This window comes from Stegostoma tigrinum, chromosome 40, assembly GCF_030684315.1.
Source record: "Stegostoma tigrinum isolate sSteTig4 chromosome 40, sSteTig4.hap1, whole genome shotgun sequence".
NCBI classification, from domain to species: Eukaryota; Metazoa; Chordata; class Chondrichthyes; order Orectolobiformes; family Stegostomatidae; genus Stegostoma; species Stegostoma tigrinum.
The window spans coordinates 10,119,914-10,264,092 of NC_081393.1; the positions used below are offsets into that span (position 1 = coordinate 10,119,914).

General features: G+C 42.7%; 5 protein-coding genes across 8 annotated transcripts in view; 1 reads left to right on the forward strand and 4 right to left on the reverse strand.

Annotated features, from left to right (window-relative positions):
- ddx56 (DEAD (Asp-Glu-Ala-Asp) box helicase 56) overlaps nucleotides 1-4,110 on the reverse strand; it is a 16,867-nt gene extending 12,757 nt beyond the window's left edge. The window contains exons 1-2 of the mRNA XM_048523180.2: nucleotides 4,005-4,110; nucleotides 1-130 (exon numbers count right to left, since the gene is read on the reverse strand). The exon at nucleotides 1-130 is cut by the window's left edge and continues 32 nt beyond it. Of these exons, the coding sequence (XP_048379137.1) occupies nucleotides 1-130; nucleotides 4,005-4,061 (187 nt within the window). The 5' untranslated portion in view covers nucleotides 4,062-4,110. The remainder of the gene's footprint in view (nucleotides 131-4,004) is intronic.
- Nucleotides 4,111-29,144: 25,034 nt separating this feature from the next.
- LOC132206653 (meprin A subunit beta-like) lies at nucleotides 29,145-44,212 on the reverse strand. Its single transcript, XM_059641165.1, has 10 exons — nucleotides 44,135-44,212; nucleotides 43,541-43,648; nucleotides 43,140-43,201; nucleotides 42,670-42,763; nucleotides 40,061-40,178; nucleotides 36,248-36,429; nucleotides 35,307-35,388; nucleotides 31,947-32,107; nucleotides 29,395-30,042; nucleotides 29,145-29,188 (listed from the first exon to the last, which is right to left on the reverse strand). Exons 1-10 carry the CDS (start codon nucleotides 44,148-44,150, stop codon nucleotides 29,145-29,147), a joined length of 1,515 nt encoding a protein of 504 aa, XP_059497148.1. The 5' UTR covers nucleotides 44,151-44,212.
- A 4,283-nt stretch (nucleotides 44,213-48,495) lies between these two features.
- Nucleotides 48,496-61,097, reverse strand: LOC125448107 (transmembrane emp24 domain-containing protein 4). Its single transcript, XM_048523148.1, has 5 exons — nucleotides 60,904-61,097; nucleotides 58,542-58,642; nucleotides 56,180-56,305; nucleotides 52,999-53,145; nucleotides 48,496-51,383 (listed from the first exon to the last, which is right to left on the reverse strand). The coding sequence occupies exons 1-5, from the start codon at nucleotides 61,037-61,039 to the stop codon at nucleotides 51,234-51,236; spliced, it is 660 nt and encodes a 219-aa protein (XP_048379105.1). The 5' UTR covers nucleotides 61,040-61,097; the 3' UTR covers nucleotides 48,496-51,233.
- A 1,748-nt stretch (nucleotides 61,098-62,845) lies between these two features.
- LOC125448102 (cytosolic purine 5'-nucleotidase-like) lies at nucleotides 62,846-110,945 on the reverse strand. 3 transcript variants are annotated; one of them, XM_048523140.2, is made up of 18 exons: nucleotides 110,902-110,945; nucleotides 98,175-98,248; nucleotides 96,517-96,634; nucleotides 93,235-93,330; nucleotides 87,079-87,170; nucleotides 86,239-86,296; nucleotides 83,068-83,161; nucleotides 81,762-81,815; nucleotides 79,692-79,775; nucleotides 76,395-76,436; nucleotides 74,297-74,404; nucleotides 73,399-73,465; nucleotides 71,807-71,977; nucleotides 70,571-70,622; nucleotides 70,082-70,142; nucleotides 68,916-69,092; nucleotides 67,172-67,279; nucleotides 62,846-65,556 (listed from the first exon to the last, which is right to left on the reverse strand). In XM_048523140.2, the coding sequence occupies exons 1-18, from the start codon at nucleotides 110,928-110,930 to the stop codon at nucleotides 65,503-65,505; spliced, it is 1,539 nt and encodes a 512-aa protein (XP_048379097.1). In that variant the 5' UTR covers nucleotides 110,931-110,945; the 3' UTR covers nucleotides 62,846-65,502. The 3 variants fall into 3 exon arrangements, with proteins under 3 accessions (XP_048379097.1, XP_048379096.1, XP_048379098.1); XM_048523139.2 differs by lacking the exon at nucleotides 110,902-110,945 and adding an exon at nucleotides 106,588-107,082; XM_048523141.2 differs by lacking the exon at nucleotides 110,902-110,945 and adding an exon at nucleotides 104,423-104,498.
- Nucleotides 110,946-132,454: 21,509 nt separating this feature from the next.
- LOC125448101 (sodium-dependent phosphate transporter 1-like) overlaps nucleotides 132,455-144,179 on the forward strand; it is a 14,696-nt gene continuing 2,971 nt past the window's right edge. The window contains exons 1-8 of one of the 2 annotated variants that reach the window (XM_048523135.2): nucleotides 132,455-132,721; nucleotides 135,026-135,597; nucleotides 135,860-136,000; nucleotides 136,626-136,711; nucleotides 139,290-139,386; nucleotides 140,210-140,329; nucleotides 141,466-141,762; nucleotides 143,299-143,860. In XM_048523135.2, coding sequence (XP_048379092.1) covers nucleotides 135,309-135,597; nucleotides 135,860-136,000; nucleotides 136,626-136,711; nucleotides 139,290-139,386; nucleotides 140,210-140,329; nucleotides 141,466-141,762; nucleotides 143,299-143,860 — 1,592 coding nt within the window. In that variant the 5' untranslated portion in view covers nucleotides 132,455-132,721; nucleotides 135,026-135,308. The other variant, XM_048523137.2, reaches the window with a different exon arrangement.

The following is a 144,179-nucleotide window of genomic DNA, read 5'->3' on the forward strand; positions in this document are numbered from 1 at the left end:
GGATAGCATATGCTGCAGTTTTTCCTGACCCTGTACGTGCTCTAGCAAGGAGATCCTTTCCCTCAAGTGCCAGAGGAATGGCTTTTTCTTGGATCAAAGTCGGTTCAGCCCAATTGAGGTTTGCAATTGCCTAAACAATGTAAAATTTATATTTGCATCGTGAGGCAAAATTTCAAGAAGTTGACCACATCTTTGCGACACACAAAGTCTCCCTCTCATCCAACTGCAACATGCACACCATCGCTCTTCTTCCATAAATGGATTCTGCACAAAATTTTGTAGAAATCTGATCCTGTTTTCATCTTGATAGCACGTTGTTCTTTGTCGATATACAAGATGCACCACATTCAGTATTGCAAATGGCAACAAGATCCTCAAAATTCTGGACGACCCTCTGTAACAGCATTGTGGATCTACCTACAGCACATCGCAGCAGTAAATCAAAAAGCAGCTCAGCACCAACTTTTGGAGGGTAATGAGGGATGGGTAGTAAATGCTGGCACAGCCGGCAACATCCAGATCTTGACAGTGATCTGAGAAAGATACCATCCTGTCTTCGGCATCTGCAAGAATCAGCAATGCTTTGCCACATTTGTGGGTTTTCATGACTCACAAAGACTGGTCTCTTGAACTGTTCAGCTCCAAACACACCTGTGCCCCCACGTTCACCATTCCAGGCATTAATGCTCACTGTTTGTCCAAGCCGCCTATCCCCACCCTCTTCCCCCATGCTTCCCACCCCAACGTCCCCTCCTCCCCTGCCATCCTGTCATCCTCACTCCGTTCCCCGTACCCCACACCACCAACCACCCCACTCCCCCATATCCTACTCACCAATTCCCCAGAATCGCCCCTCACCCCATACCCATACCCTATTCCACCCCCACCCCCTACTCCTCCCCCATAGTCTACCCACACCCTCTTCCTCCAACCACCTTCCCCATCCCCTCCACCCAACCTCTTTTCGCCAACCCCAACCCCTTCGCCACCCTCCCATCCCTTGCCCCCTTTAGAGCTCCATAACTGACTGACTCATTCACTCACCATTTTCCCCCCCTCTGAGGAAGCATCTCTGGACCCAAAACATTAATTCTAATTTCTCTCCACAGTTGGTGCCAGACCTGCTGAGTTTTCCCAGCAATTTCTGTTCTTGTTTCTGATTTACAGCATCCAGAGTTCTGAGTTAACAAGATGTGGAGAAGGATGAACACAGCAGGCCAAGCAGCATCAGAGGAGCAGAAAAGCTGACATTTCGGGTCTAAATTCTTCTTCAGAATCTGCAAGAATTAGTAATGCTTTACCACATTTGTGGGTTTTCATGACTCGCAAAGACTGCTCCAACCTTAACGTTCCCCAACCCCGCACGGCCCATTTCCATCTCCTTTCCAAAATCCACAAACCTGCCTGCCCTGGTCAACCTATTGTCTCAGCCTGTTCCTGCCCCACCGAACTCATCTCCACCTGTCTGGATAATGAAATGTGAGGCTGGATGAACACAGCAGGCCCAGCAGCATCTCAGGAGCACAAAAGCTGACGTTTCGGGCCTAGACCCTTCCCATTATCACTCCACCTGTCTGGACTCCATTTTCTCCCCTTTGGTCCAGGAACTCCCGACCTACGTCTGTGACACAACCCACACCCTCCACCTCCTCCAAAACTTCCAATTCCCTGGCCCCCAACACCTCATTTTCACCATGGACGTCCAGTCCCTATACACATGTATCCCTCATGCAGATGGCCTCAAGGCCCTCCACTTCTTCCTGTCCCGCGGGCACGACCAGTCTCCCTCCACCAACACCCTCATCCGCCTGGCCGAACACGTCCTCACATTCAACAACTTCTCTTTCGATTCCTCCCACTTCCTACAGACCAAGAGGGTGGCCATGGGTACCCGCATGAGCCCAAGCTATGCCTGCCTCTTTGTAGGTCACGTGGAACAGTCCCTCTTCCGCACCTACACAAGCCCCAAACCCCACCTCTTCCTCCGTTACATTGATGACTGTATCGGTGCCACCTCTTGCTCCCCAGAGGAGCTCGAACAGTTCATCCACTTCACCAACACCTTCCACCCCAACCTCAAGTTCACCTGGGCCATCTCCAACACATCCCTCACCTTCCTGGACCTCTCAGTCTCCATCTCAGGTAACCAGGTAGAAACTGATGACCATTTCAAGCCCAACAACTCCCACAGCTACCTAGAATATACCTCCTCCCACCCACCCTCCTGCAAAAATTCCATCCCCTATTCCCAATTCCTCCGCCTCCGCCCCCAGGATGAGGCATTCCACTCCCGCACATCCCAGATGTCCACGTCCATCAAGGACCGCACCTTTCCCCCAACTGTGGTCGAGAACACCCTTGACCGCGTCTCCCGCAACACATGCCTCACACCCCGCCCCTGCCACAACCGCCCCAAGAGGATCCCCCTCGTTCTCACATACCACCCCACCAACCTCCGGATACAACGCATCATCCTCCCACACTTCCGCCATCTACAATCTGACCCCACCACCCCAGACATTTTTCCATCCCCACCCTTGTCTGCCTTCCGAAGGGACCACTCTCTCCATGACTCCCTTGTCCGCTCCACACTGCCCTCCAACCCCACCGCACCTGGCACCTTCCCCTGCAACCGCAGGAAGTGCTACACTTGCCCCCACACCTCCTCCCTCACCCACATCCCAGGCCCTAAGATGACTTTCCATATTAAGCAGATGTTCACCTGCACATCTGCCAATGTGGTATACTGAATCCACCGTACCCGGTGTGGCTTCCTCTACATTGGGGAAACCAAACAGAGGCTTGGGAACCACTTTGCAGAACACCTCTGCTCAGTTCGCAATAAACAACTGCACCTGCCAGTCACGAACCATTTCCACTCCCCCTCCCATTCTTTAGATGACATGTCCCTCATGGGCCTCCTGCAGTGCCACAATGATGCCACCCGAAGGTTGCAGGAACAGCAACTCATATTCCGCTTGGGAACCCTGCAGCCCAATGGTATCAATGCGGACTTCACAAGCTTCAAAATCTCCCCTTCCCCCACCACATCCCAAAACCAGCCTAGCTTGACCCCGCCTCCCTAACATGTTATTCCTCTCACCTATCCCTTCTCCCACCTCAAGCTGCACTGCCATTTCCTACCTCCTAACCTCATCCCACCTCCTTGACCTGTCCATCTTCCTGGACTGACCTATCCCCTCCCTACCTCCCCACCTATACTCTCCTCTCCATCTTCGGTCCACCTCCTCCTCTCTCCCTATTTATTCCAGAACCCTCTCCGATGAAGGGTCTAGGCCCGAAATGTCAGCTTTTGTGCTCCTGAGATGCTGCTTGGCCTGCTGTGTTCATTCAGCTTCACGCTTGGTTAGCTTGGATTCTCCAGCATCTGCAGTTCCTATCATCTCTGCTCTCTTGAACTGTTCAGCTCCAACCACACCTGTGCCCCCACGTTCACCATTCTAGGCATTTAGGTTCATTGCTGTTTGTCCAAGCTGCCTATCCCCACCCTCTTCCCCCATGCTTCCCACCCCAACCTCCCCTCTTCCCCTACCATCCCCTCATCCTCACTCCCCTCCTCATATCCCACACCGTCCACCACCCCAATCGCCCATACCCTACTCACCACTTCCCCATAATCTTCCCCTCAACCCATACCCATATCCTATTCCACCACCACCCTCCAGCCCCTATTCCTCCCCCATACTCTACCCACGCCATTGGCCCCAGGTTCACTATTCCAGTCATTTAGGTTCACTGCTGTTTGTCCAAACCCCCGATCCCCACCCTCTTCCCCTCGGCTTGTGAAGAAGGGTCTACACCCGAAACGTCAGCCTTTCTGCTCCCCGGCCTGCTGTGTTCATCCAGCTCTCCACCGTGTTATCTCAGATTCTCCAGCATCGGCAGTTCCCACTATCTCAGAGTTCTATTGGTTGTATTTGGTAATCTCCTCTCTATCCTGTCACACTCGCATTCCCCCATATCCATCCAGCTCTCTGTCAAACCTGTAAGACTCTCTCATCCAGTCCCATCTCGTGGAACCTCAACTTCTCCGCCGCCATCTTGCGCCTCGGGATGTCACGTGACTCCACGCGGCGCTCGCTGCTGCCGTCCGTGGTGGCGCCGCGTAACTGCAGTTCAATCCGCGTAGTTGGTGCAGAGGAGCTTGGTTCGCAGCCTGTGCGGGTTTGCCCTCCCGTTAAAACCATCGGTCTCAAAGAATTGCTCAAAATAGCATGTCCAAATCCGAAAACAAGAGGCAACTCTGTCTTCCAGTTAAACAGCCCTGGTCAGAACTGTGATAAAAACAGAAATTTCTGGAGAAACTCAGTCGCTTTGACATCGTCTGAGAAGAGAAGCATTTCGCTGGATTGGAAATATTAACTCGGCTTTCTCTCCAAAGATGTTGCCAGAACTCTTGCAATTTCTGTTTTTGATTCTGACGTTCAACATCCGTCGTACTTCGCTTCATTTGGGTCAGAATCGTCAGGTTTTGTCACCGTGTTGCTTGCTGACTTGATTGCCAAGTCCGCAAAGCGATTTCCACGTTCGACCCAGATGGAAAAGTGAAATCCAAATTCCCTTCTGCACAGCATTTTCATTTCAGGGAAAAAATTACATTTTCTGAGAATACGAAACAATCCCAGCAGGGACTGACAAATTCCAGAGCATGCTGAATAGTACGTGCAGAGCACACAGGTCAAATACTGCATGTAAAATGAATGAATTTTGAATGAGTTTGGACAAGCATATGGACGTACATGGAATAGTGTAGGTTAGATGGGCTTCAGATCAGTATGACAGGTCGGCACAACATCGAGGGCCGAAGGGCCTGTACTGTGCTGAAATGTTCTATGTTCTATGACTTACTGTCACGTGTATTTTACAGTGAGAACAGGAAACAAAAGTGAGAAGTTTTTTTCCATGGTCGCCACAATTCAGCACCGTTTTGAATAATTTTAAAAATAAAGAAAAAGCTTAAAGACAGTCCATCCGTCCTGAGACAGCTTCCCATCAACAATGCCTGTGCTGCCATCCCTCCTCTACTGTCCCACAGCCATCTACACGAGACCCAAACAATATCGCCATTCTTCAGAGATAACAAAGTGTGGAGCTGGATGAACACAGCAGGCCAAGCTGCATCTCAGGACCACAAAAGCTGACGTTTCGGGCCTAGACCCTTCATCAGAGAGGGGGATGAAGGGTCTAGGCCCGAAACGTCAGCTTTTGTGCTCCTGAGATGCTGCTTGGCCTGCTGTGTTCATCCAGCTCCACACTTTGTTATCTCGGATTCTCCAGCATCTGCAGTTCCCATTGTCACTCACCATTCTTCAGGCATCATGTGCTGTCGCTGGGCCAATTCTCCTGCACCACACCCTTGCTTCCACCTGCAACAGACCCACCAACATCAGAGTCTCACCTCCCCCCACTGGGACCACACAATGTCACCATGACACCCATCTGCCACTGCTTCACCGGATAAAATTGGCAATCCCCATTTTTTGCTGCAAAGTCAACCTCACTGACATCACCTCTGCTTAAGTAGTTGCCAAATGCAATGCCAGACCCTGCATTTACCTGGAAAAGTAGGTGCTCACTCGCAGCTGCCAGAGTGTCCGCGCTGGGCTCAGGCAAATTGCCACGAGTTCCTTGGCACCGCCAAAGCCATCCGAGCTTAGGACAAGAGGTAAATAAAAAGTGGACAAAAGGAAAGGTCAGAGTGGATGAGCATCAGCTCAGGAGCCATCTTGTTGACATCTTGAAACAGCAGGACAAAACAAGTGACCTACATCCTAAACATAGCCGACGATTAAGTGGAAAGAGTTTTGGGAGCTGAAGTAGACATGGCATTCAATGGGTGACCACTCCAAAGTAGTAACACATGCAATGGTTTCACCAGTCACATAGACAGATGATGAGCGATCAGTACACGGATCTGGTCTCAGATTACGGGTTGAATATTGTGAGCAACTCTGGTCAGTGAGACACAAGAGAGTCGGTCTAGTAAATAAAATGTAACAGAGAAGGAACACAAGTCTGATCTCAGATGCTTCGTCCAAGGCACCTTCCAATCTCTGACCTCCACACACAAGAATAAAATGGCAGAAGACACACGGGAGCACCACCACCTGCAAGCTCCCTTCCAAGCCACTCACTACATTGAACTGGAAATTTGTGGCAGGTTCAAGCCCTGTCACTGGGTCCTGGAACTTCTGTGCTGAAATGCCCACAGTGTCAAGCAATGTGCAGCCTTGGTGGATTAGCCATGGGAAATGCAGGTTTACAGGGATAGGGTAGGAGGGTGGGTCCGGGAGGGATGTCCTTTCGAGGGTTGTGATAGAATCAATGTGTCAAATAGTCTGGTTCCACACTGTAGGGATTCAATGATCCTATATAGCTGAGCCGCAGTGGTTACTGAAGGCAGCTCACAATTGCCTTCTCAAGGGCAATTCAGGATGAGCAATAAATATGAGCCCAGTCTGACACATATCATTAATGAGATTTGGCAGAAACTTGACACCTGCAGCTGGCACGATGAATAGGCTGGTAATCATTAGAAAACCTTCAGAGTGGAATGAAACCATTCAGCCTATCGAATCTGCACCAATTTGTCAAAGAGCATCTCACCCAGACCCAGTTTCCCATCCTATCCTGTAAACCCTTATTCACAATGCTAACCCATCTTAACTGCATATCCCTGGACACTATTGGACAATTTAGCATGGCCAATCAAACTAACCTGAATATCTTTGGATTGTGGGAGGAAAACAAAGCATCCAGAGGAAATCCGTGCAGACCTGGGAGAATGTGCAAACTCTACACAGTCAGTCACCCAAGGCTGGAAACAAACCTGGGTCCCTGGCGCTGTAAGCATGTGCTGCTAACAACTGAGTCAGCAGGGCGCCAATGTGATTTAGAGATGGTAGCTGAGACTGAAAACGTACATCAGAAATATTACATCATCTTAAATTCTGGGCGTCGATCAAAAGAACAGTCCAAAACTCGGAAAACACTGCTTTTTCAGCTGGATCTCATGGCTCCCAAGAACATAAAATTGTCAGACACTTGAAGGAATTTGGGCAGAAATGAGAAGGTGAAGAACTTGGAATCCTTCAACAACTGCATGTGATTAACAACATGTTTCTGAATGTGGGCAAACCAGTGTGGGACCAGGAACAAGTTCAGACTGAAAAAGCAGTAAAAGAACAAAGAACAAGCACAGCACCTTTGGCCCTCCGAGCCTGTGCCAACACATTTTGCCCTTCCATATTAAAACTGTCTTCACTTCGAGAATCTGTATCCTTCTGTTCCCTTCCTATTTACGGATTTGTCCAATTGGCTCGTGAATGCTGTTGTTATGCCTGCTTCCACCATCTCTGCTGGCAGCACATTCCAGGCACTCACCACGCTTTGTGTGAAAAGCATGCCTCGCTCATCTCTTTGAAACATTCCCCACCTCACATGTTGAACCTGTGTCCCCTAGTAATTGACCCCTCTGCCCTGGGAAAAAGCCTCATTCTTTCCACTCTATGTATGCCATTCACAATCTTATAAATTTCGATCAGGTCGACCCTTCAACCTCCTGCATTTCAGTGAAAGCAAACCCAGTCTATCTGACCTTTCTTCTTAGCTAAGATCCCCCATACCAAGCAACATCCTGGTGAACCTTTTCTGTACCCTGTCCAAAACATACATATCTTCTGGTACTTTGGTGACCAGAACTGTACACAATATTCCAAATGTGGTCCAACTAAAGGTCTATATATCTGCAGCATAACGTGTCTATCCTCATACACAATGCACCTTCCAGTGAAGGCAAGCATGATATAGGCCCATTTTACTACCCTATCTACCTTTAAAAGCTACTGACCCTGAATTCCACAATTTGCAACAACTTGTATTCTCATGGTACATTTCAGGTCATAAAACACTGAAAGTCACTTTACAGAAATGCTGTTAAACAAAATGTAACACTGAGCTGCGTGAGAGGTTATGAGAACATACCACCCTCCGTGGTCAAAGAAATGTGCTCATTCAAAGAAAAATGATTCTCAGCAGTTTAAAGCAGACACAATGGTGGATTAAATTCAGCAATGTTCAAAAAGGCAGAAAAGGAACAATGCAGATTGTAAGGGAAAGGGACATTTGAGATAGGGAAAGGCCACATTTCTCCAGATTCTGAACTCAGCTACAGTCTTGGACTCAATTTTATTTCAGTCCAATGCAAAACTTTCCACCCCATGGAAATCCTTGCAGGAAAAATGCTCGACTGAATTGCTTCTTAAACATTTGTCCAAGATCTGCAGGTGGAATACACCTGTGAACGACTTAGCAGTCCTGCCCTTTCTCCTTTCACTTGTCAACAGTACAAAAACACGAAAACTGAAAGAATGCACTGCTTTCAACAAAGCACCAATCGATATTATCTGCTGCTATGCTTGAGAGGCTGATTCTCAGATCAAACAACAGGTTCAGCTACTTCCTGTCCTTTGATTTCAGCCCCAAAAGTGTTCCAGATCCAATCTCACGGTTCTATGCTTATGTAGTGACATGAATTTGCTAAGAAAATTACATGATTTATGTCATGTATGCTGAAGCCATAGTGTGTGTGGTGCCTATGAGTGATCAGAATGCGGGCTCTGAGATAACAAAGTGTGGAGCTGGATGAACACAGCAGGCCAAGCAGCATCTTAGGAGCACAAAAGCTGATGTTTCGGACCTGGACCCTTCATCAGAAAAGGGGAGGGGGAGAGGGGGAGGCGGATCGAAGATGGGTAGAGGAGAATATAGGTGGAGAGGAGACAGACAAGTTAAAGGGGCGGGGATGGAGCCAGTAGAGGTGAATGTAGGTGGGGAGGTAGGGAGGGAATAGGTCAATCTGGGAAAGACGGATAGGTCGAGGAGGCGGGATGAGGTTAGTAGGGAGGGAATGGAGGTGTGGCTTGAGCTGGGGGAGGGGATAGGTGAGAGGAAGAACAGGTCAGGGAGGCGGGGATGAGCTGGGCTGGTTTTGGGATGCAGTGGGGGGAGGGGGCGAACTGGGCTGGTTTTGGGATGTAGTGGGGAAGGGGAGATTTTGAAGCTGGTGAAGTCCACATTGATCCCATTGGGCTGCAGGGTTCCCAAGCGGAATATGAGTTGCTGGACCAGGGGACTTGTCCACCTGAATGTCTTTTAGGATAGTCAACACTTCCTCCTTCCTTATGCCAACTTGACCTAGAGTAAGCGAACATCTCCCTCTCCTTGGTGAATACAATGCAAAGTACTTGTTAAGAATGTCACCCATTTTCTCTGACTCAGCGCATAACTTTCCTTCTTTGTCCTTGAGTGGGCCAACCCTTTCTCTAGTTACCCTCTTGCTCTTTATATACCACAGGGGTCAGTGTTGGGGCCGCAGCTGTTCACCTTGTATATTAATGATCTGGATGAAGGGACCGGGGACATTCTGGTGAAGTTTGCCAATGATACGAAGATAGGTGGACAGGCAGGTAGTACTGAGGAGGTGGGGAAGCTGCAGAAAGATTTCGACAGTTTAGGAGAGTGGTCCAGGAAATGCTGATGGAATTCAATGTGAGTAAATGTGAGGTTTTGCACTTTGGAAAAAAGAATACAGGCATGGACTATTTTCTAAACGGTGAGAAAATTCGTAAAGCTGTAGTACAAAGGGATCTGGGAGTTTTGGTCCAGGATTCTCTAAAGGTTAACTTGCAGGTAGAGTCCGTGATTAAGAAAGCGATTGTAATGTTGTCGTTTATCCCAAAAGGGTTGGAATATAAAAGCATCGATGTGCTTCTGAGGCTTTATAAAGCTCTAGTTAGGCCCCATTTAGAATACTGTGTCCAATTTTGGGCCCCACACCTCAGGAAGGACATACTAGCCCTGGAGCGTGTCCAGCGGAGATTCACACGGTTGATCCCTGGAATGGTACGTTTAACATATGATGAACGGCTAAGGATCCTGAGATTGTATTCATTAGAGTTTAGAAAGTTGAGGGGACATCTAATAGAAACTTACAAGATAATGGATGGCTTAGAAGGGGTGGACGCTAGGAAGTTGTTTCCGTTAGGTGGGGAGACTAGGACCCATGGGCACAGCCTTAAAATTAGAGGGGGTAAATTTAAAACTGAAATGAGACAACATTTCTTCAGCCAGAGAGTGGTGGGCTTGTGGAATTCATTGCCACAGAGTGCAGTGGAGGCCAGGACGTTGGATGCCTTCAAGGCAGAGATCGACAAATTCTGGATCTCAGAATGAATCAAGAGCTACGGGGAGAGTGCAGGGAAGTGGTGTTGAAATGCCCATCAGCCATGATTTAAATGGCGGAGTGGACCTGATGGGCCGAATGGCATTACTTCCACTCCTATGTCTTATGGTCTTATATGAATAAAAGGCTTTGGGATTTTCCTTAACCATGTTTGCCAGCAATATCTCGTCCTCTCTTAGACCTCTTAATCCCTCATTTCAGATTCGCTCTACATTCCCCATATTCTTCCAAAGCTTCGTCTGTCTTCAGTCGCCTAGACCTCATGTATGCTTCCTTTTTCCTCTTGGCTAGTCTCACGATTTCACCTGTCATCCATGATTCCCTAATCTTGCCTTTTCTATTCCTCATTTTCACAGGAACATGTCTCTCCTGCGTGCTAATCAACCACTCCTTTAAAAGCCTCCCACATATCAAATGTGGATTTACCTTCAAACAGTTTCTCCCAATCTACGTTCCTCAGATCCTGCCAAATCTTGGTATAGTTGGCCTTCTCCCAGTTTAGTACTCTTCCTTTAGGACCACTCCCATCCTTGTCCATGAGTAGTGTAAAACTTACGGAATTGTGATCGCTATTTCCAAAGTAGTCCCCTACTGTAATATCAACCACCTGGCCGGGTTCATTCCCCAACACCGGGTCCACTATGGCCCCTCCCTGAGTTGGACTGCGTACATACTGCTCTAGAAAATCCTCCTGGACACACCTTACAAATTCTGCACCATCTTGTCCCCTAACACTGAGTGAATCCCAATTTTGGGAAAATTAAAATCTCCCATCACCACCACCCTGTTTCTCCTACACCTTTCCATTATCTGTTTACATATTTGTACCTCTATCTCAGGCTCGCTGTTGGGAGGCCTGTAGTACAGCCCCAACATTGTTACTGCATCCTTCTTATTTCTGAGTTCTACCCATATTGCCTCACTGCTTGAGTCCTCCATGGGGCCCTCCTTCAGTGCAGCTGTGATATCGTCTTTGACCATTACTGTAACTCCTCCACCCCTTTTACCTCCCTCTCTATCCTGCCTGAAGCATCGATATCCTGGGACAACTAGTTGCCAATCATGCCCTTCCCTCAACCAAGACTCAGTAATAGCAATAACATCATACCTCCAGGTACCGATCCAAGCCCTAAGCTCATCTGCCTTATCTACTGCACTTCTCGCATTAAAACAAATGCACCTCAGACCACCTGTCCCTTTGTGTTCATCATCTGCTCCCCGACTACTATTCCCTTCAGTCACACTGACTCCATTATCTTGTTCCCTACAGGCTTTGTTACTACCTCTTTTCTGTCCAATATTTGGTTCCCATCCCCCTGCCACATTAGTTTAAATCTTCCCCAACAGCATTCACAAAAGCACCCCCAAGGACATTGGTTCCAGTCCGGCCCAGGTGTAGACTGTCCAGTTTGTAATACCCACATTCCCCAGAACCGGTTCCAATGTCCCAAAAATCTGAACCCCTCCCCCCTGCACCATCTCTCAAGCCACGCACTCATCCTGGCTATTCTTTCATTTCTGCTCTGACTCGTACGTGACACTGGTAGCAATCCTGAGATTACTACCTTTGACGTCCTACTTTTTAACTTGGCTCCTAACTCCCTAAATTCTGCTAAGAGGATCTCATCCCGTTTCCTGCCTATATCGTTGGTGCCTATTTGCACCACGACAACTGGCTGTTTGCCCTCCCCCTTCAGAATGATCTGCAGCCGATCGGAGACATCCCTGACCCGTGCACCTGGGAGGCAACATACCATTCGGGAGTCCGGTTTTCGATCGCAGAACCGCCTATCTACTCCCCTTACAATTGAATCCCCAATGACTATCGCCCTTCCACTCTTTTTCCCGCCCTTCTGTACAGCAGAGCCAGCCACGGTGCCATGAGCCTGGCTACTGCTGCCTTCCCCGGTGAGCCATCTCCCCCAACAGTATTCAAAACAGAATACCTGTTTTGGAGGGAGATGACCGTAGGGGACACTTGCACTGCCTTCCTGCTCTTCCTCTGCCTTTTAGTCACCCATTCCCTTTCTCCCTCAGCAATCCTAATCTGCGGTGTGACCAACTTGCTAAACGTGCTGTCCACGGCCCCCTCAGCATCGCGTATGCTCTAAAGTGAGTCCATCTGCAGCTCGAGAGCTGTCATGCAGTCTAACAAGAGCTGCAGCTGGACACACTTCCTGCACTTGAAGGAGTCAGGGACATCAGCTGTGTCCCTGAGTTCCCACATTGAGCAAGAGGAGCACAACACGGGTGTGAGATCTCCTGACATTGTGAAACTTAACTTAGATAAATGAAAAAGGAATGATAAAAATTATTGGCAATCACACGATATATAAAGAAATATGAAATAGAAAAAAGCCTTACCTTATCTACACATCACCAAGCCTTTTTTTTTCGGTTCGAGGAGGAGGGCAGTTGGGAGACACTATGTGTGTAGTGTCTCGAGTTCAGCCGCTTCCCAAATAAATGAAGACCCCTCCCGCTCGAGGTAAGCTTTTTAAAGTGGGAAAAACCTTACCTTCCCGGCTGCCTCCTGGTGCTGTCTCTCTCTCTCGCTCTCCTCCCAAAAATGAAGGGGATTCTCTTTTGGCGGTTATTGCAGGGATGGGGTGGAAGGGACGAATTGCAGGAAATGTAGGAGACAAGGTAGAGGGCATTCTCAACCACTGCGGCGGGAGGGGGGAGCAGAAGCTGCTGTTCTTGAAGAACGAGGACATCTGGGATGTGTGGGAGTGGAATGCCTCATCCTGGGAGCAGATGCAGTGGATGCAAAGGAATTGGGAATAGGGGATGGAATTTTTGTAGGAGTGTGGGTGGGAGGAGGTGTATTCTAGGTAGCTGTGGGAGTCAGTGGGCTTGAAATGGATATCGGTTTCTAGGTGGTTGCTTGCAATGGAGACTGAGAGGTCCAGGAGGGTGAGGCATGTGTTGGAGATGGTCCAGGTCAGCTTGAGGTTGGCGTGGAAGGTGTTGGTGAAGTGGATGAACTGTTCGAGCTCCTCGTGGGAGCATGAGGCGGCGCGATACAGTCACCAGTGAAACGGAGGTAGAGGTGGGGTTTGTGGCCTGTGTAGGTGCGGAAGAGGGATTGTTCCACATAACCTATAAAAAGGCAGGCATAGCTTGGGCCCATGCGGGTACCCATGGCCACCCCCTGTGTCTGTAGGAAGTGTGAGGAATTGAAAGAGAAGTTGTTGAGGGTGAGGATGTGTTCAGCTAAGCAGATGAGGGTGCTTAGCCCGATGGATGGGGGCTGGTCAGGCTTGTGGGACAGGAAGAAGTGGAGGACCTTTAGGCCATCAACATGGAGAATGCATGTGTTTAGGTACTGGACGTCCATGGTGAAAATGAGATGTTGGGGACTGGGGAATTGGAAGTTCTGGAGGAGGTGGATGGTGTGGGTGGTGTCACAGATGTAGGTGGAGAATTCCTGGACCAAGGGGGAGAAAATGGAGTCCAGATAGGTGGAGATGAGTTTGTTGGGGTAGGAGCAGGCGGAGACAATGTGTCGACCAGAGCATTTGGGTTTGTGGATTTTGGGAAGGAGATAGAAGCTGGAGGTGTGGGGTTTGGGAACAATGAGTTTGAAGGCTGTGGGTGGGAGGTCACCTGAGATGATTAGGTTGTGGATGGTTCGGGAGATGATGGTTTGGTGCTCTGGGGTGGAGTCATGATCCAGGGAGTGGTAGGAGGAGGTGTGGGAGAGTTGGCATCTGGCCTCAGCGATGTCAAGGTCAGTGCCCCATACTACAACTGTGCCTCCCTTGTCCGCAGGTTTTACCTCCTGCCACAATGCCACCCGAAAATTGCAGGAACAGCTAAAAATCATTTCAACTCCCCCTCCCATTCCTCAGACGACATGTGGCCTCCTGCAGTGCCACGATGCCAACTGAAAGTTGAAGAAACAGCTAAAACTGCTCAGGAACCCTGCAGGCCAATGGTATCAATGTGGATTTCACAAGCTTCAAAATCTCCCTTTCCCCCACTCCATCCCAAAACCAGCCCAGCTCATCCCCACCTCCCTAACCTGTTCTTCCTCTCACCTCTCCCCTCCTCCTACCTCAAGCCACACCTCCATTCCCTACGTCCTAACCTCATCCCGCCCCCTTGACCTGTCCGTCCTTCCCAAACTGACCTAACCCCTCCCTACCTACACTCACCTCTACTGGCTCCATCCCCACCCTTTAACTTGTCTATCTCCTCTGCACCCATCTTCTCCTCAATCCATCTTCGATCCGCCTCCCCCTCTGTCCCTGTTTATTTCAGACCCTGATGAAGGGTCTAGGCCCGAAACGTCAGCTTTTGTGCTCCTGAGATGCTGCTTGGCCTGCTGTGTTCATCCAGCTCCACACTTTGTTATCTCGGATTCTCCAGCATCTGCAGTTCCTATTACCTCAGTATTAGGGCTCTGCCTGGTTTCATCTCTCAAGTGACCTTAGTCGTTGTACTGCATGTCAGCAATTTGCACTTTTAGCCCAGACCAAAGATCACCTGGAGAATTGTCACAAGTGGTTGACCAAACTCAGAGAACCATTGCTCTCTGCAATGCTGAAGCATAAACCCATATCCGCATATCCATGATTCAGGAGCTCATTTATACTGAGAGAAATGTTGTCCTATGTGAGACTAAAAACGTGAGTTGACTTGGAAATGGAGTGAGATACTTTTCTCAAAACTGCTGCTGAAACACAAATTCATGGAAGAAATGGTGCAGAAAAGTTTTGGAATTTTGATGCTGTTTCCAACAGTCCATCAGAGAAATCTCTCTTTCTGCAGATGCTGCTGTCGTGCTAAGTATTTTCATTGTCTCTATTTTTATTCCAGAATTCCAGCATGTGTACAATTTTGATGTTGTATAGAACATAGAACATTACAGCACAGTACAGGCCCTTCGGCCCTCGATGTTGTGCTGACCTGTCATACCCATCTCAAGCCCATCTAACCTACACTATTCCATGTATGTCCATATGCTTATCCCATGATGACTTAAGTGTACTTAAAGTGGGCGAATCTACTACCGTTGCAGGCAAAGCATTCCATTCCCTTACTACTCTCTGAGTAAAGAAACTACCTCCGACATCTGTCCTGTATCTTTCACCCCTCAATTTAAAGCTATGCCCCCTCGTGCTCGCCGTCACCATCCTAGGAAAAAGGCTCTCCCTATCCACCCTATCTAACTCTCTGATTATTTTATATGTTTCAATTAAGTCACCTCTCAACCATCTTCTCTCTAACGAAAACAGCCTCAAGTCCCTCAGCCTTTCCTCGTAAGACCTTCCCTCCATACCAGGCAACATCCTAGTAAATCTCCTCTGCACCCTTTCCAAAGCTTTCACATCCTTCTTATAATGCGGTGACCAGAACTGTAAGCAATACTCCAAGTGCGGCCGCACCAGAGTTTTGTACAGCTTCACCATAACCTCTTGGTTCCGGAACTCGATTCCTCTATTAATAAAAGCTAAACCACTGCATGCCTTCTTAACAGCCCTGTCAACCTGGGTGGCAACTTTCAAGGATCTGTGTACATGGACACCAAGATCTCTCTGCTCATCTACACTACCAAGAATCTTACCATTAGCCCAGTACTTTTCCTTCCAGTTACTCCTACCAAAGTGCATAACCTCACACTTGTCTGCATTAAACTCCATTTGCCACCTCTCAGCCCAGCTCTGCAGCTTATCTATGTCTCTCTGCAACCTACAGCACCCTTTGTCACTATCCACAACTCCAACGACCTTAGTGTCGTCTGCAAATTTACTAACCCATCCTTCTACGCCCTCATCCAGGTCATTTATAAAAATGACAAACAGCAGTGGACCCAACACCGACCCTTGCGGTACACCACTAGTAACTGGTCTCCAGGATGAACATTTCCCATCAACCACCACCCTCTGTCTTCTTTCAGCAAGCCAATTTCCGATCCAAACTGCTATATCTCCCACAATCCCATTCCTCTGCATTTTTTACAATAGCCTACCGTGGGGAACCTTGCTGAAATCCATATACACCACATCAACCAGTTTACTCTCATCTACCTGTTTGGTCACCTTCTCAAAGAACTCAATAAGATTTGTGAGGCACGACCTACCCTTCACAAAACCGTGCTGACTATCCCTAATCAATTTATTCTTTTCTCGATGATTATAAATCCTATCCCTTATAGCCTTTTCCAACACTTTACCAACAACTGAGGTAAGGCTCATTGCTCTATAATTACAAGGGTAACTACTCCCCTTCTTGAACAGGGGAACCACATTTGCTATCCTCCAGTCGTCTGGCACTATTCCTGTAGACAATGACGAGTTAAAGATCAATGCCAAAGGCTCGGCAATCTCCTCCCTGGCTTCCCAGAGGATCCTAGGATAAATCCCATCCGGCCCAGGGGACTTATCTATCTTCACCCTCTGTAGGATTTCTAATACCTCTTCCTTGTGAACCTCAATCCCACCTAGTCTAGTAGCCTGTATCTCAGTATTCTCCTCAACAACATTGTCGTTTTCTAGAGTGAATACTGTCAAAAAATATTCATTTTGGTGCTTCCCCTATCTCCTCTGACTCCACACACAACTTCCCACTACTATCCTTGATTGGGCCTAATCTTACTTTCGTCATTCTTTTATTCCTTAAATACCTATAGAAAGCCTTACGGTTTACCCTGATCCTATCTGCCAACAACTTCTCATGTCTCCTCCTGGCTCTTCTGAGCTCTCTCTTTAGGTCTTTCCTGGCTACATCATAGCCCTCAAGGGCCCTAACTGAGCCTTCACATCTCATCCTAACATTAGCCTTCTTCTTCCTCTTGACCAGAGATTCCACTTCCTTCGTAAACCACGGCTCCCGCACTCTACAGCTTCCTCCCTGCCCGACAGGTACATACTTACCTAGGACACACAGGAGCTTTTCCTTGAATAAGCTCCACATTGCTAATGTGCCCATCCCCTGCAGTTTCCTTTCCTATCCTATGCTCCCTAAATCTTGCCTAATCTCATCGTAATTGCCTTTCCCCCAGCTATAACTCTTGCTCAGTGGTATACACCTATCCCTTTCCATCACTAAAGTAAATATAACAGAATTGTGATCGCTATCACCAAAGTGCTTATCTACTTCCAAATCTAACACCTGGCCGGGCTCATTACCCAGTACTAAATCTAATGTGGCTTCGCCCCTTGTTGGCCTATCTACATACTGTGTCAGGAAGCCCTCCTGCACACACTGGACAAAAACTGACCCATCTATAGTACTCAAACTATAGTGTTCCCAGTCAATATTTGGAAAGTTAAAGTCCCCCATGACAACTACCCTGTCTCTTTCACTCCTACCGAGAATCATCTTTGCTATCCTTTTGTCTACATCTCTGGAACTATTTGGAGGCCTATAGAGAACTCCCAAAAGGGTGACCTCTCCTTTCCTGTTTCTAACCTCAGCCCATACTACCTCAGTTGATGAGTCCCCAAACATCCTTTCTGCAACTGTAATACTGTCCTTGACCAACAATGCCACACCTCCGCCCCTTTTACCATCTTCTCTGTTTTTACTGAAACACCTAAATCCCGGAACCTGCAACAACCATTCCTGTCCCTGCTCTATCCACGTCTCTGAAATGGCCACAACATCAAAGTCCCAGGTACTAACCCATGCTGCAAGTTCACCCATCTTATTCCGGACGCTCCTGGCATTGATGTAGACACACTTCAAATCAACTTCTTGCTTGCCGGTGCCATCTTGCGTTCCTGAAACTTTATTTTGGACCTACTCTCAACCTTTTCTATACTCGAACTACAATTTTGGTTCCCATCCCCCTGCTGAATTAGTTTAAACCCACCCGAATTGCCTAAGAACATGGCCTCTATCAAATGAAATATTTTGTCTCTGAAGATAAATCATTCTTTAAAATCTAAAATTATTCACAGTATTTCATTTAATTCATTGCTGTTTGCACTCTGAAAAGAGACAAACTCGGAATTAAACGAATGAGGTGGAGAAATGGTGGAAAACTTCTAATTTCCAGAAGCAAATTATTCAGCATAGTCGGGTCATGCAGACTTAATATGGAAGATTGTTAGCTTCTATCTGAGCAACAGATGATGCTCTCAAAACAAGGAATGCCTAAACCTAAACTGATGAATGTACTTGGTTGAGTTTGCTGTGTCTCCCTGAGCAGTACTCTAGCCACTCGACTCAGAATTTTGATTGTTCACTCCATGGTCTGGTCACCAATACCTGGCACTCCTAATTCAGTAGTGAGAAGTCCTTCACCACTAGAGTCAACCAAAAAAATTCCTATTGCTTCTATTTGCTATTTGTTCTCTATTTACTATTCATGGAAATGTGTAGAGTCTTGAATTTCAATTACATGGTATATACACATTTTCACATAAAAGTGCCAATTTTGAGCCGTCTTAGGAAGAAAACAAAAACATTGGCAAAAAATAAGGTGGACAAAACATTTAAAGAAACAATTTGACTTGTTCAAATGAAAAAACACCCAGAAAGTCATCAAAAAAAGTTCAAACTGCAGTTAACAAAGTGGTTATGGATAGTTTGGTTCAGAAGTTTTTAACGTTGCAAGAAACCATACTAAACCTGAAGGTTGGGAGTACTTTTGAAACTAAAAGCCAGAAATCATTGATAAAAATGAAAAAAAAAAGTCTGAGAATAAACTGGCAAAGATTGTAGGAGGTTTCACAGTACCAAAAAATGAAGAGAGAAACTAAACTAAATGTGGGTTCCGACGAAACTGTAACAAGGAAAGTCTCATGGGAAACGAGGAAATGACAGAGATATTGAACAAATAGTTTGCGTCTGTTTTCACAACAGAAGTCGTTACATTTGATAAATAGGAGGGAACCAAAGGAATAAATGAATGAGAATGTTATTATTTTTACCATGAAAATAAGGTACAACAATCCAACAAATCTCTTGGACCTCATGCTGACGTATCATATTTATAAGGAGGCAGCTACAGGAAGGATGAATGTACTGATGATGATTTCCCAAAATTTCAACACAATCTCAGCAGTTTGAAAGTTCACAAAGCAAACAAAACCGTTGATAAAATAAAGGAAAGAGAAACAGCAAACTGAAGGCCAATTGGTCCAACATGACTCATTCTAATACTGAAGAAATCTGAAGAGTGCATGAAGAAAATTACTGGACAATCAGACAAAGTCAGCATGGTTTTACTGAAGGGAAACCATGTTTCCTGAATTTATTAGTCTTTTTTAAAAATTCACAACTAGTATGGTCGTCAGAGGGAATAAGTATATGTCATGAAGGAATTCAATGAGCTGCCATCTGAAAGGGTAATATTGTGAGTATAATATTATTGAGTTGCAGATGTTAGCATGAGCAGACAAACAATTCACATCCGTGTAACAGAGATTAGAACAAGCTGTGAGCGTTGGAAGGCTATAAGGGTCAGTGCTGAGATTTGCAAACTATACTGATGAGTTAAACTAAGAGACAGAAGTAATCCACAAACATTTGCTGAAGATAAAATGCAAGTTAGAAATTCAATCTGTGGGCAGGGTACAAAGTAGTATCAAAAACAATGAGACGGATTAAATAAGTTGGCCATACTGGTGATTACAGGAACGATGTGGGGACATAAAGCTTTTTCACTTCTGTCCAAAAAAAATTGGAAAAGGATCTTATAGTTTACAAGTTGTGAAGTCTGTTAATGTTGCTACTCAGTGACTTGCATGCACATTGAGAGAGAGCAGAAAGAATTCGCATGTCGGTATGGCATGCAATTCGGAAAACAAAATTCACATTAGCTTTCATAGCAAGGGAATTGAAAGACAACAACGAAGGAGTTTTGCTCAAATTGTATGGTACATTAGTAGACTGCACCTTGCATAGTGTGTGTACTTTAGGCTGACATATTTCAGGAAGGCAGTGAAAAATCATTGGACTGGTCTCTGGGATCAGAGGGATGTCATATGACAAGAAGCTAAATAAATTAGATCTTCATTCCCCAGAAGTGAGAAGAAGGAGAGGCAATTTTGTTGTAAGATTCAATCTGAAGGAACCTACAGTGTAGATATAATAGGTGTTTTCCCTAATTGGGTACTGAAAACATGTCACGGTAGAAAAAGAAAACTGAAATAAGGAGAAATTTATTCTTTCAGAGGGCTGTGAACCTTTGGAATACTCTCTCCAAGAATGGTGTAAATGATCCATCATTGAATGCACCTGAGGCTACAACTAACATATTTTTGGTCTTTGGGAAACAAGGGATACAGGGAGCAAGCATCAAAGTGGACTTGAAGCTGAAGAACAACCATCAATATATTGCATGGCAGTACAGAACTGAGAGGTCACATTGCCTTGCTGTTGTTCCTTAGGTCCTTATGTTTGGGAACATCCAATATTCTGTATGGCCACAAAGCTTAGAGGGGACACTGAATTGACCATCAGGTGTTAAATGGACCATCCTGTCTATTCTTTCCATAGCATTTTTTCCAATAAGACGAGGAGTGTTGAGTCAGTATTTATTCCTCTTGTCAAAATCATGAAAAATAAACTGCTGTTTGAGGTACAGATAGTAGGAAATGCAGATGCTGGAGAATCCGAGATAACAAGGTGTAGAGCTGGATGAACACAGCAGGCCAAGCAGCATCAGAGGAGCGGGATGGCTGACGTTTCAGGCTGAGACCCTTCTTCAGAAAATGAAAGGGTCTAGGCCCGAAACGTCAGCCTTCCTGCTCCTCTGATGTTGCTTGTCCTGCTGTGTTCATCCAGCTCTACACCTTGTTATCTGCGGTTTGAGGTAGCTTGCTGTGCATAAACTGTCATATTTCTAACAATACGACAATAACATCTCAAAAGTATTTAGTTGTGAAGCTGTCGGGATGTCCTGAGGTTTTTAAAGATGATACATGCATAAAGCATTCGTGTTTAGTTGTTCAAATATAGGAGCAGTGTTATAAAAGGCATTTGAAACCCAGCCCATGAACTTAGTCGGGAGGAAATGCAAAATACAATAAAGGTAAAACTAATTCTAAGCATTTATTGCATCTGATCCTGAATACATTGTCTTAGAAGCAAGAGACTGGCAATGGGAAGAGGGTCAGGTGTCTAAAAAAGCTCCAATCTCTCAGAAGGTGACACTTCATCTTCTCTTCAATATTTCCTGGCAAGGTCATCTCCTGAATGCAAAACATCACTTGTCCCCCTTGGGGTGAAGAATTGTCAATCCATGAACACTGCCCTGGCAATCAGCACACCCGGTGCTGGACTGAAAGGAAGAAATTTGCTGTCACAAGTCTCTAACCCAAGTGAGATTTGTTCCTTTTCTTCAGACCTCGATTGCAGGTTGGGTTCCAGTGCTTCCAGCTTGACTCACAGCTATTTCTGTAGATCTGCACGTCATCAATTGCAGCATCGCTCTGATAGCTCGATCCCAGCACACCTTCAATAATCACCTGAAGAGACAAAAACAAGTCAGGCTTGCCTGCAGTAAAATATCAATTAAAGGTAACAGATGTTAAAGGCCCTTTGAGGCAATTGCTTCACCTCAACGAATGAATAGGGAAAAAATACATGACATAACAAGAGGAATTCAGTCCATTTGGCCCTGGATATCCTTCATGTGAACACAGCCCTCTTCAGTTATCCAGCCTAGTCCAACGTTTCCTTCAAACATCTTTCCAATTAAACAGTGATTTTATTTCTGCATCAATTAAATCTAGAAGTGAATTCAAACACCTCATGATTCTCCGTGTCTCTGAACTGTATTCTGAATTTAATTTTTTCTAGAATTTAACATGGTTTGGGGTGGGTGAAGGTAAGTCTTTAAATATTATAGTCTTGGCAGAATGGCATCAGGCGGGTTTGATGGACTGTCACATCTTTTTCCTCTCACCATCACACAATAGGCACAATATTCCGGTTCTTGGAGGCAACAAGATAGACGACAAGAAAGGGAATGAAATGGGCGATTTGGCCCTTGAGTGATATTCGCACCGCTCTCACAAACTCACTAATTTAGTTTTGGCTCAAAGTGGGACTTGCTCAACCTGCCACCAACCAAAGCCTTTTAAGTGGTCAATTAATGGCCTCTTAGGGGCCTTAATTCATCATTTTCCCAATAACCTGCCTTCCAGGCAGATGGGAAAGGTGACAAGCTATTGGGAGACACTGAATAGGGTATTTTCCCTAGAGCGTTGGAGGCTGAGGGGTGACTATGTAAAGGTTTATAACATCATGAGAGACATGGATAGGGTGAATAACCAATGTCCTTTTTCCCCAGGGTAAGTAGGGTGTTACGGAGAGGAGTTCAAGTTCCTCTGATAATTAGACCTGATATAACCTGCCTTTCACCTCCCAATCAGTTATAAAGGAGAGGTTAAATGAAATGAAATCCTTTCACTCAATCTATAAGCAATGAGAAATAATTTATCCAACTCTAACAGTGAACAAATTATCAAAATTACTAATGAACCAAACAATTCCACCTTAACTATGAACTATTCCTGAATATAACAAAATTCTAATGGTATGCTGTTACAAGTCCCAATTACATAAAACAAACTAAAAAAAAATTAATACTTAATCTCTCAAATTACAGTCAAGATAAGTCTTCTGGAATGTTCTTTGCCTTCTCTGCTGATCCTCTGACAAGGGCACTTTTCTCCGTCAAATTCTGGTGTCTGAAACACCTCTGTCCGTCAAATTCTAATGTCAGGAATATTAACTGGGAGTGCTGTGGCACCTTTTAGATGGTGCTCGATCAGAAGGCTTAAGAATTTCTATGACAGCCAGAGTTGTACTCTTCTGATGCTAGTTCAGTGTCACCCTGATGTTCAAAAAGAAACCCTCCTTCTTACATACCCTTGATGACTTGTCACTTTTCTGACAATAGGATTGGTCTTAGGATGTGAACACCCATCAGATTTGAATTCAATTGGTTTTTAGTCTCAAAGTACCTGGTTTAAATGAATTGGCTAATATTGAAGGTAGTTGGCTTAACAACAAAACAAGCCCAGGTTTCCAACCACACAGCCAATAAATACATCTGTTTCAATTTCAGGACTGTCTGTACATCTGCAGCTGCTTGCAGACATTTTTGTCTAAGTCTCCAAGCTACGAAAAGCACATCACCTCTTTCAAACAATTTCTAACTTGCTGTCTCCCGATTCACAAGTACTTCACACAACTTTGCAACAAGGGCATAGGTATAAAGTTAGAGGGGAAGGACTTAAAAGTGACCTATGGGCCAACTTTTTCAAGCAGAGGCTGGTGCGCATATGGAATGAGGTACAGAGGAAGTGGTGGAGGCTGGTACAATTACATTTAAAAGGCATGTGGATGGGTACATGAATAGGAAGGGTTTAGAGGGATATGGGCCAAATGCTGGCAAATGGGACGAGATTAATTTAGGATATCTGGTCGGCATGGACAAGTCAGATCACCGAGTCTGTTTCCAAGCTGTCCCACACTATGACAGTTTCCTTACGAGGAAATCACGGCTGCCCGTGCACAGGTTTCACAAAGTGAGGGGCTCTAATTGCTCCAGTTGGGGGTAATCAGAAGTATGGATGGGCTTGGATCAAGGGGCTGGGTTCAGAAGGTGACCTAATGCCCTCTCACTGCAATGCAAAGGTAGTCTGTTGTTGGTGATTGTCCTGAGCATCATGAGCAGCAATCCTGATCAGCATAAAGTCCTCGTGGATTGGTTATTGTCCAGCACATTTGTACCCATCTGTTCAAAAAGAGGCACCGAAGAACTTCTTCTAAGTACTTAAACTGCCTTTGCCTGCCTGAGAGGCTCGTGGCCATTCTGTAAGGGATGCAAACTTCTCTTGCAACCCCACCAGGAAAACTGAATGTTGGTGCCCTCGAGGTTGACTAGTCGCAGTGCAGAGAAGGACAAGAGATGTTTCAGAGTCAGTAAGTCCAGCTGCCCCCTCAGACAAAAATCAAGCTTAAATTTGGTTCAAGGCCAGAAAAATATTAAATGGTTTGCCAACCGCACCACCCCCCCCCCACCACCACCTCCCAATCCAATGTGTTGCAAAATGCTTTGCATTCATGGGTATCTAGAATTCCACTCGCAAACACTGGCACCTAATCCATGAGCAGCAATCACATCAACATCCAGTGGGCAGGTAGATGCTCCAGGATACATTAAAATATTCACTCAGCCTTCATTGCACCTACGTCACCAGTGCACTCCATAGCACAGTCCTCAACTGACAATTAAAAACGAGGTATGCTGGTTGGTTTAACTGCTCGTTTAGAGTGAAGTTTTGGGTTGGTTTATTTCTTTGGCTGCTTGTACTTTGATACAAACCATATTTTGACTTACTCGGAACTTGTCCCCATTTGTGAAAATATCAATCTCAGCATTCAGCCACTTCCGGCCTTGGTTTCCAGAGACAGACCACAGCTTATGCCAGGAAGTTGATTGTTCGTATTTCAGGAATACATTTAAGGAACCTGCAAGAAAGTGCATTCGGGCAGTCCATCAGGAGGTCCAATTTTCAACTGTTTTTTACTTCATAAACCCCTTGTGGTCCCCTGATTAAAAGGCTTCCAGAAAGAGACTGTAATTTGCAGTTGAATATGAGGAATCAAAAGCAAATCTAAGATCACACATTGTTTTCATACAAGTGAACAGTATCTTTCTGCCTTTCGTGATCATTGCTCATGTTCAGTCCTGTTATGCCTCACCCTCAAGGAGCAATGTGGGCTGAAGCGTGACAGAAACCAGGAGTTCCTGCTCTTACTTCATACACAAATCCCTCCTCAATGCCCTTGACACATCAAAAGCACCACTTAGGTACGCACACTGTCTCTCAACCTCCCTCCTCTGCTTTCTTCATGCATTGCATGGCAGTTTTATTAATGTCTTTGTTCTATTTCAGACAAGAGGTTAAATCAGTCAGGTTCTGTGCAAGTTACAGGTTATGACTGGAGTCTGCTGCTCGGACCCTCACAACTTACCCATGTGTTTCCCAAACATATTGTACCAGAATGTTAGGCACTTCTGCCCTCTCAGTGGAGGGCTGACGAGTGTTGCCTGTTCTCCACTCTGCTGAGGAAATGAAGCTTCCAGGTATAGATAGCGACCTGTATTGAAGAAAAATTGGTCAAACAAACCATCTGATCACCAGAATCATCAGAAGCAGAAATACACAGCATCACGAAACAAAAATCTATTGCAATTGAGAATCTTTGTGTAAGTCCTGACATTTCCAAATTTACATATTCTTGGTACGAATTCCGAATGTAGACTCTCAAACAACAAAGAATTTTGAACCCCATCGTCATAAATTGTCCTTTGGTTACTCTATTCCGTTCAGCATATCCCACACCACTCAACATGACTTAATCCTTCCATTCCTACTTTCAACCTTGTGAATCCACAGAAACTTTTTCCCAGTGGTCTTGAACAACCTTCTCTGCAGGGACCCAAACTGCCCACTGTCAAACAATCAACAATTCAATCACACTCCAACACAGAAGATATCCGGTCAGCAGGGACATCGACTGAAGGGTCTGTTTCCATGCTGTACATCTCTACAAGAAGTCTTATGGTTACGTCACTAGACTCAGAATCCAAAGACTAGATGATTCAGTTGTAGGTATGAGTTCCATCATTTTGTGAACTGAAGTTAAAGCAGAGAAAATGTTGGAGAAACTCAGTAGGTCAGGCAACATCTGTGAAGACAGAAACAGAGTTGACATTTCGAGACTGATTGCATTTTCTTTCAAGATGCTGCCAGACCTGCTGCATTTCTCCAGAATTTTTTTGTATTTGTTTAAGATTTCCAGCATCCTCAGAATTTGGTTTTATGTGAACTGAAACCTACTGAATTCAATATTGCAATAAAAAGTTACCATCAGCAAAAATAATCACAACTGGATTGGTGTAAAATCCATTGGTTCACTCATGCTGATGGAAGGGGAAATCAACCATCCATTCCGATTGGACCAACACATAACTCCCGACCCAAATGACTGAAAAACTGATGGGAAGGCTGCACAGATTAATGATCACTTTCGTAGCAATGTCCACATCCTTTGAAACATGAAATCATTTTTAAAATATTCCACAGGAGAAAAAACACTTCAAAACAAACCTTCTAAATGTTCAGAAATTTACATATTCTGGTTTTCTTTTCTTTCTATTGTCTCTATCTTGGGGGAAAAAGAAACACTGTCCCATGCTTCCTTCTCTGCTGTCATATGAATGGCTCAAAACACATTCGATTTTCCCTTACCTCCTCGGGCTTTGCACTGGCCTTTCGTATGGTCACGTTTAGGTCCTGTCTCTCTTGAGGTCGTTTGGTACCGATGAAGCACCCAGTCAAAGTCATCTGTTGTGGATTGTTCCCAGTCACACAGACCAAGCTCAAAGTCACAAAACAGTTCCACAGCAAGGTTGTCAGGCAACACTGACTGAGTGGGAGAAATCAAATGCACATCATACAAGGGAGTAATTGCCACAGTTTTGTCCCATGAAGTCGAAGTCGCTGGAGAAATTATTGTCTGGATGGTTGTGGTGCCGTTTACCACAAAGGAGGCAGATGCTGGCAGCACCTCTGCAGAAGAGGCAGATGATAATATGGTCTCGGTGGGGAGAATCACTACTGGTATAATGTCTGCGGAGGGAATAAGCACTGGCAGAGTCTCTGCAGGGGGAGTGGGCACAGGCAGAGTCTCTGCAGGGGGAATGGGCACAGGCAGAGTCTCTGCAGGGGGAATGGGCACTGGCAGAGTCTCAGTACGGGACGTGGATAGTGACAGAGACTCCACAGGGGGGGTGAACACTGGCAGAGCATCTGTGGCAGGAGTGGACATGGACAGAGTCACTGCGGAGGGAGTCAACACTGGCAGAGTGTCTGTGGGAGGAGTCGACACTGGCAGAGAGTCTGGGGGGGGAGTTGACACTGGCAGAGTGTCTATGGGAGGAGTTGACACTGGCAGAGTGTCTATGGGAGGAGTCGACACTGGCAGAGAGTCTGGGGGGGGAGTTGACACTGGCAGAGTGTCTGTGGATAAAGTCGACACTGGCAGAGTGTCTATGGGAGGAGTTGACACTGGCAGAGTGTCTGTAGGAGTCGTCGACACTGGCAGAGTGTCTGTAGGAGGAGTCAACACTGGCTGAGTGTCTGTGGAGGAAGTTGACACTGGCAGAGTGTCTATGGAAGGGGACGACACTGGCTGAGTGTCTGCGGAGAAGGTCGACACTGGCAGAGTGTCTGCAGTTGAAGTCGACACTGGCTGAGTGTCTGTGGAGGAAGTTGACACTGGCAGAGTGTCTATGGAAGGGGACGACACTGGCAGTGTGTCTGCGGGAGGAGTTGACACTGGCAGAGTGTCTGTAGGAGTTGTTGACACTGGCAGAGTGTCTGTAGGAGTCGTCGACACTGGCAGAGTGTCTGCGGAGGAAGTCGACACTGGCAGTGTGTCTATGGAAGGGGACGACAGTGGCAGTGTGTCTATGGAAGGGGACGACACTGGCAGTGTGTCTGTGGGAGGAGTCAGCATTGGCAGAGTGTCTGTAGGAGTCGTCGACACTGGCAGAGTGTCTGCAGAGGAAGTAGACACTGGCAGAGTGTCTATGGAAGGGGACGACACTGGCAGTGTGTCTGCGGGAGGAGTCGACACTGGCAGAGTGTCTGTAGGAGTCGTCAACACTGGCAGAGTGTCTGTGGAGCAAGTTGACACTGGCAGAGTGTCTGTGGAAGGGGACGACACTGGCAGTGTGTCTGCGGGAGGAGTTGACACTGGCAGAGTGTCTGTAGGAGTTGTTGACACTGGCAGAGTGTCTGTAGGAGTCGTCGACACTGGCAGAGTGTCTGCGGAGGAAGTTGACACTGGCAGAGTGTCTGTGGAAGGGGATGACACTGGCAGAGTGTCTGCGGAGGAAGTCGACACTGGCAGTGTGTCTATGGAAGGGGACGACAGTGGCAGTGTGTCTATGGAAGGGGACGACACTGGCAGTGTGTCTGTGGGAGGAGTCAGCATTGGCAGAGTGTCTGTAGGAGTCGTCGACACTGGCAGAGTGTCTGCAGAGGAAGTAGACACTGGCAGAGTGTCTATGGAAGGGGACGACACTGGCAGTGTGTCTGCGGGAGGAGTCGACACTGGCAGAGTGTCTGTAGGAGTCGTCAACACTGGCAGAGTGTCTGTGGAGCAAGTTGACACTGGCAGAGTGTCTGTGGAAGGGGACGACACTGGCAGTGTGTCTGCGGGAGGAGTTGACACTGGCAGAGTGTCTGTAGGAGTCGTCGACACTGGCAGAGTGTCTGCGGATGAAGTAGACACTGGCAGAGTGTCTGCGGAGGAAGTAGTCACTGGCAGAGTGTCTGTGGGAGGAGTCGACACTGGCAGAGTGTCTGTAGGAGTCGTCAACACTGGCAGAGTGTCTGCGGAGCAAGTTGACACTGGCAGAGTGTCTGTGGAAGGGGATGACACTGGCAGTGTGTCTGCGGGAGGAGTTGACACTGGCAGAGTGTCTGTAGGAGTCGTTGACACTGGCAGAGTGTCTGCGGAGGAAGTAGTCACTGGCAGAGTGTCTGTGGGAGGAGTCAACATTGGCAGAGTGTCTGTAGGAGTCGTCAACACTGGCAGAGTGTCTGCGGGAGGAGTCGACACTGGCAGAGTGTCTGCGGGAGGAGTCGACACTGGCAGAGTGTCTGTGGGGGAGATGGACACCAACAGGTTGTCACCAGGTCGAGTGGATGCCTTCTCCCAACAAGCATGACCTCTGGTTTTCAGAAGAAAATGCATCTTTTTTTCATATGAGGACCCTACTAGCGCACTTCTCTGTGTGGCCATTCTGTTGGGAATCTCTGTGAAAAGAGTCTCAGGTACTCCTGTGGTTTCCTTTATCGAGACACTAGAATGCAGAGGCCTGGCTGGCATTTCAAACTGGCTGGCTGTATTCATCGATTTCAAGTGACCATTCTTCTGTGTGCCAGTGATCAGAGAATGAAAAGGTAATTTTTTTTTATGGCTCTGATTTGGAATTAGGTCAGGAATATTCAATGAATAACTTAAATTGATCAGCGTGGGAACAAGTACAACTGACGACAGAGTCTGATGAGTAACATTGCTGGTTTGTATATGTGCGTCTGGAAGATTAGGCCAGCTGACTGGTTGAAGACCTTGCTGACCAGTGGTCAATAAGTCAGCCAGAAACCGCACTGTCGCTTGAGTCTGGGTGTCAGATTTAACTGTGTGCAGAGATGCTGCCAATGGTTCAATCTTATCTGTTGGCTTTTGGCTGTGTGGATGCAAAACATGTTCCTTGGTACAGCATCTGACGCATGTTCTGGGGCAAAGTGCAGGTCCTTGACCTAGAGATCTCTGCGCCAGTGTGGGAGACATTGAATGCAGAGATGAGTCCATAGTCGCTGAGTTTGTCAACAGACTCTGAGCAAAAGGCAAACGTAGAAATGTCTTAGCCTCTCCTTTACTGACCTGAGCCCTAACAGGCCTGCTCTGGTCCCCCGATGCTTCAGTGGCTGATTCCTTGAATGCTGTGATGAAAGAAGTATTGTAGACTTCAGGCCCTGACTTAGTCAGTCGACTAATAGGTGCACACTTGCGTAGGAGAATGCATTTGGGATATTCATGCACAATGGCCGTACTTTGATCCACTGTGGACCCATTCCCACGCAAACTCACCACCTGCTGTTCTGGCATATGAACTCTCACTTTAGCTGTTTCAGGAGAGATATTCAAAAGAGGTTTTAATCTCTCTGCTTCTTTGGTTCTTCCAAGTTCACGCAAGGAACCACTTTCATTGAGCAAAGGAAGACCTAAGGTGTTTTGGGTGGGATGGGGTGGAAGGAAAGGGAACAATTTAAATCAGGATTTACAACTTTAAAATGTCAGGTGTTCAGGTATCACATGTTAAGAGACAATGCAGAAGGAAACAACTCAATCCACAATATCCATGATGGAGCTCTGTATCAGCAGTCCCTGGACATGAGGAGGAAGCTTGCCACAGAGTATATCGTGCGTAAAAAACAACTGCACAGCAGGTGGGGCAGTTGTGGCACAGCAACCATCACATGGTTCTGGCAGGCCAAGAAACATATCCACTCTTCCTGCCAGCTCTATGTGCTTTGAAAGGATTTTTAAGTTGCCATTCAATCTGTTTCAGCCACCTTTCCAACTTAGCTCCAGACCTGGTGGCAATGGAATTTATCTGATTCGTTCCATTCCCCGGCTTATTGTCCATAGCTCAGTAATAGTTTCTCCATTCAAATATTTTTCCAGTTCTCTTCTAAATGCTACCCTTGGATCTGCTTCCACCACCGTTATGCAAACATTCAAGATCATCACCCAATGCATTTAAAAGAAACATCGAACTGTTCCTCACCTTAGCTCTTCATCGCTACCTTCACTCTGTGTTTTCTGATCATCAATCGACCATTTTAACAACCGGTCCTCATTTGTAACATCAAGACCCTCCCCACTATTGAACACTTAACCAAGTCTCTTTTGCTCCAAAAGGCACAACCCCAGCAGCTTCAATCTGAAGCAGAGTGGTAAAGGCAGCCACTCAGTGCAGAGAAGAAGAAACACTGACCAGAGAACTTGCATATTCTTCTATCACAGCATCATCAGGACTCATGAAGATGGAAGTGGGCCAGAGCACCCTCTCCCTCAATGCAGGCAAGTGGACCAAGTTAATAATCAAAAATAATTATGTCCACATACATAGAAAGAGAGACTTGACCAATCCAGACAGAAAGCTGTGACTCAAGGCTGTTGTGTGAAGGACATGCGTTGGAATTGAAAGGAATGTGCTGAACCACAGCTCCTGATATGTCACTGATATTAAACAGTGAAAACCAAATCAGCAATCCTCTTCAAAAGGCATTTAAATCTTCAGACAAAGTTTTCTACTATTTTTGTTTGAACATAAGAATGTTTGTTATGGGATCACGACCTTCTTACGCAGAAAGACTTCTGTATCTGCAATCTCGAAACACATACAAGCAGCAGACTGTACCAACACTGAGATATATCTACATACCATTCTCCTTGTCCAATGTCATTTTTATCAGACAGATAAAAGGATTCACTGTTCATTGAAGAACAGATGGACACTACCCACCTACCTAGCTAGGATAAGAGACATTGTCAAACTGCAAAGCCAAGAATCACGAATATTCCATCCCTGATCACATGAGGGTCAATGAATGTGAACCTAATTTGATAGATTCTTCAGATGGCTCTTTGATTGAAACCTTCTCTTGTGCATATCGTGGCAAAACAATCACTCCCTCAGGCTGCAACTCCAGGTTCTTTGCTTAAAACTGGAACAAGCTCCCACAAAAGCCTTTTAAAAACTTGTGGATCACATGGATGCTTATCAAAGACATGACAGATCCAGGTCTAATTCAGGAACACTTAAAGAAACATAAGATTTGGTGGGAAGAACCTAAATAACCATCAGCAATGCACTGACAGCAAAAATGATTTAATTCCCACCCTCGCAAATAAAGGATTCAGGGGCAAGCAGAAAGCCGGTGCCAGGTGAGAAAAATCACTCGAAATCTGTGACACCAAGTGGGAGCTGAACAGAAAAATCCAAAAAAGTGCCTTTTAATGCAAATCTGCTGTGATCATTAACAAAAACCAGCGGAAACTTTGATTTCTTCCTTGTTTCTCACACAGGTTGAAGAAGATTGAGACTTATTCACAGTCTTACGTTTCAAAACATTGGCCTTATCTTTGAGGTGCATGGTGCAGTTGTACAGTCGATTGATCTTCAACAAGTCGAGCTCACTCAGACGAATTCGCTGGCCAATCATAATATCTGTTTCTATTAGAGGTCTCAGGGTTGGCTGTCCATTCTTGGAAAATGCAGTCCTACAATTGAGTAAAAATTATACTGTATATTAAATCATGCCTGATGACTGAAAACTTGCATATAATCACACCAACACTTTATAACAAGTCCTAAGGGCCTCACAGGAGTGTTATCAAATAAATTTTGAAACCAAGACACATGATAAGCTGTGACAGTCAACAGAATTATCGTCATCAAGGCCCACAGCAGAGGAAAAGGATCCTGAGGCCACTGGGTCCATGCTGGTCAAAAACTACCAGCTAACTATTCACAGGGATAATGGGAACTGCAGATGCTGGAGAATCCAAGATAACAAAGTGTGGGGCTGGATGAACAGAGCAGGCCCAGCAGCATTTCAGGAGCACAAAAGCTGACGTTTTGAGCCTAGACCGCTCTCTGATGAAGGGTCTAGGCTCGAAACGTCAGCTTTTGTGCTCCTGAGATGCTGCTTGGCCTACTGTGTTCATCCAGTTACACACTTTGTTAGCTAACTATTCTCATCTCATTTTCCAGCACTTAGCCCAGAGTTGTATGCCTTGGCATCACAAGAGTACCTCTGAACACTTCTTTAATGTTTTGAGAGCTTCTGCCTCTTAGGCAGTACTCAGGCAGTAGGTTCCAGGTTCCCAGCAACCTCAGGGTGAAAACTTTTTTCCTCACACCCTCTGAAATATCATGCCCCCTAACCTTAAATTTATGCCCCCGGTCACTGATCCGATTCATCACGGGGAGAAGTTTCTTCCTATCAACCCTGTTTATGCCCCTCATGAATTTATGAATCTCAATTTTGTCACCCTCAGTCTCCTCTGCTTCAAGGAAAACAACCCAAGTCTGTTCAATCCCTCTTCCTATCTAAACATCTCCAACCCAGGCAACATCCTGGTCAGTCTCTTCTGCACCCTCTCCAGTGTAATCACCTCACTCCTAAAATTTGGATTCCAGAACTGCACACAATACTCAAAATGCAGCCGAACTAATCTTTTAGACAGTTCCAGTATCATCTCCCTGCACTTCAACTGTATGCCTCAGCTATGAAAGGTGAGTATCCCAAATGCCTTCTTAACCACTTAATATTCCTGTCCTTCCACCTGAAGGGACCGCTGGGCACGCACACCAAGGTCCCTCTGATCCACCTTGGGTGCTAGCTAAGGTTCCACTGTTAATCCTGTATTCCCTTGCTTTTTTTGTGGTGTCCAAGTGCATTGCCTCATGTTAAATGATCTGGATTAAATTCTATTTGTCAATGATCAACCCATCTAACCAGCACCTTCCTATTCTTCAGTAATCTATGGTTTACCTCTTCACAATTTACCACCAATTTTCATATCATCTGCAACTTTAACGATAAACTCTCCTGCATTCAATCTAAATCAAATATATTTATCACAAACAGCAAGGGCATCAACACTAATCCCTGTGGAACCCCCACGGGACACAGGTTTCCTACGACCCTCCACTTCCTATAACTTGGCCAACTGCAGATTCAAGTAGCCAAGTTCCCCTGGATTCCATGGACTCTGAGATTTGCTTTCAGTCTCCCATGTGGCACTTTATCTGAGGCCTTGTTGAAGTCCAAGCAAACAACATTGGATGCACTGCCCTCATCTACATACCTGGTTACCTCTGAAAAATTCAACCGAGGTAGTCAGACATGAGCTCTCTTCAACAAAACCAATATGACAGTTCTTCTGTAATCCCTACTCTCCAGATGCAGATTGATTCTGACCCTCAGAACTGCTTCCAATAGTTTCCTTACCAGACGTTAGAATGATTGGCCTGTAGTTTGGTTTCTCCCTTGCCCCCTTATTGAATAACAGTACTACATTGGCTGTCCTCCAGCCATGTGGCACCTCTCCTGTGGCCAGACAGGCACTCAAAATTATTCCCGACTATTTCCTCGCTTGCTTTGCTCAACAACCTGGGTTACATTTCTTCAAACCCTGGAGATTTATCTACTTTTAAACCTGCCAGAATCTCATCTCTGCTGTGCTGATTTCTTTAGGCAAATCAAAGTTCTTCGACCTGCTTTCTCCTTCCACGCTATCCCTCTCATTCGTGAACACCAACACAAAACATTCATATGGAACCTGCTTATGTCCTCTTGCCCCATGCACAAATTACTAGTGCAATCCTGAATGACTCTACTCTTTCCCTAGTTCCCTCTCCAACTGTAATGTACTTGTAAAATAACTTAGTTCTTTCCTGCATTTTATGTGCTATTATCTTTTCATGCCCCTTTATGCTCTCCTAATTTCCTTTTTAACTTTTCCCCTTATTCATTATGTACTGCTCCAGGGTTTCTTCAAAAGCTTGCTCAAAGGGGGAGATTTGAAGAAATACTTTATAAATGAGCAGTAAGGTAGATGTTTAGGGAAGGAATTCAAAAACTCTGAGCTCATGTTTAAACATAGAATCCCTACAGTGTGGAAACAGGGCATTCAGCCATCAAGTCTACACTGACCCTCCAAAGAGCATCCCATTCAGATCGACCCTAAGCCAGAACCCTGCATGTCAGTTGGCTAGCCCATCTAGCCCCCACACCCCTGAACACTACGGGCAATTTAGCATGGCCAATCCACCTCAGCTGCACACCTTTGGACTGTGGGAGGAAACTGGAGCACCCGGAGGAAACCCAGGCAGACACTGGGAGAAGGTGCAAACTCCACACAGACAGTCGCCCGAAGGCGGAATCAAATCCCAGTCCCTGGCGCTGTTAGGCAGTAGTGCCAACCACTGAGCTACCGTGCTGCCCACAAGCAACGGGAAGTGGTGCAGCAATGAAAACCAAGGATGTCGAAGAGGCAGAATTGGTGAAGTGAAGAGAGTTTGGAGAGTTTTGGGGCTGGAGGGAGCAGGTAAACCCATGAGGAAATCTGAAAACAACAATGAACAGTCTTTCCCAAAAAAAAAGCTGTTTGTCCAGGGGCTATCATCAGCCAGCTAACACAAGGGTGGTGAATGAATAGATTTGCTGTCATTTAAAATACTAACAGAAGTTTTGGATAAGTTCAAGTTTACAGAAAATGCAAGGTTGTGGCTGACATGCAGAATAAGAGTCGCAGAAATTGCAAAAACTGCGTCTCATTTCAAGGCTATGCAGCAGACGTGAATGCGAAGCAAGTCCCAGGGATGCTGTTCAGGCTGCTACTCCTCCACGTCAAGGTAGAGAGAGAGAGACGGAGAGAGAGAAGTGGCTCACCAACTCGGCACCATTCTCACCTGCTGTAGTGCAAAATGGAGCCATAATCATATTTGGTCTCCAGATTGTTGGTGTTTTGTTTCAAGAAATTATGTTCATAACCTGAAACAGAAGCCAGGGAGTCAGTGGTACACACAAGAGCGAAACACAGCTACACTTCTTTGAGACATTTTTGTCATTTAGCATGTTCTGGTCAACTAATGAAAACACTCCACTAAAAATCATTGAGCATCCATCATGTCAACAAATTTATTCCGGTCTAGTAGCTGGAACTTTAATCACTCTGCCCTTTCAGCAGAACCTACGGACAGTGATTAATCCAGTTTATAGCAGTTTTTTATTCAGATTCACAGACCTTGTTGAAATGTTTGATTGGTAAAAAGCTGCTTTACCTTTCTCAGGCTGCACTTCTAAAGAGGGGTGTGAAAGCAAATACCACACTACTGGGGCAGATCATCGCTTTACGAATTCTTCCTCGAGGAAATGGAGGGATTGATCTGATAGAAATCTTCATGATTATAACATGGTTTGATGGGGCAGCGGTGGAAAAGGTAGTTCTAATTGCAAACAGAAATATAAGTAAGGAACATAAATGCATGATAATTGAAGTAAATATCGAATTCAGGAAATATTTCGGTATCCATTTGGAATGAGCAACCATAGGTATCACTCACGCAAATACTTGAGATGCATTTCAGGGAATCCAGATGAAAAGGGAAAAAAGAAAAGGATGATATGTTGGCAGATTTCTTTGAAGAAGGGCAGGAGAAGGCTCACAGAGGGCATATCACAGGCTTGGACCTGTTGGCCCAAATGCCTGTCTGTGTGCTGTGAATTCTTTTCATGGTCCTCTGGCAGTGAAATCCTATGAGCTTGCTTTAAGGTTTAACTTGCTACCGACAAGGAGGTTACACACATTTGTATCAAGCGGCAAAGAGTGAAGGGGAAGAAAATGCTTTACCAGGCCATACATTCTTCCACTCAATCTTGATGTATTTGCCTCGGTCGCTCCTCGCATGTTCATGCCAGAAGCCAAGTGCATGCATAATCTCATGTTCAACAACACCTTTCCCCTTCTTCAAGCACTGGTGATTCAGTGACATGACCTGCATTCCACCAACACGGCCGACAGATGAGTAACACCTAAGTGACAGAAGTAAACGTTCATTAACATATTGACAAAACTGAAACAACAACTAATGTCTGAGGCAAAAAAAACCTCATTGGTTTTGAGACATTTTGGGACAAACAAAGGTTATGAAAAGCATTTGTTAAATCCAAAATTTTGCTTTTAATAATTCATTTCAGAGTAAATTCTTGGCTCGTTTTTACTGAACCAGCAGCCTTCCTAATTTGTGTAATGTCATGTGATCTGATATTGAGCCCACATGACCATATGATATTTGAGTGAACTGAGGTCATTCAGCACATGGAATCTGCTCCACCACTCAATTGTGACTGATGTGTTTCTGAACACTATTCGTCTGCTTCTCTCAGAAGCCTACATCCCCTCTCTAATCAAGAAGCTATCCATCTCTGTCTTAAAGACACTCAATGACATGGAATTCACAGACCTCTGAGGCAATGAATCCCACTGATTCATCAGCCTCTGGCTAAAGAAATTCCTCCTCATCTCAATTCTGAAAGGTCATTTCCTTCACTCTGAGGCTGTGCCTTCAGGTCCTGGTCCCTCTAATGAAAACATTTTCTATGCATTCACTTCAGGGCCTCTCAGTATTCTGTAACTTTCAATTACATCCCTTCTCATCCTTCTAAATTCCATCAAGCACAGACCCACAGACCTAAACTGCTCTGAATATGACAAGCCCTTCATCCCCAGGATCATTCTTGTAACCTCCCTGGACCCCCTTCAAGGCCAGCACATCCTTCCAAAACTACTCACAGCATTCCAAGTACCTCTCTCTGACACTCCCAGAGTCCTCAACCACTCCTCATTTGACAAGCCCTTCATTCTCAGGATAATTCTTGGAAACGTCCGCTGGACCACTTCCAAAGCTAGCACATCCTTCCTTAGATACAGGGCCCACAACCGCTCTTAATATTCCAAATCCAGTCTCACCAGAGCCTAATACAGCCTCGGCACCAAATCTCTGCTCTTACATTCTAGCCCTCTCAAAATAAGTGTGAGCACTGTATTTGCCTTCACAGCTGCCAAGTCAACCTGCATGGTAGCCTTAAGCAAATCCTTAAATCAGACTTTACCCATTTAGAAAAGAGTCTAACCCTCTTCATTCTATCATAATTCCTTCATCCAGATCATTAATGTATAATGTGAAAAGTTGTGTTCACAACACAGATATCCACAGAACTCCACTCATTACCAGATGCCATCCTGAAAAAGACCCCTTTATCCCCAAAATCTGTCTTCTGCCAGTCAGCCAATGCTCGATCCATGACAGTCGTTCACCCTGAACACCATGGACTCTTATCTTATTTAGCAACCTTCTGTGTGGCAACTTGTCAAAGGCCTTCTGGAAATTCAAACATATCAAGTTTGGCTCTCTTTTGTCGAACTTGATTGCTATCTCCTCAAAGAATTCTAACAGATTCGTCAGGAATGACCTCCTTTGATGAAGCCACATACTCCCAAGTACTCCACAAACTCATCTTTCATAATGGACTCTAAAGTCTGACCAAAGACCAAGTTCAGTATAACTGGCTTATAATTTCTCGTCTTTTGTGAATTAACTCTGCAGAGGCTGGTATCCCCTCACTGAGTCACCCTAATTTACACATGCATGATACGTGACGCTGGTCTGGTTTTCTCAGAGCCAGCTCTCAGAGTGAGCACAATCACTGATGCTCCCATTTATAACCGAGAGGCAAAACTCCCTGACTGAACCAGACTAACAGCCCCAATCAGGGAACTCAGATTCTATGAGGTCCACCTGGCTGATCTCATTACAATCACTACATCTTGTCTCCTTGCCATCTTAAACAGAGGTGTGAGATTAGCCATTTTTCAGTGCTCAGGATCCTCCCTGATTTCAGTGATTCCTTCCGGAATGATCACCATGAAAGCCTTCACAATCTCCTCAGCTATCCTCTCAGATTGGTGCAGTCCAACTGGTTGAGGTGATTTAACCATCTTCAGGCTTTTCAGCTTCTCCAGCACCTTCTCTTCAGTGATGACAACTACTCTCATCTCTCGCCCTGACTGTCTTCAAGTTCTGGTCTGTGACTGGTGTCTTCCAGCTGGAAGACTATAATACAACCTGTTCAGTTCCTCTGGGACTTCTTTGTACTCCATTACAGCCGTTACTCAACTGTTATACCTTTACATTTGATTCAATCGTGTCCCTCTCAAACTGCACAGTGAATTCTATAATACCGTGGTCACTGTCTTCAACAGGTTTCTTCACCTTAATGTTCCCAAGAGAGCTGCCTCACTACACAACACCAAATGCAGAAGTGCCTTTTCACGAGGGGGTTCCACCACATTCTGCTCCTACAAACCATCTCCTAGATGTTCCGCAAACTTCTTGACTCGGGATCCTCTATCAATCTGATTTTCTGAGACTACCTCCATACTTAGGTCCCCCATGATTCTTCAGATAATGTCTTTCATACATGCCTTTTCTATCTCATGATTTATTTTCTGCCCCACATCCTGACAACTATGAGGAGGGCAATATGTAAGACGCATCAGGATCCTTTTCCCCTTACAGCTCCTCAACTCTACCCACATAGATTCTACACCTTCTGACTCTAGTCTTGCAATCATCTTAGCTGGACTTCTGATTAACAAGGCAACACCACCCACTTTGCCCATCTTCCTGCCCTTTTGATAGGACACTTATTGTTGGATATTTAGTTCCCAGTCCTGATCCCCTTGTAGCCATGTCTCTGATGCCCACAATTGGGTAACCTCCAATTTCAATCTGTGCGACAAGTTCACTTATCATGTTTGCTATACTGTGCATATTGACGTACAACATCTTCAGTGCTATGTTGACCATCCCAGTTCTGATAGATGCCCCTTATCTGCTGAGCCTGTAGTTAGATTCTTGACATTGTCCACACACTCTGTCCTCTTACTTGCTCTGGAAACTTCAAGAACTGGTACTGAGGCCTCCCTCACTTTAACTCGTCTGAAGTTCCTGTGGCCACCTCATTTAGCCTTCCCACTAGGATCCTGGTCCCAGGATCAGATGGAGGCTATCCTGTCGGTACTGTTCCCTCCTGTCTCAGTAATGATACCAGTACCTCACAAAGTGGAACCCCTCTTACCCACACCTCAGGGTGGGCCGGTGGCTCAGTGGTTAGCACTGCTGCCGCACAGTGCCAAGGGCCTGGGTTCGATTCCACCCTTGGGTTACTGTCTGTGTGGAGTGTGCATGTTCTCCTTGGGTCTGCATGCTTCCTGTGGGTACTTTGGACTGTGCGAGGAAACCAAAGATGTGAAGGCTAGGTGGATTGGCCATGCTACATTGCCCGTAGTGTCCAGGGATGTGCCGGCTGGGTGGATTAGCCATGGGAAATGCAAGATTACAGGGATAGGGTATGGGGTTGGATCTCGGTGGGATGTTCTTCAGAGGGTTGGAGGGGCTCGAAGGGCCAAATGGTCTGCTTCCACACTATGGATTCTATGACTAGTTGCGACCTCACTGTTCCTGACTACTTAACTGCATTGCTCAGGAATTCAAGCAGTGAGGTTGAAGTATCACCCAGCTCAGCTGCAGGGAGTCATGTCACAAATGAGAAAGAACATTTATCGGGACAGTTATACTGTGGTCCCACATGCTGTACCCACCCGTGAATGGGTTGAATGGAAATAAAATCCTTCTCATCACTGTGAGGCACAAAGTGTACACACGTGAATTTCTCAAAGTCTTTGAAACCTCGACTGATGGAGCTCCAAGTTTCCTCATCTGAAGAGGAAAAAAGAATTAAATAAGGAAAATATGAACAGAAACACGCTGGACACCATTTATCATCTGAAAAGGGAAAAAGGAACCTTGTTTTTTACAGAACATTTTCACATGCAGAATTGCCAGACTCGCAAGACATTCAGAACGAAATTTATGAAAGCAGTAATACAGTGAACATCCAGAAGGCCCATGCTAAATTGCTCCTTAGTGTCCAGGGATGTGCAGGCTATATCAGTTAGCCATGGTAAATCTAGGTTATGGAGATAAGTTGGGGGGCAGGATCTAGGTGGAATGCTATTCAAAGGGTCAGTGCAGACTCGAAGGGCCAAATTGCTTCTTTCCGCACTGAAGGGTTTCTACGTTTAATGATTCTAAGTTTGCTCGACCATTCAATACAATCATGAGTGAAGCTGAACCCTAAACATTTTTTCCAATCTGCTCCCTAGATACTTATTTCCCCAGAAACACATGACCATCTCAGCATTAGAGATATTGAACAATGGAGTAAACCATTTAACTGATTTAATCAATCCCTAATCCTGAGAATGTGTGCAAGCTCTTGTTTCATCAGCCAAGAGATACAACTTCTCAGTATCTATTCCAGCAAAGTTCCCAGGGTCTTTTACTTTTCTATAAAATCACCTCTCTTCCTTCTGACTTTCCAAGAATGTTGGCTCATTTAAATCCTTTCTCATCACAGGACGACCCCATCTCCTAGGAAACATACTGCCTCCAATGCAAGTATTCCTTCAGGATGGAGACTAAAGCCATGCATAGTTTTGCAGATATGGTGTCATTAAGCACTGTACAAATGCAGCAGGGATTTTATTCTTATTTTCACTTTTATGTATTCTATTTTTATCTTGAATTCACTTGCAAGAAAGGCGAACATGTCATTTACCTTCCTTATTCATTGTTGTGCCTGCATGCTAACTTTATTTGTCTTGTATATGTATACCTAAGTCTGATACCAACAATACTTATAAGTTCCATGTCTTTTAAAAAATATTTTGCTGTTACATCCTGAGAACAGAAGTGAATAACTTCACACTTTCCTTTATTATATTCCAGGTGCCACCTTGAGACCGACTTACTCAAGATGAGTATATGTCTTTGAAGCCTCTTTATGTCCACTGAGCTCTGCATGTTCAGTAAACTATCCTACTCGTCACATTTTCAAATTCATTTGGCAAAACATAAATTCCCTTCAGAGAAACAATACTGGCTGAATATGATGGTTCTCCATGTGCATTGGTTGGATCTTTCTCAAAAGTTCCAGCACTTTCTCGATGACTCCCATCAGAATAACTGGCTTGCAGTTCCCTGTTTTCTATCTGCTGGATTTGATGAATCATTAGTGCATAAACTAAAAATTCCTGTCCATGAAACATGCGCTTACTCAATGAACAGCTTATCAATGGGGGACAGATGTATGCACTGTGATGAACAAGCATCAGGATGGCTGACAAAGGAGATCTTTTAACATCATTTTTAGCTGTTTCATTAATAAATTAAAAGCTTATTCACAGGTCAATTCAGAGTCAATTCATCTCTGTCAATTTTCATGTTAGAGATCATTATCCCATGAGTTGCGGAAAGAGCAAGGGTGTGAGACAAGGGCTTAGTTAGACCAGTCCCTGTCGCCCAATAAAATTCATTGTTGAGGCTTTCTCCAAAAGTCCAAATTGATTCAATTGAGCCTTGTACAGCAGGGGAATCCCAAGTACCCTGTCTTCCTGGTGTTCAATGAGCTATTTTACAAGCATGTACAGTGTTACACGAGTTACTGCTTTAAACAGAGTAACATTGGCTGAATTTCTATTCTTGACTGGTCATTCACTTTTACTGGAAAATGTGGATGCTGCACAAGAACAGCAGTCACACTTAGCTGTGATGTTCCAAAAACTGACCATTATTTCAACAATTCATGTCTCAGAAAAAAAAGAGAAATTGGCAAAATTGAAGATTTGAAAGAAGGGATTCAGGGCAAATGTCTGAAGTTGCAGCACATCCCCAGCAGAGAGTGAAAAACCTCTTCTGTCAATAATCTGAAAAATGAATGGTCATTTGACTGAGAAACTGGACAGGAACTCACACGCACATTGAAAAATCTGAACAGGGCAGACCACGTGACAAGTGGGAGAAAATCTGAGAACTGTTATTTACGAAACAGCTGAAAACATACAAAGGTGAGAGTCACTAGGATTCTCACATACTACCAGCATCAGCATTCGGATGTTGGGATGGGTACTGATGAACTGAGAATGGAAGAATTCTTGTTTCTGTCCATCTCAGTGAGTCCATTGAGGCTGTACAGCTGGAAGACCAGCTGCTGGATTTCCACATAAGAATGACTGAAAGCATCAGCACGTGAAATCAGTCACAACTGAGCTATTCTGAGCCAATTATGAGCAACACCAAAGGTTTTCCAGCTAGCTTTTTTCAAAAGAAGACAAATGATTTTTAACCCAAGTTTTCAGGCAGAACTCACCGTATTGTTGTGATATTTCATATGGAATTCTCACTACGCCATCTGGCGATTTCTGCCATGTCTTGGTATCAGACACCACAGCATTTCTCCATAGCTGATTGAAGGGGTAAAGAAGATAGTAAGTTGTGTGCACACAGCATCTCAAAGATGGGATACACATGCAATACAAGAACAATGTACCAGAGATATAAGCTTTAAAACTAATAAACATGTTGCCTCACTATCAAAATATTGCAGAATCCCAAGAATCATCATGAGTGCATCTATTAAGTCATCAGTAATGTGGAAACAATCAAACTTTAAGAGGCAAAAAATAAACATCAAGTTGCACCAAAATCTAAGACACTTTCTAGAACAAAATATAATCAGTGTCAACACAGTATATAATGCACTCTCTCACAGTTAGAAGGGGTCATGGAGCATCCTGCATTCATCGGTAAAAAACTGAAATACAACTGAAAGGAACTTACAGGTTTGACAATGTCACCTTCAATGAGGAAGTTCCTCCATGGCTTTTCATATCGAAATATTCCTATAAGCAGGAGAGCAAATGTTCATAGCTTGATCCATCAGCCCAATCAAGATGCTGTATCAAGCAGCCAGTGTCAAGAAGACAATTACAGTACTAACACAGTAATTTACAACATGGCAATGCAATTAAACATGTCGATTGATTTTGAACTGCTGCAAAAAAATCTATACTTGGGGAGTGGACAAATTTCTATTTCATTGTTGGGCAAGTTGCAGTGGAGGGGAGTTTGGAAAGAGAGATCGATCTCTGGAAGTCATACAGTTAAAGGAGTGCCTGGCAGCTACTGAAGAACAGTTTCAAGACAGTGAAGTATAGCAAGATGTTAATTCAGGAACTTACGCTGGTTAATCCTGACAATTGCATCCTCTGCTGTAACGACTGTCTTGGTTTGAACAGTATCCAGAAGAAAGCTGTTGTTTTGCTTCTTAACCTCGCTCTGTCTGACTGCTGCAGTATTTACAGAGACAGTTGTTACAACAGAGAGATTAGAATATCTTGCTCATAGGACAAAGTGAAAAGAAAACCGCCACTACCTTTCAGTACAACAGCCAAGATGAGAAACAGGAATTGCCACTCTCTGTTCTTTAAACTCATGACTCAGCAGAAATATCAAAAATTGGTATTCAGCATCAGCAGCTTCTAGAAACATCAGGAGGCAGTAAAAAATTAACGAACAAAGGAACCAAAGCATGTTGGCATTCTGCAACACTTCTAAATAGTTGGACCAAGCTGACAAATGCGCTTAGACATTTTATCAAAGCCATTTCCACCAATCAACTGTGGACTGGTGCAGTATCTATGTTATAACTTGTTCAGAGCACAACTTGTTCAAAATGGCTGGTCATACCAGCATCTTGCTCACATGCATGATAAAAAATCTGTTTTGACTTCTTTTTTTCTGTACAGCTACATAAACAAATCAACTACACATACCACTTTTATTCCTCATAGGCTTAGTATACCCATTCTCTGTGACTTTCCTCCCTCAGTTCATGGCAAATAAAACCCAACGTGGTCAGAGCGGGGTAATGAATAAACCATGCACACACAGCTAGCTTGCAGCACTGAGTTACAGAAAGTAAGGGAAAAGTTACTATTTGGGAAGAGGCGGAGGCAGAGAAAACCAAAAAGCAAGAACCCTAATCTGAAATATGTGCTGAATGTACAATGTTTTGTTAACTGACTGCGTTATATCACTGTGTTGACCCAAATTGCTGAAAGCATTTTAAAAATGAGGAGGCATTTTATTTTGACATTGAAAAGAGCAAACAACAGCAGAGTTGCTTATTGGCAGCACAGCCTGGTTGCAACACATTTGGAACTGGACAGATAGTAGCTTCTAACTTCTCAAACATAAAACAATGATATTCTTCAACCCAAGTGGAACTTGATCTCACAAACTCAATTCCAGCATAGAAGTCTGTTTATTGACTTTAAAAATCCAGAATGAAATGTGTCACCCCAGTTCTCACTGATCTACACTGATCCCCAGTGTAGCTCAATTTTAATATTTTTGTTCTTGTTTTCAAATTGTTCCATGTGCCCTCCCTGTCTCTGTAATCACATCCAGTCCTACCATCCAACAAAATCTCTGCATGCCTCCAATTCTTGCACCTTAATCCAGCCCCTCATATATCACTTCACAACTGGCTCATGTGTTCAGCTGCCGACATACTAAACTCTTGAATTCCCTCTTTCTGAGCCTTTAAGATGATTCCTAAGACTGACTGTAATCATTCAACTTTTGACCATTTGCTCTAATGCCTCATTTGAAGCACTTTGGAGTGTTTCCTTTATTGAACATTTTTCACTGAGAGAAATTTTTCAGCTTATTTGACACAGTGAGCATGAGGCATTCATCAATGCAAATTAGCATACTCACCTCCCCTGTATGGGATAATGTTTGGTAAAATAACACAACAGTCAAGTTGGGATTTGAATCTATCCCTGTAGTTCAACGTTTCTTTTGTTGGCTCATTCCCACAATACTTCGTCTTCAATATCTCCTTTGCTTTCCACTGATTAGAATGAGACACACTATTGAAGTGGAATGTTTGCTGAGCATTCTTCAATTCTTCCAAGCCTTGCTCTAGATGTATAATGGGGTTTTGGCATCCACCTTTTGAGATGACTGACCTGTGGTAATTTGACATGTTAAAAGTGCTGCATTCACTGACATCTCTTGATTTAGGAACTTTACCCTCCGCTATTTTGTCATTTTTCAAGGAATATGTATGGTTTGGAGAATGTGGGCCAGAAGCAGGCAGGTGGGACTAGTTTAGTTTGGGATATGTTTTGCATAGACTGGTTGGACCAAAGGGTCTGTTTCCATGCCGTTTCACTTTATGACTCTGCCTGCCTAGTATGCTCGCTCTGCTGCTGGTGCACCATTTTACATGCCAGTCCTTTAAAATGAATGGTTTCTCTAATTTTTGTCTAAAATCTGTGGCCATGTGAAAAAATTTTTAGAATCATAAAGTCACTTGCCTTTGTTACAGTGATGAATCACTTGCAACGAGTACGATTGTGCACAGAGGAATTTCTGTGTCACTGATCGTGGATTTTGTGGGTCGTTGTGTGGCTGATGAGTGTGTCCTTGAGTTGCATGTCCAACCACACTGGCAAGTGATTCCCAAAGGTGAAATTGGTCACTCACCTTGAGATCATGGGCAATCCTTTCTCCAGTTCCTTTTCCATACTTCCTCTTGCCTCTAGGTATTTTCAAAGAATTTTGGCCCCTCATACAGGAGTGTCCTCTAAGTTGGTTTGTTCTGATCAAAGGTCATCCATACATTGATATCTGACCTGCATTTGTCGAAGGAAGCCTTTAGGGAATCTTTGGAACATTCTCTTCGTCTTCCTCTTGTTCAAGTGTCTTCCTCGAGCTGGGTAATGAACATTTGCTTTGGTAGTTGGAACTCAGGTTACCTAAGCACATGGCCAGCCCAGCTGAGATGGTCTTAGATGATCATGGCTGCTATTGTGAGATGCTTCAAGGATGCTGATGTTAGTATGCCTGTCCTACAAGCTGTTGCACAGAATCCATCTCAAACAATGTTGATGGAACTTCTTCAGCATCTGGAGGTGGCTTCTATGGGTAGTCCAAGTTTTGGAACCGTAAAGATCAGCCAGAAGGATGAATGTCTTATGCACAAGCGTCTTGGTAACAGCATGGGGATGTCAACCTCATCGAAGACTCTCATCTTTAGGCATCTGAAGGTGGTGCTCGCAAATTGAATGCAATGTTGAATCTCTGCATCAACCTTAGATGAAAAGTAACTTCTAAACTTTGAATGTCTTATGCACAAGCGTCTTGGTAACAGCATGGGGATGTCAACCTCATCGAAGACTCTCATCTTTAGGCATCTGAAGGTGGTGCTCGCAAATTGAATGCAATGTTGAATCTCTGCATCAACCTTAGATGAAAAGTAACTTCTAAACTAGGGATGTTTGGGAGGATTTCTCCTCCTTTAATGGAGGGAGGACCAGAACTTGACCTGGGATGAGTTGATAAAGAATTTGACTCTTTGATGTTGAGACTGAGATCAATTCTTCAGACTGCTTTCACTAAGGCATTTAGTGAGACAAGTCAGTTTGATGTCAGTTGTGCTTGGATTTAAACTGGTTGAGGTTGAAGAGCTCAAATGTTAATTTCGTTCTTCCACAAATCCTGCTCGATCTACTCAGTCTCTGCAGCACTTTCTGTTTCTATATCTGATTTCCAACATTTGCATGTACAGCTTTAGTAACAAAACACATCTTTAGTCAAGAAGGTATTTACCATCCCCTTCTAAACTATAATTTGGATGTGCAATATAAGTTTGCCTTAGCAGCAAAGTCAGTCCATCAGACACAGAAGTAGGCCAAACCCATTGAGTCTGCACTGCCATTCAATAAGATCATGGCTGAGCTGAAAAACCCTGAACTCCACTTCCCTGCCTTTTTCCCAATAACCCTTGATTGCCTTACTGATTAAAAATCTGTCCGTGTCAGACTTTAATATACTTAACGACACAGCCTTAGCAACTCTCTGCCCTCTCAGAAAAGAAGTTCCTCCTTGTCTCCAGCTGGAATATGCATCCTCTTAGCCTGAGAATATTCCTTCTGGTCCACATCTCCCCTGTCAAGTCTCCTAAGATTTTTGAATGAGTACAGGCCAAAACTATGCAACCTCCCACCGTTAGAAAGGTCCTCCATAACCAGAATCAACACGGTAAAACTTCTTTGGGCTGCGTCTTACCTTGACACTATCTTTCCTTAGATAACGGACCCAAAACTGTTCGCTGTATCCAGTTACAGTCTGACTAGTGCCTTGTACAGTTATAGCAAAACCTCCCACTTTATACTCTTTCTACTTTGAAATAAAACCGAACATTCCAGTTGCCTTTCCTGTTTCCTATTAAACTTCATGCTAGGTTCTTTTCAGTTAAAAAATATGCAGCTCCTCTACTCTTCCAACGAAAGTACAACATCTCACATTTGCCTGCATATAACTGCATCTCATGTATGAAAATTTAAAAAGAGCTGAATCAGCACTTTGGAGCCCTGGAAACCACAGTCGGAGATAGTTCAGTCTACCATATTACACCTTTCAAGTAGCTTTTCTACTGGAGAAGAACAGAATATTGACCAGACCAGGTATGGCAATTCTGATAAAGGGCCACTGGACTTGAAACGTTAAGTCTGTTTTCTCTCCACAGATGTTGCGAGATCTGTTGAGTTTCCCCAGCACTGTTTTAATTTGTTTCAGATCTCCAATACCACTGGTCTTTGTTTTATTTATACGGCTACATAATGGTTTTGATACAAGCCAAACAAGATCAAAACTGAGAGTCCAACGCTACATGGCAACTTGTAAAACTGGACAAGAAGTCTTACAATTGTAAATGCTACAGAACTGTTACTTACTAATGTGCATCACAACAGGATCTGCCACTCCAAATGATTTGGCTTTCATCAATACCTCAAGTCCTCATCATCTTGTTTGTCCACATTTCTATCCATTTTAACACCAGTTCCAAGCACATTTCACATAGAGAATCAAGAAGGCCCATTTTCTGTTGGTCATTGCTTTGCATTTCTGACTCTGTTTCAGTTTGCTTCAGCCTGGTGTTTCTCTCAAGAAGGATCAATTTGACAGAAGGGACTAAATCAACCCTATCTGACTGTTTACTTCTGCTGCAAGCTGAAAATAATGGTGATTCACACAAAACAATCGGCTAACACCATTTAAAAAACTGGGCGAGAAGACCGGTACTGGCACCTAGAGAATGGAAAGAATCAAATAAAAGGTATTCATCAAATAACATTTTATTACTGGTTCATAACATGACAAATGTCTTTGAAACATTATCAGCAGTTCAGTTTTAACACTGAACTTTGGAAATTCATAACTTGGTCATTGGAGAGATGAAAAGTCAGGTGGTTCACATCCTGAGGACAGTGCCAACTGTAATAACCACCCATCAGCAGTCAGAAAGCGTTGAGGCCAATCTAGAGGCCCAGAGTTGATATTGTTTGAACTCCAACACCGTGAGAAATCACATGATACAGGAAACTCTGTCACATATTCATGCTTCGAACCTTGCTCTGTTCAAATGTGCTGTCCTGCTGTTTCCTCGAGATAGAACCTTTAGCTGTTGCAATGGAGGACTCTCCCGAGGTAGAAGAACACAATTCACCACTTCTAAATCAAACTGTAGTGTTAAAATATTTCCTCAGTCTTACCTGGGAGAAAAAAAATGCTATCTTCTGTCTGTCTTGAGGTTTCTTATGAACCTTGAAATCATTGTTATTGGTGGTGTTAACAAATGCCTGAAACAGTTTAACATCTTCATTGAAAAGATCAAAAATGCATGAGTGCATTCAATTTCAGTTAATACTGAGAATATTATTTTGAGGCAAGATTCTCCAAATGCATAGACAAACCGTAAAAATGTATTTCTGAATCAATAAAGTACACAGGCATATGTTTCAAAACAATATTACTGAAGACATTTATTTTAAGTGTTGTTAACTCCCTATTCCAATGATGCAACAGGTTGTGTCAAAAGGGCCCCAGTGTAGGGGAACAGAAGAGATGGGACTAACCACAGCTGAGTAAAACCAGCAGCAAATTCTCAGGACACAGGCACCTGAATATATTTCAGTGCCACAATGTCCTCTGTCTGAGCAGACATCATTCCACTAAACATCACAGGTTCTTAACACAACGTATCACATAACATCAATATGACAGCTCCATCTTACACAATCTGCGACAACGCAGGAAATGGTACACAGCAAGTGCTGAAGAGGGGCTGCTGGCAACCGACAGAATTCAGAGAAATTCTTGACCAATGCTGTTCACAGCTGAGCTCTGATTAAATATGCTTAAGGCAATTAAGAACAAGGTTCAGTGATAATTTTAATTCTTGTATGCCTGGTGGAATCTGAGCTAACAAGCAGTACAAACTTGCCAAGCCACCAGCCTGAGTGACCCAACTGCTTTCCCCATGGTTTGAACACCCAGCAGACAGCAACAGCATCACTTCCTGTAAACTAGCAGAGTGGTGATGTCATGGGGTATCATTGGCATTTTAACCCACAGACTGGGTGAAGGAAACGTGGCAAGGTCAGATGAGAAGTTGTGGCCGGAAGAAGTCATTGGAGGTATCATTGTTACCTTCTCTCTGACACCCGCTATCACTAGCCTAGATATGTTCTACCTAATCAACTCATTCAGAGAGATGTTTTTACACACCTCTGAGAAGCTGGGACTTGAACGTGGGCCTCTTGGCTCAGAGGTAGGAATACCACCACTGCTCCACAACAGCCTTATTTCTCTACCTAATTATACCACACCAAACCATCCCCATCTAGCCAACTTGCAATCTCATTGTAAGGCACCATCAGTTTGGGTCCCAAGTGGCGACCGCCTGTCTAATCCCATTTAACATTCCCAATTCAGATGAGACAGTCATGGTCTGTGCAGCTGAGCCCCAAGGATTAAAATCTCATAGGACTGCCACTATGGAGGTCTCAGTGGTGAATCATTCATTTCCTGTCAATGCCATACAAAGCTCCAGCCTTCCACATCCCCAAACCTTATAATAGGTACATGGGAGTTAAAATAAGACCCTTTGGCTTTGCTTTAATATCCTTGCACAAAATAAACAGGCCCTTTTGTTCAAATAAGAAAGGTCACTTCAAGTGTGAGAAGATACCTATGGATTCCCTTCCATATCCCTCATTACTCAACACACAAAACTAACAGTTCCCAAAGCAGGCAGAGCTAATCACTAATCATTAATCACTGAGCCTAAGCCTTCACCATGCGATTCTCCTCAGAAAGAGGGACCAGGAATCATCGGTAGAGGTGGTTCTGAGTTCTACAATTCTACAAACAAATATGGGTTCAAGGGTTACCTATCATAAAGTGGCAGCAAAAGTTTCTTCCCTTCAATATAGATTCATCAATACATTTAAAACAAAAACCTGTGTGACATTTGTTTCTGCAGCTTTGTCAGTTTATAAGAAATGATGGGAAGTTAGCCAGACTCCCAGCAAATAAAATTTATGAGCTGGACAGACGAACATTAACTGGGCTCTCACAGACAAATGCAGAATGATGCAATCAAAAACTCAAATCTCTGCCAGGAATGCTAAACACTTTGAAACCTCCTCACAGGCAATATTATTTGAAACCTTGGCAAATAAGAAGGACCCTTTGAAATCATCAAGTTATTTGGAAGTATTTGCTGTGACTTTTCATAAATCTGAAACACATGATAAGCAAGGAACAACTCCCACCTTCGATCAACAATGACCAGTTAAGTTATGAAGTAACACCTTTTTTTCAAATACATGGGATCCTTGCATGAACTGTTCCATGACAGCCTTAGTCAAGTTACCATAATAAGAAGATACATAATCAAAGATCACCCCCATTGATTTCTAGAAGAGCTTCAAGTACAACATATGTAAAGTTACATTAAATAGCGAGTCACTGAGGATTGAGGGTTGAGTCTGTCGCCATATTCCTGACAGGTGTCTACACCAATTTCTTAGCCTCAAAGAAGCTCTTCAGGTGTTTCATTTGCCAGATGCCAGTGAGGATGAGGATAATTGTCTGCGCAATCGACCACCACAGGACTCGTTGGTTCGTGCTTTCACTCGTCTGCCGGAATCGCTCTTCCCTGTACTGTAAGAAGTAGTGAAAAAATGAGAAGAATGAAAATCTGCCACACACTAAGGTGTAGAAACATTCTATCATGTAGGAAGAAAGAGGCAAGCTCAGTTGGCAAGATCACAGAGTCAAGGACTCAGGTTCAGTTGTTTGTCTGGGCTCAGTTAACTGATCATTTTAGGGCAGCAGGTCACAAAGAAGTGGCAGTGACGACCAAGTAACTCGGTTGGGCTAAACTGCCTGTTTCCACGTCCTAAATTTAATACGCACTTCTATTTGTCATGGAGTGCGTGAATGGGGTCCTGCAGCCCTGGGCTAGGTAGGCAGCAGGGAAATCTCCAAAGGCTTCTGCTCTTGAATGCAATCAGAAAACATCATTGTAATGTGCATGTCTGATCAGCTTGATACTCTCCACAGATGAGCTTCCAAATATTCACTACTTGGCTCAGCCACGTGACTGAGATACTGGAGGCTACCACTGCTTATGTGACTCAACAGAGTCTCTGCTTCAACTGCGAAGCAAAATAAAACACAATAGAAAGTTATTGTGAACCTGAAAATTTGGCATCAATCCCAGACCTGAAAAATAACTCGTAACTGCAGTAATTAAAAGCTAGCATAGACTAAATGCACAGTTTACTATTTGCTGGTTAGGCTATGTTCAGAACACTGCATTCAATTCTGGTTTCCCTGTTTTAGGAAATAAGTTATCAAGCTTAAAAGGGTTCAGAAAAGACTTACAAGTATGTTTTTAGGGTTGGACGGTTTGATCTATAGGGAGAGGCTGAATTGGCTGGGTCTATTGTCCCTTCAGCATCAGAGTTTGAGGGATGTTCTTATTGAGGTTTGTAACATCATGAGAGGCGTGGATAGGGCGAATAGTCAAGGGGAGTCCAAAACTAGAGAGCATAGGTTTAAAGTGAGAGGGAAAGATTTAAAAGGGACCTAAGGGGCAACTTATTCACGCAGAGGGTGGTGCATTTCTGGAATGAGCTGCCCGAGGAGGTGGTGGAGGCTGGTAAGCTTACAGCCTTTAAAGGGATTTGGATGGGTATATGAAGAGGAATGTTTAAAGAGATATGGGCCAAAGGCAGGCAAATGGGACCAGACTAATTTAGGATATCTAGTCAGAATGGGCCAGAAACTCTGTGTGAAAACAGACAGCACCTTGTAAAGTTGGTGAAATGATTTATACGAATACAAGACCTTGCAAATGGTTTAAATGCAGTCTCAGGACAAGTTATTATATGAGAGACCAATAAACCATATCCTGTAGAAAAAAATTAAAACCACCATATTCTAGTTGGAAGTGCACTAAAGAAGCTCAATAAATTTAGTGCATAAGTCATATTCAATTACTATTGCAATATTGTTTCCATACATTCCTACATGTAATCTGTTTCTGGACAAAATTCAATTTTGCAGTTGTTCAAGATTATTGTCTCGGTTAAATATTGCCGAGATAGCTTGAGATCCATAACACTCATGCTGCTGCATTCTGATCCACACAGAAACATTTGTTGGTCTGATTTCCCAGCAGTTCAGTCCAGAAAAAAATCCCTGTACTTTCGGGTAAGGGCAGGGTGCAGCTTTAAATTCCTGGTGCACAGCTTGTCCTTCACTCACTCACCCTCTGGTAGTTCTGTTCTTTCTGTATTTGCTCAACCTGGTCCAACAGCTGCCGGACTCGCAGCTGCAGTTCTGTCAGCTTATCCTTTGCAGCAATTTCCGGGTAATTGTTGGCATGTTCCCCCACTTGGATGTCTAGGTGAACTCGCTGAAACATAAGGGTGACAGAGGGATAAAGAAGTTCACTGGTGTATACAAGAAATACTACACTTTACTTCTGTCATACCATAATCATTCCACCACACTTGCCTTTCTTGAAGACACATGCTCAAGGATGAGGCACCAATGCATTTCTACTGGCATACATGCTGAGTGAGTTTTGGAGTCACACGGCACGCAAACAGATCCTTCGGTCCAACCAGGTCATGCCAACTATAATCCCAAATTAAAGTAGCCCCATCTGCATGCACTTGGCTTACATCCCGCCAAACATCTTTTATTCATGTACTGATCTAAGTGACTGTTAAACGTTGTCACTGTACCCATATACACCACTTTGGAAGTTCATTCTACACATGAACTACACTGTGTAAAAAAAACTGCTGCTCATTTATTTTTAAAATCTTTCTCCTCTCACCTTAAAAATATACTCCCAAGTCTTAAAATCCCCCACCCGAGGGAAAAGACACCTGCCATTCGCCTGATCTGTACCCTCAAGATTTTATAAACCTCCACAAGGTTACCTCTCAAAGTCTGAAGCTCCAGTGAAAAAAAGTCCAAGCCTACACAACTCTCTATTCCTAGTAACATTCTGATAAATCTCTTCTGAACCCTCTCCAGTTTAATAAGATCCTTCATATAACAGGGGGACCAGAAATGGACAAAGTACTCCAGAGCAGGCCTCACCAATGTCCTGTACAACCTCAACTAACATCCCAATCCCTACACTCAGTGGCCTGAGAAATGAGGGCAAGCCTGTTAGAGGTCTTCTTAAACGCCCTATCGAAATGTGATGCAAACCACAAAGAATTCTGTGTCTGAACCCCTAGGTCTCTCTATTGTACAACATGACCTTATGCAAGTGCCAATTACTAAATATGGGGCAAGACAATGCATGATCATCAAACACTGTTGAGCTCAATCCTGCCTTCACTGAAGTAGTCTTTTTTTATTCTCTTATGCGGTGGAGGTGTCACGGGCAAAGCCACCACATGTCATTCACCCTGAACTGTACTGCAGAGGATGTTTAATTGATATCAGTATTTTATGCCAGATTTATTGAACTAACTAGATTGGACTGCTCCTCAGCTTCTGTGACAGGATGTAAACTATTGAGTCCAGACCTCTGGATTGCTCGTCCAGTAACCTGTGTGCTGCAGTGAGGCCAGAGATAATGAATAGGAGCAGAACAACTCTCTCTTGAACTTAATGCGTGTCAGCAATTGTGACATCTTAAAACAGAATGATTTCCATTTAAGCAGCATTTTTCATGATCACTGGACATCTCTCAAAGCTTTGAAGAAAATGAGCTGTTAGTTGAGGTAGTATCAGAGATAATGGGAACTGCAGATGCTGGAGAATTCCAAGATAATACAATGTGAGGCTGGATGAACACAGCAGGCCAAGCAGCATCTCAGGAGCACAAAAGCTGACGTTTCGGGCCTAGACCCTTCATCAGAGAGACCCGAAACGTCAGCTTTTGTGCTCCTGAGATGCTGCTTGGCCTGCTGTGTTCATCCAGCCTCACATTGTATTATGTTAGTTGAGGTATAGTCACTTTTGCAATGCAGGAAATGTGGCAACCAAATTTTGTTCAGTCAACTCCACAAACAGCAATGACATGTGAGATGAATGAAGGCCAGGATCCAAATGCTGTAAAAACTCAGCAGGTCTGGCAGCAGAAACTCTGAAGAAGGGTTACTGGAGCCAAAACGTTTACTCTACTTTCTCTCCTCTGATGCTGCCAGACCCGTTGAGTTTTTCCAGCAATGTTTGCTTTTGTTTCTGATTTCCACTCTCTGCAGTTCTTTGACTTTTTCTTTTCAGATGTAAACCTCCGCTCTTCTATAAAATAGTGCCTTTTTTTTAAACATTCAATCATCGAAGAAGCCTCAATACAACATTCCATCTGAAAGAAAATACCTCCTACAACACATTGTTCCTTCAGTCCTGCACTTAATCAGCAGCTTTGTTTTTTGTGATTAAGCCCTAGTGTGGGCACCATAACCGGAACCAAATGATTCACAGGAATATGTCCAACCAAATGAGCCACAGCTGATAAGAAGCTCCTAGTTAAAATCAGTGGCTTTGTACTGATCCACACAGACTGGAGATTATTCACGCCTGGTCTGTATGACTCAGTCTCACACAAGCTGTGCACAGCCATGAAAACATAGGCTGCGGAAGTACTAACAGAAACCGTGCCTTCTGTGGGACAATGACAGCAGAGCAAAACTAAACCAAGTTTGATGGAAGGAAAATAACCAGCAAGAATCAGCAATTAGAAACATGTTCTCACACTCAAAGCATTTTGTTAGAAGCCCACAGCCTGACGTGTTTGAGAGTGTGTAAGGTGCTTAAAAGGGTTCTCATCTGACAGTCAATAAGCTAAACTGTAATGTACACAGTATTCATCGAATTCATACAGTGTGGAAACAGGCCCTTCAGCCCAACAAGTTCACAGACCCATCCTTCTTTCATCTATCTAATCTACACATCCCTGAGCACAATGGGCAATTCAACATGGCCAATCCACCTCGAGGAAACTGCACCACCCGGAGGAAACCCATACAGACACGGGGAGAATATGCAAACTCCACACAGTCACCCAAGGGTGGAATCGAACCCCGGCTCCTGATGCTGTAAGGCAGCAATGTTGAGCCACCATGTTGCATACGTATCATTGCCAGCCTCTAGAGAAAAATTTATTTCTTACAATGTATTCATGTAAATGCCGGATATTATGCACTCAAGGACTCCTTCAAACTTTATACAAAGAGCAAGTGGCAAATCTCTCAACAGCACTTGATGAACAAAACATGATACAACCAGCAGTAAAGCACAAATGTGCAAATTATTGTAGTCTCAAATTAATAATTAGCTGAGTCCCAAACCTGGTCCAACACCTGAAGTATACAATATTTTATGTCCATTACAAGGTACTTACATCAGTTTCAGAACAAAAACAAAATCAGCAACTGAATTTTTTCTTTAAGATGGTGCATCCAATGCCCAATTCTTACCAGCTTGCCTCCTGCAAACAAGGACATCTTTGTGGAGTTGGAGTGCAGGCAGATCTGATGTTCACCGGGAGTATGCGATGTGAAGGTAAATCGTCCCTCCGAGCCATACTGTCGGGACAGAATAACCTAAAATTGGAAGAACCAGTCGGTCAACAATGGAGAAGTCAAAAAATACACAATTTCCCAATTCTGTTTGACAGAAAACACAAATGAGCAAGCAGCTATTTCAAAGAATCGATCTCCTGTTCGTTTTTAATTTTAAACCTGATAATAAGTTTTCATGGCTGAATGACGTTCAGGCACTATTCTGGTTTCCTTGAGAACTGACATTTTCTGGAGTGTGATTCTAAATGTAACAGCTACTATTTTATCACAGATTCATACTGCATCTGCTCACAGGTACTTTCTGTTACTCAGCACTGGAATAAAGTCAGAAGTCAAGCCATAAGCTGGCTTCTCTCTAAAGTAAACACGTTAAAACTTACAGGAATTCTTTCAATGTCTTCACAGCTGATATCAGCCACCTCAAGAAGGCCTTCTAAATCTATCGGACTAACATTTCAAAACAAAAATTCCATATGGCATGTGCACATCAGTGGCAAGGCTAACTTCTGTTGCCCATCCCTAATCATCCTTGAGAAGGTTATGCTAGAATGCCTTCTCTCTGGAGTAGCTATACTCTCAGTACTGTTAGGCAAGGATTTCCCACATTCTGACTCAATAACATTGAAGAGTGATGGCCTGAGTCAGGACGGTGCGTGGCTTGGAGGGGAACTTACATGTTGTGGTTTACCCATTCATCGACTGCCGCATCTTTCTTTGTGGTACAGGTTGCAGAAGATGCATGCATGAGTTATTACAGTGCATCTTGTATGTGCTGCGACCATTATGGTCGTGGCCAGAGTGTATCTTGAAGGTAGGGTACAAATAAAGTGGGATGAAGCTTCCTGAGTGTTCCAACAGCTGCACTCATTCAAGCTAAATGGACAACATTCCAGCACATTGTTGACTCAAACCTTGTAGATGGTGAGCAGGTGCTAGGAGTCAGTAACTAAGTTATTTGCTACAGGATTCCTAACCTCTGACCAGCTCTTGTCTTGATACGACTTGGGCCAGTACAGTTTCCGGGTCAATAGTGATGATGTTGATCACATGGGATTCAGTGATGTCAATGACATTGAAAGTCAAGGAAAATGATTACATTCACTCTTGTTGGAGGTGGTCAGAGTCAGGCACTTGTGTGCTCCTTGACAATGATCAGCCCAAGCCTGGCAGTTGTCCAAGTTTCGCTCAACAAGTACAGGGACCGCTTCAGTGTCTGACAGGTGCAAATGCTGCTGAACATTGTGCAATCATCAGTGCAGAACTCAAATTCTGACCTTATGGCAGCAGGAAAGTTGCTCAAGGTAAGGACACTAGTCTGATGAATTACTGTATCAATATTCGAAATGACTGGGCCCTAATAAGTAGACAAGTATGTGCTTGGGGTGACTGCAGAGTGGAGAATTTTTCCGATTTCCCATTGACTTCTATAATGCTGAGGCTCAATGATGCTACTCTGCCCAACAATGCCCTGATTGCAAAGGCAGTCACCTTTACTTTCTGTCTGGGTTTCATGACATTTGTCCCAGTTTGGGCCAGGGTTTTGAAGAGGTCAGGTGCTGAGTAGTCCTGCCATTCTGACTATCTTTGCTTTACCCATCAGAGGAGCTCTGCTCCAATTATTGTGAATTAATCTGATCCCTTTGTTCCGCATTTCCACTGGGATTTTTTTCCAGTTGTGCTTAGAAATACAGTTCCAAGTTGAATTCTACATTATTACAGTTGAGATCATGACACAGGAAACACTGCTTGGAAGTTATATACCAGTGTTGAACAAGATGATCATTTTCATGTTGTTGTGTTTAAGATTTGAAACTACACACCCTTGATGAGATAAAACAATTATCTGTACCTAGACTCGTATTTAAGAAAGCAAGCTGTAGAATATTTAAAACGTGTTTAGCATGGTTAATTACAGGGACTTGACACCAACACACCATTAACGTTTGACACAGTCTGTAATTTTACACTAAAGCCCCTCAGATAAGCAAAAGACAATTTTCAATTCAAACTCTACATTCAGTAAATGACAACACAAAGTCAGCCGCATCAAATCAGCAGTTAATTGCTTCCTTTCATACACTAATCTGTAACTTAACATTACATGCAAATGTAATTTGCTGAGAACAATATCGTATAATGTCTAATCAAAGTAATTTGTGTACAGTACTCAAACATTCTTTCCTCCAACAAGGACAGCTCTGATGTTTATTACATTCCAACCTCTGATGTAAACATCCAAAATCCATGATGATTATACCTTGAAGTCAGGATCCCGCACTTCCACATGCATCCCCAAACCTGGGGTGGAGGGCAGAAAAGATTCTGACTGCTTATCCCACAGCTGAGTCCGGTAATTACCTGAATCAAACATTAAAAGAAACAGTTACTTTCAACATACTGAACAGCCAAATACAGCCAAGAGGTCATTGCCAGTATTTTACAGTACACTCGACTTCATTCAGCCAATGAGTTTAAACTTATCTGAATTTCTCAACATCATCTCTTTAAATGCATTCATGCTGTTCACTTTGACTACTGCTTATGGTAGCATATTCTGGTCCAACAACCTTCTGGCTAAAGATTTATTTCCTGAATTCGGTGTTGTATTTCTCAATGATTACATCTTATTGATGTTGCCTCTCCCAGAAATTGTTCTAAGTAGCTCCAGAACACCATTCTGCAGATCCTTGTCCATGGAAGGCAAGGCACATGGGTTACACAATAGCAGCAGCAGGGAATGCAGCACAAGGAATGGAAATGACAGTTTAGAAGAACTCAATTTTTGCACACTGCTTGATAATCCATAATCTCAACTGAACCTGACAAAGTCAGCCACTAGCATGTGATACATTACATGCACGCATTTAAAATTAAAATGATGTCATTACGCAGCAAAATTCACAAATCAAGAATTGACTTCAGTCATACATCAATGCAAATTGCCTAGGCGGATAATACGATAAAAATTACCCAATGGGGAGTGTCATAAAGTTACACAGTTGATAAACTCAGATCAAGTAAATTGCCTGGCTTTGATATTCAAAAAGAACCTTCACTGCGTGACTTGAAACCACAGCCCTTCCCCAGTGACATTTTACTGTCTCGGCATTTCTATAACATCCATTTGATTCAGTCGTCGCATTCTTACATGTCAGAAATTTGGTGGCTCATTGGCTAACTTTCAGACCATCTTCTGTACAACTGGTGTCAGCCTTTATAGAATACACTATCCTCTCAAAAGTTGTCATAAAGGGCATGAATTCCTGAATATAGGTACGGATACCTGGGGTGATGCCAGCATGCAGGTCACAAGCCTGGGTTACACAAAGTCCATCATCGAGTCCTGGGGAGTGCACCTGACTTCGAGCCAGATGGAGGGCACAATGTCTTGTCATTTTGTAACAATGTCAATTTGGGGAACGGTGCTAATTTGGGGAAGGTTTGCTGACTAGTATCACAAAGTGTTGGGATGGGGAGCAGGGTGAGCTGTGTTGAGCAGGACCAGCCAGTGAAAGGGTAATGAAGACCAGTGTCAGCCAGTGGGAGGGGTGATAATAACCCGTGCCAGCTCGTGAGGTGGGTGATGGCCAGTGCCAGCCAGGGAGTTGTGGGTGGTGACCATTGTTAGGCAAGTGGGGTACGTGATAGTCTGTTTCAGCCACTGATGAAGTAATGATGACCATTGCCAGCCAGTGGGGGTAGGATGGCAGCAGGGACTGATGACTAGTGCCAGCTAACAGGATTGGGGAGATGATGACCAGTGCCCGCCCATGAGGTAGGGATGATAACCAATGGCAGCCATGGAGGGGTGGGAAGATGATCAGTGCCAGCTAATGGGTGGGGGTTATGACCAGTGCCAGTAAGTAGAGGGATGATCAGACCAAACCAATGAGGGGACAATGATAATCAATGGCAGCCAGTGAGGGGGGGTAACGATAATCAGAGCCAGCTTGCAAGGTGGGTGAGACCAGTGCCAGCCAGTGAGGGGGGTACTGATGACCAGTGCCAGGCAGTGTGTGTGTGCGTGTAAAATGATGGCAGTAACTGGGAGTGATGCCCAGTGAGAGCCAGTGGGGGGGGGGGGGGGGGGGGTGGTGGTGGTGGTAATGACCGGTGCCAGCCAAGCACAGTGGATGATGACCACTACCAGCCAGTTAGGTGGGGGTGATGACCAGTGCCAACCAGTGGGGGAAGGGTTGATGTCTACTGCCACCCAATGTTGGGGGTGATGACCAGTGCCACCAAAGTGGTGGAGGAGGGGTGACGGCCAGCGCCAGCCAGTGATAGCAGGGGGTGATGACCAGTGCCAGCCAGTCCGGGGGGGGTGATGACCAGTGCCAGCCAGTGATAGCAGGGGGTGATGACCAGTGCCAGCCAGTCCGGGGGGGGTGATGACCAGTGCCAGCCAGTGATATCAGGGAGTGATGACCAGTACCAGCCAGTCGGCGGGGGGGGGGTGATGGCCAGTGCCAGCCAGCGAGGGAGGGGGAGGATGGCCAGTGCCAGCCAGTCAGGGGCACTCTCCCTCCCAAAGGGTTTCCAAACTCTGGCAAAGGGGCTGTTTTCCAGCTGATACCACTTCGACGCCAATGGCGCCGGCCTCAGGTCGTGCTACTCACCGATCACCATTGTCTCGTCGGGTATCTCCTCGATGAAGCATTTTTTCTCAGTTTCCCCGATGTGGAAGTAGATTCCGTGGGACAGGCCGAGCTGAACGCACAGCCACACCGACAATACAATTTGCCCGCAACGCATGGCCCTACCGCTGACCGGAGGCCCTGCACTGCGCCTGCGCCCCGGAACCAGGAGACGAGCCATGCGTTTGCGTCATCCTGCCACGGGGAGGAGCACAATCTGCATGCTCCCTCCGCCGGCCCCGCGCAAGCTCTGCGCATGCTTCCAAAGCTGTCCAATACACGACATAATAAAATGTGAGGCTGGATGAACGCACCAGGGCAGGCAGCATCAGAGGAGCCGGAAGGCTGACACATCTCCACTCCACACTCGCTTCCAGCCTTCCCCACACCCGGCACTTTTCCCTGCGACCGCAGGAAGTGCTACACCTGCCACAACACCTCAGCCCCGCCCCAGGCCCCAAGAAAACTTTCCACATCCAGCAGATGTTCACCTGCACATCTGCTAATGTAGTAGACAGCATCCGTTGTACCCGTCGTGGCCTTCTCTACATCGGAGAAACCAAGCCGAGGCTTGGAGACGGCTTTGCAGAATGCCTCTGCTCGGTTCGCAATAAATAATTGCACCTCCCAGTCGCAAACCATTTCCACTCCCACTCCCATTCCTTAGACGACATGTCCATCATGGGCCTCCTGCAGTGCCACAATGATGCCACCCGAAGGTTGCAGGAACAGCAACTCATATTCCTCTTGGGAACCCTGCAGCCCAATGGTATCAATGTGGACTTCACCAGCTTCAAAATCTCCCCTCCCCCCACCGCATCCCAAAACCAGCCCAGCTTGTCCCCACCTCCCTAACCATTCCTCCCACCTTAAGCCCCATCCCTATCCCCTACCCACTAACCTCATCCCACCCCACCGACCCATCTGTCCTTCCTGGACTGACCTATCCACTCCCTAGCACCCCATCTACATTCACCTTCACGGGCTCCAACCCTGCCTCTTTGACCTGTCTGTCTCTTCTCACCCCATCTTCTCCTTTATCCATCTTCTATCCCCCACCCCTGTCTCCCTATTTATTTCAGAATCCCCTTCCCCTCTCCCGTTTCTGAAGAAGGGTCCCAACCTGAAACGTCAAGCTTTCCTGCTCCTCTGAAGCTGCTTGGCCTGCTGTGTTCATCCAGCTTCACACTGTGACATCCCAAAACCAGTCCAGCTTGTCCCCGCCTCCCTAACCTGTCCTTCCTCCCACCTCAAGCCTCATCTCCATTTCCTACCTTCTAACCTCATCCCGCCCCCTTGACCTGTCCGTCCTCCCTGGACTGACCTATCTCCTCCCTAACTCCCCACTTACACTCACTTTTACTGGCTCCATCCCCATCTCTTTGACATGTCTGTCTCTCTCTCCATCTTCTATCCGCCTCCCCATTTCTCCCTTTTTATTTCAGAACCCCCTTCCCCTCCCCCATTTTTGAAGAAGGGTCTAGGCCCAAAATGTCAGACTTCCTGTTCCTCTGATGCTGCTTAGCCTGCTGTGTTCATCCAGCTCTACACTTTGTTATCTCAGATTCTCCAGCATGCACAGTTCCTACCATCTCTGGTCCAATACACGAGGTTGGGATGTGGTCTTGAATGACCTGGAACTTGCAGGAATTAATAATTAATGTTGCACGTCTCGCCTTGGGGGAAAAAGTAATGAGGACCAGGAAAGAGAATTATAGCTTGGGAATTCTTTGTCAATGGAACAGTCCCTTAGGATTGTGCTGGTGAAGCATAAACCTTAATTTCTATGATTTAGCCTGCTCTGGCACTGAAACTTCTCATTCAGAGGCAAGAGACCCTGTTGAGTCACAGTTTTTTTGAAAAAATAGTTTCACACATGAAAATAGTATTGGTTGTGTGTAAAAGGAACTGACCGAGAGTTGGGAACAGTGTTTATTTCGCAGTTGGCAGCAAAAAATATTAACCATGTTGCAAAGATGCAATCAGGCCAATTACAAACATATGATGATTGACAAAGGTACCATTAGACCAGATGACATGTAACAGTAATATTTTGGTCTGAAGGGAAAACTTAGTTAAGGCTGAAATATCTGTGCCACCAAAGTAATCAGGGTGCATTACATATATCGCAACAAATCTTTCAGAAGGGGTTTCAGCCTCAGAGATTACGAGGGGGCCTAGAACACTACGCCCTTTTTTCTTTCAAATGTAAACTAATCTCCGTATGACATCATTGTCTTCCCATAGATTCCTTCAATGTTAACACTTTCAGCCCCTCAGACACTGATACAAACATACAGCACTTAAAGTTTTCGTTTGTAATCTTCCGAATCTCAAGTATTCAGAAGAACAGTCCAGACCTTCCCCTGAAAACAGACTACAAGGGGAATACATTATTTACATGCTAACAGAACCACAGCAAGAGCTGCACTTCAGTTTTCGCTATCTGCAGAAAATAGCAGTATTGGGGCTTCATTAAAACATTTTCCTCAGCGTGCAAATCTCCAAGACAACACTGTTTACTCAACAGTGTCATGCAACAGAAAGATGCAAATGTAATGCCCCAAATATCCCAAAGCAGGTTGGCTGGAGCATTCATCAAACTGTGCAGAAAATACAACTTGGCAATTTAGTGCCCAGTACAATTTCTCCAAATCTCCCAGGATCAATGTTGTGACACACTGGCTTTTGTCCAAATTTTTTTCAGTTGCAGTCGCACAGTCACATGTAAATCTTTTCAACTGCAATGTACGAACATAATGAAGACGTTAAGAAATTGATCTGCAATCCTTTGACCAACTAGGGACAGGTTTGAAGGACTGAATGGCCAAATTTTGTTTCATCGTGACTTTGACCCATATGCAATACAATATGATGGCCACCTGTCCATTTTAGGATTGATTCATACAATTTTGACCGAAGAGCAATATCTCATTCAGATCGTAAAATTCCATCTTTTTGGTTTCTTGAAAATGTTTTTAATTAAAAACAAAATCCCAAAGGTCAATATCAAACCATTTTGAAAAGCATCATGAAATGTCAGATGTTCCTATAACAATCAACAAAACAAAATCTTTGCGACCTACCTCCAACTAAAGAATCAAAGAAAACAACAACTGCAGATGCTGGAGTCAGAGTCAACACAGTGTGGACCTGGAGGAACACGGCAGATCAGACAGCATCAGAGGAGTTTTGAAGAAGGGTTCTGACTCGAAACGTCAACGTTCCTACTCCTCTGATGCTGCCGGACCTGCTGTGTTCCTCCAGCTCCACACTGTCTTGACTCTACCTAACTCCAACTGTTGTCTTACGTACCTTGAAACGCCAGAAACCTTTGTATCTGTAACTGTTACACAAACACAATATCAACACTAAATGGCACTATTATTTTTACAGGGAAAAGTCTGTTTGGAATTTGTTGCCTGAGTAAATTAAAAATTTTAGGCTGGATAACACTTGCTATCTTGTACATTATTTTCAAATTTTATAGAGGGACTCTGATTCGAACCATTTTTCATTAACTCAATTGACTGAAAATGTTTATAACTGAAGTAAATTCACATACAGCTCTCTGGCTCAATTCTACTTCAATCTTTAGTGGTCAACTAGAAGTAGAAATTAACACGTGGAAATCTCAATGTTTGGTTTACATCATCCTAAATTTCACATCCTCAAACCTCAGTTCAAATCTTCAGCCCAAACCCTTTTTGCTGTGAGATGTTTTCAGATACTGCAATTTGAATAACATCTGTTCAATCACATCTATACAAATTTCTCTGAACTTTTGGAAATCAATAATTTCAGGGTTCTTGGAATGAGAGAGTTCAAATATATTCTCTAAATATCCTGTACAAGTGCAATAAGGGGTAAAGACTCCAGAAAATGGATCATACACTCTGAAGGAATTTTCACAAAGCATTTCCTTTCACTTTCACCAAAACTGACATGTCCTTCTCTACATTCTTCTCTGCTGTCTCCGTGACTTGAATGTGTTCCATAATGCAGCAGATTTCCAGCCATACGTTTTGGTGTCAAGGGAAGGATGTGTTTGTGGGATCAGGTCTTCATCTGAACGAAGCAACATCATTTATTACCTCTTGGGAGAAAATTTCAAATAACTCAAGGAGAAAACATTCAAGTGCAGGAGTATGAAATAGTACAATACTTTGTAAATGACAGACAACTCCTGAGGTATTCAGTCACAATGTTACGACACTTTATGAAGTCTGTGTAATGTGATGTGAATATCATATAGACTGAATTGTTCCATTCTTTAAACCCTATCTTAATTCAAATTTTTCAATCAATGTTTCCTTTAAATGTTTGTTGCCATTGTTATTCTGGCCATTACTGCCTGTGTGCAGCCTCCAGGAAGAGTTATTTGGTCAGCCTGAATTGATGTTTGAAAGATGAACTCGCACACAGACCTTGATAGATCACACAGTCACAATGAGTTATCAGGTGGATCAGAATCATTCTTGAGGGTCATTATGTTTTTGTTGTCAGTGGATACATTGTAGGGAATATTTCCCAAACACCAAAAGACTAATTCATTACCACTTTAAGAAACTTGCAATTTGTTCATTTCTCTTCCTCCTCCACGCTTGTATCAGTTCCATCATTTTGCCAACAAGCCTAAATGTTGAATAAAAGTGAAATTTTTAACTGAACAACCTTCAAGTTGGCATCAAATAAACAGTGAAAAATTAAAATGTTGCACAAATACCAACGGTGCAGTGCAAAGCCAACATCTATCTCACTGAATGAAGGGCAGGTGTCACAGTATTTCTGCTGTGAGGGAGCTGGGGGAGGAAGAGCAGCACAGTTATCATCAAGGATGTCCAATAGAGGAACATGTTGTACAGTGAAGGGTTAATGATACCTTTATTCTAAGAATAGCAACTGAGCATGAATTTTATATACAGCAAAAAGTTATTCCAGTCAAAAAAAAAGGACGCGATGAGAAGGAAGAATTATCCATGGTAACAAAGGTGGTCAAAGACAGTATCTAATCAAAACTAAGGCATATAAAGCAGTGAAAATGGGTGGTCAGCCAGAGGATTGGGTTTATTTTAGGATCCAGCAGTAGATGACGGAGAAGTTAATAAACAGGGAGACATTGATTTTGAATGTAACTTGGCAAACAAATCGCAAGAACTCTAAAGTTTATAAAAAGAGTGAACGTAATTTTGTCAAAGAGAAATCATGTTTGATGAATTTGCTAAAGTTCTTTGAGGAAAATAGCCTTAGAGGTTTATATCTTTGAAGATATAACAAGCAAACTTAACAAAGAGTAGATACTGTATTTGCATTTCCAAAAGCAAACAGTCAGGTACCACATAAAATATTATTGCACAATCTAGGAGCTCACAGCTTTGGGGGTAGTTATTAGCATGGAAAGAGGATTGGTTAACACACTGAACACAATCAGGGTGAATGGGTCCTTTTCAGATTGGAAAAATGCAATGAGTGGGATGCCACAAAGATCAGTCCTTGGGCCTCAATCATTTAAAATCTATGTTAATTATTATGAAGGAAGGGTAGATTGTAACATATCCAAATTGGCTGACAACACAAAAATAGGTGAGAAAGCATATTGTGAAAAGGGCATAAGGAATCTACATGTGCATGTAAGTAGGTGAAAAGGCAAAAATGCAGCAAATTAAGTTTAATGAAGGGAAGCTGTGATGTCATGCACTTTGTTTGAGAAGATTGAGGCAGTAGACCATTAGTTAAATGGAAACAGACTCCACAAAAATGCAACATACTGGGTGTGCTTGTGCATGAAACACAAAAAGTGAGCATGCAGAAACATAATCAATGCTGAAGAAGCTCGCCAAAGGAGATGTTCAAAAGATGTTTCCACATGTGGGATGATCTTGAATTTGGTAACGTAGTCAGAGAATATGCAGACACTTACTTAAATCTGGGATGAGAAGGAATTTATTCTCCTAGAGGATTGTGAAGATTTGGAATTATGTCCCCTGCAGAGATGGGGTGGCTAGATCACAGAAAGTATTTAAAAGGGGGGTCAATAGATTTTGGAATATCAGGGAGTTGAGGGCTGTAAGAGACTGGCACAAAAGAGGAGTTGAAGCGTGGACAGATTGGCCACAATCTTTTTGAATGGCAGGGGCAGGCATAAGGGGTCAAATAGATTACTCCTCCTCTTATGTTCTTAAAATGGCATGACATTGGCTATTATGGGTGTGGAGACGGAAGTGGTAGGCAGGCCTAAACACTGACTGACCTGGTGGTTCCCATTGGTAAGTTCGATTTTGTTCATTTGATTCTCCAGCAAAGATTCCATGCAACTGATATCCTGTGGAGCGTGATCAACTGTTGACTCATGAGGCATCTAGGAAAAGGAAAAGATTCTTCATTCATCAATGAAATCATACCATGAACTGCAGCCAACTTGAGAAGGTGATGCCACTCCACAAGCACAGAAGATTCTTCTCATTTAAGGCTCGAGCTGTCCCATTTGACAAAGTCAAGTATATAATCTGGAACATCTCAAGATCAATCTAAACTAATGCTAGAATTAGATGATCAGAAACAGGCTGGTGGTTGAGTCACCACAATTGGCCTCACTGCCCTAGGGTAGGAGAAGTTAACTTTTGATTGTATGTGGAAGAATGAGACTGTTACTTCAGTGTCACTCAAGGTGCAGTCTAATTCAAGGCAATGCCTTCAGCAGAGAATGAGCAAAACAGACAAATTGGTGTATTATTCCTGAAACTGATACTCAAGTTGGAAATAAATTTGCATACAAAAAGCTGTTACTCTCAAAAATCTGTGAAATCTATGAGGATTGTTAGAAGAGGGAGAATATTTTGCTTTTTAAAAATTAATTCAAGATACTTAATTCATCAAATGAGTGGCGCAGTAAATATCAATGCTGAATATCATTTGTAAATTCTCCAAGTAAAAGGGGGAGAATAACAAAAGACAAATTAGTGGAGACTGACAGACCGATTCATGAATTAATCTATTGTGAATTGAAGATCATGCAAAGTAACTATTAACCAGCCCAGTCATCCAAGAACTAAAAAGCTCTCAACACTGGCTGAAACTATTTAGAAAGAAGTTGTACTTATCCAGAGTCCAGTGACAGCAGCAGTTACTGGTCTTCTCAAGCTTGTTGCCAGTAAAAAGTGTTGTACCCAATGGATGGAATTGTAAACCCGCAAGATAGGCAGGTTGTCAGCACGGACAGGGGATCTGATAAAAATGCCCACCTCCTGGATCTCCTGCAATCTAAGGTTCACCCATCTACCTTATTACCTCCTCACCCCTTCCTCCCATTTGACCATGTGTCCCTCTTCTCTGGTACCCTAGCTGCAGCCTTGTAGCCAAGGCTTTCCAAACAACAATCTGTATGGCTGGTGATGAGAGAAAAGGAACTGAAGCAATTCTACTTCTGATTTTCTCAGCCCTTATAAATACACCTCCATCAATGAGCTTGCAGCCTCTCAGTAAATGTGAGCCCTTCATGTTTGCAATCTCCACATTCGGCACAAGCAAGCATTCCACAGATAAAAGGCATTTGTCCTTTTGAATGACTACTCAGGACTACGTCAGATGCACAGCACACAAACAGGTAATTTGTCTTGACCAGTAATTGCCACCATTGTGCTCCACTTGAGTGCCCGACCAACTTGCTTCAACAAAATTAAAATTAATTATAATGCTTCATTTTCTTCTTCCTCATACTTATATACATTCTTTGGAATGCATTGATACTATTTTCACTTGAATGACGCTATGGGGTAGCAAGTACCACATTCTCGCCATTCTTTGGAAAAAGAAGTTCCTTCTGGAATCTCTTTTGGTTCATTGATGACCTTTTTTTAGAACAGGAAACATTCTCTTTGTCTCAATTAATTAATGGTCAATATCAGAGTGGTTCCGGTCCAATAATTGTTCCTATTCATCTCAACTCTCTAAGTCTCGGTTTTGTAACATACAAATTGAGATAGTCACAGACTTACCAGGGCAGGAGGTGCTCGGAATAGGTAGCTGAAAGGGTAATATAGAAGATTTATACACGAGGCAGCATACAAGTCAGCATAACGCATCAGCTGACTAGCAAATAGTGTTTGCCTGGAGCCACATCTTAATAAACTTCCCATCTTTCCATAGCACATGTCCATCTCATGGGTCACTGCCTAGAAGCATGTGCAAAAAGTTAAGATTAAAAATGTTTAAATGTTGAAAAGTAGAAAAAAAGTGAAAAAATAATCCAGGCTCTCACAAAATAGATTCACAACAAAAGGTTTTGTATATAGAAGGATATTCAGCCCCTTGGATCTTATTGTCTAAAACTAAACAGTTTTGCTGTCTTCTGATTATGACATCTCACTGGTCCTGACTGTGAATTCACTGTAAGCACTCATGCATTTTCCTGACATTGAACAATCGCTATTAATGTAAAGAAGCATTTCCAGGCACCTGGTCTGAGCTTGGCTTTAAAGTTCTGAGAACGCTCCTTACTTTCTATTGTCCTGGTGTACTTGAAAATCTTGTGGGGTTTACTTTCTTTATCCTACTACATATCATACCTGTCTCTGTAAGGCATTCACTGAGATGCCTCATTTTGATTTCAGAGGCTGGACATTATCAAGTTGCTCTTGACATCTCTTCCCCACTTTTTCATGGGATCACCTTGGTAAGTCTCTCAAGCTTGAATGACACTATTATGTCACTTTGACCAGAAATGTGTGGGGTACATGTAAAGACTTATCAAACTACTGGATAGCCTCAATATGACTTCCAGGAAGTTTGACACAACTTACTGGTAATGACCATCTAACATGAAGTAGCCCTGATCAGCATTCTGTCTCTCTTTTAACTCATATTAGGAACTCCCAAGAATGGGTGGCTGGCACAATGTTGCAACTGCAATCCAGCTCCAACATGTCTGCATTTCAGGTTTAACAGAAGCATGTTTGACTACCTGCAAGTCATTTTAAGTAGTGCAGGCAGTCAGGTGTTTACTACAGCATTTAATGACCTCCAGACAGATGAATTCAGTATTTTTCATTGACTTTCACAAAACCAAAGTCCCCAACACATATTTATAAAGGTGAATCACTGAATCCCCTTTTATTGACTCAAGATTACAGCCAGGATGCTATCATTTGAATGCACCTCTTACTTTTATTTGTTTCCGAATTAAGGTGATATCAGGACGTTCATTGCTGCTGCTGTCCAGATTCCTGACATAACAGAAACAAATATTACGTCAAGGTCATTTTAACATTGCCCTATCTTTACCCCCATTACAGGAAACATATCAGACAAGTACATTTTCAATACTTAGTCAGCAAGGACGCACTTCCAAAGTATGCATCTTCTTTCAAAGTGACACAACTTCATCTTTATTCCTTTAGGCTTTAGTCACTTGTCTTGATGACAACCTTCAAACTAAAAGGCTGGATAACCACTTTCACACCTTTGGTCGGGGCTGCTCCAAGCCAGACCTTTCCTGGTCTGATTTTTATAGGCTAGTTTGCCTCCATTGATGCAGTTTCTTTGTAAATTCTAACCTCACAGTGGGGATTCAGTTCATTTTGGGACATGTTTCAATCTTGTGCACAGTGAAAACAGTTTCCCACAAATTCAGGGTTACTTTTCACTCACTCACTTGTAAATATTTGCCACAAACATATCAAGGTTCCGAAGTTCTTCAAAAAGACCTGTGAAAAAGGACAAGAAAAGGTGAAATGCTGCTTATTATCATAAATAGCTACACTACTGAGATCCACACAAGAATAAACTGCATTTCTATAGAGTCTACACCATAGAAAAACATCCCAACATGGTCACATAAACTGAGACAATTAGGTGGCTGCCAAGTCAAATCAGTAAAGATCAGGACTGCTGACCAAAATCTTTGTCAAACATATCTGTTTTCAGGCTTTAAAGAGGGAGAAAGTGGTGATGATGTGGAAGAGTTTAGGAATGCCATTTCAGAGTATGGGACTAAGGTGGCTGAAAGCATAACTGGTAATTATCAGGGAAAGGGAATTGGAGGTGCAGAAAAGGATCAAACAGGATGGGTAAGGAAATTGCCATTAAGATAAGCAAAGGATAAAACCATGAAACAATCTAAACACATGGATGTGATTTTTAAGTTGGAAGCTTTAGGAGACTGGAATCTAAATTAAATTGCAAGTACTTTGGATCAGAGATGCAAAAGCATGGGTGAGTTCCAGCAGAAGATGTAAAGTTGAATGTTGATGCACATGTGGAGACTAACTGCATGTCTTTACATGATGTGGCTTGGGTGAAGCATGTCAATAAAGAAAAAGGAGGAAGCCAATGACAGATAATTGAAGGATTCCAGAACTAACAATACACTTCAGATACTCCTGCCAAAAACAAATGGGGAAGAGGGAAGCAAGTGTGGGCAGTCTCACCAAGCTGAAGAATGGAAGAAAGGCATCAGAGGGCAATGGGTGATTATTTGCATCAAATTTACAGAGATGTCAAAGAAAATGCAAAGGGCATTGACTGGTCACAGAGAATGTCATTGCTGACTTTGGTGAGAGCCATCAAGTGCTAACAATGGAGGAAAAAACACAATTGAATTAATTCAAACACAGAGCAAAGGGTGAGTGCAGCCTTCTGAATACAAATTTTGAATGATCCAGATCTACGAACACTTGGATAAACTAATTGTGTATCGAATGCGCTCAAGTTTGCACTCACCATGGGTTTAGACTCACAGGATATTTGGACTCCATATATTCATTTCATTTTGAACCTTAACCACAGTATGGCCTGCACTCTAATGCAGACATGAAAGCTGTTAGCTATTTACAAATTGAGAGTGGTGGAAAGTTGGATGTGCCTCCAAATCCACTTAGCTCGGACTTACTGCTCCTCTCTGTCCAGACCTGCAGCTCATGTGCCAGTTCAGGCACAACCAGGAATGTCCTCCAGCCCTGCCGTTTCTTGGATTTGAGGATGTCTCCAAAAATATGATTTCCAATGTACAAAATCTCTTTACCCTTCACTCCCAAAAGGTCACAGATCATATCTGAAGACCCTAGAACAACATATACATAGAATCTTTTGTCAATCCGTCAGGCAGAAAGATCCCATTTTCATTTAAAGTCTTTTGCTAACTGAGATTCATGGTGCACTGACCACCATGGCTTGGAGCGACTATTCTCACACAATCTTGCAATTTTCAATGAATTAACGACAACCAGATTTTGGCCACCTTTCGTGGTCAATTGCACTATTAGTTAGGCAGGTATGCCATGCAATGTAAGTGCACTATCAATGCATTTCACGCCTGCTGACTTTTTTCCTAATAGTCAGGAAGACATATAATGTGGCTCAATACATACTGAGAGGCCAATTTGGGCCGCATCCTACGTCTTCAGGCATTTTGCCCACCTTGGGAGGATCACTGCCATGCAGCAGGATCACCACATGGAACTTGATAATGCAGATCTTTGGACCAAACAGATCTTCTCTTATATGGGATTAGTGGTTGACTAGACATGAATTACATCAAGACTTTTCCCCCTGAAATGGTATACATTCGAACCAGTTCCAGATAATCTTGTGAGTCAGCAATGGAAAGCTTTCCAGTGTTCCATTTGTTAAATTCCAATCGTATGCCTCTGCAGACTTGTTAGCTTTATTTAGGCTTGCTTAACTTGGGAAGGAGATATTTCTCTATGAGGAATGAGCGTGCAATATGCATCAGTCAAACAGGAATAATTGGACTGGATTTCTCAGTAGCTTGCTTTAAAATCTTCAACAGGTGTTCAGCTGTGTCAGATATCATACAGATTCTACAGGGAAATATATCTGAGCCAATGTTTTGGATTGGGTGGGGCTTCAGAGTAATGACACCCACAAGTTTTGTTTTTATTTTGTTCATAAGATATGGGCATCACTGACAAGGCCAGCAATGATTGCCCAATCCCTAACTGCCTCATGGGCAGTTAAGTCAAACACAATGCTGTGGATTTCTAGTCACATGTAGGCAAAACCAGGTAAGGATGGCAGTTTCCTTCCCTGAAGGGCATCAGTGAACCAGACAGGTTTTTCCTGACCAATTTTCCCCAATAATTCCAATTCAAGGTCATTTTCAGACTCTTAATTCCAGATTTTTATTGAGTTCAAATTCCATCATCTGCCATGGGGAGATTTGAACACAGGTCCCCAGAAAATCGCCTCGGTCTCTGAATTAATAGTCTCGTGGTAATACCACTAGGGCATTGCCTCCCCTTGAGTCAGCAGATACGTAAAGTATAAACGTCCTTGAGTTCAGTGACATGACCAGAGGTCAACGGGAGTTAGTCAAATATTTGAACTGCACGTTTTTAATAATTAATTTCAACAGTCTGTCAAAATGTTGTCCTCAATGCCCTCACATTAAACATATTCATTGTGTTGATAGACAACATATGCAAGTGTGTAAGACTCAATCTGACAGCACAGGGGACTCACCTCCAGAGTAAACAATACTGTTTTGCAAGGGGCCTGTGTAAGTGCCAATTCGAAGTTTCCCAGATTCCTGCAATATAATGTAAATGAATAAATAAATGTTCAGCATGATTCACTGAAGCAACCTGAGAAATTCTGATGTCGAATAGTTTGGATGAAAAGATATGTAATTTATTTCACTGCCTTTGTAACTTCTATAATGAGAACAAAGTTTTCAAACCAAGCACAAGAATTTCCGGCAGAATATATTCATTGGTGTGGGCGACCAGATTTTCAAGTTAGCACAGGGACACACAGAAAAGTCTTTGGAAAGTAGGGTTGCATGATGATCGACATGTTGGGTGACCAATGGTTGAGGCTGGGGAGGAGCTGTTGCCGATGGGAGGTCACGTGATGACACCTCCTCAGACCCTGTCCAAGAACAGTGAGCTGTGCTATTCCATAAATCACTAACAGGCATCATAAGTAATGAAGCCTTGGCTCCAATAAAATGAGAAGTCAGACGACACCAGGTTATAATCCAACAGGTTTATGTGAAATCACATGCTTTCAGAATGCTGATCCTTCTGTTGAAGGAGCAGCGCTCGAAAAGCTTGTTGATTTCAAATAAACCTGTTGGACTATAATCTGGTGTCATGGGACTTCTGACTTTGTCCACGCCAGTCCAACACTGGCATCTCCACATCACGTCAATAAAATGGTGACAATTCATTTACAGTTTCCTTGGGATGGTGTGATTAAGAGCAACTGGTCTGCTGCTTGCAATGCAGTGAGCTGTAATGTGAAGATAAGTCTCAGATAATCAGCAAGAAGCAGCTGCCCGAAGTGAGAGGGATGAAAAATGCAACCTTACTGCTTCATACTTCCGTCTTTGTCATTGAGGCAGACCTCCATTACTCACAGTGTCAACCAGTCTGAGAACGGTTCCTTCTCCAAAGAATAAAGGTTTTCTTGCATCTACTAAAATCAGGTCAAAGTAGGAATGCCAGGAAACATGCGAGGTGCCAGACTCGTGAAGAAAAAAGAAGAAATGTCAGATGTTAAAACGTGCTGACCAACATTAGGTTCTGGAAATGTTTCAATTTGACAATTCTCATGCTTGTTTTCAATCTCTCTATGGCCTTGTCCTCTGTGAACGCCTGAAATTCGACAAGCCTTTTGAGCTCCTTCAAATCAGGCCCCTTGCACATCTTTGATTTTCATTGTTCCAATATCATATACAATGCATTCATTTGTGTGAGGCCTAAACTGTGGAATACGCTTCCTGAAGTTCTCTGCCTTTCTTTCTTTCTTGAACATTTTGTCACCTGTCTTCATATTTCCATTTGTGTTCATGTCTTAAATTTTGTTTAATATTGCTTGTTGAGGGCTTGAAATACTTTTGCAACTTTAAGAAGTTATAAAAACATAAAATTGTTATTTGCTTTGAACTGGCTCAAAAAGAATACTGTCCAAACATAGAGTTTTCGTTATTCACATATTGGGGATACAGATCACCACAAGCATTGAGAATGAGTTTAGTTTTGCTGCATTCCACGAATGAAGAACTCAAGTCCTGAAGATGGTAAGGGTAACATCAACATGTGTTCCTCTATGCTTCTTCAATTGAAAATCAAAAGGTACAGGACATGTCTGTTTTGCACTGCTTCCTGTGATGTGTTAAAGTAAAGGAATGTAGGATAATACATACTGGAATTATAAAGAAGTGCTGCAGTCAATCCAGATAAGAGTTCCCACGGGGCAACATTTTTTCTGAAGGTGGGCAATTCCTGACCATAATAACAGGAAGTCAAAACAACAGAAAAACACTCACACTTCTTTGCCCACATCAGACCCACTTACACCTTACACCAATATTTCAAAGTATTAGGGAGTCAGTGAAGCAGAAAGGAGGAAGAATTACAGAAAGTGAAAAGAAAAAGTTCAATGTACAGTTGGCCAAAGTAAGTATTCTAAGGAGTGAAATTGAGAGTTGACATAGAGCAGTCACATTAAATACAGGAGGGCAGCAAAAGCAGCGTCTGTGATACTGTATCACCTGTGTTCAGAGGTCTGGATCAGGTATGAAAAAGGACCTGGCATTCAAATGTTGAGGTAAAAATTGTTGTCAGGTTCAAATGAATACGCATGTAAAAACACGAGACAGTAAATACTGGGGACTGAAATGGCTCAAGTCATGAGTTTAGTACAGTACTGAAGGTCTGTACTTTCTGCAGGAGCTGACAATTCAGGTTCACACTTGTGCTTCACCTATAACTGCACTTGGCGTCAACATATTTCTGGGACTGTTTGCCTTTTAATGGTTCAGCTGCTGGGATGCAAACAAGGACAGGTAAATATTGAGGCTACAGGGGTAAACCGAAATTAGTACAAACATGCTTACTAATCCAGGTGCAGAAGTAGGCCATTTGGCTTTTGAGCCTGCTTTGCCACTCAAAAAATCATGGCTGATCTGATTGTGGTCTCAATTCCATTCCATCTATCGCCAAAACATTGGACTCCCTTGTTCATCAAGAATCTATCCAGCTCTGCCTGAAAAGTACACAACAACCCTGCCTCCACTGCTCTCTGGTGTAATTCAAAGAGGGCTCCAAAGATACACAGCCCTCTGAGAGAAAAATGTTCTCCTCATTTCTGTCTAAAATGGATGATCACTGTTTTTCTTAAATTGTGTCCCCTCATTCTCATCTTCCCTAGAATGGGAAATGTCCTTTCAGCATCCACTCTGTCATTTACCCTCTAGATCTTAAATATTTCACGATTTGTACTGTGATATGTCATTTCGCCCTGCACAGTTCTGAAGTCCCCATGTCATTTTATTTTAGTTGAAAATTGATTGTTCCCTTGTCTGATTATTTCAAACGGGGTGCATCTTTTTCAGGTATGCTCATTGTTAAGCCCCATTACCCAGCACTGTGTTTTATGTGCAGACCACACCCTGATTGTTACAGGTCAGCTTCAGTCTGTGACATGTATGATGCAGTGATTTGGAATTTTACCTTTGGCCCATGCGGGTAGTCGATCAGATATTTCATTATTGCCTGCAAAAGAAAGGAATTGAGGATGAGCACAAGCAAGTCACATGTCTGAGGAGTTAATGTCTGCTGTTTACGTCCTGCCAATCATTTTGAAATTATGAGCAACCCATGAACATCTACACGCTTCAAAATCTACAACCTACTCAGTGCCTTTCACAAATGTCAGTGACCTCAAGCAAGTGCTGTTCATGTGTGAATTTTAACAGCAAGTGTTTCGAACATTTCCCTGTGAAATTGTCACAATTTAGAAACGGAATCTTCCCAGCCATTGCACAAGATACTCATTGGCGAGAAAGTTGGCAGAATCATGTGAGATTGGCAGTGAGGATCTCAGCAACAGAACCAAAAACTCCCACTTTCCAAGCAAGCGTAAGAGTTAGATGAGATTCTTGTTTGTGAATAGCATGCTTTAGATCCACATGATTTCATACCTTGTTTCAGTTTCCCAACCTCTCACCTGCCAGGTAGAAACTAAATGTTGACAATTCTCATCATGAAAATCAGAGCAGTAACTTGGCTACGCCAGCTTGTCACTAGGGTTTGGAGGGATATAGGCCAAATGATGGCAAAGGGGACTAGGTCAGTTCAGAATATCTGGTTGGCACAGATCAGTCGGTCTGTTTCTGTGCTGTATAACTCTTTGACTCGATCCTTGGACCTTCATCAGTCACCGACATCTCAGGGCAGGATCAATGGTCAGTGACCACACACAACTGCATTTGGTAGAACCTCCAGGTCCCTGTCAGCAAAGTAGGTTGCCAATTAACTTCTGTCCAACATGCCCAGGGCAAATAAAAACGAATTATGCAGGACAGCTGCCAAATGCCAGCATTTGACAGTGTGATCAGATGATTTTAAAGATCATACAGGTGTCGGAATCCCAGGAGGTCCTGACAATTGCCAGTACTTCTGACTGTGGCAAATGGAAGAACACAATGTGCAGGGAACTCGAGAGCTGAAGTGCATAGCCAAATGAATGAAGGTACCTCGAGAAAACTCGATCGGGTCCACAATGAGAAACCTTCTATAAAGCTCATCAAAAATCATACATCACCATTTTCTGTGAAGATTCAGTTCCACAAAATCATTTTCTCTTTCAAACAGTCTACAAAACTCCTGTCAGCAAACTTGCTTTCTATGGTCCATTAAAGCATTTTGATGACTGATGCATGAATAATTTCCCTTGTTGTGATAATACACTCACCAAGAACCAAGACACATTGGGGCTAATCCTAGCTTGGAGGCTGGCAGGGAACTGAGAGCTGTTTCTGGCCAAAAAATTTGCTCCAGATTCTGCTGAATTTAAGTCAGGACCTGATTTCAATTTTTGTCTTTTTACTCCAGCTGCAGCCAGCTAGTTTGTGAGGTAATGAGGGAGATAGGCCTTGGGCACAAGAACATCCAAGAATGGAAAGGAGGGAGGGAAACTGTGGATCAGGAGGGAATGGTTCAAGTTATCTGATCACAGCAGTGAAGCAGGAAAGCTGGATCCAGTTGCTTAGCAAAAGCTTACCGACTGGATCCATCCTTGTTGCACTTGAGCTTCTGGCTCTCAAAAGGCTATGAAATCTGGCTGGCCAGAGTTCAATTTAAAATATAAATTAAATCTAAGGCATACAACCTTGTTAGGATAGGTCAATAAACAATCCACCTCCTGGGAGCAGTTTGGTTGTGTGTCCCTACTCCGTCCTTTACAACCAAAGTAAGGCAACTTCCAGTTCTAAGGAAGGGTGGCCAGACCCGAAATGTTAACTCTGACTTTTCTTCACAGATGCTGCCAGACCTGCTGAGCTTTTCCAGCAACTTCTGTTTTTGTTTCTGATTTACAGCATCTGCAGTTCTTTCCATTTTTAAGGGCAACTTCCAGGTGGATTGGGGTCAGAGTTTAGATTTTTAAATATGTTAACATCCTACATGACCTAATTCCACATAATTTAGGAGAAATGCTCCTCATAATATCACAGTCTTTGAGTATCCATGTTTCAGAGTGACAGATATTAATATCAGCATTGTGTCCAAGGAAGCATGTGTGAAGCATACTGGTTTGATTATCATGAACACAAGTTAACATTCTGCCCCCATCTACAGCTTAGACACTTCATCTAATCTGCCCTGAATCAAACTGCTCCAGGTTTCAGAATGAATGGAGTTGAAGTAGATGTCGGCCATTCAATGGTGGAGCAGGCCTAAGCAACTGAGTGAGCAACTCCTACTTCTAATGTTGAAAACTTGTTTGTGCTCAATTTATGTTCTTTGCCAAGGAAACCTCCAGCAGCACAGTTAATGTTTCGAGTCCGGTGACTGTTCATCACAATGCATGTCTGTCCTGGGCTTCAAAAACTTTGAGGTCCAAGACAGACATGCATTATGATGAACAGTCACCAGACTTGAAACAGTAACTGTGCTTTCTTCACACAGATGCTGCCAGACCTGCTGAGATTCACCAGCAATTTCTGTTTCTGTTACAGATCTTTAGCACCTGCAATTCTTTGTTTTATTTTATTTCAAACATGCATTCTCTGGGGTTCCTCATGATAGCAGACCATATTATGAGGTAGCTCCAAGTTTAGTGAAGAAACTGTCAACAGGAGAAACTCAAATTCAGAGGCATTGACACATAACCTAAGTTTTCGGATTGTGCTATCAGTATTGGTGCATGTGCTTTTCCTACTTTAAATGGTTGGCGGTGAAAATAAACTCCCATTAACTGATGTCAGTTTATGATGACAGCTCAGGAACAGACTGAATACATAACAAGAAAGGATGGCTGCAACCAACTGCTAAAGAGACAGTGACCATGAATGAAGAAAAGGGAGTTGACTTTCCAGCATCTTGAAAAGAATCAGATTGATATCAAACAGGATGCCATTCAGCCCATTTTTCCCATGTCAGTTCTCGAACACAGCGATCTACTTTCTGCCAATACCCTGCTCTTTTTCAATTGGCCTCTCAACTTATTTCTCCTGAAGCATTTAACGAATACTCTTCTGCAAGTTATCGCTGAATCTGCTCTCATTCCTTTACCAGGACGGTCATTCCTGATCAGAACTTGCTGCATCTTTCATTAAAACAGAACATGTATGGTCAATGTGTGTAACAAGAATGGTGTATTTTGGTTGGAATTTCATTGAGCTGTCTTTTCTCTTTTTAAGTGGTGATCAATTTCGGTTAAGTCCCAAATTCTCTGTGTTTATTTGCAGATTTTTAAAAACCCAGGTAGTTGCAGAAGGCATTGAATGAAATAAAATTTACACTTACGTCAGTGTAGGAATAATCACTGTTAGTGGCAAGGAAAACTTTTCCCACTTCTCTCATTCGCCGAAGGAGCACAGGCAACCGAGGCTGTAAAGGAACAACTGTCAGTTGCAACTCAGTTAGCCAGTGTAATACTTTTGTTAGGCCAGGGAATCTCCGCAGGCCATTTGAAATGTTTCAATTTGAGAAGGGATGGGATGGAGCTGAGATGAACACACTGTTTTCAGCAGTTGTTAAGTCTCAAACAGTGAGACACTGATGTAAACTAGGCCAAATATGTGAGATTTAGGAGAAAGAAACAAAAAAAATACATTTATTTGGACAAACTATGATTGTGGAATACACTGTTAGAGTGAGTGAACAAAACAAAATTTACATCAACAGTTATGATGTGACAAAAAGGAATAAAGGAGATGGAGTCAGATTAGGAACATGGGATTAGGACAGCTATGCATGTGGAGTACACATTAAATGCAAAAAGTGATTAGTTGGATTAAACGGCTCTGTTTGCGTTGAAATATGTGTGGTTTGTATTGAAAACGTTTCTACAGTGCTCAATTTCCTCAGCAACATAAGCAAACTATGATTTTCCAATTAGAAGACACGCTTTTTGGCCCATGGAAGCAAACTCGGAGTTTCAATGCGGTGTAAGTATTCGGCTGAATCTAAACCTGAGTGTGTTTTGAAATTTGCATCCCTCCTTTTTCCAGTCACGGTTAAAATCTACCTGATCAGTTTTATATCACTTCAGTTATACTCTGCAGATGTGTTGAGGATGGATCACTGAATGTAAAATTATTGCCTGATGGGTTTCAATTGCTTGAATGAGAAGCTTTTTTTATGCTTCAGGTCATATGAGGAGAATGGGTTTCAAAAGGAACGGGGCAAATTTACAATCAGCATGGCAACAGACACAAATCCCATGAATTTTTTTCTGCTGCCTGAATTGTACACCTTTCCGACCAAAACTGCAGAGTCCAACTTGGTGGCAGCACCTGTGGAGTTTGAAACTCTTTGACTGGAGCCGTGACTGGGTCCTTTGCAATATGGTTATTATATCAGGACACTCTCTAAATTTGCCATTGTATTACCTGATAACTTGGACCTGCCCACTGAAAACTACCCTCCTATCCTTGGTTGTGACCACCAATGGCACTTCTCTTTCACTGACACCCACCCATGACACCTAATACCACCACCCCAATCCCCAAATTCCCACTCCAAATTTCACTGTCATGAGTAGTCTCTCAGTCCTGTGATTCCAGCGGGTGCTCCGCTAGCCAAGGACTCCTCACATGGCTACAGACTGTAGCACTGCATAGCTCTGGAGATAAAGGCAAGTTTGCCTTGTAAATCCATTACACAACATGCAGGCTACACTGTTTAGCCAATCGTGCAGGAAAACGCCCTTATACGGTCATTACTTAACAATTTAAGGGTCTTAAATGGATCACGTTGTGCTCCAATTTGTTGTGTTCATGTCCCTCCAACTTCACCATTTCCACACAGTAAAACATCTTTGTCCTCAGCTCCAATATTTTTACAGGCAATGGCTTCAAGTATTCACAGAAAATTATTGTATTATTTTGAATGTCCTTCTGATTTTCTTCCTGGTTGCATGCAGTTGTTTTGAGGAGATTTGTCATTAACTTTTGGAGAAGTATTAGCAATCTAGCTAGACCAGAACATGTTATCATTTAGAAGTTCCCAAAAATGACACGATCTTGTTTGTGCCAGATTAGCACCACTGTTGTGATGATGAAATGCATACAATTTCACCAGTAGCCTTGAAAAGCAAGTTGGAAAAGTCACAGTGCAGATAAAGTTGCAGGGATATGTAAAGAGATTGTGAATTTGACAAATGGAATGGCATTTTGAAAGAGCCAGATTGAGTGGTCAGAATAGCCTCCTTCTGTGCGGTACTATTCTTTGATTATATGGTTCAGCATGTTCTTAAAGATTTAAAAAGAATTATTTCATTAGGGGCATTTACTTATGTAGTGCATTTAGTGCTGGAGGAGCTTCTGAGAAGTGAGGAGAATGGACACCAAAGCACCAGAATGTTCTACTCACATCCTTCATAACATACTTTTCCAGGTTTCCAAGAGTTTTCTTCTTCAAGGTCCCCTGCAAAGGCAGAGAAAAATTTACAAAGAAAAAAAACTTACAAAGCCATTGTTTAAAGCTGCTTCAACCCTTTGATTAGGGGCTGTAGAAACTGCATAGGACCTGACGAAAACCAGCCTGGGATTTGTGGATTCAGATTATTTCCATTTTTCTGCTGTGTACCAACCAGATAAGGCTTGTCCCCTTACAGAGTTCAATGCCTGAAATGTAAGTCCTACAAGTGGTTCATGCAGAACTACGACCATCCAAAGATTTTGGATTCTTCGCCTCCTTCCTTCTGTAATGATCTGATTGGAGAGATTGTTACAGAACCTGAAATCTTCTTCTTATGGGCTGTCCTTAAAATAAATGCCGATCTGGTAAACAAACATAGAAATGGAGCAGAGGGGTGCAATGAAATCCTCCTTTATCAAGATTGTGCCTAAAATTGCAAGCACTCCTTTACGTCTTTGTTCCCCTTCCTGTGCCATAACATGCTGATATTTAAGGGCTGAGGTATCAAGCATCTCCACAGCTACTTGTACTTTGTACCTGAGCTGTAATCATTTCACAGATCCAAAGAAAAGGAAATGAGGCTTCAATAACGGAATGTTTGCAAATTATGGCATGTGCCTGCAATTATTTATCAATAGGGGGCACTATGTACTTGAAAGATGCAACAAAGAAGAAACGGTAACAGTGGCTCCTTAGACAGATAATTGTGGGGAATAAAGAGACAAATACAAAGAAACAGACAAAGATGGATCGATGAAGAAACATACAAGGAGAGTGATAGAAAGAGTACAACATACAGAGCAACAGAGAGGGAGGCAACAATGGAAAGATCACGATAGGCAGATAAAAGAAAAAGCAAACAAGAGAGACTGGAAGTGACCAGAGAGAGATAGAAGCAAATCATGAGAGAAGGAAATATATTCAAAGCTCTGTCATTTATGGTGTGAGTTGGAGAAAGATGATGCAGAAGCTGCAACAGAAATAAATACAAAAATATAGAGAAAAGCAGATGGATAGAAAACTAATAGAGGAAATGAGAAAGAACGGAAGCAAGGGAAATAATGGGAATATATCGACATGATGAGAATGAGATGGAGAGAAGGAGAAAGGGAAATCAGTTATCCTGGGCTCAGGAACCTGGGGAGAGCTTAGGAATCTCAATTGTTGTTACGAGTATGATCAGGTCCGTAAGTATTCTTATTTTGTATAACAACTGCGTCAGTACAACAACTCAGGAATATGAATTTGGAAACCTTACTGAGTCATGAACAAAATCCACTGTGTCTCGTACATCTTGGAACATGTTCCGATATGACATGAAGAGGTCACCATGTTTAAAGCCGGTTTCACAGCTGGAGAGGAACAAAGCAAAGCATTAAAATCAATGTCATACTTGCACACTGAGGAATTTTATTTATCACTGGTTGTCCTTTCCAATGTTTACAACAAAACCACATTGAATTCCTCATTTCCTAAGCATTAAACCAATCTCGAAAACAGCAATGTATATTGCTTCAGGCCTCTTCAGAATCTGGACAGGGCTACACAGAGATGAAGAATTCCAAAGGTAATTAAAAATGCAAGGACATTTCAGAGATAGCAGGAACTGCAGATGCTGCAGAATATGAGATAACAAGGTGTAGAGCTGGATGAACACAGCAGGCCAAGCAGCATCAGAGGAGCAAGAAAGCTGACGTTTCAGGCCTAGAATCTTCTTTTCTGAATAAGGGTCTAGGCCTGAAACGTCAGCTTTCCTGCTCCTCTGATGCTGCCAGGCCTGCTGTGTTCATTCAGCTCTACATCTTGTTATCTGCCAGGAGGTTTACTTTAGACTGGAGATTTGGTGGGTCAAAGGATCTGGAGGGAGGTGTCAACAGTGGAGCAGCCCAGTGAAAGCTCCATCACCTGTGTGTCAGATGTAAGGAAGACACATGAGAAGTAAAGGAACAGGTCTGAGCATTTACATTGGGCTTGTGCAGATTTCATATTCAGGAAGTATGGAGACTTCAGAGAGACTTGTTAATCAAGGAATGGAAAGCCAGTAAAGCTTAACAGTCATTGGCGGGAAAGAAGATTGAGTAGTTTTAGATTAGTTGTGGTTTCTGCAGAGTGGAGTTTTCGAGACCGGCCCCAAGGTGACAACGAAGTGAACTAGATGGAAGCTGGCAATTTTTGCTTGTGGATTGGGCCAAGATCAGCTTGGAGTAAAATTCCAAGGCCGAGCGCCGGAAACTTAAGCTTGCACATGCACTCAAGGAGGAAAATAGAATCGATATTTTGTACTGAATTGCATCATGATTGTTGAACAGCACAATAACAATTTTGGATTTAAAGATCATACTGTAAATGAAAAGCTGTGGATTAATGTCCTGTTAATGAAAACTGACTGCATGATTTTTGATAATGTCAGCGAGGAACAAGATGTAAGGATATAAGGATATTAATGTTCAGAAAGGCGATGAGAGAGGACCTTCAATTCTTCAAACAGCGAGTATCAAGGGCTATGATTTGGTGACTACTTTATCATTCTCAGCAACTCAGTTAATAGCAAATGCTGTCACAAAGTAACAATACTTTCTGTATTCATATTGACATATGGAGAATTCAGACTGACATAGAAGGAGAATTAGAAACATTCATCAACATTCTCAATAATGATCAACTTACAATGAAATTTATAGCTATAAAACACAAGGAGAACATTAATGTTTGAGATCGCAGAGTAATTAAATTGAAATGAGACAACATCCATCAGTTAAGAAATGTTTTTAAAGATAGTTTAGGATTATGTTTGGCTTGGACTCATTGGACAGAAGGGTCTGTTTCCGTGCTGTATGACTCTATGACTATAGAGCTGACATGTTTCGACATGAGAATCCATCACCTTAAGCACACAATCCACAGACTGATAAGATCAAATCAAATGCATTTCCATCACATCATCACAAAGCTGAAACATTATGAGGCAGTTACAACTTCACTTACTGTATCTCAGATCTCAATTTTACTATTAAATTTAATAACTGACAATGTTTATTACTGTTAGATTCTTAACAAATTTTTCCAACCTCCTGGTCTGATGCAGCCTTAAGCAAGCTGTTCCACATTTATTTGCAGGAAATTTGATTCCTCAGTGATGTGAAGTTTCCTTGAACCCGAGTTCACAGAGTACTCATTTGTTGGCAGGTTTAATACTATCATCTCTCCTTAGGACTCTACCCTTTACAGTCTCTATCCTGAGATCTTCTGCAGGCTCCTTCTCTCCTCTGACATCCCTTGCAGACTCCTTCACTCCTTTTGACCTTTTGTAGCTTCCTTCTCCCCATCTCATCACCCAAACCCCATCCCAAAACTTGTTTCAGAGATAGTAGGAACTGCAGATGCTGGACAATCTGAGATAACAAGGTGTAGAGCTGGATGAACACAACAGGCCAAGCAGCATTCATTGAAGCCTTCCCAATTTGTCCCCAACTATGACAACCACTACATTCAGAACAGTGAGATCCTTCAAAAACGTTTCTCCCTGCAACTTCCGAAACACACACTTGCAGCAATGCGCCAGCATCTCCTGGTACTACAATCAAGCCTACCACAGCTCAGAGCCTCCCTCTCCCAGGCCTGCAAAGCCCCTCTCCTGTTTTTCATGCTTCGCAGGATCCACAACCTGAACTCACAATTCCACTCGAGTACTAGAATAAAAGCTTTCCTTCTCCTCTTCTGCTGCTTGGCCTGCTGTGTTCATCCAGTTCTACATCTTGTTACCCCAAAAGTTGTGCTCCCTCTCTCAAACCTCCTGCTACCTCCTTCTCTGATCCCATGCTCTCCTCTGGCTGGCACTGTCACCCAGAACTCAGCTGATGAAATTCCCATTGTGGCAAAAGACCCTCCAACCCAGCCTGGGGTGGCTCTCAGCAGTTCCCCCACACCCTGGTTCCAGTGCCCAATATCCCCACTCCTGAACCTCAGCTGACCCCACAATCCCTCAGACTTCAGACCCCAGCCCTTGGTATCTGGAAAAAGGTGCACTCCTATCAACTTCTTCAACACTGATTTTCCCATCTACTTGCTTTCCACACACAGGTTGATTCTCTCCTGGGTTTGTTGCTAATCAACTCACAATGCAGAAGAGTTGCTCTTCAACTATTCTCTCTTCTCTGACTGGTCACACACGAGTAAATTTTCCTGGGCATTTTGTGTGTTGGTTGAATCTCATTGCAAGGAGGGAAACAAAGGTATTTCAACAAAGATCCAGGGGCAGTTTCAATCCCTACAGTGACTATGGTTTTGTGTTTGAGTGCTGCATATCAAGTAAAACACAGAACATTGAAGAACAGAAGTATCGTGTAATTAATTTTCTGGAACTCCTTCAGGGATCACATTTAAGTCAAAACACGCAAAATATGGACAATAGTGTTATCTGCACCGTTACCTGGTGTATTTGGAGCACTTGATGAAGAAATCCACTAAACAGGCATACAGGTATGTTTCTGAAATAGAAAAAGTCTATGTATGAAGAAATGTAGCAATTCCACAGAACTCAGCTAACAGTACTTTTTTGGCCAGGAAGCTATCAGAACTCCTCAGTCCTTCTTCAAGTAGTGCTATAGGACCTTATAGATGCACCTGGAAGAGCAGATAGGGCCTTAGCTTCATGATTCATTCAGAAGACCACAACCCAAACACCACAGCACCCCCTCTGTACTGGACTGGAGAATCTGGAATGGGGTTTGGTCCCAAAAAATTTCTGACATGGAAGGGAGATTGCTATCACACAGCAACAGCGAATACCACTGTTAGGATATACTGCGAACAAAAGACTTGTCAGTATGTGGAATTGAACGCAAGTGACCTCCTTTAGTGGGGAAAGTTAAATGGCTTCCCCGGTTTTAAAGGATTGGAAAGATAAACAGAAACTGAAAAAAGCCTGAAAAAATGCAACAAACAAAAAAAGGGCAACAACAACAAAGGCCCAATGAAAAGAGTACTGCACAGAACCAGTACTCAAAACTTTAGTCTAACTCAAATCTGTGGAGCTGAAACTCCAATACACACGATAAAGAAAGTCCACTTGAAGATGAACAGCAGCTGTCGACAACATATAGGACATGATTATTTTTTTCCATGGTGACAACTGTCTGCCCCTGAATGTGGAAGAGATACCCTCTGACGGGCTCAACTGAACAGGTTACACCATGCTAGTTGCTACTGCTAAAAGAAAGTTGTGCTTTGAAGCAAGTTACAACCACTCATAGGAAATGTTTCAACCTACCGGCAAGGTGAAAGAGGGTGTTGAGAATATAAAAGCGTTCCATATCATCTCTTTGGATAAATTTGTTGGAGTACTGCTCAAGAATCTCTGCTCTGAGGGTGAACAGTGATAGAAAATAGGAGAGGTTACAGGAAATGTTTGGATTGAGATCTTTCACAATGCAATACAACACAACCAACTCAATGCAATGTATTCAACACAACTGTTCATCTGATTCTTCCAGCATCAAAAATGGCAAAAGATGTAATAACAGCGTCATGAGGAATTGTGGCAGAGCTGACAGAAACACAAACTGAAGGTCATTATGTCCACTGACAATGGTGTAAACCTGAAAATATCTGATGAGCCATCCATTATACATCCTGTTAGATATTCCTTTCCATCAACCTTCATTGAAATGAACATGATACCACAATTAATTTGAAATTATTCGCAACAAAATGCCATGTGGCAAGTGAAGAAAGAATAGAATCCTGACTTAATTTTTGTGATAACTTTACACAGTAATATACTGGTGAAGATTAGATTGTAGCCTGGGCAAAATTCTCTTCTCAGGCTTGCAGCAACATTAGACAGAGTGGGAGAATGACTCTAATGACTAATCTCTTTGACACTTCTTGGAAAATTATGTTCCAGTCTGATTTTAGAATGAAATTCAACACGATTTGTGCATTTCCTTTGAAGTGCTTTTCTCAGCATTCTGCTATGTGAACAACTGGTAGAACACTTTGTGTTTACCAGTTGTTTGTTATATCAGTCACTGCATTTCAACAATAGCTGCTGCCTTGTCATCAAGGATTTGGGACGTAGTGTAACAGACATAAATATACAAGTGTTACAGACACTCTGACCATCATCAGATCATAAGAAATAGGAGCATAAGTGGACCATACAACCCTTCAAACCTGCATTCACTAAGATCATGGCTAATCTGATTTGAGGCCTTAGATCCACTTTCTAAGAAATGCCCTCAGGGCCCTTCAGCCCCGGTAGTCCCTCAAAACTAAGTAATAATCCTGGAGACTGATATAAAAGTTTCTCTTTCATTTCATTTTGCTTTTTCCTACATCTCCATCAAACTTTAGACATTATTTTCCTGCAGATGCCAGGCCTACCAGTGTGGAAGTGGAAGTAAACACATGCAACATGGAGTGGCTTGTACTCTAAAAAAGTATTTCTAACTGTGCCCATTTGAAGTAGCCCTGATAATAGCTGTTGTGATTTTATTTTCATATCACTGGTCGTGCAAGCTTGCCAATAACTTTTGATACACAGCTTTCTGATGCCTCAGTGCATACTGACAACAATCAATGACAGTACATTAACACAGTCAGTCCAGTTACTGCTGCATGAACATATGAAAGGAGCATTCCAGTTTATACAAGATAGTCCATGATAATGAACACTGTAATCTTAACTGGGAAGTCACAAACTATATTATAATGTGTTTGTGCACCTTGCATTTGCTCGCACACACCCTGCATGCCCACTCCATTGATGCCCACATTATGCACCTACGATAAGCCTCTCTCAACTTTACTACTGAGAACACTCGAAATAGGGCTAAATAAGATTGATAGTCACCTCCAGTTTCCTGCCAGATCCCTATATCTTTTTACCATTTCATGTTCAAAGGTTTATCCATTCAATGACTGAGCTATGCACAGCACCCTGTGGGGCAGAATGGAAATTAAAAGTGTTCTTAAGTTGAATAAAATTCTGAAGTGAGTGGATGACAAAGGAAAATTCATGGATCAGAGATGACAGTTACTTATCAAGTTATTTGTCACCTGTAATTAGTAAACTGTAACTTGTAAATGAAATACAGAGACAGTGCACCTGAGATCTGACTATACACAAAGGACACTAACAAGTAATACAAACCTCTGTCATTCACCTTTGACAGATGGCTGCACAGGAAGCTGCTAAATAAGATAAGAGTCCATGGTGTTAGGGGCAATGTACTGGCATGGACACAGGATTGACTGTTTGGCAAAAATCAAAGAGTGGGGATAAACAGGGTTTTGTCAGCATGGCAGGTGGTGATGAGTGGAGTTCCACAGCAGTCAATGCTGGGACGAAAATCATTCATGCCATATACTAATGATCTGGATGAAGGAATTGAGGGCATTGTGCTAAGTTTGCAGTGGACATGTAGACAGGCAGAAGGACAAGTAGTGTTGAGGAGGACTTGGACAGATGAGGAGAGTTAGCAAAAACATGGCAAGTGTAATACAATGTGGGAAAGGGTGAGGTTATGCACTTTGGTAGGAACGATAGAGGAATAGACTATTTTCTAAACAGGGAAAGGCTTGGGAAATCTTAAGTCCAAAGGGAGTTTGGAATCCTCTTTCAGGATTCTCTGAAGGTTAACTTGCAGATTCAGTTGCCAGTTCAGAAGGCAGCTGCAATGTTAGATAAGATTACACAGAGGGTGGTGGGCGCCTGGAACGCGTTGCCAGCGGAGATGGTAGACGCAGACACGTTAGCGTCTTTTAAGATATATTTGGACAGGTACATGGATGGGCAGGGAGCAAATGGACACAGACCGTTAGAAAATAGATGACAGGTTAGACAGAGGATCTTGATCGGCGCAGGCTTGGAGGGCCGAAAGGCCTGTTCCTGTGCTGTAGGTTTCTTTGTTTCTTTGCTGGATGAACATAGCAGGCCAAGCAGCATGAGAGGAGCAGGAAAGCTGATATTTCAGGTCCAGAGACTTCTTCAGAAAAAAACTTTAGAATTCATTTTGACAGGGCTAGAACACAAGATCAGAGAGGTACTGCTGAGGCTGTCTAACGTTCTTGTCAGACCACATTTTGATGTGAGTGGTTTTGGGTCTCATATATAAGGAAGGATGTGCTGGCCCCAGAGAAGGTCCAAAGCAGGTTCACAGGAATGAACCCAGGGATGAAAAGCTTGTCATATGGAGGAGTGGTTTAAGACTTTGGGTCTGTACTTAAAGTTTAGAAGAATGAGGGGACATCTCATTGAGACTCACAGAATACTGAGAGGCCTCAACAGAGTGGATGGGGGAACATGTTTTCACGAGTAGGAAAAACCAGGACCTGAGGCACAGCCTCAGAGTGAAAGGATGATCCTTTTGAACTGAGAAGAGGAGGAACTTCTTCCATGAGATGGTGGTGAATCTGTGGAAATGATTGCTGCCGAAGGTTGTGGAGGCCAGGTCATTGAGTGTATTTGAGACAGAGATAGAGAGGTTCTTGATGAGTAAAGGGATCAAAGGTTATAGGAAGTAGGAAGGAGAATGGTATTGAGCAATGATCAAATGGCAGAGCAGACTCATTGGGCTGAATGGCCTAATTCTGCTCCTTTGCATTCTGGTCTTCTACAGTGTCTCCAATGTTTAATAGTGGAAACGTGCTTTAAAATGTAGTTTGAACCTTTCTTTATCAGAAACTTGCATCAGTGACATTTCAGTCTCCTCACAGCATCTCATGCATTCTTTCAAAACCTCCTCCCCTGCAAATCTATTTTCTGTTGATTTTTAACAGATCTTCACACTAGTTCCAGATGAAGGCTATTTGTACTGCCTGACCGATTTGACAAGGATCCCAAAGTGATGAGGCTCTGGCTGAAAATGGCCAAATGCAGCCGGGCCCAGCAGGCTTTTACTCTGCGTCATATTTTGTTCCATTCTTTCCCGTGAATCTGAGTGAATTCTTTTCATCTCTATTTATTTTGAAAGCTTTCTATGGCAAAAGAAAGGCCTATGACTGCTGGGTGGAACAGCAATGGACAAGACTTATCTATGTTGCAATATAGTTTACTTAAACCACAGCTATGCAAGGAATCTGAGGCCTGGAGCTTAAGAAGCAGCTATTTATACTGAAGGATTAGAGTGTAAATGTCATCAGAAACTTCTGTTTGGTAAAGAGAACTCGGGATTTGCAAATCAACCAACTGATTTGAAAAAGAATACATTGGACAGGGGTAGGTAACCTGTGGGGAGAAAAGTGTACAGTTAAAATTGCCCAGTACTTTCCCTGGAGCTGATTCATCACAGTGTAACTAGCTCAAATGCAAGTAAAATATTCAAAGATGGTGAAATTCTTATTTTACACATTTATAATTCAGTGTCCCAAACAGGAAGCCACAATATATCATCTGACTATCCCTGAGACAAACTGGATTGCGGCATAGGAAATCCAACAGCTCAGTTTTTAAATCTCTTCACATTCAATCTCATCCTGCTCAGAGTTCCCTTGCAGAAATCTCATCCCACCCATCTCCAGTTTTTGGAAACCGCACTGCCCCCAACCTCAATCAAAACCTTGCAGCCAAAGGGTAACGGCAGAAGTCCAGGCAATGTGTAGGAGACAACTGAGCACAGTGTGAAACACAAGAGGGAATCCTCAGTTGAGAAAAAAGGGAGAGATAGAGGGAGGTTGCAGAAGGTAACATGATCAGAACAGATGTAACAAAGAGGAAGAAACTGGGAGTGGTGTTCCTATAGGAGGCTGGGTGTTTGGGAGTGCAGTTGAGCTGAAAATCAGTGGGCTTCCACCCAGAAACATAGATAGAGAAGTTGAGAAAGGGAATAAAAATGTCAAAGGCTGACTTATGAAGGTGAGGAAGAAAGGAATTTGTAAGTAAACTTCGTCAAGTCGGAAATGACAATGACACAATCATCAACATATTCAAAGAAAGATTTTTGGAAGAGGCCTGAGTCGGGCTGGAGCAAAGCATGTTTCACATGCACCACAAAAATATCGGCATTGCAAGGACACATGCAGCGAAACACAGCAACACCTTTCATTTCAGGAAGTAAAATGCATGTTAAATAAGAAAACAATGTCAATGTCAGTCATCCAGAGGATGGCGGCAGTGGATCAGCTTCCAAGGAAGAGCAGAGAACTCTTAGTCTGTCCTAACAAGTAGAAGGATTGGTAGAGGCAATCCACAGCAAAGGGGAGACAGTCCTCTCTCCATTTGCAACTGCTTATCACATTGAAACATTTATTTTTTAAGGGTTAAACTGTGATAGGCACCCTGAGCCATCTATCAAGCATAGTCTTTCAATTTGAAAGTTATGCCAATTTAATTAATTGTTCATTAAACTGTGAAGCAAATCCATCATATCTTTGACTGCCTGCATATCCAGCAAAAAAATCACGTCCCACTGCAGACTCGATTTCTGCATCATCTCAGAAACTCCCTTCCTTAAACAAATAATGTGCTGAATGTTCAAATTACAAGTATTGATTGAATTGATATATTTATTCTTTTTGACTTCTCCTATTTCAACAGCAGAAAAGGCAGCCATGTCCAACAAGCAGTTACATGTTTAAAGTTGAAAATCCAGTTTTGCAACATTTGATTCTCGGTAACGTACGTTCTTTTAAGTATCACAACACTGAACATCTCTCATCAACAGCCCTATGAAAGCATTCCTTGCCTAGATAGACTGCCTCATGTATCTGGTAACAGCACCCAACTACCTGCACAGGTCAATAACCAGCTTGTGCAGACATCCACAGCCTGACTCCACATTTTGAGAGATAGCAGGAACTGCAGATGCTGGAGAATCTGAGATAACACGGTGTAGAGCTGGATGAACACGCAGGCCAAGCAGCATCAGAGGAGCAGGAAGGCTGACATTTCGGGCCTCAACCCTTCTTCAGAAATGGGGTTCTGAAGAAGGGTCCAGGCCTGAAATGTCAGTCTTCCTGCTCCTCTGATGCTGCTTGGCCTGCTGTGTACATCCAGCGCTACACCTTGTTATTCCACATTTTCAGATCTTGCATCACCTTCAATCCTACACTCAGCTGCTCAACCTCACATTCCTTCTAACAGGACTGCTTCCTCAAGGACAATACCCTGACAAACTCCTTTCTTCCTGAGTACTACAGCACCTATGCTATGAAGTTTGTGTTAACTAGTCTCTTTCATGTTTGGACAGCTATAATAGTGGTCATGAAACGCAAAGGGTTCTCACAAATCTCTGCAGTCAGCAAATAGCGTGTTGACCCCATCTGTGGCAGCAGGTACCCAGAGGCATATCTCTCTATTGTTGAAGGAGAAAACAATTTTACAAAAGTCCACACTTCGTTGTCCAAGAGCCAAATCTGTGCATGGGAACTAAAACCCTGTCCCACTTTTGACACTGCTACAGATAAATAAAACACCCTGACATACCCCTTGAGGAACCTGAAGCCATGAGCACACACCAGGATGTTGCCATGAGAGTCCACTTTCAGAAGGTTTCCATGCAGTGTATCAATCATGAGCCCTCTGAAAAATTAAAGTATCAAGGTTAAAATGGAGATTTCTGATAGGACGTTAATATACAAACACATAAATGGGAACCATTACCTCAAAAGCAGAAGCTAACTGAGGGTCAGATCACATTTTCAGGTTAATTTATTTTAGTCTTTGCATCCCATGACCATTCTTCAAATGTCTGGTTCCAAATATAAACTGAATCTCCAAAGATTTTACATTCTACTTTGAGAAAGCACTGTGGACAAACATTTAATCAGTTATCCTGAGAAACAATAAATGTTTTCTGATTCTCTTTCAAATTTACAACAGTATATAGTCAAAATGGTGAGATGAATTTATTTACATTTAACACATTAACAATGAGATCTTTTCAAATAAGCATAAGCTGCAATGTTCTGGTCATGGAGCAATAATGGCAGCCAATGTATATATAAATAAGACTGATGCTGCCAATCCCAGACTCGCATCAAAAGTCAGTTAATTGTTATGTCATCAAAAAATAGCCAAACTCAAAAATGTTGAAAGACCTACCCAAGCTATTAAATTCCATAAAATCAACAAACTTGATTAATTTCCTAGTGATACAAATGTCAGCAGTCCTTAAATTTTTTGACCAGACAAAAATGTTACATAAATTGGGCTAAAGGGTCTGTTTCCATGCTGTACATCTCTATGACCCTATAACTGAAAGGCAAAAATTAAAATGTGTCTCCCAAAGATTTTTTGATTCACAGCAGGGAAAAAAGGCAAAGAAAACAAGAGTTCCAGATCTTGTTAGAGAAACAAATAGTTGTTTTGAAAATGAATAAAATAACAAGTTATCAAATTGATTGAATAGCAGTGCCTTGAAACTATGGCTGTTCAAATCAGAACTAGAGTGTGCAGCAGAAATACAAAGCCAAGACTAGGTCCTCAGTTAGGGCTGGGTTTTGTGGAAGTGTCCAAGAAGGGCTGAAGGCAAACACAACATCAGATGCTGGCCTATCAAGACTACAGGGAAGGTGGTAACCTGGGTCAGATGCTGAGGCTGAATTTGACTTCAGATCAGAGTCAGTCTTTTTGCAGTATGTCATGTCAAACCCCACAAATGTATTTCTTCACAGATCACATTTCTTTACTGTGAATCCTTGTGCTTGACATCATGTAAAAATACAATTGCAGAAAAGCATATAACACCTCCATGCATTCTGTTATGAATATGCTATTGTAGATGCCAAACAAATACTTCATGCCTTACAAGATGGGAGACTTAGGACAGACACACATTCACATATGAACATTTGACATCTAAATATGTAATACATGTGCTTTGAGCCATATCCAATGTTAAATAGATCTTGTTGTCTCTTCTACATTGAATCTGGTGTGATCCCTTCACGTTGCGAATATCATAAACTGTACGAAGGCTCTCCATTTTGACTTCTGTGATAAATATCTCTCTTAATATTTGTCTTCATACATATTTGGGATTGGCATCAATTATTTCACCTGTGACTATCAGAAGGTGAATCACAAAATTAGGCTCAGTTGGATTCTCTTGTTAATGGGATCATTGATATCACTTGCTTGAACTAACTTCAACATGCAAATCGAAAAAGTTTTGTCAGCATTGCCATTTGTATCACATGTCCTCAGATCTTTGTTTGCACTGCTGCAGACAAAGAGATAAGAAAAAGGATCACGATGGACATTGATCTGAAACTGAGGTCACATCCTCTAATCCCAGGATCTTGAGTCACATTAATGAACTCACAAACGTATCTGTCATGCAATTACCTGGTACTCTGCCTAAAAATATTCACATATGTAAGACTAAGAACTAATCATAGATAAACTCATAGAAAGCACCTTTTTTTGGCAGTGAAGTGCTTTGGGATGTGCCAAATCCACAAAATGTGCTTTGTTCATGCAACTCTTTCTTTTTCAATGAAAACAAATTCATATTTGACCAGAGATAGTAGGAACTGCCGAAGTTGGAGGATCTGGGATAACAAGGTGTAGGAGCTGGATGAACACAACAGGCCAAGCAGCATCAGACATTTTGGGTCTCAGCCCTTCTTCAGAAATGGGGGAGGGGAAGGGGATTCTGAAATAAATAGGGAGAGATGGGGAAGCAGATAGAAGATGGATAAAGGAGAATATAGGCTGAGGGGAGACAAACAGGTCAAAGAGGCAGGGTTGGAGCCAGTAGAAGTGAACTCTATACTACCATCTATCGTTGAAGTTCCAAAGCCAAATATGCCACGCTTTTTATTGCATTTCTCATGCATCATTGATTTTCGTATTAGAGAGCTAAAAACACCAAATTGTAAAATAACCTTCTTGGATTGACAATCAAGGACCATGAACATGCATGCAACCTCTTAGTTCTCCTTGTTCACAAATCAAGAGTGACTGGACACTTTAAATTTACAAATTTCACCTTCTAGTGTGATGAATGGAGAGACTGCCACCATATATGCATCATCCTTGTTCCCCTTAGTAAAATATTTCACTTAGATTTCTGCAGATTCAAGTCCATTTGCCATTTCTCATTCTTTGCACCATATATAGAGTCAAAGAGACTGTACCGACCAAACATCCCAATCTATCTTAGTCCCATTACCAGCATTTGATTCACATTACTCTAAATCCTTCCTATTCATATATCATGCTTTTAAATGCCTTTTAATTGCTATAATTGTACCCTCTGTATGACTTTGTCTGGCAGCTTGTTCCACACACTATCACTCTCTGCATGAAAAATTCTTCAAATGGATTTTCCATCTCCTCAGTGCAAAAATACCGACACGAGTAAATGTCATAGCACTGCTAGTACCACCCCATCTGATATCACTTACCTGAACATTTGTGCTTCTATCTTACTAAAAAGCTGAAAATGTGGAGGATTCTAAAAATTAGAGTTCTTTGTCAAGTTTCTCATCTCTCTTTTATGTATGACACTGCAGGTTAATCTGATAATTAGTAACTGATCATTTCTGTTTCCTCAGTAGAACTGAAAGAAAAAGCATAGCCCTGCCACTGCCCATTCCCCTCATAAAAGACATAACTGGCTAAACACTAAAAGACAAAGCATCTTGGTATCATAATCTCACACAAGGAATACCCTCAGCTAAGTCATGTCATAGCCTTCCAAGGGAAAGATACTTGAGTAATACCGTCACACAGCTGCAAAAGTTGAGAAGCTGGTTTTACCTGGTTGGGAAAGTGGGGTCATATGTGTAGAGGAGCAACTCCTGTGGATATCCCTTTGAAACCAAGTGATTAATCATCAGCTGAAAGCTGAGCTCTTCATACTCAGGAGACCTGTATACTGTGCAACAAAAGCATCTTTCAGAATATATACAGCATTATCTTCCAGAAATCATCTGGAAAGATCAGCCTGATAGCAATTCAATGATAAACAAGATGGCTAAACCATCTCACCGAAAAGACAGTCAGATGGGCAGTGAAATTTCATTTTCTTGCCAATTTTGACTACTTTCCTTCAATCTCAAGCCTAAGAATGTGCCTAAGAATGTGCAATTTCAAAGCATTGTAAGCATGTAACCATTAGAACAGATTGAAGAAGAGTTCCCCAGACTCAAAACGTTAACTCTGATTTTCTCTGTGCGGATGCTGCCAAGCTTGTGGAGTTTCTCCAATATTGTAGTTAGTTGGCTCGCTGAGCTGGTTCATTGATCCGCAGACATTTCATTACCCTGCTGGGTAACGTCATCAGTGCAACCTCCAATGAAGTGCTATTGTGTTTTCCTGCCTGTTATTTAAACTTCGGTGTCCATTGAGCTGGGTTATCTCCCTTCCAGTTTTCCTTCACAATCGAGTGTATGTGGGGTCTAGCTCAATGTGTTTACTGATGACTTTCTTAATGGAGAACCAGGCATCTAGGAATTACCATTTTTATCTCTGCTTTGCCTGTCCCAGGATCCTGGTGTTGTCCCAATTGAGCTGGTGGTTTTCCTTATCGACATGGATGGAGATGAGTGAGTATTGGTCATGTCTTTTTGTTGCTAGTTGATGTTCGTGTACTTTTGTGGGTAATTTCCTTCCTGTTTGTAAAATGTAATGTTTGTCGCAGTTCTGGCAGGGAATCTTGTCTATGACATTGGTCCTGTCCATAGTGGGTACTGGGTCTTTGGTTCGGGTTAGCAGTCAGCACAGATTTGATGTGGGTTTGTGTGCAACTCTGATGCCCGATGGTCGTAAGAGTCTTGTGGTTATTTCAGATGTGTTCTTGATGTCAGGTAGCATGATGAGTGTGTCGGGGCCTGCAGTATCTTCCTGGTGTTGTTCGTACAATAGGCATCCTCTGACCCAGTTTTTCAGGTTTCCGTTGTCTTAGAATACTTGGAAGAGGTACTCTTCTTTTTAGCGTAGTTCTGTGCTGCTGCAGTGTGTTGTTGCCTGTTTAAATACCCAAATACACTCCATTGCGAAGGAGAACTGGAAGTTAGCTAACCCAGCTCAATGGACACCAGAGTTTAAACACCAGGCAGGAAAACACAACAGCACTTCATGGGAGGCTGCACTGATGACGTTACCCAGCAGGGTAATGAAACTTCTGCGGAACAATGAACCAGCTCAGCAAGCCAACTAACCACAACGTCCACAACGAGCTACAAATCTACTCGAAAACCTTTCTCCAATATTTCTTGTTTTTGAGATTTTTTAACTCCCTGACTGAGATCGATTTATTGTGCCTTACTTCAGCGATGGTAGGGATTTACTCACTAAGCACAGGTGGGGTTTGCATTTCAAATCTTCCCATCAACAAAGTTCATTACTGTTATTGTGTCTATCTTCAGCCAGTGCCCAGCCATTTAACTGGTGGCATGAACAAGAAATTACCCTACCTGCCAAAGTGTAGTCCATGTCAAATCCGAAACACTTAATCTTCTCAAGTGCCAAACTCCGGTTGACAAATACCCTGCAGACCAAACACAGAAACATCCTATTGTGAATTTCTGACAAAAAATAGAAGTGGACAAAATTAGGTCAATTTTGTTGTATGCCCTGCCACCAATACTTCCTAGCTACACACTTTTCCAGGACTGTTCATGGTTTAGTGTGGATGAGAATACCCACCTTTTCATAAATAGTATATTGTTCATTACATCACTTCAACTATTTTCATGTTGCAAAGTTACAGTATCCATTAATACAGAAGTGATTTGAAGGACCTGATCTGAGGTCTGACTCTGTCAAGGACCTTTGTTCCTTTCCCCATTAAGCCTCATGGCATCATTACAGGAGATGGTGTTTATCGCAGTCAATCAGTATTAATCCTTTAAGAATCAGATTCAACATCTTCTCCCAAGTTTGTTTCCATTCTATTCTTGTTGTACTTTTGTTTATCTAATTAAATTTACCACAAACCCTTCTACCCTGCCTTACCAAGACTTTGGTTGGATAAATAAAAGATAATCAGAAGTTTTTCTTAAAATAGTGAAGACTAGTAATTTGTTGGGTGAATGATAGTTGCCTTGGACTGTCTTTTGAATGGTCTGAGGTCTGAATTCCCCTATTGTTAGGTTCAGCATTCAGTTCATCCCAATCAATAATGTGAAGATGGTTCAAACATAACTGGTTGAGATATCTGCAGTACCTTTGAGTAGCGGTACAAATGATGTATGAGCTCTGTTGGCTCACAACTCTGTGGACAATTGTACCTTTTTTTGTTCAATCCTTTACTGTTGTTCCATTCCTAGCCCTGGCAATTTCCTTGCACGATAGCTTTTACTGTAATGTGTGATCAATTATTGTAGGCACTCTCCGCTCATGCTCTTCAGCTGATGCTCAATGGATCAGCATGTCATCCATGTGATATATGACTCTGTGAAGAGCTGACAAAATATTTGACACAATTAAGTGGAAAATATCTGGGGCTGATGCTGTACTAAAAATGGGAAGCAAGCTTGATTGTTTGTCTAATGACACTTGCTAGAATTCACCAATGGAGGCTAGTCTATAAATAAAAGTCTGCTTTTCGTTCATCCAGTGAAACTTTTGGCAATCATGGATGGCAGGAAGGTCTCTCACAACTTCCTTGTTGAATTGTGCAAGGTCAAAACAAATTTGAACAGCACATGAAACTTTGGTGCGGTACCATGCCCAAATACCATTTTATTGAATTGGTGACCAGGGAATTAACAACCATTCTTGTCATCTCCACAGTCAGGCTTTTGACTTGCTTCATTCAGAGATGCACCATCTTCCTGTATGTGTCCGAGTATAAGAATTTTGCATCTTTCGTCATTGTAATGGTGTATTTAGATTTTAATCTGCCTAACCCTTCGAACAAATTGGGATGTCGTTTTTCAAAAGAAACTCTTTCACTTGTGCTGCTTAACCTCTTCTACATTTTCAATGAGACTAAGACCAATGCATGCCTTTCCACTCAGGAATAAAGAGTATATAGATGAATGTGGAGCTGGAGGAACACAGCAGGGCAGGCAGCATCAGAGGAGCAGGAAAGTTGACATTTCGGGTTGGGACACTTCTTCAGAAATGGGGGAGGGGGAAGGGAGCTCAGAAATAAATGGAGAGATGAGCTGTGGGGCTGGGGAAGATAGGTGGGATGGTGATAGATGAGTGCAGGGAGGGAGAGATGGGGATTGGTCAGTGAGATGGGAGGGGCGGATAGGTGGGAGAGAAGATGGACAGATTGTATCAGGACAAGAAGGTGTGGATGAGAGGGAAGGTTCGGCATGGGATGAGGCTGGGGTGGGGAGATTTTAGGCCATTGGGCTGGCGGGTGCCGAGGCAGAATGTGAGATGTTGCTCCTCCAGTTTCTGGATCATGCAATTGTGACACTGGCAGAGGCCCAGGATGGACATGTCACCCAGGGAGCATGAGGGGGTGTTGAAGTGGTTTGCGACTAGAAGGTCTTGTAGTTTGTTGCCTGTAGAGCGCAGATGCTCTACAAAACAGTCTTTGAGTGTCTGCTTGATCTCACCGATCTAGAAGAGGTCACAACAAAAGCAACAGATACAATAGACTGAGTTAACGATGCACAGGTGAACCTCTGTCTGATGGAAAGTTTGTTTTGTGCCTTGAATGGAGGTGAGGAGGGAGGTGTAGGGACAGGTGTAGCACTTCCTACAGTTGCAGGGAAGGGTGCTAGGGTGGTGGGGTTAGTGGGGAGTGTGGAGTGAATGAGAGAGTCACGGAAAGAGTGGTGCTTACAAAAGGCAGATAGAGGCGGAAGAGGGAAATATTTCTTTGGTTGTGGGGTTGGATTGTAGGTGGTGGTAGTGGCAAGAATGTTACGTTGGGCGTGGAGGTTGATGGGATGACATGTGAAGACAAGGCAGATTCTGTCTTTATTTTTATTGTGGGGAAGAGATGTGAGGGCAGAGGTGCAGGAAATACAAGAGTGCGGTTGAGGGCATTTTTGATCACTTGAAGGGTCAAGTTACAGTCCTTGAAATAGGAGGACATCTGGGGTGTGCGCAAGTGGAATGCTAAATCTTGGGAGCAGATTCGGCAGAGGCGGAGGAATTCGGAGTAGGGGATTGCATTCTCGCAGGAAGGTGGGTGAGAGGACATGTAGTCTTGGTAGCTCTGGGAGTCGGTGGGCTTGAAATAGAAGTCAATTCTGAGGCAGTCATGAGAGATGGAGACAGAAAGGTTCAGAAAGGAGAGGGAGTTATCGGACATGGTCCAGGTGAATTTGAGGTTGGGGAGGAAAGGTGTTAGTAAAGTTGATGAACTGTCATGCTCCTCGTGGGAGCATGAGGCAGCACCGATACAGTCATTAATGTAGCAAAAGAAGAGGTGGGGGATGGTGCCAGTGTAGCAGTGAAAGAGGGACTGTTCCACATATCCTGCGAAGAGGCAGGCATAGCTTGGGCCCATGCAGGTGCCCATGGCCACCGCCTTAGTCTGTAGGAACTGGGAGGAATTAAATGAGAAGTTGTTAAAGGTAAGGACGAGTTCAAATAAGCGAATGAGGTTTTTGGTGGAGGGGGACCGGTTCAGCCTGCGGGAGAGCAAGAAGCAGAGAGCTTTTAGGCCACCTGCGTGGGGGATACAAGTATACAGGGATCAGATGTCCATTGTGAAGATGAGGTGCTGGGGGCCAGGGAATTGGAAGTCTTGGAGGAGGTGGAGGGTGTGGGTTGTGTCCTGGGCATAGGTAGGAGTTCCTGGACAAGGGGGAGAACAAATAGAGTCAAAGTAAGCTGAAATAAGTTCACTGCAGCAGGAGCAGGCAGAGACAATGGGTCGGTCAGGGCAGTCAGGTTTGTGGATTTTGGGAAGGAGACAGAAACGGGCGTTGTGGGTTGGGGAATGATGAGGTTAGAGGCTGTGGATGGGAGGTCATCTGAGGTGATGAGGTTATAAATGGTTTGAGAAGCAATGGTTTGGTGGACAGGGGTGGGGTGATCAAGAAGGCAGTAGGAGGAGGTGTTGGAGAGTTGGCACCTGGCCTTGGCTATGTAAAGGTCAGTGTGCCATACCCTTATTGTGGCCCCCCTTATCTGCAGGTTGGATGGTGAGGTTAAGGTTGAAGTGGAGGGAATGGAGGGCTGTACATTCTGTGGGGGAGAGGTTGGAGTGAGTGAGAGGGTGGAGAGGTTGAGGCAATCGCTGTCGCAACGGCAGTGGGAAATAAAAGAGGTTGAGGGAGGATAGGAGGCCTTGGGGTGGCGTCCAGGAGGGTGGGGTGTGTTGGAGGTGGGAGAAGGGGTCTGTGGAGAGTGAATTAGACCCGTGGTTAAAGAAATAGGCATGGAGGCAGAGGTGGCGGAGAAAGTGCTTGATGTCCAAACGTGAGTGGAATTCATTGATGTGTGGGTGGAGGAGAATGAAGGTGAGTCCTTTGCTGAGGACTGGCCATTTGGTCCCTTCCCCTTCCCTGCTTCTGAAGAAGGGTTCTGAGCCAAAGTGTCAACTTTCCTGCTTCTCTGATACTGCCTGGCCTGCTGTATTCCATCAGCTCTACACAGTGTTGACTCCGAATCCAGCATCTGCAGTTCTTGCTGTCATTGTGTATAGATGAAACCATGCTGTTAAGGGCCAAAAGAACTGTGGATGCTGTAAATCAGGAACAAAAACAAAAGTTGCTGGAAAAGCTCAGCAGGTCTGGCAGCATCTGTGGAGGAGAAAACAGAGTTAACGCTTCGGGTCCGGTGACCCTTCCTCAGAAGGACCCTGTGTTTCATGCTGTTAAGGGGCTGGGTGAGATAAAAATAGATCAACAGAAAGAACCAGAAAATGTTGCAATACTTTAGGGCCAAATTACTTGGAATGTATCCTCCTTTGATGAGGAAAGGGTACAAACTTTAAAGATACTCATTATAATTTTCCAGTCCTCTTCAGAAACATGGTTTGTGATGAAGGACTGGAAGATTGAGACTTTGTTGAACTAAAAGGAGAGATGAATCTGGTAATTACAGTTAAATGCTAGTGGTAGGGAGATTGTTAGATGCAAGAATTCAGATTAAAATTAACAGGCACTTGTGAAAATATCGATTGATAAAGGAGAATCAGAACTAACTAATTATAGGCAAACTGTGTTTGATGAATTTGATTTAAGTTTTTGATGAGGTAACTGAGGGGGCAGTTGATACTGTGCAATTGCACTTTCAAAAGGCATTTGAAAAATATCAGATATGAGACTTGTGGCAAAGTTGAAACACATGGGACTATTGGGACAGTAGCAGAATGAATCTCTAACAAAGACTGCACAAAACATTGTAAATACTGTATTTTTGTATTGGAGAAAAGTGTCCATGTTCATGGTTGTTCCTGTGCTGTTTTTGATATACCTTATCGTTCTCAACAGTTGTGAGTGGCTGTTTTTAGGATCTTGAAAATAGGAACAGTATCTCTGTCAAATGGATATTAATCGAAGATCCTAAATACACAAGTTTTCGAGTCTGGAAGTCCAGGCGACATGTTCCTCTTGATCCAAGGACTCAACATTCAGAGTTTCTCACTCTGGCCTTGCCATGCTACACAATTCTTGACAATGCAATCAATTATTACCAAAAGAAAATAATTTCCACTCATAAAGTGGAAACAACAGTTTTGTTCCTGATAAGAACAGATGCTGGTTTCTTCCTTCTCTACTGTTCCTAATTTGCCACAGAAAGTCAAGTCCATTGCCAACAGTGTGATCTGCCATTCAGGTGACAAATAATTGTCTTGCAAAGCAACAAGTTCTTCATCCATATGTACCTCAAAAGTCTGAGATACAGTTCTTGGTCTATGGGGTCCAAATGCACCTATGACCTTTCCGCTTGAGTGTTTTAAATATAGGAAGCAGGGGTTCTCTGGTTCCAGGGGAGGGCAAAATCAATGTTTTTGATTTGGTCCTAGTAGAGAGGTTCTCTTCAGTCCATGAGGCCAACAGACCATGCTCTGTTAGGCCACCTGCCAAAAGCAAACTGGAACTCCAGTGATCTCAGGAAAACGTTGGTTACACACAGCATTTCAAGTAAATCTCAAATAACAATTCAGAGGATGTACTTTTCAGTTGCAGAGGCAGAATTACAAACAGTGTTTGCATGTCCATCATAAGACAAGGAAGTTCAGCTTCAGAAATTTTCCGGCATGGGAAATTGGAATATTGTTGCAAAAAAATGGTGAGAAATTTGAAAGGCACGCCCCAAGCATTTTTCCCCCAACCAGATGCATTAACTAGAGGGACAGGAGAATCTGAAAGCTGTGCCTCCCTGTCCTCCCTGTCTTAAGGAAAGAACGGGCATTGAAACGAAGCAGTGGGACAAAGGCAGCATTGAAACTCTGGGGAACTGCTCAAGAAGAGTCAACATTTACAGGGGAAAATTGCTCTTGCAAAATATTTTAAAAACACACACATACAAAACCCGCCAGCATATACATTTTTGTCATTCAGTAGCATTCACTGATGATCAGCAGCATGCTATATTCATTAGTGTTTAATAGTTTAAAAATTCAATTCTATTACTGCAGAAAATGTCCAAAAAGCTTCAAAGGCATACTCAGTCAAAGATTTTTCAAAAATAAGGACTTAGAAGTCAGAATTTCTCATTCACAATCACAAACACACTTGGTAATTATGCTGTTAGCTAAATCTATTTGACATGACTGAAGTATTCCATAAACTTTAACCTGTTAACTGGGAGATTTCATCGCAGTACAGCATACCAGTGCACAATCGTAGGACAATCTCTGATAAATCAGTAACAACAGCATTCAGTCAGCTGAATGAAAGGAAATCTCCACAGACCAGATATAATCTGATTGGGTCACAAGGCATGAATTGATAACAAAGAATCGGCATGAAGTCGGACTGCATGGTAATAATGAACAGTCGTTCACCCAGATAGCCATGGCCTTGATAACACAATGCCAAGAAGTGATTAACCTGCTGGTTGTTATACACCCAGACCACAGTTCATGGCCAGAAAGTAGCCAAAGGGCACTACTTGGTCTTCCAGCTGCAGCTCAGCACTGTGAACTCTCATTAGATGGTTATTAACATTCTCAGCTCTGAATCAGAATGCTGTGGACTCCAGTCTGATTACTGAGCAGAAAACTGAGGCTAACATTTCCGTGCAACACTGAGGGAGCATTGCACAATCAAAAATACCATCTTTTGGATGTGATATTAAACTGTACATCAAGCAACTGGTGAGTTCCATTCCAAAAAAACTGGCAGGGGAATTCCAAATTTATGCCCTGGCCAATTGTTACCCTTAAATTAGTGCTGTGAAAGAAGAATCTCCAAATACTCCCACATTGTTCTTCATGGGTTTCTCATATATGCATGTTGGCTACTGTGCTTCTGACGTTACAACAGCAAGTACTGATGCAAAAAAAATGAATTGGCTATCAAGCTCTTTGGGACAGAAACAGACATTTGTGGAGAAACTCAACGGGTCTGGTACCAACTGTGGAGAGAAAGCAGAGTTAATGTTTCAGGTCCAGTGACCCTTCTTCAAATGTTGTGAGGTTGTAAAAGGGACCAATTAAATGCAAATGTTGTATAAGGAAGCTGAACTCAGTCAATTAAAGACAAGGAGACTCAGGGATGAAACTGAAACTAGCTCAAAGTTGAAACTTAAAAGTACATGCTAATCAATTGTGTAACCTCAGAATCAAAATCAAGGCTGAGGTGATACAACAAACAAAAATAGAAAATAACAAGCAAACTTTTCTGAAGTGTTTCCACTGGGAATCATATGCAAGTTATTCTCTGTAGCAAAGTTTCAGCAATTGCTGTCACTCCTCCCAATTTACAACATGACTTTAAAAAGCTATGCTGAAAGACACCAGAAGTGTGCGGCATTGGGTCGTTTTTTGCTTGGTGAAATCAAATCGAATTGTTATGTGAAACTGTCTTCTCCAACTGACAGTGCATTCTTTATCTGGCACTACTTTTTGGAAATTGCAAAAGGCATTGCATAGTTACCAGTGAACACATGTTGCATTCTCGCAACCAGGTTAACATTGGAACGTTTCGACCTTGCATTTTGGTATCACTTGATTTTCATCTTTCATGATTTGAGCGAAAAAAACAATAATTCAGTTTGCTTCTTACTGATCGTCCAAGCTGATAAATTTAATTTGTTTGACTGACCCTTTTCTACATTTGTCATAAAAAGTTTTCCATGGTATCACCAGCATCATGCTACTCAGTGCTAAAATGGCATAAAGTAAATTATAAAGCTGTGACACGTTAAATATCTGAATAAGTGAAAGAATGCTTCGCCCTGGTGATTCGGAATTCTGCTGCACTAAATCCAAGGCCAGTTTTGTACTATGTTGCATTTTGAATATGGTTCTTTACAATATCTTGACTTTTACCAAATAAAACAAATGCAGGACAGGAGAAGGTGATTGAACTTCTTCCCCCTACCTATGGTGCTGAAACATTGAGACCATTATTACATTGCTCAGTCTTTGTATTAAACAGGTAGTTTGGAGATTTTCTAATTTAAAGGGTCCAAAGTATTTCAGCAATCCAAATTACTGAAGATAATTCCCACAGGAGGATTCTAGTTTTTTTTCAAAACATCAATTTCTTGAATGGGTTATGGTGACTTTCACTGTCAAGGGCAAGGAAAGAAAACAGGACCACCTCTATTTCAGCAACTATTCTGTAACTATTGGCATTATGCTGCTCAACAGACTACTTTTCAAGCCTAGTGAGCTAACCAGACCTAGTTGGCGATTTAACACGTGAATGTTTGCAGCTTTGGACTTATATAATGACATTTTGCACTTGGAACTTTGAATTGCTCTGAACAGAACATGTCTTCGAACGTTATTACCTGTGGTGGTAGTCTCGTTTCAAAAATCGGTAATCGACCACATTGCACTCCCCTGTGCTTCGGGAGTTGGTGTGATTTTCGTGACTTGAGTGCTGATTGTTCTGCTGTGAGCATTCGCCTGTTACACTCCCCATGCTGAGCAAGTTCCCTCTAACTGAGCACGCTCCAGAGTAATGCCGTGAAAAGGACTCGAGAATTAAACTAGTGACTTCATCCTGTGATAATTCCAGCTAAATTATCCAATAACGTTTCAGTTTTTCCTTGCTGATACACTATCAGTTGCGACAGCTCCGGGGCTCCAGTTTATCATTGGAGATGTGAGCTTGCTCTGACAGGGAGCTCAGCACGTTTCAGCAGCTGCCACGGGAGCTCGAACAAACGTTGACGACCTGCTGACAATTGTATGATAAATAACATGGCTCAGCACTATCTCGGCTGTGCCAGCCTTGTCCAAATCTGGGGAATAACTTGCGCAATTTCACAAAACCTCCCGTGGGCTGGCAGTCCAATAAAACCCAAATTCAATTCTGTGCAGTGTTTTCATAATTCCTCACATCAGCAAGCGTCAAGCATTTAACGTAAAATCTATTCAACACATCATAACATCATCCTAAATAGCCAGTGCAAGCTCTTCATTCGTGCAAAACAGTTACTGATGCTGAGAAAGGATGCGCAAGCGGGTTCTGACTAAATAACAGCAACGTTCATTGTAAAAATGTAAAAATTTAACGGTTTATTTTCTTATTTTTCTGTCTCTATTTTTTGGGCCCTGTTATTCACATTTTTCTTTACGTCTCTCTACTTCACATTCTGAAACTACGCTGACAATCACTTCGCTGGGGCAGCACGGTGGCTCAGTGATTAGCACTGCAGCCTCACAGCACCAGGGACCTGGGTTCGATTCCAGCCTTGGGCGACTGTCTGTGTGGAATTTGCACATTCTCCCTGTGTCTGCGTGGGTTTCCTCCCACAGTCCAAAGATGTGCAGGCTAGGTGGATCGGTGATGCTAAATTGCCCGTAGTGTTCAGGGGTGTGTGGGTTATAGGGAGATGGGTCTGGGTGGGATGCTGCAAGGGGTGGTGTGGACTTCTTGCCCAGAAGGGCCTGTTTCCACATCGTAGGGAATCTAATCTAATCTAACGTCACTTCTAATAACTCCTGGAGTCCCTTTATTTCCTGATTCTTGAACTTCGCTGCTTGCCTGTTCACTCAGGTACTACTTTGTGAGCAAAAATGTTTCAGCCGAAGGATGCAGAAGGAACAAGCCTAATTGAGAGCAGATGTTACTGTGTGCTGCAGTACAAGGTACTGAGGCAGTGATAATGGGAACTGCAGATGCTGGAGAATCCAAGATAAGAAAGTGTGAAGCTGGATGGACACAGCAGGCCAAGCAGCATCTCAGGAGCACAAAAACTGACGTTTCGGGCCTAGACCCATCATCAGAGATGGCCGCTGCTGTGTTCATCCAGCTTCACACTTTGTTATCAAGGTACTGAAGCATTCGTCTTTCATTTCAGTTATTTGCCATTTCTGGATTTGTTATTTTCACTAATTTCTTTTCATGGCTTCTGAATGAATGTAGGTCAGATTCTTCCCAGCAGAAACAGAGCTCTATGCTCTGGATTCAAATTACTCCTAAAGAGCTTTAATTTATTGAAGTTGCTTGGCATCCTGTTGATCTGATCAGTGTGTGGATCAAAGGATTAAGTGATTAGACGTGGCTCAGAAAATTTATGCTGATCCTTAAAAAATTAAACTGGAGCAGTATGAAGGCTAAGTCACAGCACTCGTGACTATGTCACGAAAACAAAATAAAGCCTCATATCTCAAGCTCAGGACAGTCTTCCTCTTTGTTTCTGCTCTTATCATTTAATTCTAGCCTAAATATACAGAACCAAGTCTTCTGAAGGGATCTAAAATCCAAGGTCATCTCAGAGAAATGGGTGAAACAAAGTCTTTTAAACGAGGTTGGCAATTTCCTGTCAGCACAACAGCAGGGTTATTTGAGCTGTCAATGGAAAACAGTTAAGGGATGGTCAGCAGGCACTAGTCTTGGAAATTATATCAGGGATCCATCCTTCTCCCTGTCCTCAAATAAAATACATGTTATTCAGCACAACTTTTGCACCATTATTGTCCAATTCTGCATCTTTTTGCCACTGCAAGTATATTTAAACATGGATTGATGTGATTGATACAGGCAAACTAAGGTCAACTGGAAAAAGATCCTTAAGCACTAGTGAGACTCTATATCCTGAATTATAAAATACAGTCAAATCAGCTTACAGTCTACTTAAAGTTTTAGCTGTTTGACAGGATTGTTAATGTTTAACACATAAGGATAGATTTTCCACAGAGGTCACCTAATTGTTCAAATCATGTTAAATTTCTCTCTGAATTGGAAGATGATTCAAATTATTGTGGAATAAACTATGAGGAAAACATCATTCTGGCTATCAGCCAGGTGTTTCAATATGTTTACCTCTGATAACTGCAGAGAGACTCTTAGCCCATGTGTTCCGAGAGGCCCGCTCATTCCTTATCAAATCTTAAAAGACTTATGTATGATTCAAGTTTGATATTTCTAGGTGGGCCTCTCTGCACATTCCCAACTATCTTGCAGAAGTCACCACAAAATAAGACAGTAGACCTTTCAAAAATAAGCTCCCATCTGCATATAAAAATCACCACAAATGCAATAAAGACAGACATTGACATTTCAAACCCGATGTAGGAATCTGATGGCTCTAACATGGAACATTGCTGATCAGGTATTTCAGGAGAAAAACTGTGTCCTGCTCTATCAGTCCTCAAAAGAAACCTCAATAAGTGGGCCGGAAGCTGAATTGAAGAAAACGGTTTATATTTGTTGCAAGTTGATCTGCCACATTAACCTCTCTAACTTTTACTTCTTAACAAGATCCTTCCTGGGAAGTGGGTATAACACAGGCAGATGCTTTCTTGCCTGACTGCCATGCTTTGTGTACTTCATTAATTGCAGCAAGCACATCTGACAGAACATCTGGCAGAGGTTTCAATCTAGCTTGGTAAAGGAGTGCTGAAATTTATTTGCAAGTGCAAGTGGGTGAGTTTTACTGGCAACCTGACAGTATTGCAAAATTCAGCAGGAGCTGTTTGTAATGTCAAATGAGTAGGGCAGTGTTCGCAAGCATTTCCAAAGAGTCCAAATGAAGAGAAGGGGTTTTGAATACATTCTCCCTGCTTACTCCTCTTCCACCTGAAGTTTCCTCTGAATTCCTGTTGGCAATGGCTATGCTGGCATTATGGTGTGGTGAAGGACACAGACCACCAATAGCATGGTACTGGTTTGTCCTGAATCACATAGATTGTGGAAGCATTACTTCAGCATGCCATGTATTTCCAACATTGTTTCTAGCTCTGTGGCTTTCATTGTATGTCTGTTGGGGGCCTGGTGCTGGGCAAGGAGTGTTGGGGGGTGTGGGTGCCATCAGAAAGGTGAAGAGTAGATATTCCTTGTCTCCACACAGCCACCTTCTGATTCTCCTTGAACATCCAAAGGTAAGAATCTCAGGAATCAAAACTTTTGCCAAGACAACAAGCATTCATCACTGCATGGTCTCACAGCAACTACACAGTAATGGCGTCTATGCCCTTGTAATTCATATACCTCTCCCTGTTGACTGAAAGGGGAAGACTTGCACAGTCCTGCATGTATCGTGTCCCTCTCCACTAAGCTCTTTGACATTTGTGGTGTGTGGCAGGTGTTGGTCCTGCGCAGTCATGCATGTGTACTGATGTTCTCCATAGATCACTAGGAATTCCCCTTTCTCCTGCTTCTCCCTTCTTTGAAACAACAAAATGTAACTGCCACTCATCACAAATCCATCCTGTCACTGCCTGAATACTGCAGTAGTAAACAAACTAGATAATATTTAGATATTCCCTCCGTCTTTAATGGGTGTGACTGTTTCAAAGTTTAATGCAACTGTGACTCTCACTGGCAGTGTTGTCAAGGTGACGAATGCCTTGTTTAGTCACACTTACCTCAGACATTATTCCTAGGTGAGGCCAAGGCATGAATAGTGCTTTCTGAAAACAAGTGCTGGACATAGCTTTCAATGCAATGTCCTCCTCCAGCTACTCCCATTTGGTGAATCTTTCCCACCCTTTAGCATCTGCTCCAGTTACTGGCAGTGCTGCAGTCTCAGATAAACTACATCCCCTATAGAACTCCCATATCGTTTGGATACATTGGGGGCAAAATCCTCTGACCTCTCATGCATTACCTCACCTAATAAGCCTCGGTATATCAACAAATTTCCTCCAAGTACCTGTAATGCCAGCACAATTGGGTATCCATGATGCAGCTGAAAGAATGTGCAGCAGTGAGTCATTAGTGCAAACATTCACTGGATCTCCATGGTGCAAGGCTGAAAGATGAACAGCACAACTTTATTTCTGTTGTGTTCAAGCTCATTACAAGTTACTGTTCAATTGAGTGGAAATATCTCAAATAGTGTAGAAATCATCCACATTACTCAAGAATATTTGGTCATTATTTCTATCTGAAATACATTGCTGTATCTTGTTTTAATTGACATATATTTCCATTAAAAACAAAACTTTTGCCTCCCCATACCCACCAATCAACCTGCTGGTTTCCCCCCAAGCTTCTGCAGATGGTCTTGAATTATTTCTAGGATACAATTTCAACCTTGTCAGTTATTTTTTGGCACTTTCTCCAAGTCACCATTATTTTTGTATATGTTAAATTAGTGAATCTTCGCAACCTGTGTGACCACATTTACCAGAGTGCATTGGTTGACATCCGGATGAGAACTTAGGAGGTGTGCTTAGTCAGTTTGCAGATGATACTCAGTTTGGTGATAAGGTCGACAGTGAAGAAGGTTAAGGACCAAGGGCAGGCAGAAGGGATTAGATTAATTTGACAGCATGTTTAGCAATGACATTATGGGTCAAAGGGTCCGTTCCTGTGCTGGACTGTTCGATGTTTTATGAGTAATAAATGTGGAGCAGCAGTTATAAAGATGGTATTTGGGCAGCAGTGGGTATAGGTTTGAGAATTTACCATGGCTAAAATTTCAAAATGCCTCTTAGCCATGTTATTGCTGCAAAAAACTGCATTCATGTTGGTCCAGTTCTTACTTTTTTCTTAGCAGCTTTTTCTGGAAAATCTTTAATTCTGCAGATGCATTGCCGCACTGATGTAGTGACCTTGCTCAATGACGTGATGCTTTCTGACTGTGAACAATGAGTTTAAAGTCTGACCTGAAAATACAGACTGCAGTTTAAATGCAGAGTTTCAGACAACAAGAGATGGAGACAGTGACAGAGGAAAAGCAGATACAGAAGGACAAAATGATTGCATGTTAAGATAGAGACAGATCAGGACATACTGAAGAATAAAAAAAACAAGAAATCTCAGTGGTAGTGTGGTGAAAGCAGATTCAACAGTCACCTTCTGAGGGCAAATAAATTCTGGAGGAGAAGGACTGCAGGGTTTTGTGAAAAGAGGTGTTGGGGTGAGGGGAGTCGAATGAACTGGATTGGTTTCTGACTGACGTGGTCCACACTCAATTGTGGCAAATAATGATTAATGATTTTAACAGAGAAGTTAATTATTGCTGAACTGAATGACTGAATGGAAAGTAAAATCGCTGAGACTTCAATTAGCTTGCCTCGATTCTTGTACAAGGGTTCACACATGAAAGGATTTGATACATCCAGGTCAATGAAGTACAGTTGTTTCTTTGGTAGCCATCTTTAGGCTAACACTAGCACTGAGGTGTAAAGGTGAATTAAATCAGTAATAAAATTCAAACAGTGTGTCGATTTCACAGGTGCAATGAGAGTGAAATTTCACTCCAATAATGTAGATGTTCCGGAAGCAGTAAAGATACCTCAGGCTCTTTGCACCAGAGAATGTTTGATATGAAATGTCAATGTATGTTGAATATATGACACGAAACTGAAAGCATAATGAGACACCTTAAATTGACTTGTACAGTATGAGAAAGAAAGTGAACTGTACAGCACTCTAACTGATGTAAACTTTGACCTGTTATGTCATTAGAACAAAGAATGTAAGAAATAGAAGCTGGAGTAGGCCATCTGGCTCCTTGAGTCAGCTCCACCATTCAACAAGATCATTGCTGATCTTTTCACGGATTCAGCTTCACTTACCCGTCTGGTCACATTACACTTAATTCCTTTACTATTCAAAAATATATTTTTGCCTTAAAAATATTCAATGAGGTAGCCTCAACTGCTGCACTGGAGACCAAAATTGTACACTGTACTTGAGGTGTGGTCTCACCAGCACAACATATAACTGCAGCATAACCTCCTTGTTTTGAAACTTCAGTGAAGGTCAATATTCATTTGCCTTTTGAATTACCTGCGACACTTGCAAACCAACGTTGTGTGATTCATGCACAAGGACTCCCTCTGCATGGCAGCATGCTGCAATTTTTCACCATAATAGCTCACTTTGCTGTTCCTACCAAAATGGATGACCTCACGTTTCCTGACATTGTACTCCATCTGCCAGAACTTCCCACTGAATTAACCTATCTATATCTCTCTGCAGACTTTGTGTCCCCTGCATACCTTGTTCTACCACTCATCTCAGTGTCATCTGTGAACTTTGACATACCATACTTGGTCCAGAACTTCAAATCATCAATGTAAATTGGAAACAAATGTGGCCCAACATGGATCCCTGAGGCACACCACAAGCCACTGATGTCCAACCAGAAAAAACTCCCTTCTATCTCCACTCTTCACTTTCTGTTCACTAAGCAACTCTCTATCCATGCTAATATATTACCTGTAATGTTGTCCCCCTTTATCTGATGCACCAGCCTTTTGTGCAGCATCCTGTCGAATATCTTCTGGAAGTCCAAATACATCACATCCACTGGTTCCCTGTGTTCTTTTGCAAACTATTATGAATAAAGCTTTGTTTTGAATAACACAAAAGTAAGCCCAGCAGCTACAGTTGTCAACTGACATACTGACAGAAGCAAATTCTCAAACAGCAGTTTCATATCTGAAACCTGCATTTTACAATTTCTGCAAGCCAACTTCTATCTTCTACAACCTGGCCTCAGTGTGGGCTCAGATTCTTGGCTTTGGCTCTGACCAGATGAAGTGCCCTTTCATCCTAGTGTGGATTCCTGTCTCCCCAACATGGCTTCCTCCTGGCCCAATTTGGCTTCCTCTCAGTCTCGTGAGGTAGTTTCAGCCCTGGGGTGGCAATCTCCCTCATCAGCGTTTCAGTCTTTCACCCACCCAGTGTGGTGGTCTCCTGGCCTGGCACGACTGCCTTCTGGCACAGTGTGACAATCTCTCAGCAGGCTGTGGGAGTTTTTCAGTTTGGTGTGGCCTGAGCATGGACTTCCAGCCTTGAGGTGATTCAAGGCCCAGCATAAACTGGAGGCAAAATGGACTGGGATGGAAGGACTATTACTTGAACTTTTTATTCCTCTGTTTTGCTCATTTATTCCTATGATCTGTAAGGCTGGACTTTATACTTCTTTATTTTTCTAAATTGTTCCAAAAACTTGTACTGAAGAACTGTACCTAGCTACCTTGAAACTAGGATGACGCGTAAGCAGTGACTTGAAAAACTTTTCACTGTATTCATTTGAGTACATTTGACAACGAAGTTAATTCACTTCAATTCTGGCTTTCCAATATTTTTTCAGATGTTTGTGTGATTTGCTGCCCCCAAGTGGATCCACTCTGTTACAAGTGCACAAGAGTGGTTGGTCTTAATAACAGATGAAAGAGAACAGGCCCATCCACCCCGGAGTTTAGAAGAGTGGGAAGTATTTTCAGAGAAAAATGTCAACATCTGAGAATACTTGGCAGGGTAGATGTTGAGAGGATGTTTCCCTAGCTTGAGAGGCTAAAACTAGAGTCAGATCCTCAGGTCTGATGCAAGGAGAGACTTCTTCACTTCGAGAATTATCTTGCCTAGAGGATGAAGGATGCTGAGTTGTCAAGATTGACAGTGACAGATTTTAAGGGAATAAGGTGCTATATGAACAGATGAAAAAGGAACAGAAGCCAGAGGCCCCTTGAACCTCCTCTGCTGTTCAATAAAATCAGGTGGTCCCTGACTTGAGGATTCTCATATGTGCAACCAGGATTCCATATTACTACTCATTTAACGGATCTGACATGCGAACATTGGAGTCATAAAGTCATATAGCATGCAAGTCGACCCTTCGGTCCAACTCGTCCATGCTCACCAGATATCCCAAATTAATCTAGTCCCATTTGCCAACATTTGGCCCAGATGCCTCTAAACTCTTCCTATTCATGTACCCATCCAAATGCCTTGTAAATGTTGTAATTGCACCAGACGCCACCATTTTCTCTAGCAGCTCATTCCAGGTATACACCACCCTCTGTGTGAAAAAATTACCCCTTAGGTCCATTTTACATATTTCTGCTCTCACCTTAAACTTATGCCCTCTAATTTTGGATCAGCCTACCCAGGGAAAAGACCTTGGCTATTCACCCTATCCATGCCCTCATGATTTTATAAACTTCTAAGGTCGCCCATCAGCCTCCAAAGCTCCAGTGAAAATAGCCCCAGCTTCCTCAGCCTCTCCCTACAGCTCAAGCCCTCCAACTCTGGCAACATCCTTGTAGATTTTTTCTGAACCCTTTCAAGTTTCACAACATATTTCCAATATCAGGGAAAGCAGAACTGCATGCAGTATTCCAAAAGTGGCCTAACCAATGTCCTGTACAGCCACAACATGACCTCCCACCTCCTGTACTCATGCACTGACCAATAAAATCAAGTTCACCACGTGCAGTCTGAACTGCCCTGTCTGCCTGGGACTCTACAGAATTCACTCAGAACCCAAGAACTGCCCATAACTCCACATTCCTGTCTACCCAGACAACTTTTCACATGCTTGCTTGTCAAGTGTAAATTTCTGCTTTAAAACATCCAAATCCTTTGCTCACACTGGCATTTGACGGAGAGTTCAAAAACTCATCTCTGTCTTAAATGGGTGACTCCTTACCTTGAAACAATGGCCCCTGGTTCTAGATTCTTCCACAAAATGAAACATTCTTTCCACCTGACACTTACATAATGACTCAGGAAATTCAGGTCACCTGTAACTGTTCTAAACTTCATTACATATAAGCAGAGATAAAAGTATCAAACCTCTAATGATGAGACAACCTCCCATTTCAGGTATTCATCAGGTAAACCTTCTGCGCACTGCTTCCAATGCAGTTACATCCTCCTTAAATCAGGAAACCAAGAGTGAATGAATACTCAGACGTGGTCTCACCAACACTCTATATAATTGACAAAAACTTCCCGACTTTCATCTTCATTTCCTTATTTACTTTCATTTCTGTGATGTTACTTGGATTCTGTACAGTGAAAACTGATGCAAAATACTTGTCACTTCATCTGACGTTTCCTTATTTTCCATTATCAATCCACCAGGACCACTTTCTGTGTAAGATGAATCCTCACTTTGTGCAGTCCTTCTGTTTAAAATATCTATTTTTTAAAACATATCTAGCTAGCTTTCGCTCATGCTCATACTTTTTTCTTCTTATTAAGCTTTTAGTCATTCTAGATGGTTATTATATTTTGTCTGGTCTTCTAATTAACATATACTCATCCATGTTTGCTCAATTATATGTTTTTTTCTACAAGATTGATGCAGTCTTTAACATTTTTTGTTCAGCACTTGGTCCTCCCTTGGAATTTTTCATTGATGTTGGAACATATCCTTCATATTCTGAAATATTACATAAGTGCCTGCCACTGTATCTGTATGATGTATGCATCACCAAATTTGTCAGTTCACTTTAGCTAATCCTGCTTTCACCATCTCATAATTGCCTGACTTCACTTTAAAATATTATTCTTGGACTCATCTTCTGGTAACTCGATGTAGCTTGCAATCACATTATAATATGTTTAATCATGGGTTAGGTGGGAAGATGGAATTGAGGTGGAAGATCAGTTGTGATGTTGTGGAATGGCAGAGCAGGCTGGAAATGTGACTTTCTCTAATCCTTTTCTTGTACAAGTAAGTGTTGTTATTCACAATCAAGACTGTGAGGCAGTATGACCAAGTTCCAACTGATTATGTAAGAGTACTTGTTTTCTAGAAATTAAAGGTCACAAACTTATTTTCTTCTACACAAGGATTTTCTCAAAAGACGAAGTTCATTCAGTACAATAATTCACTGACCATATATTCCTTTGTAAGTAGTCAATGTGTGAATATTCATGTTGAACCTCAATATACTTGAAATTATGGTGGCATGATGGCTCAGTGGTTAGCACGGCTGCCTTGCAGTGTCAGGGACCTGGATTCAGTTTCATCCCCGGATGACCGTCTATGGAGTTTGCCTATTCTCCCTGTGACTGTGTGGGTTTTCTGTGGGTGTTCTAGCTACCTCCCACAGTCAAAAGATGTGTATGTTAGATAGGTTAGTTCAGCTAAATTACAGTCATAGAATCATACAGCATAGAAACAGACCCTTTGGTACAAACAGTCCGCGCCAGCCATAATCTCAAACTAAATTAATCCCACCTGAATGCGCTTGGCCCATAAACCTCCAAACGTTTCCTATTCATGTACTTCTCTAAATGGCTTTTAAATGTTCTAACTGTAGTCACGTCCATCACTTCTTCTGGAAGTTCATTCCACACAGGAGCCACTCTGTGTAAAATAATTGCCTCTTATGTTTCTTTTTAAGCTTTCTCCTGTCACCTTAAAAATATGCTCCCTAGTCTTGAAATCCCCCACCCTCAGGAAAAGACACCTGACATTCACTTTATCTATACTCCTCATTAATTTATACATCTCAAAAAAGTCACCTCCCAACATGCTACGCTCCAGTCAACAACATGCCAGCCTACCCAGCCTCTTCTTGTTACTCAAACCCTCCATTCCTGGCACATCCTGGTCTACACCTTATGAAATGGGTGCTCTGGTTTCATCCCAAAGGCCAAAGATTAACCATAGAAAATGCAGGTTATGGGGATAGGGTAGGGGATGTGTTTGGATGGGACAATCCTTGGAAATCATGTGGACTCAATGGACTGAATGGCCTGCTTCCACTCTGTAGGGATTCTACTATTCTATCACTGGACAAAGTGCAAACAATTTGTCATTTAGTTGTTGACAATTATTTTGAAACAAATGGGAATCACAATTTAATCTGTGAATCACATTTGAAATAAAAAGACTTCAGTATATATCAGTGAAATATTTCTCAAGGCTTTTATACCAGCATGGAGATTCACTCAAGTCAGAGGCAGCTGTGTGACCATCAGTCAAAATCCTCTGTTCAATGCTCAAACAGCAGACCCATTTGCAAAATGCACAATGTATTTATAAGACAGACACTGAAATATACAGTACGGTACAGCAATCACCATAGATATATATCCATGCAAATGATTTTCTTAGTAAGAATATGCATGAGACAGACAATATGTATGGGGAAGTATGACAGTTTCTTCAGGCAGTATGAGTGGGGAAGAAAGTTATACATGCTTGTGTTCTTGCTAACCAACCAAGCACAGTCACCTCACCTTCATTTCTTCTCTCTTTCAGGCCAGGCTATCCAGAAGCAAACTGATTGTATGTTTTCCAGATTGCAATTGCGGGTGCCCATTAAGAAGTCTAAAAGAAAAACGAAAGAATTGAAAACCTGGAGACTGTGAAGTTAACAAGAACAATCCATTTCTTATCAATTTTGATTGTCATGGAGAAACAAACCATAAATATACTATTGCCGTCAGGAAGCAGAATGAAGAAATGTCACACAGATCCTGCAAGTTGAAATTTTTCACAAGGTGTTAGTTCTGTCAAATAAATAACTCAAGTTCTCTCTCAAAGCTCATCGTGTCATCAATATTTACAACATGGCTGGATTAACACAATCAAAAAGCTGACACAAGTCTCAATTTTATTTCAACACAAATCTGTAAAGTTTATCCCAGGACATTGTGAGAAGCTAGGGAAGAAATTGTGGGACCCCTAGCAGAGATACTTGTATCATCAACAGCAATGGTAATCTGCTAGAAGACTGGAGATTAGCTAATGTACCATTATTTCAGAAACGCTACAAGGGAAAAGCCAGGGAACTATAGACCAGTGAGCCTGATATCAGTGGTGGGTAAGTTGTTGGGGGGATTGTGAGAGATAATGTTAACTCTGTTTCATCCTGGTCTACACCTTATGAACTGGGTGCTCTGGTTTCATCCCAAAGGCCAAAGATTAACCATAGAAAATGCAGGTTACGGGGATAGGGTAGGGGGTGTGTTTGGATGGGACAATCCTTGGAAATCATGTGGACTCAATGGATCGAATGGCCTGCTTCCACTCTGTAGGGATTCTACTATTCTATCACTGGACAAAGTGAGAGATAGGATCTACATACATTTGGAAAGGCAAAGACTGATTAGAGGCCATCAGCATGGCTTTGTGTGTGGGAAACCGTGTCTCATTAATGTTAATGGGTTTTTTGAAGATGTGTCCAAGAAGATAGATGGAGGCAGAGCAGTAGACATTGACTGTATGGACTTTAGCAAGGCCTTCAATAAGGTTCTGTGTGGTAGACTGGTCAGTAAGGTTGGATCACAGAGGATCCAGGGAGAACTGGCCAATTGGACACAAAATTGACGTTTTACATCAGTTTCAGAATTTCCAGTTTGCAGGCTCTAGCCTAGGGTTGCAGGTGCATCGTTCCTAGAAAGTGGTGTCATAGGTACACAGGGTGGTGAAGACAGCATTTGGGATTGCTGCTTTCATTGGTCACAGCATTGAGTACAGGAGTTGGGGCATCAAAATAAAAGCAAAATACCGTGGATTCTGAAAAAACTGAACAAATGCACAGAATGCTGGATCAGCATATCTGGCAGCAATTGTGGAGAGAGAAACAGAGTTAACATATCCAGTCCGTTCAGTCTCATCTGTTCCTCTGTCCAGAAAAACTGTCAGAACTCCTGAGTTTCTACATCATTGACTGTGTTTGGTCATTTTCCTTCTCTGCTTCCGTAAAACATCTGTGAAATGGTGACAGTGCAAGCTACTAAGGTTTATAACTGGGTCACAATTGATAAAAACAATTTAGCATTGCAGTATATCTGTAAATGATTAAGTTCAGAAAATTAGGTAAAAGTTCACTCAAAAGTTCATTTTACAATCTATACAATATCTGATGTTCCAGAAAACTATTGCCAGGAATGTGATATAGTTGCACCAGACATGTGACACAGATATCAATGCTGCACAGACTGAACTCAGTGATAAGAAACTCTTGAGAGCTTATCACTGAACATTTGCTTCAAGTGAAATGTTGGACTGAACTCCACACTGAAAACATTTCTGGGGAAAACATGGCATTGTCACTGGATACCTTTTTGGTTCCTTGAAATGAAGATCTTTCTCATTTGTCTGGCCATCTTCTGCTCATAGACAACAGTAGATGCTGGATACAAAACAGTGACAGCTAATTACGTGACTACAATAGCACCTCTTTTGCAGTTACTATGTGCTCAGGTGTCTTTAAAGAGAGAGCATGCAATATTCAATGGCACACATGAGGCTTTCTGAGGTCAGCAAGCACTGGGAATGCTGGGGTGTATTATTTCCCCCGACTAATTTTAATTTCCTGCCCTTATTTTCTTCCTTACCTACAGTGATCTAATGGTCTGGTTGTTTTCTTTCAACTCAGCTCAATTAGTTTGTTCTTCTAACTCTTGCCAAGGAGTAATATACATAATATATATGAAGCAATAGTCAGCTAGAACATGGATGGGTTTTTATGGCATGCACTTGGCTGAAATAAAATTCAAAGAGAACTTGGACTTTGTGCAAAAGCATTTTGCTTCTTCAAAAAAAAACACAAGTGGTGCTGAGCTACACCACAAAGAAAAGTTCACCACAAAATTTGTTGATAATGTTCCTAGGCCTCCAATAATCAGCTGTTTCTGGCTTGATAAATAGCACTGTCTGCAAGAATCTGGGAGTGGCTGTTATTGAAGTAGGGGAGGAAAAAAACAGAACAAAACTACATGGGAGTGATTTTACCAGAAATTGACTAATTATCAGTTTTGGTGAGTTTCCTTGAGTGACTTTTCTTATATGATCTTCCCAGACTAGCTTCATTACTAACATATCTATTGCACCATCCTTACTGTATTCTCCCACTAAGCGGTAATGTAGTGCCCACCACTGTGGCCTCTCAGGAATCATGGTAACAGTGCCATTTATAATGTACCTGGTTAAACAGTGGCCTGTTCTTCACAGGTCCTATCAATTGGATTGGACATATTGAACAGAGGGCAGTTGGCATCCTACTTTGCTTCTGGGGTCCAGAGGTCATTGTGTGAAATAACTCCCCAGAGGCTGATATCCTGTCACCCTTTATTTATAAAGCACAGTACACTGGTTGTGGCCAACCAACCCAGAGTCAGTTCTCCTAACTGAAGCGATTTGAAATCTCTTGGTAACATCTGTCAGCCAGGGCTTTCCTGATTGGCTCAGGTTAATAATCCCAATCAAAGATCTCAGAGTCAACAAGATCCATCTGGTTCCAATCACTACTGCATATAATGTCTGTTGCGCATTAAATGCTTTAAAGATGGAAGGCTGGAGAAGGAAGCTGTGTGCTGGAATTTTCAGATCTGACTTTCATATTGGGAAATTGTCATCATTGGGTTTTTATCCAGCATGTGGGAGAATGGAAAACTGCTTTTAATGAGATTGGATGAGTTGATAATGAAGATGTTAATTTATGGGAATGTATATAATTAGGTTGCTTACCACTCATGAGTGAGAATTTCATCTCCCCATTCAACACTTGGTTGGAAAATGGGACATTTTTCTCTTCTTACAATGCAATTCTCTCCAGCTTTCTTGCCAATGCTGAAATTGTTCAGTTGCTGGGAAGATTCTGGTCATCTCCAGGAAACATACATTACAGTGACATTTAAAGCAAGTTGAAAGATCTAGAAGCATGTTCCCAGCCTCTCTGACTTTCTTTTCCTGTGAACATTGCATCATCAGCTCTTCTGGGGTGTTGAAGCCAAATCTGTTTAATTCCATCTGCCTTTATTTGTTAGATTCTAAATCCTTTCAGCCATAAAGGACATTCAGCTGATCATCCAGCTGGGTTCATGAAACAATTTATTGCACAAAACAGTGAGTAAGGTTGATGTTTTTTCATATTTTCTCTTAATGTGGAAATGAACCTTTTCATTGGTGCTATTGTTCAGTGGTTTGATGCCACATGGTGTGTTTGAATTCTTTACATATTGTTTAAGGAGAAGGCAAAATCAAGACATGTTTTCAAGTTTAGTTTTCAAAGTAATGGCATTTATTATACATGACTAAATAATAATAACTGTACAGTACTTGGTACTCATACTCAGACCAGACATTCTCATTATTACATTCATTAAAGACATTTTCTTGTGTACTGATGTCTGTGTGCTGTCTTCTTGAAACACCACTGCAGAATGCTTCTGGAATGTATAAAGTGTTCATGGCATTCTTTCAACATGTTCTAAAGCTTCCCGGTATGTAATATCTATACTGACTAATGTGCATTTGTGAGACCTCATCAGAGATTTGCTCCAGGGTCCCATAGGCCTTACACTACAAGTACTCGAGCTTTCTTCCCCTCATCATAAACAAAAATCAGTATGCTCAAATTAGTTACCTCTCGTAACTCACTTAATAACATTGACTGGGCATTTTTTGTCCTTTTCTTTAATCCTGCTCAATGATTTGATTCATCTGTGTCAATATGAGAGTGAGGTGAGTCTATTCCAAGATACAAAAATACTGAAGGTCAAGTCGGTGATTTGGTTTGTTCTATGCTGCATTTTGTTAAATCAGAGATTCAATTAATTTTGCTGAAGCAACTTGCAGTGATGTGACTGTTTCGATGTATGTGAATTTTCATTGGTGTTGGCACATGTGACATAGAACATAGAACATTACAGCACAGTCCAGGCCCTTTGGCCCTCGATGTTGTGTCGACCTGTCAGACCGATCAGAAGCCCATCTAACCTGCACTATTCCATGTATGTCCATATGCTCATCCAATGATGACTTAAATGTACCTAAAGTTGGCGAATCTATAACCGTTGCAGGCAAAGTGTTCCATTCCCTTACTACTCTCTGAGTAAAGAAACTACCTCTGACATCCGTCCTTTATCTTTCACCCCTCGAGTTAAAGCTATGCCCCCTCGTGCTTGCCATCACAATCCTAGGAAAAAGGCTCTCCCTATCTAACCCTCTGATTATTTTATATGTTTCAATTAAGTCACCTCTCAACCTCCTTCTCTCTAATGAAAACAGCCTCAAGTCCCTTAGCCTTTCCTCATACATTGCTCAGATAAACTGTTTATCTGCTTAGATCATTTATTGTGCTTTGTGTACAATTCTTTGCATAATGCTCTTCATTAAATGGAATTTTTGCTACATATTTCATCAACAGTTTCCTGGTCTCCAAATCCAATTCTATTTGGTATGCTCTCGTTCTCAAGTTAGATGCTATTTCGATTGAATTCCAATGACTAATTGACTTAAGGCAACACCTATTCTGACACAGATGGGCTCTTGTCATAAGCTTCCATGCTGCATTGATCAGATAGTATAGAAAGAATGGTTAATTAAGCTCTGTATAGATGCTCCTGAAAGTTGTTTCCTGCGATTAAAGTGTGATCTCATCTGCATCTTAATGTTTCTTGAAGTGAAATATTGATCAAAAGTTGTCAAATTTGTCAAATGTAATTTGTTTCGCATTATCTATTGCAAGTGTGACACATAATTTGATGTCATTCCCATGTTATAGATAAGTATGCTAACTTATTCTACTTGATTTGGGTTCCACTGCTGAAGCTGTTTGAAATCTTTGGAATTGAGCATCTTCCTACATCTGTCAGTTTGTTGATCTATCAAACGGATCTGGTACCTTGGAATTTTCTGGTGGAAAACTTGGCATTGGCAAGTTTCGTTGTATTGCATGATTGTTGACATTCGCTTAAAAGTTGTTAATTTTCTTCCTGACTTGTATCATCAATGTTAGGATTTTGTTCTTCTTGTACCATAATTAATTTTGTTATATTCTTATGATCATAGTTGTTGCTGAATAATTTTTGTTATAAAGTTTGTTGTTGTAATGCTAAATTTAAAGCTTTTCAAGTTTCTTAAGATGTCATGAACTTCACGGTGAGGATCCGATATTATGACAAGCAGTTTGGATTTTATCAATGATTTTTGTCAAGTAAATAATTGAGAAATATATTAACTCTGTGAGCAGTCTTCACTATGTTGCTCAGACTAATTTTTCGTATTTTTTAAAATTCATTCGTGGGATAACAGGGTTGCTGGTGAGTTAGCATTTATTGCCTGTCCCTAGTTGCCCTTGAAAAGGTGGTGGTGAGCTACCTTCTGGAACTGCTGGAGTCTGACTGCTGTGGATTGACCCACAATGCTTTTAGGGATGGAATTCCAGGATTTTGACCCAGCAAAAAATAACCCTTTTATGTCCTTTCCCCCCAATTGCCTGAATCTGCTTCGGATGTCTGCAGATTGACCTGTTATGTTGAGTACTCGATTTGGATTTCCCTCCTGAGCAGACAATGGGCTTTTCTGCTGTCAATGTCTTTTGAATATGAAATAAGCCTTGTTTCTCCTAATGCAGATTGAAAATCTTTTTTTAAGACTCAGTGTTCTGGTATTTTCTCTGGAATTATGTTCCAGACAGAGTCCTTCAGTGCTGCAATTCAGCTCTGTGGCTTTTTGTTTCTGGCTGCTGATCGGTCTCAAAATTGCAATGGTGATTTTTATTGAAAAGTAATTTTTTAAAAAATTTTTCTCTTCTCCGGATGATCTTAGCTCTGCTTCTGGCTCTTCATTGCTTCCATGATTTTCTAGGCAGTATATCACATTGCTACCACCATCTATTGCTGTGTGGTTCATTGGCACATCCAGAGCTTGCACTCTTTACAGGTTTATTGAGGGGAAGCTGAATGAAGGAGTGTTTTCAGGCTTAGACTTCAAAATAACTGTACACGATCATCATTGATATACCAGCCTCTTTCTATGTTCGTATCCATGTTCTGTTAGATTCCTGGAAATAGTATTGCCAGCTGATTCTCAGAGTATATTAAGTTCTACTATGTTCTTCCAGGGCGCCCAACCTCCATTCGCTCTGTTGCATTCATGTTAGGCCAAGTGAAGATCCTTGACACCATGGTAAGTTTGTTCCGGGGTCCCAATGCTTGGACACAACCGTGGCAACCAACTGCTGCTCCCAAATCAAGGTAATTACTGAAGTGGAGAGAAAAGGGCATGTTCCAATTAAGGGAAAATTTGTCCAATTTTATGTCCTGTGCTCCATCTCAAGGAATTGGAATGTTCTGCCCCGTATTTCTATGATACCTCATTGGTAGTAAAGTACATTGGGAAGATCTGTTATGAAAGAATTATGCAAATGTATGCCATCTCCATGCTTCTGACCATCTCCAACACATCCCTCACCTTCCCGGACGTTTCTGTCTCCATCACAGGCAACCACCTACAAACTGTCCATTTCAAGCCCACTAACTCCCACAGCTACCTGGAATACACCACCTCCCACCCACCTTCCTGCAAAAATTCCATCCCCTATTCCCAATTACTTCACCTCTGCCGCATGTGCTCCCAGGATGAGGCATTCTACTCCTGTACATCCCAGATGTCCTCGTTCTTCAAGGACTGCAGCTTACACCACCTGCTCTCCACTGCGGCGGTTGGGGGGGCAGGGTCGAGAACGCCCTCAACCGTATCTCCCGCATGTCCCACACCTCATCCCTCACACCCCACCCCTGCAATAACCGCCCAAAGAGAACCCCCCAGTCCTCACATACCACCACACCAACCTCCGGATACAATGCATCATCCTCTGACACTTCCGCCATCTACAATCCGACCCCACCACCCAAGACATCTTTCCAACCTCACCCTTCTCTGCCTTCTGGAGAGACCACTCTTTCTGTGACTCCCTTGTCCGCTCCACACTCCCCTCCAACCCCACCATACCTAGCACTTTCCCCTGCAACTGCAGGAAGTGCTACACCTGCCCCCCACACCACCTCTCTCACCCCCATCCCAGGCCCCAGGATGACTTTCCACATCAAGGAGATGTTCACCTGCACATCTGCCAATGTGGTATACTGCATCAGCTGTACCCAGTGTGGCTTCCTCTACATTGGGGAAACCAAGCGGAGGCTTGGGGACCACTTTACAGAACACCTCCGCTCGGTTCACAATAAACAACTGCACCTCCCAGTTGCAAACCATTTCAACTCCCCGCTCCCATTCCATAGACGACATGTCCATCCTGGGCCTCCTGCAGCGCGATAACGATGCCATCCGTAGGTTGCAGGAACAGCAACTCATAGTCCACTTGGGAACCCTGCAGCCCAATGGTATCAATGTGGATTTCACCAGCTTCAAAATCTCTCCTCCCCCCACTGCATCCCAAAACCAACTCAGCTCATCCCTGCCTCCCTAACCCGTTCTTCCCCTCACCTCTCCCCTCCTACCTCAAGCCGCACCTCCATTTCCTACCTACTAACCTCATCCCACCCCCTTGACATGTCCGTCCGTCCTCCCCGGCTTGACCTATCCCCTCCCGACCTCCCCACCCATACTCTCCTCTCCACCTATCTTTTCCTCTATCCATCTTCAGTCCGCCTCCCCCCCCCCTCCCTATTTATTTCAGAACCCTCTCCCCATCCCCCTTTTCTGATGAAGGGTCTAGGCCCGAAAAATCAGCTTTTGTGCTCCTGAGATGCTGCTTGGCCTGCTGTGTTCATCCAGCCCCACACTTTGTTATCTCTACAAATGCATGCCTTTCTCTTTCACTGGAAGGAAGCTTTGCACTTCATTTCATTCTGCAGCAACCTTAATTCTTGCATCATGATCTTTAATACTCCCTTTCTGTGACCAGTTTTCTCTCATTGTTTATACTGTTGTGCCAGCTAAGTATGTTTGTTGCATTCTTAAATCTGAGTTGGCTGTAGAATTTTGAACCTCAAGTTCAGGGAAGAAAAAAAAATGTGGGAGACCTGCCTGAATTGAGTTGGAATCATTCAAATCTTGAGGTCATTAAGGCATGGAAAAGGCTCTCAGCAGATGAGTTGATGCGGGAATTGAAATGGGGATTTAGAGATTATAAAGGCAGTCTTGATGAGGGAGCAGCTATGTAAGCATAACATAAACTTGGAGTAATACATGACATTCAAGTTGTGAACAGCATGGATTGGATTCAGATTGTTGCCAGGGAGTGGAACAGAATCAGTGGGTTTAGATCAAAGTTTATAGCAGGGGTCAAAAACAGTGTCTACCGTGTTCTCAGTACATAAGTATAGAAAATGTACACTCATCCAGCACTACATGTTGGAAAATTAAACTGATAATTTACAGACAGAGGAACTGAAGAGAGGTAATGGTGAGGCTATGCTGTTTTTGTGAGTGTGAAAGTGAAACTTAAAACTTGTTTTAGATAATGTTGCCTTGGAGCAGCATGCAGATAATAATTACAAGGAAGCAAAGGACATCATCCCCTGAGAAAAAGAACAGGAAATGACATTGCCAACGCAGGAAATGACATCACCAACCCAAGGAAACCTAACCAGATAAATAGAAAGCAGGACATAACACCAGTGCTTCGTTGGAGGCTCACTGATGTTACCTAGAATGGCGATGAAATGACTGAAAACTAACCTTCCAGCTCAGTGAGCAAACTCACATCCAGAACCTCAACCTGAGCTACAAATCTTCTCAACTCGAAGCAAAGGATAGATCTTTGGGGCATGACAGAGAGCATGGTGAGGAAATGGGAAGGGAATCCATTGCAGGTGATTATTTTGTCTTGGTTAAATCATGAGCATTGGAACTGGAAAATGCTGTCAGTCGAACTTGGATGACAGTGGAGAGCTTTTTGAAGAGGATGGTACAGTGAACTCCTCTGCTGCAACCAACTGTACTAATGCAAGAATATCGTGTTGAGTGTCCATGACCTAGATTGGCAGAGCAGGCTAATGGGGCTGAATGGCCGATTCTTATCATCTTTCTCATTGCTTCTCAAATTGTTCTAATTTTTATTCTCAAAAAATCGTTAAATCTACAAACAGTATGAATTGTTTTAAATGGCTGAACTGTATTTGGGTTGATTATTCTCTGTTCTCTAATTGAGCTCAGTATCAAAATTATCTTCTCTTCCCAAATGCACGGTTCTTAGAGATTACTCTGCTTGAAGCAGAAATTAATGCAACAGCAATTTGTTGTTCTCTTGGTTTGTAGGGTACCTAACAACTCCCCTTTCCAATTCAGCTTCATTTCGTCAGAACAGAAGAAGTGTGCCTCACGTTAGTACTCCTCTGATCTGAATTATATTTGCACCCCACTTTCTATGTTTGCAGGAATTTTTGATCATTGCAAAATTATTTAATTTTTGCCCCTTAAATTCTGTTACCTCACTGACCTTGCAGCACTCAGCATTAAAACAATGTATTTTAATAATATTAAAATAACACTAACGCAATGACTCAGTGGTTAGCACTGCTGCCTCACCATTCCAGGGACCTGGGTTCAATTCCAACCTCAGCTAACTGTCTCTGTGGAGGCTGCACGTTCTCCTGCATCTGCATAGGTTTCCTCCTGCAGTCCAAAGATGTTCAGGTTAGACATCTCACCATGTTCAATTGCCTACAGTGTCCAGGGATATATAGGCTTGGTAGATTAGATTAGCCATGGGAAATGCACGGTGACAAGGATAAGGTAGCACGGCGAGTTTGGGGGGGGGATGCTATTCCTGAAGTTGGTGTGAATTTGTTGGCCCAACAAGTTTTCCACACTGTAGGGATTCTACAATATATTATGAAGCTTCATTTACTTCTAAAATTAATTGACAGCATAATTTAGACATTCTTAAAGTAATTTTGTATCATTCATTTTAAATAAAACTTGGCAAATCTGCAATGACTGGTTTAAAAAGTAAAATGTACAAAATAGAATGTCTCAAGTCCAGAAGGAGGTTATTTGATCAGTTGCTCCTTGAAATTCTTGAAACCATAAAATTGGTTGAACCAGTTGACTGGATATCCATTTATCAGAAAACAGGTGGTTAATCATGGCATTTTGAAAAACAATATTTCTCTGGGGCTCAGTCAAGGATGGACTGCTTATTGTGACATGACAGTTACCCTCTCAATGAGGGATTGCAAAAAGTGATTGAAAAGCAGACAGGATTCACATTTGGACACTCAGATGAGTCAGTCAAAAACAAAGAAGTAAATCTGCCACCTTACACCATTTTATCATCAAACCTACACTTGACTCCAATTCTGTGCTAAAAACTACCTGATTGACTCTCTGCCATGAAGTTGTCACAGCTGTTTGGGATGAGAACTCAAAGCTCAATTGTTATCCAGAGTCAAATGTAAAAACAGACAAAAAAATTCATTGCGAAGATAGAAAAAGTGGCTATGTTGAAAATTCAAACGAACTACCCAGCATCAAAAAGAGGAAGGACAGGTTCTTGCAATGATAAACATAAACATCTGGAAGATTTGGTTACTCATCTGAACATAAATCAATCCCCAATAATGGGAACTGCAGATGCTGGAGAATCCAAGATAACAAAGTGTGAAGCTGATGAACACAGCAGGCCAAGCAGCGTCTCAGGAGCACAAAAGCTGATGTTTCGGGCCTAGACCCTTCATCAGAGAGGGTCTAGGCACGAAACATCAGCTTTTGTGCTCCTGAGATGCTGCTTGACCTGCTGTGTTCATCCAGCTTCATGCTTTGTTATCATAAATCAATTCCTTGTCTTTTTTTGTTTTATAATTACTGATGATCTGCTGTGCCTTTATTGCAGGTTTTGTTTTTATAAGTGCAAATGACCTGGCAAAAACATGAGTATAAAATATATCCCTATCGAACACTTTAAAGTAGTGAAACACAAGCATCTTCACAGGAGCATGACCAAACAAATTTATAACAGAGCTAAATAACAAGTATTTGAACATCACCTGAATTGCTTGGTCAAAGATCGGGGTGCAGGATCTTTGCATGCTGACAGAACTGAAGGAGTGCATGTTGGCTGTCTGCAAATGCTTTTCAGTTTGACCTATTGTCCTGCAAACATTTTGTCTGCACCTCATACACTCCATTATTACAGCCACAATTTTATTTGCCTTCACCAAATTTTCAGGCCGTGCATTCCAAATCCAAGTCACTTATTGGGAAAATTTGCTTTTCATGTAAATTTTTTTAAAGCCAGGACATTAAATCATTGAGGTCCGGTCTTCAATTGTTCTGACTCACTTTTTCTCCACCAACTCTATCCAGGCATCTCATCTTTGAGAACATTTCCACAAAATCACCTCAGAAGAATAACTCCAATGTTTCCAAGTAAATGAAGTGCCTCAACCTTGAAACTGTTCTCTGAAGTCTTTTGTGCATCTTTTCTACAGTCGTCACATCATCTCCCATATACAATGTCCATAAGTGAACAAAACTGTTAAGATGAAGGCAGACAAAAATTTTATAAAGCTGCATCACAATCTTGTCTTTATATTCTGATTCTCTATGCAATTTTGCATCGAAGTGTTGTGTCTTCAGCAAATTTGGACTGCTGCCCTCCCAGGGATTAATTACAATCTCAAGATTGCTAACAGTTTGTTTTAGCTTAAAGCAGTTTGCATCATCAGCATGGCAGTGCAATCAGCCTCCAGAGCTGTCTTTTCTTCTTCTCCCTTCCTTTACTTACTGCTTGTTCTGAGCTCGGTCAGTATAGGCGGTGGTGAGTGGGCCCAGCGCAGGCCAAGTAACCCTTAACCCCAGTGTGGACCTTATTGCAACCGTGACTGAGGCCCTACTTACTGTTCCGAAGTATGCACATGATCTGGCATCAGAATCTGTGGCTGCGACAGTGGCAGAGTCTGTCGGTGAGGTAGGCCTAACATTGAAAGATGGCATCTGAGGATCTTTGACTTTGTTGTTCGTTGGTTCCAACGTAGTAGCAGCAAGACTGTGGTGGAGGAAAATTGGCTCAGTGGCGTAAGATAGCGCCTTAAGAGTGTCTACTTCAATGTTGGTTGGGTCCAGTGTAGGCAGTGGTGTGGTGTAACAGTAGACAAGGGACGGTGGCATAAGTGTCATTGAGCTGGGTCAGGACTGCTGGACTCTCTTTGAGCTATATCTTTGTCATATTCTTAAAACTAATCAAAATGGCACAGGATCATGGTAACGATGGAAATGTTTTTCATTGTATTTTACTATTTTTCCTCGCTGTAAAATACATGTGACAATGAAATCATTCATTCGGTCGGTAGCCATGAACTGACATCGAATTGGTGTACTTGATCTTCTAAGCAGATATCTGTTCTATAAGCAAAATGGTTCTTAATTGCACTCGCAGAGCATCTCCCATGCTGCTGCCGCAGTCTCATCTCATTCCGCAGTGTGAGTGGAAGGAAGTCATGACCTTACAAATCTGGGCAAACAAGTCTGCCAAATTTGAGACAAGGTCAAAAGTCACTCGACACCAGGTTATAATTCAACCGGTTTATCTGACGACACAAGCTTTTGGAGTCTCGTTTCTTCTTCAGGTGTCAGTCAGAGAGGTGGCATCAGACACAAACTGGAAGCAAAAGATCAAAGGGTCACATCACTGATAAGAATATACTAAACAAATCTAAGATGCAGTTAAATCTTTAATCAGTTGGAATGTTTTAACTGATTAAATGTGTAAACGTAAATTCCCAAATTGCTTTGAAGTCACTGTCCTTAGAGAACTGAAGGTTTTCTCAGTGTGAAAAAGAGGTGACATTTTACGTCAGGCCATACATTTTACATATGAGGCCTTATTTAGAATCTAGCTGCCTTCAAATAAACCTGTTGGACTATAACTTGGTGTCTAGTGATTTTTGACTCCAGTCAGCCCAACCCGTCACCTCCACAATCAAATTTGAGAAAGGTGTAGGGGGTAGTGACAGTTGGGATTAGAGACTTGGATGTCTTGAAGGGAGCAATGAAATAAATAGAGAAGGGGTGGGGCTTGGGAAGGTAGGTGGGATGATGATAGAGTGCAGGTAGGTGTAAATTGGTTAGTAAGGTGGGACAGAAGATGGACAAGTTGTGTCCGGTCAAGGAGGTGAGGATGAGAGGGAGAGTTGGTCATGGAATGAAGCTGGGGGTAGGGACATATTGAAACTAGTAAAGTCCACATTGTGAGCATTGGGTAGTAGGCTCCCAAGGTGGAATATGAGGTGCTGCTGCTCAAGTTTTTGGATGGTGTTATTGTGACACTGAAGGACACCCAGGACAGAAATGTCATCCAGGGAGTGGGCGGTGGAGTTGAAGTGGTTCACGACTGGAAGGTGTTGTTTGTCGTGAGCAGAGCGCAGGTGCTCTACAAAGTGGTCTCCAAGCCTCCGCTTGGTCTCACCGATGTGGAGGAGGCGACTCCTCCCTCCCCCATTTCTGCTCCTCCGATGCTGCCTGGCCTGTGTTCCTCCAGCTGCACACTGTGTGATGCTTGAGAACTAATGATTTTTGTAGATGCGACTGTCAGCCCAGAAAAACAGGAGGTTGCCTCGAAAGATAAAACTTTGGCCTTTGCAGACTATTCCTTGGTTATGAGTGAACAGAGACACATGAGGGCAGGAGGTGGTGGAGGAAAGATCTCAATTGGCAGTACGGCTCCTTTTAGCCGTCTTGCTCCGCCTCTGGTGAGTGCGGGTTGAAAAAGTGCAGCCGGGGGGGCCGGCTTTCCGACACGTCAGGACGCCTACAAAAAGCAACGGGGCGGGCATTCGCGTTAGGTGGCGGGCAGAGGGTGTTCGGGAGGGACGCTTTTCTTATCGAGTTTGACACTCACTTCGACGTCGAGAAATATCATCAAGATTGCAAGAGGCGGAGGGGGTACGGCAGAAGGAAAGGAAACTAGTGGCGGCGCCGCGTTTCTCCAATCCAGCGGGTCCGTGAGCTGAGTGCGTGGCTGGGCCCTGCCGGCTTCACCCCTCGACTGAATTCTCGTTTCGAGTTGTTTGAATTGGTGAGTCTGGTTGTCTCAGTCATAAAGGCTCGGCGGGAGGAAGCGAAGGAGAAAGGGCGTGAGTGTCCCTTTATAGTATTTACTTCAGGTTGGTGAAAGCGGTGTCCTGCCGCATGCGGTTGCAGCTTATTCCGGAACAATCCGGATACGGCTAGCCGGTCAGCTGTCGCGAGGCAGGGGAAGCTCGGACCGGCGTCAAGAGCGTGCGCCGGGGAGTGCAGGTGTGACGGAGGGCTTTTTTTTGGGGGGGGGAGCGATAATGGGGCTTGGTTAGGGGGTACAAGGTGGTCAGAATGGTTGTGGGTTCCGGCTCCTGACTGCGCGTAACAAGGGAGCGTACCGGTGCTGAGCCTGCGTCACAGTGTCCCGGGGAAGCACCAACTCATGGCGTGTTTGGGATTGGGGGGGGGAGACAGCTGTTGACAGACAGGGACAACGTTGATATTGCACCAACTCGGCCCTTCACCCGCGAATTGGGGCCTTGTACCGCATTGATGCTCGCTTAAGAGCGGTCAAGTGGCATGGGGGGGTGTCTCGGAGCGGGATAATGACTTTGTGATCTGTCCGCGTCCACTGACGGAGTGGCGATCTGGGTGCTGGTGTTCTGTGCCACCCCCGTATTGCTCCTCCTGCAGTGCTCATTGGGTTTATCGGGTTAAATCACTGGGTTCCCTCTTTTTCGGGCGGGCGGTAGCGTATTTCCTGTTGACTCTGGACAAACGCTTTCAAAAAAAAGGCGCGAAAACGAATGGCGCTTTCCATTTTAAAGACGGAATTATTGAAAACAACAACCGCGCGGTTGAAATTGGGGTTCTCATTATAATTACCGCGACCTATACGCTACACGCTAATTTCTGAATGTTCATAACGTTTAATCAAATGTCTGCTTTCACGATTAATAGACGCGTCAAGATTTAGCAAGATCTGTGTAAAGCGAGCTATCGTGGTTGGATGTAACCTGTCAAAACTGCCAAGTTGCATCGCTGGGGGTTATGGTAGGAAGGAAATAGTTATGCGATTTTTCAATCCGAGCAGTTAGAATTTTTAAGGTATGATTGATGTGCACCTACCGTCAGAAATCGTCAGCAGAAGGATGTGGCTCTTCAATCAATTCCCAAACTCCTCCATCTCTCCTGGATTCCTCACTAGCCATGATTTTAATGACACTGCGTCAGCTCATCGTGTTTTTTTTGTTCAAGAAAAATTACGTCTGAAGTTCTGCAGACGTTAATGTAATTTTCAGAGATAAATACCGTTAGTTTGTTTCAAGGACATTTTATTGAATCATGACATCTTTAATAGCAGTTTACAGTAAATCTGCAATAACAAGGTGTAGAGCTGGATGGACACAGCAGGCCAAGCAGCATCAACAGGAGCAGGAAAGCTGACGTTTCAGGCCTGGACCCTTCTTCAGAAAATTCAGTGTGTGACTGTTTCAATGGTCAAGACAATGGGTTTGACCAACATTCAAACGTCGAAAAACAAGAGCTGGAAAAGGGTAGATGGGGTGTTCTCAAATAGAGCTTGATGTCTGAAGATAAGGCTCTGTTTTTTGAGGTTTGATTAGGCTGTGCAAAATCCCAGGCCAGGCATCTTAGTAAATGACATTTGGTGTGGACTTGACAAAAATCACCATTTCATCTGCTGAATGTTGTTTTGAAGGGTTGGATTTGCTTGTATTTTGGCCAGTGTTGCTAGGAGATGAAAGAAACTTGTCTTCTGTCTTGCTTTTTTTAAATCCACAGTTGGCTAGTTCTGTTCATGTTCGTTGTCCTCTCAAAGGTGGCTACATTGGGGAGGACTGGGAATGTCATAGGTATTTGAGTTGACATGCAGAGATACCTGGCCTATTAATCCCTGTGCAAAGCTACGGTCCGCTCCCATGTGCTGGGTCTCCTCAAGAGAGTCAAAACCTTGAACTCCTTTTCCAAGTTAAAACCTGCTTTAATGCCCAGTGGCACCACACAATGTTGTCTACCTGACATGTAAAACTCAATTTCCTTTTGCACTTAATGTGATGTTTAGTTTGTGACTAAATTTTTTTAAGTCATGAGGTTGTGTGATACCAGTTTTTCTGATTTAGAATTCTGTTGAATGAGTGCGCTACTATATAGCTGGAATGGTATGTACCATGCTTCAACTACGAGGCTTGAGCTTGGGCTTTAGTGCAAGTTTTGAAATTATCACAGTCTTATTTGCAAGGAAATGTGTGTTAAGAGTATTGACACTATTTTGATCTTTGAGCTTGGGTGGCAATTTTGTTTGGTAAAATGATCAATATTTATTTGTTTGCTTTTTCCACAGGATGAAGAACATCCCAAATCTCTTGCTGTATCCAAAATGGATTTCACTTCAATCCTTCTAATTGTTGACTGTTGTAAAAACCCTACAAGACAGACTGTTAAGCACAGTGGATAGCAATTACTGCTGCACAATACTTGAGTGTAGTGCAGATTAATCTTAAGATTTTATTTAATTCAGTTATTTATTACATATCTACATATTTTGTTACCTTATTTTGTATATTTAAGTCAATAGTATTTTTTTAAAACTCCATACCTCTGAAGCATTACAAGCCCGGGTTAGCATGGCGCTAGATGAGTACTTGTGGATGGTTGTCATTGGTTTCATAATTGCATTTATTCTGGCTTTCTCGGTGGGAGCCAATGATGTTGCTAATTCATTTGGAACAGCTGTTGGTTCAGGAGTACTGACACTTCGGAAAGCCTGTATTTTGGCAACTATCTTTGAGACAGTGGGTTCAGTGCTGTTGGGTGCCAGAGTCAGTGAGACCATCCGGAAAGGAATAATTGATGTGGAAATGTTCAACTCGAGTCAACAAGTGCTGATGGCTGGATCAGTCAGTTCCATGTTTGGTAAGTCACAAATGCTGGACTTTGGTGTTTTTTTTTCTTGCTCTACAGTTGTACGTGAAAGCAGAGAAGTCTGTTATTTCTGTGGGCTTTGATGGTTTGATCTTAAAACATCCTGAATTATTCATCAGAATATCATCAATTTATTTGTTGTCCTGGATACATGTTACAATTGATGAACCTTCCCCGAGTGGATTGAAAGGAAAAGCAAAATTTCTACTATTTGTGGGATAATGACCAGAAATGTCATTTTTGCCTTCATTAGGTTCTGCTGTCTGGCAGTTACTGGCTTCATTTTTGAAGCTCCCTATATCTGGTACCCATTGCATTGTGGGTGCTACGATTGGTTTCTGTTTGGTGGCTGCCGGTGCCCATGGTGTGAAGTGGCTGGAGCTGCTTAAGATTGGTAAGTTTGTAACTTCGGCTCATGTGTGGCTTGAAGTGCATTTCAAATTTGCACCTCATGATTCATTGCATTCTTGATATACGGAACAGTGCAGCTGATTATATGACCAACTTGGTGTCCTGACTCATGGTGAATGTCATTAAGTATCAAAAGTAAACACAGTGCTTGTGTTGCAAAAACTTCAGTTTTAGAGTGGGTCAGAATTGGCCAAGAGCCCTTTTTTTTGCTTTGGTTTTTTGTAAACTGTTACTCCTCCAAACACCTCAACATTGCTGTGTAATTACTTCTAACTGCTTAAAAATACATAAGTATCAATTTCATGTTTTTAATGAGAATGTTTGTTTGAATAAATATGGTAAAGCTTGTTGAATAATTTGAGTTAGCTCGTTCTTTGAGCAGAATATACTCATACAATGTTAAACAGCAAATACGTTTGCTCCAATCTCAACAGTGCACTGAAATGTAGACAATCAATTTTTCACAATTTGTTGCTATTTAACATTGTGACCACAGGGGTGATTTCACAATGAACACAGAACGTGAAACATTTGAGGTTGCAGTGCATGTTCACAATTGATAAGTTTCTGTGTGTTGTAACATTGTTTTTATTCTCCAATTTGGACAGTGGCTTCTTGGTTCATTTCACCACTGCTATCTGGAATCATGTCTGCTGCTGTCTTTTACTTGGTCCGCTTCTTCATTTTGCAAAAGGTAGGACAATCTGGAATAACTTTGAGAAAGAATGTGGTCTCGTTTGAAATGGGAACCTGTTGCTGAAATTGGTGCTAGAAATTTGGAAATATTGTGTTGACATTTGTTTAAATATTGCTTCAAACTCCCTATTTATTGCTAAGTTGGCCAATGAAGTGGAACTAAACCCAACCCAAGGTATAAACTCATCTCTCTCTTGCTGAAACCAGGGTGTCACAATGCGTTGGCAACAGTTACGCTCAGTGGTTTGGAATTGTCAGGTGGAGAAGCGCATCGAATTCTTGTTTCTTTTGGAAGTTAATTGAGTTGTTTGTCTTTGAGTCAAGATAAGATTGAAGTCAGTTTTCTTTTTGCTGCTTAAAGTTTAATGTGATCCAGGTATTCATTTAGTGAAGAGGGAATTCGAAGTGTTCGGAGGTGGATTCTGTGGAATTTTATCTTGAGAGTGTAAGTGAGAAAGATAATGAAGCGAGTTAACTGGAGGCTGTTATGTATTTAATAATGTATTCTTTTTTAGTTGGGCTTTGTTAGCTTGTGTAATGCCAGGTGTACATTATCAGTTGCTGTGTTCCCTTGCTCAAAAAGGTCATCAAGATGTTGGATGAATTATAGCGTTACAAAACAGCAATTAACTGATAGGAGTATAATGCCCCAATTGTGTCCATCCTGTCACGCAAAACTTTGCATTTCATATTTCATGAGCAGTCTGTTGTGACCATCCATCCTAATTTTGAAAGGATGTTTTCCAGTTTAGTTGAACAATCATTTACGCTTGCTCTTGAAACAGAAAGCAGATGGAATACTTTTTAAGATGCGCAGTTAACCTGAGTTGCACAGTTGCTGCCACAGAACTTGAGTGCCGGGATAATTAATGAAGAGGATAAAATTTGTTCTTGATCCATAACAGCTTTGGGGGTGATTATTGCACATTTGGATACCCACAATAACCAACTTAGTCAGACTTGAGTTGGATGAATGGTGGCCTGGAGAGAGAAATTTGATACAACTTAGATTTGTCTGTCAGAGAGCTTGCATTAAGTTGGTGTTTAAGTGCTGTTATTGTTAGCGTTCATCCAGGATCTTGATTCCTCCGAAGCTCAATCTTATTTCAGATCTTTGAATTGGATCAACTGAGATGGCATTCCTGATTTAAAACAACATTCTGTTTACAGTGAGTGACTGCCTGACTTCCCAACTGGGAACTAATGCAAGGGTTCTGCAATTGCTCAGTCACAATAACTTGGCCTCTTCTCCTCTTGTCATTGTGCTCCCCTGAAGTTCTATAACCAACAAGATTTCTGATCCTTTTTCACTCTGATATCACGTACCAATACCGTTAATTGCTCTAGTGTTAGCATTACGAAGTGTAGCTTCCAGGTTGTATTCATCCTTTGTTGGATATGATGAAAATTTGAACGGCTCTCCAGCTGTGAGCAAAGTGACATGTAATTGGTATTATTGTTAGAGGTAGTGAGCATGTTTAGACCAAGTGAGCCAGTGAACATGATCTACTTGGATTTGAATAAGGATGTTGGTAAGGTATCACATGGGTTACTAAATAAGACCCCACAGTGTTAAGGGCAAGAAACTGCCATGGATGGGAGATTGGATGACTGGCAGAGTGGAAATCAAGGGTTTTTTTTTAAAGATGGCAACTGGCGGGGGCTTGCAGGGGTGAGTGTTGGGAGCACAAGTATTCACATTAATATTAATGGTTGGAAGCATATTGGCTAAGTTTGCAGATGACAGAAAGATAGATGGAGCGACAAGTAGTGTTGAGGAAGTAGAGGCTGCGCAAGAATTTAGACAAGCTAGGAAAGTGGGCAAAGAAGTGGCAGCTGGAATACAATGTAGGGAAAATCTGAAGCACAAATGGACTTGGGAGTCCTGGGTCAGAATCCTCTGAAGGTTAACATGCAGGTTCATTTGGCAGTAGGGAAGACGCATCCACTGTTGAGGTTGATTTCGAGAGGGTGAGATTACAAGAACGAAGACTTAGCTCTGAAGCCACATATTGCTGTGGCCAGACCACATTTGGAACATTGTGACCAGTTTTAGGCCCTGTATCGAAGGAACTAATGTGCTGGCTTTGTAGGGGCCCAGCAGAGCTGAACAACAATGATCCTACTAAGGAAGAGTTTGTTGTATAGAGAGCTAGTGAGGACTCTAGCTATTTTACTTGATAGATTTCAGAAGGATGAGGGTGGATCTGATTTAAAAACTGAACGAATACTGAGAGGTCTGTATAGATGTGGATGAGAAGATTTTACGCTAGTAGCAGAGACTAGGACCTGAGGGTACAGTTTCACAATGAAGGGATGATTCTTCAGAACTGAAATAAGGAGGGATTTCATCAGCCAGAGGGTTGCTAGTGTGGAGAAGTCGTGGCCACGTAAGAAAGTGGAGGCCAAGTTGATGAAGTGTACTTAAGACAGAGATTGATAAGTTATTGTTTAGTCATGGGGTCTGGGGTTATGGTGAGAAGGGAGGAGAGTGGTTTTTAAAGTAAACATTTGAAAAGTGGGTTGGAAGCCACACTTTTGCTAATTTTGCTTATGTTGAATTTGAAATTTTGCAGGCTGACCCAGTGCCAAATGGACTCCGAGCCCTGCCTGTCTTCTACGCCTGTACAATTGCAATCAATCTTTTCTCGATCTTGTACACAGGAGCACCTCGTAAGTATCAATTGATGGAAGTTCAAGGCTCTTATCTTTTATGCAGATGTCCAATTACACTTTGATAAAATGTGTATCAACTTGTGTTCACTCTTAAGGTTGATCAAACCGGGTTTGCTTGCAGAGGTTCTCAAACTTCCTTGGGTGAATGGGAGCATTCTCAATTGTGTTTGAATCCAGTATTATCATTGCTTTGTTTTAAGTCTGTAATCATAATTTTTTATTTGGAAATAGCTAGTTACCACTTTTAATTTGTGTATGCTATTTAGAAATGGAAGAGGTATGTGGTAAAGAGTTTAGTAACTGTTAAAGAAGGAAATTGCATAGTCCATACTTTGGACGTGCTTTCAAACATGGCTATTTCAGGACTGGGTTTGGGCAGTAATAGCAGGATGTTAGTTTTAAAGCCCTTGGTATGGAGACAGAACATAAAATTTACAGTTGCATATTTTCTCATTGCAAGACTGAGTCAGGAACAAATTTGCATATTAGTAGCCTCTGAGCTTTGTAATTTGCTTGAACAATTTTGTACAGAGGCAGAAAATTGCAGTGGTGCTCAGAGTGGGTTCTGTTTGCATTGTGCTGTTGCCTTTTGGAAATCGGTTTCTTTCACATGTTGGTGAGATGAAAAATAACGAGCCCAATCCTACTGTTTGTAGCAGTCGCAATTTGGGAAGTTTCATTTTGTGCCTGTGCAATTTTACATGGCTCCTCAATAGGTTTTCGTTGAGTTGTTAGTAATATTTCCTTGCACTGTCGTTTAGTCCCTCAGTGTTTAGTACAATCAATTTTGTTGTCTGAAGTTTACATTTTCTCTTGCTAGTATTGGGATTTGATCGAATTCCACTTTGGGGTACCGTGCTGATTACAGTGGGGAATAGTCTGATCTATGCACTCTTCATTTGGTTCATCGTCTGTCCCAGAATGAAGAGAAAAATCGAAAGTAAGTGAAATTTACAGACTTCCACAGTGAGCTTTCAGGTGAGTGTGCCAAGACAAGTTCAAAGATCATGGACATGAGTTTATTCAGTATTGAATTTATCAGTTAAAATGGGGTATTAGAGTATAGATGTCTGATGTTAAATGCAACAACTGCTGTCCATTTTAATAACAAAGCAAAATATCCTTTTGTGGTCACTAATATTTTGCTGTGTTCAGCAATATCGCTTGTTTGCAGAAAGGATTGCACTAGAAATGAACAGTCATTATCTCCCCGCTCCCATCACACTTTTTGGTACTCCTTCCCTTGCCTGCTGCAAGATGCTGGGAAATGTACTGAAGAGTTGGCTTTGAATTTGTTTAGCTGAAGTTATCATCCATGGCTTCCTAAGGCTTGTGTGCTATAGAAGGACACTGTAGTCACTATGATCTGATTTGGCTGCTTGTCTCCATTATGGATTACTTGATTTTAAACTATCCTTTTGTACTGAAGGGAAGGAGCTGAGATTTACATGTAGTTGGGTTTTGTTGAGGCCTCAGTGATGTGAAACAGTGGCTTGTCATTGAGCGAAAACTAGCAAGGTGGCAAGTGGCTTGGAAGTAAAATTTGACTGAGGACCCAAACTTGGAATGACTGTTGTACTTGGGAAGATGTATTTTGACTTGATTTGTGTCCAAGTATCAAAATACTGAACAGAAAATAGAATTGATCAAATTGGAATTCTGGTACCTTTAATAGTGCGATTGGCCATTGATTGCAAGTGGACGACAGCAGACGTCCCTTGGTTGAGGGAATGCAAATTGTGTAAGTATTTTGGATGCAAGTGGTCTGGTGTGAAGCTTTAAACTGTTAACATGTGAAAAATATGTTTCTGTGGAATGTTGTCTTTTTTTTTTAAATCCCCATTTTAATGGGCTACTTGTTATGTGCCTGAAGTTTTGGAACAAAGGATGTATTGTTGAGCATATCACAAGCTGTATGATGTTTAGTTGATATTGAATTTAGTTTGTCAAATTGCCCATTAATTTAGTGAGGTCCAAAAGGGGAGGACTTGAAACTGTATTTGTGAAGCCTGCATGTTTTCTAATTTCGAGTCTGAAGATTATTTTCTGTTGTGTTTTGGCATTTCCTGTCAACAGCCGAGATTAAAGCCTGTACTGTACGTAGCACTGTGCTGGATAAGAACAATGATGATTACTATTCAATGTCCAAAGATGAGGTGGAAGAGCCTCACTTGAAGGCTCTGCTGACGGATGCAGCATCTGAAACGAAGACTCCTCTGACGGTTGGTGTTTCTGCTGCTGTACCATCCAAGCAGAATCTGGAAAAGCCACATACAAGAATTGCTTTTATAGGAGACTCTACAGAAGATGTGTGCAAAGATGACATTTCCAGTGGAGACATGAAGGAAACTAACATAGATCACGTTATCAATGGTAAACTGTTGAATCAGTCTTTGAAATATAAATACAGAAAATAGATGTCTGTTGTAGATCAGGCCAAAAATCCCCCTCACGTAAATCAAGGAGATAGGGTCAAGGCTATCTCTTTATGCCTTGAAAGTGCTGAGTTCCAGTTGTAATTAATTTGATCGTCCTACTTGGCTTTAAGCAAAATATACCGGATTCTTCGACCCAGTTAACATCCAAACAAAAGAAAGAGGAATTGGTGTGACTTGAACTCTATTGGAAAATTTAATAGAATAGTATATTATTTACATATAAAACAGCAATTGTTCCAATTAAATTAAGAGCCCATAAGCAACCTTGGCTCTGGTTAATTTCTGTAAAATAGTTTCACAGTCTGTTTCTCCAGTCTAAAAGATAAGAATACAAAGAAAAATTTCTGGCAGAGAGAGAGAACTCCAGCTTGTTGCTGTGGCCAAGAGACATGAAACAGATTGTGCAGCCAGCTTCAAAACCTAAGCAACTGGAAAGCTAAATTTAGTCCCTGGTTTTGTGGGAGCCTGACTCCCCTTGTTCATGCTGCTTGTACTGTTCTCACCTTTTTTTCTTCTTGTAAAGAAAAAGGTGTCACAAACTGTTTACTTTGTTAGCATGGAAGAGAAAACTTGACACTAATAGTTCAAAAGCTCTCTTTAAAAACACAAGCCAAAATAAACTCCTCAAAGCCATCACACCATCACAATGTCATTCCTGAATATGGCTTCGTAATATGCAGTTGTTCTAATAATGCAATTGCAGCAACATGGAATGCTTGCTTTCCGTTAAAACATGTTACATTTTGAGGATATGTGAACCATATGCTTGGCAAAACTCTCTCTGGTTCGGTACAAAACTAATTTCTGTCCTAAATGTGTGAGTTGGTGAATCCTAACTTGTAACTACTCATCTGAGTTTTGAAATTTAACTCTTCATCCTTGCAATGGTGGTATGAATTTATGGAGCACATACCAGTTATTGGGTGGTGGGAATCAACTTCTGTTGGCCACTGGATTTGTGAAGGTATTTTCAGATTATTTAAACCCAATCCCCAAGGCATTTTAATTTCCTCCTTGAAAAGCACATGATTTGTGGTGTTTGACTTTGGATTAACCAGCCTTGCAATATCATCACTTGATTTATGCATAATGGAACTGCACTTGGGCATATGGCTATTTCAAATGCAGAGGTTAGTTTGAAGACAGAGAAAGCGACAAACAGACACTGTTTTGATCAGGTAGAATAGTGTGAGGAGTAAGCACATTAAAATCAATTCCAGCATTGTTTACCCACAAACATGTTTTATATTGTTTGCCAATTGTTTCGAGGTGTGAATTGAGATGGTACAGGAAACAAATTGTAGACATTTTCTCATCGAAATGTTCAGATGTTATATATTTATGGGATGGCTGGGATTTGACCCCAGGCATCCTCGTGCACAGAGAGGGGCAGTACCACAAAGCCCAAGTATAGACTTGTGTGGAGGTAGCATTGCTGATGTTTCAATGAATCTCTGTTCATACGTTTTAGGGACCATGCAATTTGGAAACAATCATGTGCAGTTCAACCATGTTGTTGGGAATCAGACCAGCACCAATGGCTATAGTGGTCACTACCATACAGTGCACAAGGATTCAGGATTGTACAAAGAACTCCTCCACAAGTTGCATTTAGCTAAAATGATTGACTGTGCTGGGGACTCGAATGAAGCGAACAGCAGGCCACTGCGTCGTAATAACAGCTACACTTGTTACACAATGGCAATCTGTGGCATGCCCCTTGATTCTTTCAAGCTCAAAGAAGGAGAAGCAAAGTCTGAGGAAATGGAAAAACTGACAGCATCTGGACTAGAACCCAAAAAACGCATCAGGCAAGACAGCTACAGTAGCTATTGCAATGCCATGGCTGATTGCAACACAAGTGCTGATAATGGAGATGTGAAGCTTGAAATTGAACTGGGAGACCGCAAGTGTAGTGATGGGTCTGTGGAGGAATGGCGTGAGGAAAAGCCTGAAGTTGCATTATTGTTTCAGTTCTTGCAGATCCTGACTGCCTGCTTTGGCTCCTTTGCCCACGGTGGCAATGATGTCAGGTGAGTAACACTGGGATTTTAAAAAGACAAGAACAGTGTGGTGTTTGAGCTTTCCATTCACTGTCTTTTGTCGTCTTTTATGTGGGGAAACAAGTACTAATGGTGAGAATTTTGCATGCCATTTCACAAGAAAAAGCCAATCTACTTAAATAAGGCACAAAGAAATGATGAACTTAGTCTGACCCAACTAGCTTCTCTAACTTGTAGGAGAAAATGCCGTCACGTTTCACAAGAGTATTGAAGTTTGCCCCAGAGAGCTAACCGTTTGGAATAGATGGTCAGAGTTGGGTTGAAAATGGATGTTTTGTGTAAACAAAGC

What these genes read in the sequence shown, in the direction of transcription:
- LOC125448102 (XM_048523139.2), bottom strand. Translation starts at nt 106,721, where the DNA reads ATGGGGAGTGTAACAGGCGAATGCTCACAGCAGAACAATCAGCACTCA. An exon ending in GTGATTATTCCTACACTGAC is followed by an intron (nt 76,437 to 79,691) that starts GTAAGTGTAAAT and finishes TTTCTTTTGCAG; the next exon opens with GCAATAATGAAATATCTGAT. An exon ending in TAATTCGGAAACAAATAAAA is followed by an intron (nt 69,093 to 70,081) that starts GTAAGAGGTGCA and finishes ACATGCTTCTAG; the next exon opens with GCAGTGACCCATGAGATGGA.
- LOC125448107 (XM_048523148.1), bottom strand. Translation starts at nt 61,039, where the DNA reads ATGCGTTGCGGGCAAATTGTATTGTCGGTGTGGCTGTGCGTTCAGCTC. An exon ending in TGCGGGATCCTGACTTCAAG is followed by an intron (nt 56,306 to 58,541) that starts GTATAATCATCA and finishes TTCCAATTTTAG; the next exon opens with GTTATTCTGTCCCGACAGTA. An exon ending in AAGAACAGAACTACCAGAGG is followed by an intron (nt 51,384 to 52,998) that starts GTGAGTGAGTGA and finishes TACTTCTTACAG; the next exon opens with TACAGGGAAGAGCGATTCCG.
- LOC132206653 (XM_059641165.1), bottom strand. An exon ending in TAAGGCCAATGTTTTGAAAC is followed by an intron (nt 30,043 to 31,946) that starts GTAAGACTGTGA and finishes AAAACACCTTAG; the next exon opens with GTCTTCCTTTGCTCAATGAA. An exon ending in GGCTGACTTATTGACCACTG is followed by an intron (nt 29,189 to 29,394) that starts GTCAGCAAGGTC and finishes ACTGGCACACAG; the next exon opens with AAGAATGGTCACTTGAAATC.